Source organism: Sparus aurata, chromosome 5 (assembly GCF_900880675.1).
Source record: "Sparus aurata chromosome 5, fSpaAur1.1, whole genome shotgun sequence".
NCBI lineage: Eukaryota > Metazoa > Chordata > Actinopteri > Spariformes > Sparidae > Sparus > Sparus aurata.
This window is the reverse complement of record NC_044191.1, coordinates 4,683,686-4,827,864: the sequence shown is the minus strand read 5'-3', so window position 1 is coordinate 4,827,864 and position 144,179 is coordinate 4,683,686. Positions and strand designations below refer to the sequence as shown.

The 144,179-nt window shown below is 42.1% G+C and overlaps 2 protein-coding genes and 4 long non-coding RNA genes across 9 annotated transcripts in view; 3 read left to right on the top strand and 3 right to left on the bottom strand.

Annotated features, from left to right (window-relative positions):
• Window positions 1-9,116, top strand: part of sdf2l1 (stromal cell-derived factor 2-like 1) — an 11,876-nt gene extending 2,760 nt beyond the window's left edge. The window contains exons 2-3 of the mRNA XM_030417963.1: window positions 2,942-3,138; window positions 5,254-9,116. Coding sequence (XP_030273823.1) covers window positions 2,942-3,138; window positions 5,254-5,532 — 476 coding nt within the window. The 3' untranslated portion in view covers window positions 5,533-9,116. The remainder of the gene's footprint in view (window positions 1-2,941; window positions 3,139-5,253) is intronic.
• A 4,269-nt stretch (window positions 9,117-13,385) lies between these two features.
• Window positions 13,386-16,374, bottom strand: LOC115581216 (uncharacterized). The gene is made up of 2 exons (XR_003984006.1): window positions 16,134-16,374; window positions 13,386-14,207 (listed from the first exon to the last, which is right to left on the bottom strand). It is a non-coding gene; the product is annotated as an uncharacterized LOC115581216 (long non-coding RNA).
• A 30,280-nt stretch (window positions 16,375-46,654) lies between these two features.
• Window positions 46,655-47,777, top strand: LOC115582405 (uncharacterized). 2 transcript variants are annotated; one of them, XR_003984168.1, is made up of 4 exons: window positions 46,655-46,757; window positions 46,833-46,879; window positions 46,967-47,175; window positions 47,246-47,777. It is a non-coding gene; the product is annotated as an uncharacterized LOC115582405 (long non-coding RNA). The 2 variants fall into 2 exon arrangements; XR_003984167.1 differs by having other exon boundaries at window positions 46,833-47,175.
• Window positions 47,538-48,267, bottom strand: LOC115582404 (uncharacterized). Of its 2 annotated transcripts, none has more exons than XR_003984165.1 (3): window positions 47,966-48,267; window positions 47,774-47,879; window positions 47,538-47,677 (listed from the first exon to the last, which is right to left on the bottom strand). It is a non-coding gene; the product is annotated as an uncharacterized LOC115582404 (long non-coding RNA). The 2 variants fall into 2 exon arrangements; XR_003984166.1 differs by having other exon boundaries at window positions 47,774-47,847.
• Window positions 48,268-53,276: 5,009 nt separating this feature from the next.
• Window positions 53,277-79,484, bottom strand: LOC115582406 (uncharacterized). The gene is made up of 2 exons (XR_003984169.1): window positions 79,119-79,484; window positions 53,277-53,545 (listed from the first exon to the last, which is right to left on the bottom strand). It is a non-coding gene; the product is annotated as an uncharacterized LOC115582406 (long non-coding RNA).
• A 21,783-nt stretch (window positions 79,485-101,267) lies between these two features.
• On the top strand, window positions 101,268-122,317 carry LOC115581305 (uncharacterized). 2 transcript variants are annotated; one of them, XM_030416265.1, is made up of 3 exons: window positions 101,268-101,399; window positions 105,122-105,316; window positions 119,274-122,317. In XM_030416265.1, exons 2-3 carry the CDS (start codon window positions 105,206-105,208, stop codon window positions 120,339-120,341), a joined length of 1,179 nt encoding a protein of 392 aa, XP_030272125.1. In that variant the 5' UTR covers window positions 101,268-101,399; window positions 105,122-105,205; the 3' UTR covers window positions 120,342-122,317. The 2 variants fall into 2 exon arrangements, with proteins under 2 accessions (XP_030272125.1, XP_030272126.1); XM_030416266.1 differs by lacking the exon at window positions 101,268-101,399 and having other exon boundaries at window positions 104,843-105,316.
• Window positions 122,318-144,179: the final 21,862 nt, after the last annotated feature.

The window sequence follows — 144,179 nt, the reverse complement described above, 5'->3', positions numbered from 1 at the left end:
TGATTTCGGAGGAAAGGCGCCGCTGTTGCCGTCCTTCGACTTCCGGCTCACGCCCCCGGGAAAGAAATCTTGCGCCTGCGCACAACGCAAAATCCGTTCCGATCTGATACAGGGCAAGTGAGCGGAGCGAGCGGGGAGCGAAGCGTGCGAAACATAGTCGGATCGCAGATTGGGTTTTAATCCAAAGGCCAGAGCGATGGTTCCGTTTCGTTCCAGTTCAGTTCAGTTCCGATACCGCTCTCCACGAGTCTAGGGCATGCACAAGTCCACACAGACTCACGTGTGCCTTCAAGGGTTAGCTCACATCGGAGGTCATTCGTTGAGAGATAGGGTTTGTAAAATATTTCGAAAAGCAAGCAGACAGGTCATATAGGTGCAACGTCAGGAACTGCTCTCTCTTTTTTAAATTTGAGCAAGCTTGGAGCGAATGAAATTTTAGGTGAGCGGAGAACAGTCTTTGAGCGGAGCTGTCTGGTAATATTTTGAGTGATGGAGTGAATGAGCAATTACCTGAGTAAGCGGGAAGCGGAAATTCTCGCCGCTCAGCTCCGCTCACATGCTCTGATCTGATGGAACGTATACATGCAGGAGTAATGCGACTATCAATTGAATTATCTAGGTGTTTTAATTTGACTATGAGAAATCCGATCCAGTCCGATTTTAGTCAGAGTAAGGTGTATACATGCATCTTAAAAATCCAATCATAGTCGGACTAACACAGTAATTCGGTTTTCTTGAGTGTCATGTAAACGCACTGAGTGCATCAAGCAAGCCAGGCTGGCCGGATAACTGATCCCTCTTCGGCCGTGGGTGGGGGGGTTAGAAAAGGGGTCAAATGTCTAGAGATCTAGATGGTTTTAGACAGGCTAGGTGCTGATTAACTTAAGATTAATAGAGTAATTACAAAACAGGTTTTAGATTACAGTTGGGCTACTTTTTTTTAAATCAGAAGAACCAATGTGTTAACCTGGTCTGACTCACATCTTTAACACAGAAGTACTTAGGCCTATTTATTAACTCACTCCCCTTCCTGTTAGTTAGACTAACCAAAATATACTCATAAAATTTCTTCAAGGTTGGCAGGTCTGCATGTGTCGAATTAAACCCATCTGCTCTATTGTACCAAATTGTCTTGTTGTTCCTACTAGCATGCGGTAACCTCGAACAACAGGGTTATGAGTTGCATAACGCCATACTTGTGCTTTAAACAACGCCTTCAAATAAAATGCATTGTTATTATTATTATTATTATTATTATTATTATTATTATTATTATTATGGTTTAAAATGAGATTTTCTTTAGAAGAAGAAGAAGAAGAAGAAGAATAAAGGACTTTAAAGAATAGAAGTCTTTCAGTGCCTGTTATTTTGAAATAACTGATGTTTTGAACTAGATCATGTAATTCCAAGGAAGGAATTAGGAATTCATGTAAAAAGTAGAAAAGCAAAAAGTTATTGGTTGGTGTTAATTTCGTTGTAGGATCATTGTTGGATAGTTTAGTTCAGAGGCCTTCAATGTTGTCCATACCAAGGTCCCCTCAGTTTATAGAGAGAAAGTGGAGGGACCCCATGTTAACATTTAAAATAGCATAGCTTACCAGGCCAACATTAACATGCTGGTAGTGTCTTAGTACTTTTAATTTTTTAACTTTTAATTCAGCAGGCTAATCTCTAAGACACTGGGTTTGTTTTTTGATCATAGTCTTTTATTGTGAAAAAGAATTTGAAATTCGTATTTAAAAGATTTGTGGACCCCTGCGTTAACAAAAATCCTTTTTGAGCCGTTATTCAGGGGAAAAAATATGATGTCAGATGTTTTCCTTCATTTATTTCAGTATTTTGTTCATCTATACAGTTTTGTGAGAGTTCAGAGGACCTTTTCAATGAGAATTTACAAGTTGGCAATCACTTTATTGTTCCTCAAATTTTAACTCCATCAAAGCCTTGTCAACTCCAATGATGCCTCGTCACCTCTGTCAGATATGTTTTTTATCGTATTTCCTTGAAAAGGACATCTGTTTTATTCCTTGAAGGATATTTGTGTAGAGACTAATACATTTCTAATGTGCATGTGTATTTTTAATGCTTAAAAATGTCACTGTTAAATCTGAAGGTTAAAGACAAATATAATTCATGATATGATTTCAATGCTACTCATTAAATGTTGACTTCTTTGGCTTTAAAAATGTAACTTCATTGATTTAAAGACCTTTGCGCAATACTAGGGGAACTGGGTAAACTAATAAGTGAAATATTTCAAATAAGATCATTTCAAATACTTCAGTATTTTTATGTTCCTGATGGTGACAAAAATCAAGTGGTGATCCAGCAAACATACAATTTACATAAAAAATCTACAACTGGGAGGTTGAACCCAAACATGTTTGGATAGACAAAAAATCATTTGACAAAAATGTATTCATATATTTTAAAAACTATCCAATTTTTTTGAATTTTTTTTTATGAAAAAAACAACAACCCTGTTTTGTCCCTTATCTCAAGAATCACTGCTGTGTAACAGCAGCATTTTGTCCATACAGGACATCATATGCCACTGAAGCAGCAATGGAGTGTTGGTAGCAGGGGTGTTAGCTGGATCAAGAGTGGCATGTGATATTGAATGACATGCTGCTGCTTTAGTGAAGCTGCAGCCCTCTCTTATATTACCTGGTGTTGAGTTCCAAAAATCTGATGTGTCAATAAACATTTTCTGTAAATACATTTTTATTTCATCCGATAGCCCCACATCATTGACATATAGAATATCTGAGGCAAGATTGGGGCTAGTCAAATGTTGACAGGTATACAAAGTCCATGTTTCATTCCCTGAAAGGAACACAACTGAAGCTTACTGAAGTTATTCTGTCTGACATGTTAAATAGAGCTCAGTGGGAGTTGCCATTCTAATTGCGTGTGTGTGTTTCTGTTTGTGTGTCTGTAGGCAGTGGACAGCAGTCTGTAACTGGAGTGGAGAACGCAGATGATGCCAACAGTTATTGGCAGATTCGAGGAAAGCCCAACCTTCCATGTCAACGCGGGGCTGCCATCAAGTGTGGTCAGGCCATCCGCATCACACACATGAAGACTGGACGAAACCTCCACACACACCACTTCAGTTCACCTCTGTCTAATAACCAGGTCAGACAGCAGCACACACACTAGCCCTTTTTAGATAGAAAAAGCGACACATTTCCGCGGTGTGATTCTTCCAGATAATTTCTTTTTTTTTGGGGGGGGGGGGGGGGGGTGGGTGTGCAAGGCACGGATCAGGTTTTGGTGAACATAATGACTGGCTGCCGCTGTCAACGTTTTTTGTGCCTCTGATTTATGTCTTCGTGTCACTCTGCAAGTAGTCCATTCATTTGTCATGATGGAACTTCATTGAAAGCAGAGCTCCACCAAAGAGCCTGCAATCATTGCGGAAGGTTATCTGATGTGTTAGTGTTTCTCCTATATGCATTCTGTTGCTGGATTTTCAGCGCCGGTGCTGTAAAAAAAAAAAAAAAAAGTGATTTTTGATATTTTTTTAATATCACGGGCGAATGGCGAATTTAAGTTGCACCCAGTGAAAGCACTACACCCCAAGTTATCTTAAAATTGATTATTATTGTCATTACTGCTATTTGTTTAATTTCTAAAAGTCACCGTTTAAGTTGAGTGACTGAAATCCTCGTCATCCTGTTCAAAGGCTGCAACAGGCGACTCATGGGGCCAGGGTGAAGTTAGTTTTAGGTTGGATATTCGGCGGATATTCACTCGGGTCCAGCCGCGACTTTCCTGAGGTTCACACAGTGTCAGCAGCAGGATGGTCAACTCACGTCAACTCACGTCCCAGAGCCTCGCTGAATGACTGGAGACTGATTTAGGGCCCATCATTAAATTACTTAGCATAAATATTTTAATACAAAATAATTGCATTGTTTTTTCGATATCTTCCATGTTATGTGACCCAGTGACTCCAATCCAGCAGCACATTGTATTAGTAAAATGGACGAATGAGACACAGCTATCATTGTATTTTAGTGCTTCCTCTATTTTAAATCAATATTAATATGCAGAAATGATTTTTTCCAATAACTTTCATGTCATGTGATGCACTGACTTCTGAAACAGCTTCTGTTTCCATAAAAAATCTATAATAATGAAGAAAATAATGGTAAAATAAATGTATCTAACGCTCAAGAAGTTAACATTATTTTCAAGCAGCAATGTCAGCTATTTTGTCTCATGTCTTAGTTTCTAATGAATTAAAAAAATAAAAAAAAATAAAAATCTCACCAGTAGTCACCATTTAAAGGGTTATTTTTCCAAATTTTGTTACGGGGGAGCAAGCCCCTGGACCCCCCTAATGTTGCTGGTTACCTACTCAGAGCACCACTGCTACAAAAAAAATCTAGGGGAAACACTGACTGTTCTTAGAGTTTTGAACGTGTAGGGCGAGCTATTTCTTTCTTAGCTGAAGCCGACAGCAGGACAAAATAAATGTAAAGAGAGACATAGTGGAGCCGTATATTTTCCTGCTTTTTTTGTCCTTTGCCGATCACACCTATGCATTTGCTCCAAGGTAAGGGCAATGTGCCGCCCTGTCTTTCTAAAACGGAGGCGTAATACTCCTCCTTTTCCAAAAGCTGCCACCAGGATAGCGTAAACATGTGACGTGACGTGAAGCCCGAAGTTGAGCTGTGAACAGTGACAACGAATTTGTCTTCAAAATAAGAGCTTTACATTGCACCCCATAGGAGTTTAGAACTGGGTTCTTAGGGCTTTTAATTTGAAAGTAGCCACCGTTCCTAGCTTGCCGCTACAACAACAAGCAGACAACGAAGACATCTACAGAGACCAAGGAGATGCTAACATCTCCTGGATCTCAGCGGCTGTCCAGTTGCTCATCTTAATGTCCACGGATGAAGTGATGGACTGACTGTTGTGATCAGCTGTTTTTCTGGTTTTAAAACTACCCAGCTGTGGGTCGCACAACAGTGCAGGTCATCGACACCTCTGCCCATCTTACACTGGGGCCGGCACATGACGCCTCGGATTTAGACAGCAGGCGAGGCGGCAAATCGGCGGACCAAAACAGACCACCAATTTGCCGCCCTCTGTCTAAAACTGCGGACCTAGCCACCAAAGGGACAGGCAAATTGGCAGCTTACTGCCCTGCCTAAAAACAGCTACTGTCTTTTATACTTGTGTCTTTATCACCACCTTGCAAATGTTTTCTCCTTTACCTCCACTTGTCTGTGTCATTTGCAGGAGGTCAGTGCCTTCGGAGAAAATGGTGAGGGCGACGACCTGGACGTGTGGGCAGTGCAGTGTGACGGCACCTACTGGGAGCGCGATGAGGCCGTGCGCTTCAAACACGTGGGCACGGATGCCTTTCTAAGTGTGACAGGAGAGCAGTATGGCCACCCCATCCGCGGCCAGCGCGAGGTGCACGGCATGAGCTCTCCCAACCAGCATAATTGGTGGCGTTCCATGGAGGGTGTGTTCATCCAGCCCAACATGGAGCCACTGCACCATGATGAGCTCTGATCATAACATGGAGACACAAAGCACATGGATTCTTGTTTTTATAGCTCACTTGGACCAAATGTGTGAATGATGTAGAATACTTGACTGATGACTCATCTCTGTACATGTGAAGCAGTGTTCTGAGATGAGGAAGATGATGTTAGCAGTTTATATAAGGTTAGGTACACTGTAAAGTCCTGGTCAAAAGTTCACATCCACTTATAAAAACATTGTACATCATGTCAGTCTTTGGTTCCAGTAATTTCTATAGCCCTCATGTTTCTGTGATGAATGAGTGGAACACAAACTACGTTGTCACTAAAACATTCATACAGTCTGGTTTAAAGATGAATTTATGATAGGTCTTCTGAATTTGCGTTCCTCTCATCATCACAGAAACATGAGAGCTGTAGAAACAAGTTGAACTTTAGAATACTATGATATGCATCTTCTTTAACAGTGTTTGGAAACTTTTCACCACAACTGTGTGTAGTGTGGTCAAATGGTCAGATAAAGGAGAAAATACTTTTTTGTAAAAAATCAAGGTTTACCAACTGGGTATAGCAACAACATGGGGCCACAAGGGGCTCATAAAGAGCAAATTTAGTGAAATGTAATTTAACTGATTTTGTCCACAAATATAAAAGCCAAAGAGCACTATCAGTTGAAATATTGATGGGCCCTGTGTTGAATAAAACCTTTTTTTCAGTTGATAAACCCCCATAAAATATTAGCCATTCTGCTGTCAGTCTGTCCACTAGTAGGATGTGTTGCTTTTCTCAGTTTTCTATCACAGTCAACAAATTGTCATTGGGGTATTGAGTGATGGTCAAACGAAAGAAGACATTGGATGAAGTCAGCCTGGAGTCTTTGACTTACAGTTCAGACACTTCACTTTGTCCTGACAATTGATAGACTAATCAAATGAATCAAGACAAGTGAGCACATTCATCACCTCGATTCCAGCCCTAGAAAGAAATGATCAATATTTGAACTGGTAATGACAGTGATTGTTAGAAGACAGGTGTCAGTGTCTACGGTCAACTATATTTTATATCAATATGGGCTGAGAGGCTGCTGTGCAAGAAAGAAGCCTTAGTTCCCAAAAATAGTTGAATCAATCCAACCCAAAGATTATGAGGGAAGCCTTTTCCCTGTCACCAATGGCATAATAGAGCAACATTAACCCTGGACGCCTCTCATGAAGATACTGATTGGCTTCACATATTCTTCCTTTAGAAGTGAGTGAGGGAGTACTGAGTGATTAGGTAATATATCTTTTTGTGGCTTTAAAAGATTAATAAGTGTATTTGATGATGGTGAAACAAAGTGAACTTTGTTTTAGTGCCATACCACGGCACTATGACTCAAGTCATCCTCAGCACTGCAACATAACAAATTGTTTTAATTATACGACTTATCCCACCCAGATAAGTGGATCTGGTGACGACTTTAAGAATAATTCCGGTAACTATATACATCAAACTGATGGTCTTACATCGGACAAATGGAGACATTGGAATTTAATTGAAAATGTTTCATAACCAGTTAAAAGTCCCTTGTTGTACATTCAAACCATACTTGATTGTAATCGAAGCCAGATGTGGATTTCTTAATTTCTTCCTGAGCAATAAACAGCTGTGAAGCTAGTTTCATCCTTTTGGCAGTTGTTCCCACTGGGAGTGTGTACCAGTCAGAGGCTCAGACTCATCATCCTAACAGCCTTCAGAGAAACGATCCATCAATTATGGTAACGTGATAGATTCTCCATGTTTTTCATGCTCTATATTGGTGTGACAATAATACTTTCATTTATGTTATGGTGAATATGTGAAAGGAGGAGATGTACATACTTTTTAAAATTAGTGCCTTTTAGTTGTTTGTTTTTTTATTTTTGTATGTTGGGTCCTTTTTTAAATTGTGTTTGGTGAACTGTAACATGATTGTTAAAAGTTTTATATATGTTCACTGCCACTTGCATACGGAATGCATAGCCGTATAAGTCTGGGTGGGTAAAGTGAACAGAAGCTCTTGCCCCTCCTAAATTAGGTGCGAGGCACAGTGGGGCAGTCAACTCACACTGCTCTAGTGGAGCTGCTGTATGGCTGGCAGTTCAGATTGTGGTTCTACTGAGCAACTTCCAGGTGTGAGTGTGTAACTGAATTTGATTAGGATGTTCCTGAAAAAGATACTATTGTTTTTTTAAACAAAAGAATAAAAAAAACTCATAATTAAAAAAAAAAATTTGCACTCGAGCATCGCACCAAATGAACTGTGCACATTGGCCACACATGTCTTCAGACCAGAAGCAGGTGTTATATTGCTCTTCTCAAAGTTACCGGACTCTATTGATGAAAAACAGTCATTTTACCTTGCAGATCATCATAAAACATAGGAATTGTTTGTTCGATTTGCCTGTTGACCTAAATTCATGTGACGTGATGGAATTATTACCTTACCAGCTATCCTGCAACCACGTACCCAAACCATCAACTAAAAATGCATTTCGTCGCTAAATCTTGATGTGACAGTTGAATATGAATACCTTCACTTGATTGTGAACAAGGCCAATGTTGGACTGTCTGTGAGCATCTGTGGCCATGGTTTTTGCGGTGTGTGTGTAGCTACACCGGTCCAATTAGATAATGGCCACAATTCATACAGATGTCTTTTCAAGGTTTATTCACTTCCTCTCTCTGTCTCAGCAGAGACTCCAGACACCGTGAAAACTACAACAAAAAAAGGAAATAAAAGTTTCACAAATCACATACAGATTTCCCTCACTGTCAAAGTCTCAAGCCAGTGTCCATTAAACAGTCCGAAACACATTAGCATAACTGAAATGTGCTGAGGTAAAATAAAACAACTTAAAATGCACCATTAATGTCCATACAAAGGTGTCAATATTACACATAAGCATTAAATATATAAAGAAAACTACCGTGTGCGCCTCTTGGACCACATGTAGAATAATGTTACTCTGGAGTTGCTTCTTTATTCACAGCCACGCTATTCTGACCCATAATGCCACTGAAGTGACCTCATCATATGAAATCACATTTCCCAAAATGCTACTCAACTAAACTGTCGTTACATGCTGCAATATATTCTTAAACAGATATGTTTAAGTACCTTTAAAACACATTAATTATAATTTTTTAAGGACTTTATGAACTTAAATAGTTCATCGTTAATAGACTTGTAACAGAAACACACACAATAAACACACCAATTAAACTGAGATAGTTACAGTGTGCCCTGCATCGCTGGCAGTATTCAGCTAACAGAGCCCGTCGGTGTGGATGGGCCAACCCCTCTGCCTGTTGCTGTATCCCTGATTTTTAAAGAAATTCTAAAGACCACAGGCCACATGCAATTTTGTCTGACTTCTTGTCAATGAGAAGTGGTTATAGTAGTGAGAGTGGTGTGAGGATGCTTTAAATGCTGCTTTACATAACAACAGTTTGTACATCTGTAACTGTATCTTTACATAACAAGTAGTTGTTTGCTGCTTTATTAACCCTCTGGGGTCTGGGGTATAATTGGCCGTTTTTGACTACTTTTGATTTGACCTTTATATTTCACCTTAAAAACTGTTTATCTTGCCTTGTTTGGTGTCATCTTTTTCAGCACAACCTCACGTGTGAATTTACAGTTATTATTTCATGACATAATATATTAAAACACTGGACCTAAATTCACCCAAAAAACATAAAATCAGAGTAGGAAAAAGTTCCATTTTTTAATGTGAAACCACAAACATGTTTAACAAACCCTTTTCATCACTTATGATGCAAATATAAACTGTAATCTTCTAAAATTATGTTATAAGTTATATACAACTATTTACACAAAAATGCAGGCAATTCCTCATTTCTTACAAAACAATCGGGTGTCACAATAGGATGCCACCAAATTATTTGTGCCTGTTCCAGTCCACCACAAGACAGAGAGGCACATCACAGGCCTGACACTTCCACAGACCTGCCAACCTAAAATACATTTTATGAGTACAACCCCCCATCCCCCCACCCCTGCCATGCTGCCGCCAGCAGTATGCTCCACAGTGACACACCAGAAGAGGTGGACAAGTGTTTTGGTTATAAAGAAAAGAGTTTACATTTGACTGTTTTAACTGTCCAACTGTTGCTCCACACACACACACACACACACACTTCATTCAATGGAAAACTAGATGCATGTAATTTATATTCAGCAACATTGTTTTGCTCATCACAACCTCCTAGATTTGAATAAATTATTGTGTAGAGGAAGGGAGTGGATGAATGGGTGTGTATCTAGTGAAACTACACAAATGGTATCTTATATCCTGTCCAATATTTTGTGCCCATATATTTTGGTTAGTCTAACTAATAGGAAGGGGAGTGAGTTAATAAATAGGCCTAAGTACTTCTGTGTTAACGATGTGAGTCAGACCAGGTTAACACATTGCTTCTTCTGATTGCTGAAGGGAAATGAAGTAGCCTAAGTAATAATTTACTCTCAAAGCACCACCTTTAAATAGGCCTAAAGAAGCTACTACAAAAGCACAAGATTTAAGCCTGGCAGAGACATAATTATAGGCTAATAAATAATATGGGTCAGATAATTTCATTTTTAAAAGGGTGTTATTGCATTAAATGCCTATTGTGTCAGTTGCCATTACATTGGCCTAGACAATAGGCCTATACTATGCATCAATAACTTGAGCAATTAGGATTAAAAAAAAGTAGCCCAACTGTAACCTAAATCCTGTTTTGTAATTACTCTATTTATTAATCTTAAGTTAATCAGCACCTAGCCTGTCTAAAACCTTCTAGATCTCTAGACATTTGACCACTTTTCGATTGTCATTAACATGTTACACCCTTAAATATTCCTGGTTCGGAGGCCTCGCCCACTGAGGTCAAATGTGGAGAGACGAAACACTGGTAAGAAGAGAAATTTTTTCCGAGATGGAGATCGGCATGCTGACATCTGAGGTGGAGCAAAACAAAGATGTGCTTTTTGGCAGTCTGAAGAGTAGAATTCAAGGAGCTCATAAAAACGCTGTGTGGAAGAAGATAACGGAGGCAGTCAACAGAGTTGCCGTAGAGGAATGGACTCCGGCTGAGGTTTGAATGCAATTCTCAATAACTTAACCTATGCCTAATGACTTAAATGAATCTTTTCATACGCAGCCTAAAAGCTTATGCCTGCTAATTGACAATTGTGCTAATAAATAATTATTTACATTTAGGTCAAGAAAAAATGGTCCGATTTAAAGCTGGCCACCAAAAGGCGTGTTGCTGCACTTAAGCGCAGCATCAGGCAGACTGGAGGAGGCCAACCAGACTCCGGCCTGATCCTGACGGGGACAGAGGAAAAAATTGCCTTGTTGATTGGGTCCGAGTCGATCTCTGGCATAAGTAGTGGAGGAGACACAGAAGCACTCGCGTCAGAGCCAGAGCAGAATGGTAACTAACAACCCCCTTTTGCTTGCATTGAAAAATCTTTCAAACTCTGACTGCACCATTTCTTACAAATAATTAGGCTTACACATTTTACATGGGTGTACATTTTTATTGTATTTTTAAATGTTTCAGAGCCAGGCACCAGCATGATGTCGGCCAGGTCTCCTCCCCAGAGCGGTCCCACTGCTGCCAAGAGTGAGAGTGGGCCCTCTGCCCCCCGCGCTGCGCTCAGACCAAACCTCATCACGGCAGAGGTCCTGGAGAGACAAGTGGAAATATGCAGGTTATTGGCCTCAGTTGTCGGCGCACTTAATGACACAATAAATGACACACTTAAAGAAATAAATGAAACTCTAAAAAAGCTGTGATAAAATGTTTAAATGACTAAATGTCGTCCATTGTCTGTGTTAAGTATGCCTTTAGCCAATTCCACCTAGAATACTTCACATTACTAATTAAATACTGCAGAGCATTTGCAAGAGTTTAAGGTATACTTTACATTTTAAAAGCGATGAATGAGGTCCTGTCTCCTCTGTATAGCCCCCAGTGGAGGCTGTGCTGGCCATGGTTCCATGGACATTGGCTCATCTGGCTGCACCGGCACATCAAAAGGCACTCCATTTACAAATGCAATGTTGTGCAAAACTGAACAGGCAAAAATAATATCGCCCACTTTCTCTGGGGTATACAGCATCATTCCCCCTACTGGTCCGAGACAGAGCCACCTGCCCTTCAGCAACCCGAAGCAGCGCTCCACTGTGAGCCGTGTGAGTGTGTGCGCACTGTTGAACCTGCGTTCCTGCTCTGTAACAGGGTTTGCCAGCGGGGTTATTAGGTATTCCATTAGAGGATAACCCTTGTCACCTAGAAGAACCATACCAAAATGTTAATCATGTGATACCTTGTTTAGTTTAATGCAATTTATTTAGGGTAGCCACTTAGATAAGGAGATGACTTTGGCTCTGCAGTCCGCCCTCCTGCAGCCGCGCGCCAACACAGCTGTTTTGAAATATAAAAGAATCGTGTGTCCCCCCTGGTCACCTGGCCACCACGTTTGAAGTGATAGCTTGGCATCACAAATCACCTGCACATTTATCAAATGGTAGTTTTTGCGATTGATGAATGCGTCATCATTCATGGATGGTGCCGTAAGGCGCACATGAGTGCAGTCAATTGCTCCAACTACATTTGGAAACCCAACAATCTCATAATATGCCTTTTAATCACAGATTGCTGGGCATCACTGTATGGGAACCGAATGCACTTTCGGGAGAGGGATTTTATTGCAGCCAACACTGCTGGCATCGTCCTGCTGATGGTTGGCTGGGAGACCCCAGCCCTGTCCCCGATCTCCTGCTGAAAGGTCCTGGTGGCCAAAAACCTCAGCGTGATGAGCACCTGCGCTGGTACAGGTAAGGCATTTGACCGCCTGGTTTCCCTCTTCAAACGAGCATCTAAATTGTTGCATAAATCAATAAGAACATGCCTTGGGAGCTGAAAGTGACTAATCAGCCAAGCATCACTCTCCATGAGGAGATCCCTGCGGTCTCTGAAAACACGCTCATGTCTGACACGCACGTATTGTTCCTCCAAAACAAGTAAATCTGCCATCGTCAAGATTTGATAACTGTCAAAGTATCTGTTTAAATAGGGGAATAAGTAAACATCTGGCCAACAACAGTGGAACGATGATTATCTCAACAGGCGCTTTCAATTTTTGTTCCAGTTGTGAAAAAAACTGAACAATGACACAATTTTGCCATGAGTTAATTTGCAAACACACATTTCTGCTTGTATTCATGATAATTTCAAACTTTGTGCAATGTGTTTGGTTTAAATCTGTTAAGTAATGAGACACGGACACAGAGATTGTCTTTCTAGGCAAAGGGGAAGAGCAGAAGTCAGCACACAAAGTCTGGGCTCCTGAGTTCCAATGAGCTGCTCTCCCCAAGCATCTTTTATTCACCTACAACAGGGCGTAAGCGTATATGATTGGCTCTTTGACAGTACATATGAGTCATACAGTTGTTATGCATGATGGAGAAGTACACGTACACACTTTCGGACCTATGGCCTTCAGCATCTATCCTTCACACAAACATTCTTATGATGTCCACCATCAGTTATTCACACAAGATGCCATTCGAGGCCTTGTGGTCCCGCCGGAGGGTGAGTGTGTTTCTTCGCAGTACTTTTCCAGGAGCTCGGTACATTTCCACAAACATATAAAGGAAGGCAAGCAGGTTATATCAATGCAATGTAAGAAACTGATAATATAAGCATAATTTTTCCAACATTTCCCTCCTGTTTATCAGTTTTATTGCTCGTACTTTTAGTTCGTCAGGTCATTATCTCTTGTCGCCATTTTCGATAATACCTTCATTGGAAAAAGACGAGGCGTAAAACATTTTTACACTCGGGAATCAGCATAAGGTTGAGGATTAACAAACTCATACCTTTGGGATAATAATTGCATTTGCACAAAACTTTGTTGAACCATTTTCTCAAACATTGATCGTATACAGGGTATCACACAAGAGATAAAACAGAGGAACAACAGCATGACTACGAACACGGGTACCAATGCCTTTAGGAGAACCTGCCACCAGGTGCCTTTAAAGAATCCAGTCATCCAGTCTGGGAGTGGGTCGGCACCGGGGGTTTGCTCCAGCACATAGCGTTGGAGATCGGTCAGGTTTTGCAGAGCTTGGTAGATATCTCCTCCGTCCGTCATGCCGTCAGGGATGTAGGTACAGCAGGTTTGTCCAATAACTGCAGTACCACAAGAAACACCCAGAGGTCTATGCACCATTGAGGGCAGCTCCGTCTAGAGTGCCGCGCTGGTGGTCGTCGTCGTTGCAGATTGGTGTGGATGAACCACTCGTCTAGAGGGATTCCTTCCTCCTCTTCTTCCTCCACTGGTTGAAGTGTTGCATCACCTTGCTCTGTCATCCTAATAGGACAGGGATCAGTTGTTTTCTTCACTGGGGTTTGAGATGGCCCTGCCGCTATATAGCAGAGCCCCCTTTGTAGCCCAGACTTCCCCACTATCCAGTTGAGACAGAGGTAGGCTGCAGTTTGCAGTGGCTGAGGTGGATCCAAGTTGTCCTTTCTGCAATCTTTACTGCTGTTGGTGTTGTTAGCAGGACCTGGTACGGACCCTCCCACCGTGGGCTGGACCAACATTTTTCTTTTGATGATTTTGACGAATATGTAGTCCCCTGGCCTCACTTTCTGGCTGTCCTGTGGAGGGGGAAGAGAATCAGAGGGCAGTCAATTTGTTTTGGAAACATCTTTTTGGTCCAACAGTTTTCTCATGTGCTCTGCCAATGTTGTCTCTTCTTCAGATACCTCAAGGTCTTTTGAGAAAGCAGGGAGTCTAAATGCCCTACCATGAACTATCTCAAATGGGGTTAATTATCGGTCGGAGTGATTCTCATGTACAATTTCACTAGATCTAAGCAGTCAGGCCATGGTCTCTTTGTTTCTTCCATGCATTTCTTTAACCGAGATTTGACAATCCCATTTGTTCTTTCTACCAGACCTGCACTTTGAGGGTGGTAGGCACAATGATTTTTTAGATTTATTTGTAAGTGTTTGGTTGCAACGTCCGCGGTGTCAAATTCAATTAAATGTTTGCGGACCCAGCCTGCAACATCTGGGTGTAAACCATGCATAATAGCATGTTTGAGTTGTTGTTGGTATGCATCAGTTTTATTTTCATTAAATGCTATACCACTATTAGCACGAAACACAGGTTCCATTCGGGCCCTAAAATCCTCAGGATCCTCGTCTGGTTTCTGTTTTATGGCAGCTATGCGAGAGTAGTTCGCGGTGCGCGCAAAAGCAGCCTTCACTCTAGTTGCTATTGCATCGAGAGCCTCTTTATAGTCTCCCGTTAGCACTCCATCGGCTGGATATGCAAACACTGTCCCTGCACCATTTCTCCCTGTGTAATTACCCTTTACCCTCCCCCATTTAATTTTCAATGAAGATTACATAGCTTCCCCTGCTTCCTGTCCATTCAAGCGGTAGGAGTCTATCAGCTCTCTCATACATTTTATCCATTCCTCTGGATCATCCTCCGGTGGAGGAATGCCGGCTACAGCATTCGCGGCCTCCGCGAGGGTCCAAGGACGAAAAACTTACAGGATTGGAGGCTGATCCTCACCCCCCGCCTGAGGATTGGCAACTTGGATCTGGGGAAACACTTCTTCAGCTATCATATTTGAAGATTTTTTCTCTGGTGGTCCTCTTTTTTTAAGTTTGACAGTCAGGCTGGGGCTTCCAGCCGGGCTGTTTGTGGGGGTGTATCTGTTGGGTGCGTGGAGGAGGCCTACTGGTCGCAACCCATGACTAGGGCCCCCCCTATCGTTCATTTTTTCAGTTTTAGGAGTTGGCACCTTTGGGTACAGAGACGGACGGTTGGACAAATGGGAGGGCTTAGCTGCAGGTGCCGGTTTCGGCTCTGGAACTGGCTCTGGAACTGGCTCTGGAACTGGCTCTGGAATGTTTTGTTCGACAGGCGCATTAGCTAATGGCACGTATGGGGGAGGGGAAGGTTCAGGCGTTTGCCTGCAGTTTGTCTCATTGTCTTCTTTGCGCATAAAAAGAATTTGGTTTTTCTTAGCTTCCTTTTTCACTTCTTTTTGCTTCTTAAGGTTATTCTGTCTGGCTTTAGACTGTGTTAACCATCCTTGCGCTATGCGGAGCTCATCAGCTCTTTTTTCATGCTTTTTCCCTCGCTTGGTGATGAGACTAGTCTCCAAGCGGGATATTAAATCCTCTATTTCTCTTACTTTTAGGCGGCCTGTAAATCCATACTTCTTTTTCCATTTATCTAGATACTTGACACTTTGAGGATTCCATTGCTTCATATACTTTTTATCACCTGTACTGTCTTCATCTACAGTTTTACGAGAATTCTTCCCACCCATTTTATGCAAATTTTCGTTTCAGTGATCGTTATTTTAATGCTTTTCCCTAGTCTGCGTTGTGTTTTTTATGCATTCTCTTCTACTTCAACAGGCCATAGACGTTCGTTAACACCGATAAGGTTTCAGTCTATGCTGCTGCTTCAAAGAGAAACTGATTTTAATTTTGTTTCTATTTTACTTTACCTAGGAATTTGCAATATCCTGTTTCTAAATGTAGGGTGTTTTTACTCACAAGAGAAGGTGATATGATTTTTCCTCAGTTCTCCGGTCCCGTCTCCTTAGTTTCAAAGTCCGGATCCCGTCAATCTAACGCTGTTCAGTTGGAGGGGACGTCTCCTTCAGGCCACCTGTTGTGGTCCTGCCCGTCGACGGGCTTCGGTGTGTCATCCTCCTTCTGGCAGAGCTGGGTATATTGGGATCCGGGTCACGGCATGTTGGGTTAAAATCTGTTAAGAAATGAGACACGGACACGGAGATTGTCTTTCTAGGCAAAGGGGAAGAGCAGAAGTCAGCACACAACGTCTGGGCTTCTGAGTTCCAATGAGCTGCTCTCCCCAAGCATCTTTTATTCACCTACAACAGGGTGTAAGCGTATATGATTGGCTCTTTGACAGTACATATGAGTCATACAGTTGTTATGCATGATGGAGAAGTACACGTACACACTTTCGGACCTATGGCCTTCAGCATCTATCCTTCACACAAACATTCTTATGATGTCCACCATCAGTTATTCACACAAGATGCCATTCGAGGCCTTGTGGTCCCGCCGGAGGGTGAGTGTGTTTCTTCGCAGTACTTTTCCAGGAGCTCGGTACATTTCCACAAACATATAAAGGAAGGCAAGCAGGTTATATCAATGTAATGCAAGAAACTGATAATATAAGCATAATTTTTCCAACACAATGTGCAATAATTAGTTGTCATTTTAAGCTATTTAGCCTGTCATCTCTCTATAAAAGCAAGGAATCTCTGTCTGTCTGTCTGTCTGTCTGTGTGTGTGTGTGTATGTGTTCCTCAAATATCTCTGCGGATCAGGATCAGACTGACCTGAGACTTACAACATGGCTGCTGCGTGTTTCAAGGGTGTGTGACTTTGCATTTGTTTGGACTGCAATGATACCGTTAATAAATTATTTCATAAATGCTTTACAAATTCGCGAGCATTGTCCACCGGAGACACCACAGTCACGTGCGCACCAGAGCCAATCACTGCAGAGCCCATCGCCACCCCCCACCTTAAGAAACAAGCAGATTTATACCTGCAGTGGCGCGAGCTGGACCGGGAAATTTTTAAAATGTATGCACATATTTAGCAAACAACAATTTGTATTTGCATTATAAGTAATAAAAAATGGTTTGTTAAACATATTTGTGGTTTAAAGTAAAAAAAATCTAACTTTTTCTACTCGTATTTTATGTTTTTTTTGTGATTTTAGGTCCATTGTGTTAATACAGTATGTCAAAATAAAAAAATAACTGTACAGTCACACATGTGAGGTTGTGCTGAAATTAATGACACCAAGTAAATAATTTTTAAGGTGAAATATAATGGCAAAATCAAAAATAGTCAAAAACGGCCAATTATACCCTGGAATATTGGATTTCACAACAAACCTAAATATCCCTTACGTCCCACCTTCAAACACAGCCTCATTTGGCCATCCATGAAAAAGCTACTAAACCTCCCACTTTTCTATAGGAATAAATTTTTCTTACGGGCACTGCACTAGTATTGTTTAATGTTTAAAAGGTGGTATCAGTAAAAACGTGGGCTTGTTTAAATATATTTTTTAAATTTTGTTTTATTCGTTTAAGAATTCGTTTTGATCTGTTCTTAATATGTGACTGCTTATGCTTAATGAGAGCTGAGGTTTGTTAATTATTTTCAGCCCGATTTTACTGTACTGCTACGCAAATCCACAGACTCAGATTTGCGTACACAAGCTCAGACCTGACGTGAGATCTGATCGTAGCTTCCGCTCAAGTCCAAATTGATAAATGCCGAAGCTTGCGTGGAAATGGTCGTACGCACGGTTTTCTGCCGTATGTTCATTTGATAAATGAGGGCCATTATGTTTTGGGGGCTGGGGAGTATTTGTGTCTACTTGTTACCTGTTGCCCCTTGTTGACTAACGTCAATGTCTGTCTTGCACATGGTGCAAAACGCGTGATGGGGTAGCCTGGACATGTGGAGGCAAGGCCATCTCCCCAATAGCTGTCAATCTTTGAGTTTTCCGAACCTTTTTTATAGAGGCCACCATGGCATTGCAAGCCTACAGTTTTATCTGCAGCAGTAATGGATTCGGGGAAATGTGACGGTTAGCCTGCTATCTGCAACACACACACACAACATCGATGAACGGTATCTCTGACGAGTGGTTAACACCACCGTCGTGTAAACTCAATGTCTTAATTTTACCTTTTCAATGCTGTTTGCATCGGCAGTGACAGCAAACGGCCGAAGAGGGATCAGTTATCCAGCCAACCTGGCTTGCTAGAGGCACTGACTTGAATTGAACGCATGGAGCATTTGGTAGGAGGGGCAGGTGGGCGAGGGTGTTAAAATGCAGCGCTCTGAGATTGGCACTGCTCATCTCCCGGTGCAAGATGAATGCATTTATTGTTGGAATGACCAGGAAATGCAGCATCACAGTCTTGTACCAGCGCACAGTTTTTCTGTGGGTGGAGTAGTATTGGTTGAGCTGGTCTGACAGGTCAACCGCACCCATGTTCTTGTTCTAGGCCATGATCAATGTGGGACAGGGAAGATTTCTTCATCCAGCTCCATCCTTCACTCTTCTTTGTGCTGTCTTACCTGAAAATGCAGGATGGATGGTGGAGCACACAGACACCTCTCACGTGTCCATCCACTTCACAAAAACGAGTGGGCCCTCTCTGATCCATCTCACAGATCTCTTTCACATTTCTTGGTGAGAGCATTTGCCCTCCCTCTTGGGCATCCCCTTTGGCTCTCCCTGTAGGTTCCTCCATGTAAATATGGTACCCAGTACCAAGACAGGATAACTGAACAAGGTTCATGGCCAAATCATAAGACAGCCAATGCTTATGTGGAGTATTTGTTTTTCCAGTGTATACCTGGAATCTGAGGGTGTAGCCACTGCTCGACTAAGCCAACACAAAAAGCTTCATCCCCCATTTAGTCGGCTTGTCTAATTGTGTCATGCCCGCTTTTGCCTAAGTCGCCAACACCACCAGCTCTCTCCTCGGGTGGTAATATGCCTGGCAGGCGCTGAGGATGTTTTCATAAAGAGGCCTAACTCGGAACGTGTCATTTGTCATGTCCTGGTGTCCCCTTCTTACTCTCATTCTGTGTATCCTCCTCAGGATAACTTTCACTAACAAAGACCACGCTGATGGTTATATGGAATGAGAAAATGTTTATTACACGTTATGAACATTTGCATAATACTGGGAGGGAAAGGGTCGAGGGATGGAGGGGATGGAAGGATGAAGGGATGATGGGGTAGGGGTCGAGGGATAGGGGAAGGGGTCGAGGGTCGAGGGATGAGGGGGTATAGGAAGGACGGGTGAGGGTTGATAGAAAGGGAGAGAAGCTGGTAGGATGGGTGGATGGAGGGAGGAGTTCGGCGAGATGATCAGGAGGAATGGAGTGGGTGTTGAGTTGCTGAGTGGGGGAACCATCTCTTGTCTCTTCGTGAGCCCCCAAAGAAACTTCAGCGAGACAGGTGCGCATGAACGTTTCTGATGTTGTTTATGTCGTTGCAAATGTACGCGAGATAAGCAGGAGAAGACCATCGGCCGAGGATTTTGATGATGTTATCGGGGATCCCCTGCTTGGAAGCGGAGGAGGCAGCTCCGATGCGGAAGGAATGCCCCAGGTACTGTTCTGGGGATATTCCTGGTTGAGACAGGATTTGGTGGAAGTGACGGTGGAACCAGTGACGTGTGGCTACTTTTCCTGTTTCTGTGACGAACAGAGGGTCCTGGGGGGAAGCTCTGCTGGCTAGCCTATAGTGGATGTATTCTTGTATTGGTTCGAAGGGACTTATGTCATGTCTAGGCGGAAGAGACAGATGGGTTGAGGTGGACCGGACTGTTTGGTCTTGCTGCATTTAAGGTGGTAAATTAGGGTGTCAGTGGAAGGAATGGAAATGTCTGAAATGGATGCGTGGCAAGATGGATTGTATTTGGAGGTAGATGCTGTGAATTCGGAGCAGCGCAGAAAGCCGAAGAAAGCTAGAAGAACATGGATTCTAGGACCTTGTCGACATACAGGGATGAATAGTCTGAGCGGAGGGTTCTGATGCATCGGATGAGGAGATCTGAGGTTAGGGGCAAACGTTTTGGAGAAGTCTGAACTTCTGTCTTGCGGAGACCTTTAATTAACATGGTGATGTGAGAATGGGAAGTGGCTAGGCATGGTGCCACGGAGGATAGTTTGGTGAGGAAGTTGATACCGTTTATGTAGGCTTGGATGGTGATAGATTCAATCTTCAGGATGGAATGGGCGAATGAGATGAAGCTAGACAAGATAAATACTTCAAGCGAAGGGAACGGAAGATTGTAGGAGGCATGGAAGGTTTTAAAGAAATTCCATCCGGTAGTGTATGATAAGAGTGTACGGGGGGGTTCAGACGCTGTTCAGAATGGTGTCTTGAAAAATGGAAAACAAGGTTTTGCAACTCGGGAGTCAATTGAAGATGGTGGCTGAAAACGGTGGGACTGGAGTTGGGAGAGCTTTGGAGGCTGGTTCTAGTTGTCTGAATTTCTGTAATGAAAAACGAGAGCGTGCGTCAGCGATTGTGTTTTCTTGGCCGGGGATGTGAGCTGCTCGGACGATAAATTGGTATTGTGGCGAGACTAAGGTGAGCTTCCTGAACAGAACACTTTCACTAACACTTTCACACATGAGGAGGCCTCCAAGGCCAGCAATATCACCTCCCAAATCCTTTGTGCGTATGCGACAGTGAAGGCACCATAAACAAAGGCAGATAGCGGGGAACAGGCAGTTGAGGCCAGGAACATTTTGTTTTCTACAACTGGGTGATGTCTTCAGGAATCATGGTTCGTGTGCTGAGAAACTGTGACGAGATTGTGCACCACCAATGGGAGGGCTAAAGTCTAAACCACGGTTTCTCCCCACCTTTTTTACTTGACTGTCCAATAATAGTATTCATCCTAACTATATGATTGACCAATGACAATTCAACACATACATTGTGAAAGCAATATATAATGTATTACATGCTGAAATTCTGCATCTTTTTCTGGGCGACTGGTTGCAGTTAACAGCGTTAATGCTTAGGGCTCTGCTGCCTGCGATTTTTCAAACGGAGAAAGTCCTTGATCAAGCTTTTGGCTTAATGATACGATTCTTCTTATTAAATAGTTAACAGTATGTCGTAGTCTGTCTTCTCTATTGGTCTGTCTACTTTCACCTCTCAAACAAATGAACACGCCTGACAATGTCTACGACGGCGCTGTCATCGGAGTGGATGGTGATGATTTTCTTTGACCATTTTTGGCCACCAAGAATAGCTGCAATAATGACTGGGTACATTTCGTAGATGGTGGAGGAAGGGAAGAGTGATGAGGATTCGGGCGGCCATTCGGCTGAAAAACACTTGCCACCGAAGTAGCCGCCAAAGCCGATGGAAGGAGCAGCGTCTGTGAATAGCTGGATGTCTTCTGGTGAAGTGATGTGTGTGTCATAAAAGAAAGAGATGCTGTTCAAAGATGAGAGGAACTGGTGCCATAGTTTGAGCTCCATTTTGCATGCGTTGTCCAGTGTGACGTTGTTGTTGGGCGATGGGACGGAGGAGGCTATGGAAAGCAGGTTTGACAAAATGGATCAACCTTGGGAGATGATGCGAATTGCATAGTTGAGGTGGCCGAGCAGCGAGAGAATTTGATGTTTGGTGCATTTGTGCGCCAGGAGGAAATTTGAAATGATTAAGGAAATTTGGCGTACTTTTTTGGTGGGCAGGGATGCTTGGAATGAAACAGAGTTGAGAGAAATGCCGAGGAATTCCAGGGATATGCTGGGGCCCTCGGTTTTCTCCGGGGAGAGAGGGACTCCGAGCTTGTTGAAAGCAGAGATCAGGGTATTGAGGCCTTGTGACGGGGGAGAAGAGGATGGCGGGACTGTAAGGAAGTCGTTTAGGAGGTGAACGATGTAGGGTAGTTTGTAATTGTTCAACAAGATCCAGCAGAGTTAAAGATAAAGAATCGAATATTTTTGGGCTGCTTTTGCACCCAAAGGTGAGGCGCATGGCAAAGTAGTATGCACCCTTCCACTGAATGCCGAAGAGATGCCAGAAGTCTAGGTGGATGGGAAGGACTTTGAATGCGCTGGTGATGTCTGAACCAAGCTCCTTGGCTGGCTGTACTGATGAGGGAGATGGCGTGATCTATTGTTGCGTAGTGCATGGAAAAGTCGGGCTAGGGATTAAGCTGTTGATGCTTGGGACTGGGGAGCTGTGGGGGGATGAGAGGTCTATGGTAAGTCTCTTTATTCCTGAATATCTCCTGGTGGCGATGCCCCCGCGCCACTAGGGGGCCCCCTCAAGTTGCAAGGTCAGCTGCGATATCTGAGTAATGACCTGAAGGAAAAGATGTGAAAAGGACCTGACACCTGGCCCACTGATTGGTCAGATCTGGTGTCTACCACGCCGCGTTGCTATGATGACCAGTACTACTAAACTATGAGGGGACGGGGAATTGCGCCATCCGTAAGTTCAGGTCATTCACGGCATGGCGACCAAAGTAGCGTATTCATCTGGCGCAGAAAAAGGAAGAAACAAGGTGTAGAAAAACGCTCGCTGGATAAAGGTAAGGGTAAGGTTTTTTTTTTTCGTTATGTGGGTTGGAGGGGCTAGCTAAAATGCAGATTTTCTTAGCTAGCTTAAGTGTTTGCTTTAGGAGAGGGCTAAAATAAAATGTATCTCACATGTGAATGTCATAACACTGATTGACTGAAGTGACACCCGTTTTGGTGAATCACAGCAGGTCCAGTTCATTGGCATTATATTTGTGAGGGAGGGTGTGTGTGTTAAGCAGATATCTGTCATGTCTGCTGTATCCTCATCCAGTGGAGCTGCTGGTCCGTCATAGACCTCCTCTACCCCTCAATATTTGTCACATAACATTACTTTAGGATTGTTTTTATGATTAATTTATCAATTTTAGTGTTTCCTCAGTTTGTAGGTCTCTAATGTGAAAACAACCCTAATGCATATGAGGCCTACTGTGGATTATTATGGACTATTGTGGCAGTAGATTATTGCTCTGAGGGGATTATTGTTAACTCTACTGAGCTAGTTGTATCTTTCTTTTCCACATTTATTGTGACAATATAATTTGAACACATTTGCCTACATTCCTACAGTTTAATTATGTTTTTGATGTATTACTTTGTTTTATTCAAAAGAATCATAATAACACAAATTAAAGTCAATTTAAAGTGAACTATACTATATAGGACCGTTAGTTCTGCCCACAGAATATATGTTAAGACCAAATCATCAGTTAAGCAAGTAGTTCACTTTGTAATACTCTGTGAAATATGAACTAAGATATTCCTTCAATATCACATAAAGCTTATCAGTCATTTATCTTTGTTTGATAGCTCTTTGAAACTGCTTAAAAGTGACAACTTTGAAATTGGGTGCATGCTTTAAAGGGACACTGTGCTGTATATTGCACGGTTTAAAATAAAAACAGATTATGAATTTCTCCATTAGTGTAACATAACTCAATTATATAGTATGCTTAGGATTGAGGACAGAGATTGGCAAGCAGCTCTCATATGCTGGCAAGGAAGCAGAAATTTTGAGGAGGGGCTTAGGGTAGCCCCTAATGACAGAGAAAACATCAAGGAAGTTCACGTCGCCCGGATTGGCGTCACCGGTGCCCCACCCTGGAGCCAGGCCTGGGGTTGGGGCTCGCAGGCGAGCGCCTGGTGGCCGGGTTTTTGCCCACGGGACCCGGCCGGGCACAGCCCGAATGAGCAACGTGGGCCCGCCCTCCCGTGGGCTCACCACTCGCGGGAGGGTTCAGAGGGGGCCGGTGCAGTGGGATATGGGTGGCAGTCGTGGGCGGGGGCCTCGGCGGCCCAATCCCCGGATGGTGACACTAGCCATAGGGACATGGAATGTCACCTTGCTGGGGGGGAAAGAGCCTGAGCTGGTGCGGGAGGTTGAGCGGTACCGGCTAGAAATAGTCGGGCTCACCTCCACGCACAGTCTGGGCTCTGGAACCCAACTCCTTGAGAGAGGCTGGACTCTCTTCTACTCTGGAGTTGCCCGCGGTGAGAGGCGGCGAGCTGGTGTGGGCTTGCTTATAGCCCCTCAGCTCAGCCGCCATGTGTTGGAGTTTTCCCCAGTGAATGAGAAGGTCGCTTCCCTGCGCCTTCGGGTCAGGGATAGGACTCTCACCGTTGTCTCGGCTTATGGGCCGAACAGCGGTGCAGAGTACCCGGCCTTCTTGGAGTCCCTGGGAGGGGTACTGGAGAGTGCTCCAACCGGGGACTCCGTCGTTCTACTGGGGGACTTCAACACCCACGTGGGCAGCGACAGTGTTACCTTGAGGGGTGTGATTGGGAGGAACGGCCTCCCCGATCTGAACCCGAGTGGTGTTTTGTTACTTGACTTCTGTGCTAGTCACAGTTTGTCCATAACAAACACCATGTTCAAGCATAAGGGTGTCCATATGTGCACGTGGCACCAGGACACCCTAGGCCGGAGGTCAATGATCGACTTTGTGGTCGTGTCATCTGACCTCCGGCCGTATGTCTTGGACACTCGGGTGAAGAGAGGGGCTGAGCTGTCAACTGATCACCACCTGGTGGTGAGTTGGATCCGCTAGCAGGGGAGGAAGCCGGACAGACCTGGCAGACCCAAACATATTGTGAGGGTCTGCTGGGAACATCTGGCGGAACCCTCTGCCAGGGAGATCTTTAACTCCCACCTCCGGGAGAGCTTTGACCAGATACCGAGGGAGGCTGGGGACATTGAGTCCGAATGGACCATGTTCTCCACTTCCACTGTTGACGCGGCTGTCCGGAGCTGTGGCCGTAAGGTCTACGGTGCCTGTCGCTGCGGCAATCCCCGAACCCGGTGGTGGACCCCGGAAGTAAGGGTTGCTGTCAAGCTGAAGAAGGAGTCCTACCGAGCCTGGCTGGCCCGGGGGACTCCTGAGGCAGCTGACGGGTGCCGGCAGGCCAAGCGTGCAGCAGCACGGGCAGTCGCGGAAGCAAAAACTCGGGTCTGGGAAGAGTTCGGGGAGGCCATGGAGGAGGACTACCGGTCGGCATCGAAGAAATTCTGGCAAAACATCCGGCGCCTCAGGAGGGGGAAGCAGATCTCCACCAACACTGTTTACGGTGGAGGTGGGGAGCTGTTGACCTCAACTGGTGACATCGTCGGGCGGTGGAAGGAATACTTCGAGGGTCTCCTCAATCCCACTGACAGGCCTTCCATAGAGGAAGCAGAGGCTGGGGACTCATCCATCACCCAAGCCGAAGTCACTGAGATAGTCCGGAAGCTCCTCAGTGGCAAAGCACCAGGGGTGGATGAGATTCGCCCTGAGTACCTCAAGTCTCTGGATGTTGTGGGGCTGTCTTGGCTGACACGTCTCTGCAGCATCGCGTGGCAGTCGGGGACAGTGCCTATGGACTGGCAGACCGGGGTGGTGGTCCCCCTATTTAGAAAGGGGGACCGGAGGGTGTGTTCCAACTATCGGGGGATCATACTCCTCAGCCTCCCTGGGAAAGTCTATTCCAGGGTACTGGAGAGGAGAATTCGGCCGATAGTCGAACCTCGGATCCAGGAGGAACAATGCGGTTTTCGTCCTGGCCGTGGAACACTGGACCAGCTCTATACCCTCCGCAGGGTGCTCAAGGGTTGATGGGAGTTTGCCCAACCAGTCCACATGTGTTTTGTGGACTTGGTGAAAGCATTCGACCGTGTCCCTCGTGGCATTCTGTGGAGGGTGCTCCGGGAGTACGGGGTCGGAGGCCCTCTGTTAAGGGCTGTACGGTCCTTGTACGAACGGAGCAGGAGCTTGGTTAGCATTGCCGGCAGTAAGTCAGACCTGTTCCCAGTGCATGTTGGACTCCGGCAGGGCTGCCCTTTGTCACCGGTTCTGTTCATTATTTTTATGGACAGAATTTCTAGGCGCAGCAACGGGCCGGAGGGGATCTGGTTTGGGAGCCACTGGATCTCATCTCTGCTTTTCGCGGATGATGTGGTCTTGTTGGCTCCTTCGAGCCGGGACCTCCAGCATGTCCTGGGGCGGTTTGCAGCTGAGTGTGAAGCCGCTGGGATGAGAATCAGCACCTCCAAATCCGAGGCCATGGTTTTCGACCGGAAAAAGGTGGCTTGCTCCCTCCAGGTTGGGGGAGAGTTCCTGCCTCAAGTGGAGGAGTTTAAGTATCTTGGGGTCTTGTTCACGAGTGAGGGAAGGATGGAGTGTGAGATTGACAGGCGGATCGGTGCAGCGGCCGCAGTAATGCGGTCATTATATCGGTCTGTCGTGGTGAAGAGAGAGCTGAGCCGAAAGGCGAAGCTCTCGATTTACCAGTCAATCTACGTTCCTACCCTCACCTATGGCCATGAACTTTGGATCATGACCGAAAGAATAAGATCCCGGATTCAAGCGGCCGAAATGAGTTTCCTCCGCAGGGTGGCAGGGCTAGGGTGAATAGCTCTGTCACCCGGGAGGAGCTCGGAGAAGAGCCGCTGCTCCTCCACATCGAGAGGAGCCAGCTGAGGTGGCTTGGGCATCTGTTTCGGATGCCCCCGGGATGCCTCCCTCGGGAGGTGTTCCTGGCATGTCCCGCCGGAAGGAGACCCCGAGTAAGACCCAGGACACGCTGGTGTGACTATGTCACTCAGCTGGCCTGGGAACGCCTTGGGATCCTCCCGGAAGAGCTGGAGGCAGTGTCCGGGGAGAGGGAAGTCTGGGTGTCCCTGCTCAGGCAGCTGCCCCCACGACCCGGCCCCGGATAAGCGGACGAAAATGGATGGATGGATGGGCTTAGGGTAGATCTGCTTAAAACACAAGACTCAGATGATACTGATAAATACATTCCTACAGTTTAGTTATGTTTTTGATGTATTACTTTGTTTTATTCAAAAGAATCATAATAACACAAATTAAAGTCAATTTAAAGTGAACTATACTATATAGGACCGTTAGTTCTGCCCACAGAATATATGTAAAGACCAAATCATCAGTTAAGCAAGTTGTTCACTTTGTAATACTCTGTGAAATATAAACTAAGATATTCCTTCAATATCACATAAAGCTCATCAGTCATTTATCTTTGTTTGATAACTCTTTGAAACTGCTTAAAAGTGACAACTTTGAAATTGGGTGCATGCTTTAAAGGGACACTGTGCTGTATATTGCACGGTTTAAAATAAAAAACAGATTATGAATTTCTCCATTAGTGTAACATAACTCAATTATATAGTATGCTTAGGATCTGTTTTGCTTGGTAACCTGAGGAGTTTCGTCTTTGCAGGAGCAATTCTGAAGTATTTTGGAGCCGCAGAACAGGAAGCAGCACTGCCGCCTTCAGCACCAGAGATTGGCAAGCAGCTCTCATATGCTGGCAAGGAAGCAGAAATTTTGAGGAGAGGCTTAGGGTAGATCTGCTTAAAACACAAGACTCAGATGATACTGATAATCATCGCAAAGTGGTGTGATTGTGTTATATAGTTCTGTATGGTTCCTTTAAAGTATTGTTTTTATTGTTGGTTTGTTTTCATTGTTGTATTTTTATTGTATGCTGGTTTATTGTGTTGGTCCTGAAGGGCTTGTGTTACATTTGAAAGGTTCCTTACTACCTACTACTAACAGTATTATTCTCGTTAGTTCTTTTGTTTTTATTGTTTGCATATTGATATGGATGCTGGCTCATTGTGATTTTCTTTTCTAAGTAATAGCCTATTTTATTTTCTCTACAACTTTAACTTCAGTTTTGGGTGTATGTATGTTATATGTTTAATGTCAACTTAAAATAAAATAAAATTGAGGACATTCCATCAGTTTCATTTATTGACCTATCAAGGATCCCGATTGTTTACCTTGTATTATCATTTTCTATCAGTTCAACTTACTAGTGTGGGTCAACTTAAGATGTTTGATTTTAATTTGAGAGAGGTTTTCATGACTCTAGCCTGTTTTCCTCTTAAAATGTAATAGATTGTTGCATCTTTATGGATCACCCAAAAGGGTTAGGAATCTATCCATCGTAGTTTGACAAAATAGGGGCCCCCAAACAGCATTTTGCATAGGGCCCCCAAAAAGACAGAAACGGCCCTGCCTTAACCCCATGAAGAATCTGTGGGTTGTTGTCAAGAGGAAGGTGAGACAAAGCAGACCCAACAATACGGGTGAGCTGAAGGCCGCAAACAAAGCAACCTGCACCTCCATGACACCTCAGCAGTGCCACAGGGGCACCACCTCCATGCCATGGGCCCTGATGCAGTAATTTGTGCGAAAGGAGCAACAAAGTATTGAGTGCATTAAAAAAAGGCATGAATTTTTCAGTTTATGTAATGAATCTAGAATAGTTCCAGTTCATTTTTTGAATCAATTTACAAAAAAAAGAAAGAACTTTTCCACGACATTAATTTTTTTAGATGCACCTGTGTGTTTATGAAGTTTGGTTCAATAATGAATTTATCATAGTTCTTCTGAAAATGTGATCAACAATATACATACAGTAACTTGAATAATCAGTTTAGCTGAATATAAAAAGTTGTCTTTATATCATCTTAACTTCTTCTGAGTGGATCCTATTGATAAAAGCTGGTGATTATGTTTGATACAACCGTTAGACTCAGACACAAACACTACAATGAAAAAGTCTAAGGAGCTCAGCATTGATCTGAAAGAGCATTATTGATTTAAACAAGTCAGTAGAGTTACATGGAGCCATTTCAAAGCAGTTACAGGTCCTAAGATCAACTGTACAAACAACTGTTTGTAGGTATAAAGTGTGCATAGTTAGAAAACACAAACTTTTACCTGCTGCTAAGAGAAAACTGGTCAGGATGTCAAGAGTCAACCAAAAACACCAAAAAGCAAGTCTGCAATTAATCAGAAGCTGCTGGAAGACAGCTGTCAGTGTCCACAGTCAACTGTGTTTTACATCAACATGGGCTGAGAGGCTGCTGTGCAAGAAGAAGCCCTTGATCTAGACGCAGCACCTTAAAGCTTGACTTAAGTCCTGATGTGTCCTGATCACATGGACAAAGAAAAAATGTTCTGGAGGAAAACTGTGTGGTTACATAAAACAAAACTGAATTGTTTGATCACAATGAGCAGCAATGTATTTGGAGTAGAGAAGGTGAGGCCTTTAACCCCAAGAACACCAGACCTACTGTGCAGCATGGTGCTGGTAGTATGATACTGTGGGGTTGTTTGGTGCCAGTGGATCTGTTGCTCTAGAGGAAGAAAATGGAATAATGAAGATGGAGGGTTATCTCCAAATACTTCAGGAAAACCTACAGTGAACAAAAATATAAACGCAACACTTCTGTTTTTACTCCCATTTTTCATGAGCTGAACTCAAAAATCTAAAACTTTTTCTATATACACAAAAGGTCCAGTTCTCTCAAATATTGTTCACAAATCTGTCTAAATCTGTGTTAGTGAGCACTTCTCCTTTGCTGAGATAATCCATCCTACCTCACAGGTGTGGCATATCACGATGCGGATTAGACGGCATGAATATTGCACAGGTGTGCCTTAGGCTGGCCACAATAAAAGGCCACTCTGAAATGTGCAGTTTTGCTTTATTTTGGGGCTCAGAAAACCAGTCAGTATCTGGTGTGACCACCATTTGCCTCACATCTCCTTCGCATAGAGTTGATCAGGTTGTTGATTGTGGCTTGTGGAATCTTGGTCCACTCATCTTCATTGGCTGTGCGAAGTTGCTGGATATTGGCAGGAAATGGAACAAACTGTTGTATACATATCGTATAGATAGATAGATAGATAGATAGATAGATAGATAGATAGATAGATAGATAGAATTACTTTAATGATCCCAGACTGGGAAATTATTTTGTTGTTGTTCGATAGTCACTGAGGTCTGATGGTGTTGACTTCTTTGGAACAGGAACCAGGCAGGAAGTCTTCCAAAGCACCGGTATTCTCTCCTGACCCAGGCTCAGGTTGTAGAGGTGTTGTAGGACAGGAGACAGCTGGCTGGCACATGTCTTCAGGATCCTGGGGCTGATACCGTCAGGGCCTGCAGCCTTCTGCTGGTGGAGTCTCTCCAGCTGTCTCCTAACCTGGCCTGCAGTCACAGTCATGCGGGGGAGGCTGCTGGTGTCTTCAGTGGAGGACTAGGAGGTGGAGGAGGAGGTGAAGGTGGAGGAGGAGGAGGAGGAGAGGTGCTGCACAGGAGAGCTCACAGCGGGGGTGTGAGGGGGGAGGGGAGGAAGCATTTGGGGCAGTGAGGGTGTGTGGGGGTCTGGAGGTGTCAGGGAGACGACAGAATGCTGTGAGCTGAACCTATTGAAGAATCAGTTCAGCTCGTTTGCCCTCTCCAGGCTGCCCGATGACTGTCTGCCGCTCACCTTACACCCAGTGATCTGCTTCATACCAGTCCACACATCCCTCACATTGTTCTGCTGGAGTTTGGCCTCCAGCTTCCTCCTGTAGGCATCTTTACAGGCCCTCAGCATATCCCTGAGTTCATGCTGCACTCTCCTCAGTTCTTCCCTGTCTCCAGACCTGAACGCCCTCTTCTTCTTGTTAAGAAGGGCTTTCAGGTCATTGGTGATCCACGGCTTATTATTAGGGAAGCAGCGTACAGTCCGGGTTGGCATGGTGGTGTGTTCACAGAACCTGATGTATTCTGTGATGCAGTCGGTCATGCTGTCGAGATCCTCTCCATGTGGCTCAACAAGTGCATCCCAGTCTGTCGACTCAAAGCAGTCCTGTAGTGCGTCAGCAGCCTCCTGAGTCCACCTCCTCACGCTCCTAGTGTGGACAGGCTGCCGCTGAACAAGAGGCATATACTTAGGGGTCAGCAGAACCAGGTTGTGGTCAGATCTTCCAAGAGGGGGGAGGGCTGTGGGACTGTATGCATCCTTAGCATTTGCATACAACAGATCTAGTGTGTTACAGTCTCTGGTGGGGCAGTCAACATACTGGTGAAATGTTGGAAGGGTTTTGTCCAGTGAGACGTGATTAAAATCCCCAGTGATGACAATAAATGCATTAGGATGCTGCGTCTGTATCTGGGCAACAGCGGAGTGGATGACGTCACAGGCCAGCGCTGCATCAGCTGAAGGAGGAACGTACACACCGATAATGACGGAGGACGTGAATTCCCGGGGCAAATAATAAGGCCTCATCCCCACAGTCAACAGTTCAATGTCCGGGGTACAGAGACGTTTCTTCACGTGAACATGTCCGGGATTACACCACCTCTCACTCACGTACATTGCAATCCCTCCTCCTTTCTTCTTTCCGCTGCTTGTCACGTCCCTGTCCGCCCGAACAGTGCTGAAGCCGGGAATCGCCACGCTGTGGTCCGGGATGTTTGAGTGAAGCCATGTCTCCGTGAAACACAACACACTGCACTCACGATATTCACTCTGAGCCTTTATCAGCGCGGCGAGCTCGTCCGTCTTGTTCCCCAGAGACCTCACGTTTCCCATGACGATCGCCGGTACAGCCGGTCTGTGTCTCCTCCTCTTCACCCTCCGTTTGACTCCAGCTCTGCAGCCACAACGTCTCCTCCGCAGCTCCTTCAGGACCTCAGGCCTGGTTCCGGGCAGCAGTGCAGGTTCACACAGCGCAATCAGCTGGTCGCGTGTGTAAACAATGCGCTCAGTGATGCGCTCCTGACCCTCCGTTGCTAGGGCTAGCAAAACCATCACAAAAAAAGTGCGTAAAAGTTTAAAAAAGAAAAAAAGAAAGGTGTTCGTCTTCTCTTAGTCTCTGGAGAAGAGTTGCCAAAAGTTCAGTGAAAATCAGTACAGAAATACAACAAAAACTACGAAAAAACTTAAAAACCCACGGGAGCTGCTGTTACAGGCTGCCACCTAGTACGGCGCCATAGCAACCGTGTATATATGTAATACGTGTCGTATCCAGAACATCCCAAACATGCTCAATGGGTGACATGTCCAGTGAGTATGCTGGCCATGCAAGAACTGGCCACAATAAAAGACCACTCTAAAATGTTCAGTTTTATCGCACAGCACAATGCCACAGACGTCACAAGTTTTAAGGGAGTGTGCAATTTGCATGCTGACTGCAGGAATGTCCACCAGAGCTGTTGCCCGTAAATTGAATGTTCATTTCTCTACCAAAAGTTGTCTCCTTATTCAAATCATCAGGGGAAAGGCGAGAAATATATTATTTATATCTCCCGTCCCCTCTCGTGTGGCAGGCCAGCGTGTGAGGGCAGGCAGGAGTGGACGCCGCGACCACTCGTTCTGTGGATTTGAGACCGGATAGCCGCTGTTTACTTTGGTTTGATCTGTTAATTCTCTGACTTCTTAATCTTTCGCTGTTCCACTGGTACTTTACCGATAATAACCTTAAGATGCTGAGTCTAGATCACGTTAAAGCTGATACGTTTATTCCGAATATCAATGTCATCAATGTGTGTCGACTTAAGTGGGCAAATGCTCACATTCGATGGTGTCTGGCACGTTGGAGAGGTGTTCTCTTCATGGATGAATCCTGGTTTTCACTGTTCAGTGCAGATGGCAGACAGCGTGTGTGGCGTCGTGTGGGTGAGCGGTTTGCTGATGTCAACATTGTGGATCCAGTGGCCCATGGTGGCGGTGGGGTTATGGTATGGGCAGGCCTATGTTAAGGACAACGACCACAGGTGCATTTTATTGATGGCATTTTGAACGCAAAGAGATACCGTGACGAGATCCTGAGGCCCATTGTTGTGTCATTCATCCACGATCATCACCTCATGTTGCAGCATGATAATGCATGGCCCCATTTTGCAAGGATCTGTACACAATTCCTGGAAGCTGAAAACATCCCAGTTCTTGCATGGACAGTGTGTTCCAGTTCCTGCCAATATCCAGCAACTTCCAGTTCCTCCCAATATCAAGCTGAAAACATCCCAGTTCTTGCATGGCCAGCATACTCATTGGACATGTCACCCTTTGAGCATGTTTGGCATGCTCTGGATACGACACGTATATGATACGTATACGACAGCGTGTTCCAGTTCCTGCCAATATCCAGCAACTTCGCACAGCCATTGAAGAGGAGTGGACCAACATTCCACATGCCACAATCGACAACCTGATCAACTCTATGTGAAGGAAATGTGTTGCACTGCGTGAGGCAAATGGTGGTCACACCAGATACTGACTGGTTTTCTGACCCCCCAATAAAGCAAAACTGCACATTTCAGAGTGGCCTTTTATTGTGGCCAGCCTAAGGCACACCTGTGCAATAATAATGCTGTCTAATCAGCATCTTGATATGCCACACCTGTTAGGTGAGATGGATTATCTCGGCAAAGGAGAAGTGCTACTAACACAGATTTAGACAGATTTGTGAACAATATTTGAGAGAAATGGATCTTCTGTGTATATAGATGGGTGTCTGTGCAACATCATCACGGAAATGCGCGCACCCAGGGGGCAGAAAGCGGGACATTTGTCATTGTTTACAAGCGGAGTCAAGCAGCAAAAAATGACAAGGAGTTGTTGTGCTGTGAACTGCACAAACTGGCAAAAGGATGGATTGACATTTTTCAATATCCCGAGGGGATCTCATCCCAAAAATGAAGAGGATTATGGCTCCAGGCCATTAAAAGGGTAGATTGGGGTCCCTAAGGTCCTAAAGGCGGCGATAGTCTGTGCAGCACCCACTTCGTGTCTGGTATGTTTGTGTTTGCTAACATGAGCTGGATAATGTAAGTCAGGAATGTGTATGATTTTACCATAGTTAATGATATTAGTTTGATTCAGTAGGTCATAGCCTAACTAACTGGCCAACAAATGTGTCTTCTACTTAGAGTTTGTAAAATTCAGCGTTGGCTCTCTGTTGTAACGTTAAGTTTAGCTTTCGTTGTTTAGTAGCCTACTAGTGTTAGCTGCATGGCTGGTTTAGGTTTCCTAAATCAAGCATTTGTGCTTTTTTGTTTTTAATAACTCATAATAATGACTATATTTCCAGCTAGAAAACGCGCATCTCTCTCCTCCCTCCATTTTTGTGTTGCTGCTTGGTGTACACCTGAGTTATCTTCAGGGTAAAAATGTGACCTGAGACGTATGTGACATCACTCCCCGAGACGCAAGAAGAAAGCAAAAATATATATTTTGACTAAGGAAAATGACAAAAATAATTGTAACGCACAGTGACTTGAATAAATAACTTTAATTTGATTACTGGTTTAGAAATATTAACGCGTTACATTACTTGTTACTGAAAACAAGTGGTCAGATTAGAGTAACGTAATACATCGCAGCCTTTAGTGCTTGAATTATACTGTAACAGTGCTGTCATGTGTTACTCCTATCCATATTTGGGAATGCTGTGCAGGTTAATTAAACTGTGATTACTTGTTGAGAACATTTTCCCATTTCTTGCAATTGTTTTGTTTTCATGTTTTATTGTCGTTTTACTGTTCAAGACTCTACCTGGCTGCACTGCATTACAATGAGAAGGCTGATAGAGGACAAGCAAATGTAAGAAATTACATAGTCTTCCTATTAGTGATCAAATGTGCTGTAAGGACAGGAGTAGGAGGGAGAATGTCATGTTGCTTGAGGTACCAGAAGAGCCACAGGTGGGGGCACATCCCCCACATGGGAAGATACAGAAGTGTAGATAAGATGACATTTGCCATCACATCAAAGTGTCACTGTCCTGGGAAGAACAGGATACACCCAAACATCAAAGAGTCATTATTATGTAAAGAAAATGTTTTATGACTGTTGTAAATGAAGGTAGCCTTCTCTCTGATTCTGTACTTAAGGGATAACAATTTAGAGTTCGGGAGAGAACGCTTTTGCCTTCTGCTCCACGCTGCGTGTTATTAAAGAAATCTGATTAATTCACTGAAGTCTGAAGTTCTTCGGAGACTTAGTACTTCTCTACCTCACAAAGGAGAATTTCCACAACACCACCACATCATCAGGAGATCCTCTTTTCAAACTGAGCTTTCCAAAGTCCAGGAAGGGAGAGTGCAGAGCCAAACCAATGAAGACAGAGACGACATTCCGCAAGTTTTACAACCTTTTATTTGAACCTCCCAAATTAAAATAAACATGGACACACAGGCATCACACAGAAGATTGAAAACAAACACATTTAAAATCTGAATTCTTTTAAGGTTTTAAGGTTTTCAAAATAAATAATAAGAAGAATGTATAAATAAGAAGTAATTAGGAGAAATAAGAGAAACTTTACAACACTGCAGCACAAGGCTTTTTGGTTCTACTGCAATTTTCCTGTAAACATTTTTGTTTATTGCACTGCAGACTGCGGTGATGCACTGTTGGTACTGACCTTCGAGAAGGTTTTCCAGGGCCCTGCCCCATATGTGAACGAGGTGCTGAAACTAATAATCCCTGAAGACCTCTTGGACCACACAGACAAGCAGCACAACTCTCCCTCTCTGCCCCAGAGAGCCCCAGCACCAGCTTACAAAGCTTCTGTAGGCTATATTGGCTGAATACAATTCAATATAAAGTCAGCACTGAATTTTTACACCCATGGCAACTAGATACTTTCTTTGTTATTATTTTCATATTGATATTGAAGTTAATATATAGTCAAACTGTTTCACTTCAGATATTTATTTTCTGTTTCTTGTTATTATTTCATTCATGTCAACACATGTTTACAAATGTTTCTTACAATGAAACATCTTTCCTAACTGTTCTGTGTTTTCATTGTTTGATATGAAAACTATGCTTAGAGTCAAAAAGATGCACATTACTTGCCCTGATTGTATCAGGCTTTTAAGGGCTAATGAGGGCAATGATCACTCACTACTTGCTCTTTCTGTCTCTCTCTCTCACTTACTCATCACTTTCTCTGTATAGCCTGACTGTAAAATTAATAACAGTTATGAATAACTACATTTTATCAGACAGGATCATTGAGAGTACAAAAAGGTTGAGAACCACACCACAGAGCTATTTTATTTGTGATAATGGCCAATTTAGGACCAAGGTTAAGGGACCATTTAGGAAAAACTGCTTTAAAAGCTGACATGCTACAGTAAATATTAACATGCACTGACAATGTTTTAAATGCACTATATTGAAGGCAACGTAATGGAATCAAAATGAAATGTATATATGTAACCAAAAGTGTTTTCAACAATGACAAGTGTAAATAATTATGTGCATCCAGTCACCTCGCTGGGGGGAAAGAGCCTGAGCTAGTGCGGGAGGTTGAGAGGTACCGGCTAGAGATAGTGGGGCTCACCTCCACACACAGTCTGGGCTCTGGAACCCAACTCTTTGAGAGAGGTTGGACTCTCTTCTATTCTGGAGTTGCCCACGGTGAGAGGCGGCGAGCTGGTGTGGGCTTGCTTATAGCTCAGCCGCCATGTACTGGAGCCTACCTCATTGAACGAGAGGGTCGCCTCCCTGCGCCTTCGGGTCGGGGATAGGTCTCTCACTGTTGTCTCGGCTTATGGGCCGAACAGCAGTGCAGAGTACGCGGCCTTCTTGGAGTCCCTGGAAGGGGTACAGGAGAGTGCTCCAACCGGGGACTCCGTCGTTCTACTGGGGGACTTCAACGCCCACGTGGCATCTGACCCCCGGCCGTATGTCTTGGACACTCCGGTGAAGAGAGGGGCTGAGCTGTCAACTGATCACCACCTGGTGGTGAGTTGGATCCGCTGGCAGGGGAGGAAGTTGGACAGACCTAGCAGACCCAAACGCATGGTGAGGGTCTGCTGGGAATGTCTGACGGAACCCTCTGTCAGGGAGATCTTTAACTCCCACCTCCGGGAGAGCTTTGACCAGATCCTGAGGGAGGCTGGGGACATTGAGTCCGAATGGACCATGTTCTCCACTTCCATTGTTGTCGCAGCTGTCCGGAGCTGTGGCCGTAAGGTCTCCGGTGCCTGTCGTGGCGTCAATCCCCGAACCCGGTGGTGGATTCCGGAAGTAAGGGATGCTGTCAAGCTGAAGAAGGAGTCCTATCGAGCCTGGTTGGCACAGGGGACTCCTGAGGCAGCTGATGGGTACCAGCAGGCCAAGCGTGCGGCAGCACGGGCAGTCGCGGAAGCAAAAACTCGGGTCCGGAGGATGACTATCGGTCGGCATCGAAGAAATTCTGGCAAACCATCTGGCGCCTCAGGAGGGGGAAGCAGTCCTTCACCAACTCTGTTTATAGTGGAGGTGGGGAGCTGTTGACTTCGACTGGGGACATTGTCGAGGATTGTTTGAGGATCTCCTCAATCCCACTGACACACCCTCCATAGAGGAAGCAGAGGCTGGGGACTCAGAGGTTGACTCATTCATCACAAAGCCAAAGTTACTGAGGTAGTCCAGAAGCTCCTCAGTGGCAAGGCACCAGGGGTGGATGAGATCCGCCCTGAGTACCTCAAGTGTCTGGATGTTGTGGGGCTGTCTTGGCTGACACGTCTCTGCAGCATCGCGTGGCAGTCGGGGACAGTGCCTCTGGACTGGCAGACCGAGCTGGTGGTCCCCCTATTCAAAAAGGGGGACAGGAGGGAATCTTCCAACTATAGGGGGATCACACTCTGCAGCCTCCCTGGGAAAGTCTATTCCAGGGTACTGGAGAGGAGAATTCAGCCGATAGTCAAACCTTGGATTCAGGAGGAGCAATGCGTTTTTCATCCTGGATGCAGAACACTGGACCAGCTCTATACTCTCCGCAGGGTGCCCGAGGATTCATGGGAGTTTGCCCAACCAGTCCACATGTGTTTTGTGGACTTGGAGAAAGCATTTGACCGTGTCCCTCGTGACTGGGATGAGAATCAGCACCTCCAAGTCCGAGGCCATGGTCTTCGACCAGAAAAAGGTGGCCTGCTCCCTCCGGGTTGGGGGAGAGTTCCTGCCTCAAGTGGAGGAGTTTAAGTATCTTGGGGTCTTGTTCACGAGTGAGAGAAGGATGGAGCGTGAGATTGACAGGCGGATCAGTGCAGCAGCCGCAGTAATGTGGTTGTTGTATCGGTCTGTTGTGGTGAAGAGAGATTTACCAGTTAATCTACATTCCTACCCTGACCTATGGCCATGAACTTTGGGTCATGACCGAAAGAATAAGATCCCGGTGACAAGTGGCCGAAATGAGTTTCCTCCGCAGGGTGGCGGGGCGGTCCCTTAGAGATAGGGTGAGGAGCTCTGTCACCCGGGAGAAGCTTGGAGTAGAGCCGCTGCTACTCCACATCGAGAGGAGCCAGCTGAGGTGGCTCAGGCATCTGTTTTGGATGCCCCCGGGATGCCTCCCTCAGGAGGTGTTCCTGGCATGTCCTGCCGGGAGGAGACCCAGAGGAAGACCCAGGACACGCTAGAGTGACTATGTCACTCGGCTGGCCTAGGAACGCCTTGGGATCCTCCCGGAGGAGCTGGAAGAAGTGTCCGGGGAAAGGGAAGTCTGGGAGTGCCTGCTCAGGCAGCTGCCCCCGTGACCCGGCCCCGGATAACACAGAAGAAGATGGATGGATGGATATTTGCATCCACATTTCCATTTTTTTTGAGTATTTGGTGATGTTCACACATGCATATAGTGGAGCAGATAACAGAAAAATCGTGCAAATTATGATACAAACATGAAATTTGGTTTGGTTGTTCTCTAGGGCCCATTGATGAAATCTGTCCTATTGGACATTTAAAAATCCAAGATGGCAGCCATTTTTCAAGATGGTTGCCAAATTAGCCTCCCGAAAGTCCCTTTTTTCATAGAAATGTGTTTAGTTGACTAATTTGAATGACATTAGTGTGCATTTTTCTTTAAGATGCATTGTATTGTATTAGTATATAGACATATAGATGACATTAATGGAAAACAAGAAAAAAGATTCGGTTGCAACCTTTTTTACAGGAACATTTGTCAGTTGCTGACAGCTGGCTGCAATGGGGGGTAATGTTGACCAACAAATCTGCTATGTCTCTCCTCTCTGGGTCCACCCCCAGTCAGCAGGACCGCTGGTGTCTGGTTTAGAGATGGTAGCCTGGCCCCAGATGATCCCAGCCTAAAAGGCGGTCTGCACCATGTTTAATCATGCATACAAATTGCAAAAGTGATGGTGGTTCAGCCTGTTCTAAGTCTGCATTGTTAAACATGCTGCTGAAATGTGACTTATGATTAAGCATGTCTTGTCTAATCATCCCAGCAGCTTTTGCCAGATGGATTGCTTCACCATACTTGGATGCTTGTGCAAGTATTGAGCCCACATCTTTCTCAAAAGCCAGCATGACATCTCGTCCCTGGTGATGAGCTTGCAACTCCGGGATGTGACAAAGCAGCTAGTCCTTCAGTCGAGTAGCATGAACCTGAGGTGATTCAACACCCAGCTACTCCAGTCTCTGCTTGTAAAGTGTGGTCAGATCAGCAAGCCTGAAAATGGGTGGATCTGTACCATCACTGGCAGCTTTTTTTTTTCACTGATGTGAGTGACAAGTTCAGAGAAGGCAATTGGATATGCTTCCTTTCAGTTTTCCTGTGCTCTCTCTTGCTCTTGGACCCTTAGGTAGTCTCGTTCTTTGCTATACAGAGCCACCAAGCAGGCAGAATGATACTTAAGGGATAGTTCGGTATTTTTGAAGTGGGTCATATAAAGTACATATCTATAGTCGATCTGTTTCCTACCGTAATCACCGATCAGCGCAGCCTCAGTTTGGAGAAGTAGAGAGCTGCTCCAGCCCAGAGGCTCAGCTTTGAACTGCAGTGAACGGGGTCCAGCAAAAAAGCGAAATTAACCACCTAAAACAAGGCTCACCTAAAAAAAAATTACATCAGGTCAAGTGTACGTTGTATAGGTAAAATTCACACCGCTTTACATCGCCGTCAGGCCGCGCTTTCTTTTGGCACTACTTTCTCAACTGCAGAACCCCCGTATCCTCACATAGAAAACACTATTTTTTTTTTCTCTTGGGCCTTTCTTGGGATATTGCTTCTACCGCCTTCATTCCTGGAAGCTGCTGGGGTTGATCTTTTTTCAGCTCTTTGTAAATTTGTGTTGTTAAACAGGAGCCTACACGTCTCATGATAGTGTGCCTTGTTTTGTCTCAAGGTTTCCTCTATCCCTCCACCTTCATCAAGTCTTGCAGGGTCTATATTGATTGGTAGTTGATGAAGTGATTGAAACCGAAGAATATTCCTTGTGTGGCAGCACGAGGTGCGTGCTCTGGGCAGCACTCTGTTAAGACGACATTTTATGCCAAACAACGCCACCCTGGGGGTTTCACCCAGGGACCTTTTTATCTTTTAAAGGACAACTTGTAAATGAAACAAGGCACTCAGGTCCGTTTCACAATGAGGCAGAGACAGCATATCTGGGTACAAAACATTTATTGATTTCAGTTAAGACAGTCTTAAAAACGTATTAAGAAGTCACTCACTGGGACAAAAAGGGGGACCAATCAGGGCTGAGACTTGGTGGAGATGGCCCAAAACAAAAGGGATCCCAGGAACACCACATATGAAGTAAATAACAGTGAGGCAAAATCAACCTTAAAGTGTAAAACACAAGAGGGACACCGCCACCAGGACAACAATCCACCACCCTAGGCTCAGCACCTGAACGGGGGAAATCAGGACAGCAGGTGAGAACACAAACAAAATTAAATGCAACTAATCATAAGCCCAAGAAATCAGGACTTAACTTATCACATCTAAGAATTAACACAAGATCGAAGCAAATAGAATTAAGATTTACATCAAATGAAATGCACCTGCAACCTGCAAAGACCAAAATAACCATGAAGCTAACAAATCAGAATTACAGGTTGCAGTGAAACCAATTGTTACAAAAGAAAATAAAGAAAAGGTCATAAACTACTAATCACAAAGAAAATGGGATAAACTCTCCCACTGTACTCTCTCATGCACACGCGCACACACACACACACACACACACACACACACACACCCAACAAGTGACAGGGTTGACAGAACACAGTTCAGTATGACGTGGCCGAACAACGATTAGGCCACGGCAACGCTTAAACAAAGCCTGGACGAAGGCTGACACTTTTAGAGAGCTGTAGTGAGCAGCCAGGAGCCAGGCAGACAGCATTGAAGCACCGCAACCACGGATGCAAATAAAAGTCTGTGTCAGCGCAGTGTGAGGCCAAGCAATGAGTCAAAGCAATAGCTACTTAAAGCAAAGCAGCTAGCATTGAGCAGCAAGCAACGCAGCTGTTAGCAATTAGCAGCAGGGCAGCTAGCGGCGAGGCAAAGCAGCGAAGCAAAGCAAAGCAGCAGCGATTTCTTGCAGGTTAGCGGTTGCTATGCCGCTACACAGGTGTCTTTACCCTACAATAAGAGAACAGATATTAGCAACTTACGAGTGGCTGGAGGAGGAAGCTACAGTCACTGTGCTACATACCGGTCAGGCAATCACGGTCGGCACGGTGTGGAGCAGCGATCAGCTACACAGCAACCAGCAGCGGACAGTAAGCAGCACAACCAGCAGCGAGCAACGTGCAGCCAGCAGCAACACCCAAGCGAGCCGCTGAAATAAAATAACCACCATGAAAACAACTGGAGGGACAGTGTGAGACCAGACTATAGTCGCCGCCGGCAGCCTACCTGCAACCAAGCGAAGGCGGAAGTGAAGGGCGCCAGGAAGTGACGTGACCCAGGCTCCGTCAGGCAAGAGGACAACCAGGTGCCCTATGCCTGCCTTTAAAAGGTGCTCCCTCACAGTGATTGGCTGGAAAGAGCCACACAGCTGAAACCCATCAAACACTCCTTCATACTGCTACACTTGCCATGGTGACATACCCATCATCTCCTTTTTTGACAGGATTGGTCTGGGGAGACTTTAGATCTTCCTTTTTATCTAGTTGACATATGCAACACTTGGTCCAGTCAGTGGTCCTTGATTTATTTGTAGAGCTAACAGCCATGGCTGATCTGACATTTAGTTTCAAGGCTGATGCTTTTACGACCCTGGAACTGAAAAAATATAGCCCACTAAAATATAAGCTGATCAATTTTTGCGGCCAATGCTGGTGCAAATGTTAGAAAGAAGACAATGTATTTTTACATCAATATATCTGCCAGTATTCTTTATATAAGCTACTGTCGAGTCAACTATCAACTACTGTCAACTATCAAGAATTACTTCATGAAATGCTTAAAAGAACAACAACTTTGAATAATTGTTTGCTAAACTTGTTTCTATGTAACCTAATTTAAGATTTTATTTAAACATTGGATGGACATCATGAGTTGAATTTATTTATTTATTGGGCAAAAAATACAAAATATTTTTTTTGTGTTCCACCCTATTTAAAGTCACAAAATCCAACTCACCATACTTGAAAACATAGGAATGAACACCAAGATCCAACAAATCGAAAAACTACACACACTAATATAAAAGAGGCGATTTTGGAGGCTAATTTGGCAGCCATCTTGAAAAAATGGCCGCCATCTTGGATTTTCAAATGTCCAATCGGACAGATTTGATCAGAAGCCTTTGAGAACAAATACACCAAATTTCATGCTTGTATCATAATTTGCACAATTCCACTCAAATTCTGCTTTTATCCACTCCACTAATAGTGAAAGTGTTGGCAGCAGTCTGTGCAGTTTATCATTTTGCCAAAGCTTGACTTTTTGCAGTACAGACATTTGATCTCTTCAGCCAGGTCAGGGTCTTTGCTGCGGCAGACAAGTTCTGGGAGGAGGTGGTCCATGAAGAATGATTCAGCCTTGGGAAGAGTTTCTTGTAGAAATGGCTCATCTCTCTGTAGCTGGCAAATGATGCTGCTTGTCTTCGTCCACACTATGAATTCACATATGTCCATTTGACAAACATACATTTGTAACTGAATCTGTGAGTAATATGGGTGGGTGGGTCGCAAATCATAGTTTCCATCAAGGCAAAAGGATGCATCAGACTCAGACCCCTCTAGTCCCTCCCTGTACTTATGGACACTGTATCTCTAGCAGGCCTGTACCACAGCGGTCACAGGAGAATACCCCATCAGGAGAAGCAACCAGGTATGGCTCATCTGCTCTCACTGTTAGACCCACTGCTTTTACATTAAAGGCCATGTGTGTTTTCTTCATTTCTGTTTCATATTTTCTATGTGCAGTATCTTCCATTTGCCTTCCCCACATGACAGTTGGAACAGTTAGATCTGTGGCTGCATATTGCATGATCTGTTTCACAACACTTTCAACTGAGGTGTCTTTGCACTTAACAAACCTGTGAAAGGTACTGCCTGTTACACGTCCCACTCTGTGGAGTTCCCATGTTGTGCACTTAGCCTGCTCCTTAGTCACATCCTGTAGATGTTCCAGTCTGTTAATTGTGCATTGCCCTCTCATTTTTCCATAGTTGGTTTTGCACTTCTCCTGAAGGTCGGCTGACGACAGGTCCCTAGCTGATGGGTCATACATAGCTGTCAGGGGCTCAGGTAGTTCTGATTCAGATTCTGATGCTGTGTCTGTGTCTGAGTCTGGAGGGGTCCGTTTCACAAAGCAGGTTTAGTGAAAACTCTGAGTCTGTTAACCCTGAAATGAGGGAAACTCTGAGTTTTCCGTTTCACAAAGGGAGGTAACTCAAACCAGAGAAAGAGGGGTAACTCCAGCCTGTTTCACAGAGAGAGGTAACTTAAGCTCTCGTCAGTTACCATGGTAACATACTCTCTGAACCTAACCTGGTCGGGACCAGGTTTTTCTAAACAAACCTCGAGTTTCTCTCTGTCTCCGCCCTCTTTCAGCCACACACGGTATTTGATTTCCTCATTCACTCAGTCAGCAGGCAAGTTTTGGCGTAGTATAGTTCTCATTGATCATTGCAAAACTCAGTCAGTAGGCCTACATTAAAAGTTATATTAGGTGGCGACTATTTTCACTACCATGGCATGTCCTTTTGATAATGATCCCGTGGATGAAGGTGCAGCATTACTGCACAGATAATTAAATATTCGTCGGGAGATGATTATCAGACCGCGCATAGATGTTCTTGCATTTCCAGACAATTATCTTTTTGAGCGGTACCGTTTCACGTCACATTCCATCATTTACATACACAACCTAATCCGTCCTTACATTTCCAACATTACCAACCGAAGTCATGCTCTCACATCCCAGCAGATATTGTGTGTTGCGCTGCGTTTTTTTATACAACGTTGGAGATGCAGAGCACTTGAGCAAGGCAACTGTATGCAGAGCGGTCAGAAAAGTGTGCCTCGCCCTGAAACAGCTACTACCCATCTTTATCATTTTCAGCTCCTCTGCCTCCGTTAGAGGTGACAGTGCTGGGCCACCACCCGTTTTACGGGCATCTGCTTTCTTTCTGTTGGCTGTGTAGAAGTCTGTGTTAGTTTAAATAGGCTTAATTATTTAACAGAACATGATATAGATGAGAAGACATTTATGTGTGTGAAAACAGCATTATGTTGGGGATAAAACAACTGTACAGTCAAACAGCCACTTAATATTTACTTTACAATGTAAAACATGATCAAAATGAGGTACCCCCATGAGATTATGCCGAGGTCTAATGTTTTTATGTTTCATCTTAAGCTGCAGCCAAGTGTGCTTCTCAGCCGGGGTTGCATCTAAATTAAATAAATTAATAGGCTACCACTCAAGCAGTTTCCCCCTGTAATATTATTGTGATTGCAAAGGACTACATCTAAACTTACGCATTGACCCGAGCACCAATGTTCTCCCACGCCGTCTCCCTCTCTTTTGCTGCTGCAGCGGTGTTACACTTTCTTCTAAAAACGTGCTGAAACTCACCGTATGAGCGCATTAATATTTCCAATTTCAGTGGGGTGAAAAACGTAGCCCTCCTCTATCCCGTTGCCATGGTGACTCGTCGAATCGGGGCTCCATTGATGCCGTCTTTTTATACTTGTGGTGCACGTGCTTAACTCCAGGTTAAACTACTCCGAGTTTATCAAACTAACTCAAATCAGCTGTTCTGGAACCGAAAACTCAGAGTTTCCTATCTCAGAGTAGATCAACTCAGAGTTCAGGGTTAGACTCAGAGTTTGTTGAACCTGCTTTGTGAAACGGACCCCTGCCCTCAAAGCGCAAAACCCTGAACCCGTGTCATAAAACTTTACGTTTTGCACATGACCACAAAGTACATAATTATAGGCGTCTTAAGATTTATATGCACGCAAATTGTCCTTTGTGTACACACTGGGCTTCTCTATGAGATAGCTGTATATATCGGACCATATGATAGCTGGCCATTTGGACATTTTTGAAATCCATTCATCACTTGGAATATTATATGGGTCTGGTAATTTCTCACCATTACTAAGAACCAGTTTCTTCAGGTAATCTGTGCAGTCTGAGCTGCTTAGGCTGTTGATATAATTGGTCTGAGCCATCTCTGTCCCAGGTAACGAGCTACCAGACTTGTAGTGTAGGCTATATATTTACGGTGACATTGGCAGTTATTATTATTTTTTCTTCTAAATGTTGGCAGGCCGTAAAGTAGCCTTGTCGTAAACATTTTTACTTGATTTTTGATTTTGTTAGCGGTCACTAAGGTTACCACCACGCTCCTGATAGTGAAGACATCCAAAACAACTGTCACAACCTGTAAGTTGTGTGAAATTCATGGACATTTCAGCAGGTGTTTTTCTGATGTGTGATGCAATCAAAGACAAAGCGCTTTTTCTATGAAATTATATTTTATTTCATATTTCATTTTATTGCAATTGAGTCAGCGAGAATTTACAAACAATATGGCATCTACATTGATATCAGTTTATTCCGAAGCAGTCTTTTGTCCCCTGAGGGGTATTGCACAAAAGTAGAATAAAGATATCCAGGATAACTGAGCAAGCGCGGCTTGACCTAGTCTGCTCGGCGCATCCTGGCTTAATTGGTTGCACGTTTGCCAAGCCAGGATGAAAAGGCGCGGCTATGTCAAGCCAGGTGTAGATAGTCTGGATAAGTGCGTGTTCACGGCAGACTTAAATAGACCTCGCGATCGCTCACAGAATCACCAATGGAAACATGGATAAGAGTCGCGCGTCATATCTCACGGCCGCTGAACAACAGCTCCTGACAGAGTTCTATGAAGAGGTGAAAGACATTATAAGAAAAAAAGGCATTACCAGTGCCGTAATTAAAGAATGAGAGAAAGCCTGGCAGACAACAGCGGACCGGCTTAATGCGTAAGTAGTTCAAAACTGTACAATTAATAAACAGTGCTCCACTGGAACTGTCATAATTAGGCTACAATTAAAGGACTAAAGGAGTTACTTTTAAAGTCCACTAATCAACTGTTGTACATTTTGCATGTTACTCAGGAAATGTAGAGTATGATTAAGTGCAAACAATTATCCACGTGTGTTGTTTAATCTATTTTTCTCATGTTATGTTTTTTTTTCTATTTTATCTTTCTCTCCTTCATAAAGAACAAACTTGTCTGGCTATAAAATGACCTGGCAGCAAGTTAAAATTAAATACAAGAACATTTTGCAGGCTGGTGACTTTAAAGTAGATAACAGTGAACAAATGAGGTGAATAGATTAGGTGTCTGCTGACATGTTGACTGTCTGTATGATTGTAGCATTTAAATGGCACAGGGGGGCCCACCAAACCAGGATACGACCAGAGGAGCTGGTACTCCATTTAAATAAAGGGAGGCCAGTGATGGAGGGGATCCAGGGAGGGACAGTAACAGACTCTGTCCCAGCCGCAGAAACTGTCCGCTTCATCCAAGGTACATACTGCAGTACTACTGCACTTTGAACACAGTCAAATATATTATACTGTCTGACTTTGGATTTCCTTACAGTGTCTGGGAACACAGTTACACTTTTGGAGCCACCAGAAGATGATCCGGTTAGTACATTGTATTCAAATCACAGGGTGGGTATGTCCTGTGAAATCTTAATTCAAGTTCTCTCAATACATGTATGTATATGGCAGGGGGAAGGCACATCTGCAGCTGCAGAATGCACTTCTGCAGATGAGGAGACTGTCACTGGACTCCAGAAGGCTTGAGATACGTCAATTTTATGGAAATATCCTGCTTATTTAGTCCATAAAGTATGAAGTCAGTGATGTGGTGCTAATAGAAAATATATGTGTAACAGGACCCAGATGCTGCACAGTCCCCTAAACAGCCTGGTAACATTGTGAGTATTGGCTAAAGTAAATCTACATTATGCACAAATCCTGATGTGCTAATTGACATTTCTTTTACAGACTTCACAAACTGTCAGACTACTGTATGCAAAGCACCTGGAGAAACAGAGAGCTGGCAGACATTAAAATCAAATTGAAGAAGAGAAAGCACCAAGAAATGGAGCTTGAAATTAAACGTGGGACACTCAGGAAACTGGACCTGGAAATCCAGAAACTAGAAAGATAAGTGAGTATTTCAGTGCACACAGTAACCATAAGTGCAATACAGTGTTTGAATCTTTGTTTCTTTTGCTCTTTCTATTCCAGGATCCAAGCAACCAAGAGAAATGACTGCCAAATAAACCCTCAGGTGGTGCAGACACTGAAACCAAGATTTCACAAGGCCGAAGGTCATCTCGATTCAAGCCCTTGTCTTTCTGTGTGCATGGGGAGTCGAGAGGAATGACTCGCAGGCATAGCCTCTGTCTTCCAGCAGCACACCAGAGAATTCGCCTGATAATGCAAGATATCATTTAGAAAACTACACGGCAGAGTTAAACACTCATGATGTCCAAGGTGCTTACAGTACAAATAAAATGTGTGGCTTACCTTGTGAAAGTCTCTTGTAAATTGGACTAGCCCGAAAGACTCTGGAGTCATGCACTGAGCCAGGCCACTTTCCTCTAAAAAAAAGGCAGCCAGCATCACAGATCATCTGAAATGTGAAGTTGTAGCCTATTAAGGTCACTTATTGCACAGAATTAATTTATGTAGGTCACAGTAACCACAAATCACTCTTACCTGAACACTGATGCTGTGGAAGGATGTCCTGTTAATGTAATCTCCCTCATGTTCTCCTGAGGGGCGTTTGATCCTGATGTGTGTACAATCCAGCTGTAACAAAAAATAGTGAGTATCCAACTGTGACCGATCAAATTAGAAAGTAATGGTTGCACGTTGAAATTGAGGTTACCTGCAATCTTATAAAACTCCTTGATGTGGAGGTGTCTTTTGTGGCCAGGTGTAGGAACACAAGCCGTTGTCTCTGCATCTTAAAGTGGTCTCATTTTGGCCCTGATTACCTTTAACCCAAATCAACTCCTTTTTCCAGCATTTGGGACTGAAAGCCCCCATATCCTGGCCTGGCAAATTCCTCTCCTCTCCACAGAGTGGGAAGATGTTGTTTTTCTTGCAATAAACAGATCACCAGAGCTCTTCTTTGTAATTTACAGCGACAAAGCACATCTGGTCTTTTCCTCTTCCTCCAAAGAAGATGAACCCCTGTTCCTCAGGTCAAACAAGGTCAAGCCCGATAGAGTTTTCTTTGGTCACAACAAAAGGAAGAAGGACTGGTTTCTAACATAGATGTGGTGATTTAAGATGTTTTACGAATCTACGTTTCTCCGCCTCTGGAACATTCTCCAGTGGGGGAAGGCTTAATGGGAAACCTAATCTGTGTGTTCTTCTCCTCACATGTCCAACTGTTATTTACGACCGTTGTTGTTCCTGGGTCTGACATACCATTCCCCCTTTCAGTCTTCTGTTCTCACCCAAAAGTCCTAAATAACAAATAAACTACATCTCAATTTCTTAAATTTAACGGATCCCGAAATAGAGTAAGAACGTCATTCAACAGATCTTTCTTATGTTATTGTGAAGCCCAAATGAAGTTTATTACTCAATAAGTTTGAGGTCAACAGAAACCCCCTCCCCTTTGTCGATGGAGGAGAGATTTGAAGATCATCATTCCTTGTGTAATACTTGTATTATTTACCAGTTAAATGTCTGATATGTTTTGTTAAAGATAGAACTACAAGGAATATGTATAAGTCCTTGGTTCTACTGTGTATTGTATACTTTATTGTCATATGTTGTATACTTAAGTGCTTCATGTCTTAATCAGGTTATAATTCTTTTGAATGACAAATGATCATTATCATGTTGGATCTTTTCACGAAGGCAAAAATTCGACTTTTAAGATGATGAAGTTTTGGGAAGGTTAAAACACGTTTTCGAAATGTTAAATACAATAGTATAGTTAGATTAACTTTTGGAAGCCTCAACTCAGATCACAGGAGGTGTGACACTGTCAGCCGGCCCCTGCTGCAGGTCATAAAAACAGACACTCTCCCCTTCTCATGCACTTCTCCTCTTCTCTTCCGGGCTCTCTACTCTTCTCTTTTTCTCAGGACACGCTTCTCTCTCTGTCCTCTTCTCCCCCTGCTTCTTCTCCTTCTTCTTTCTTCTCTTCTTTGTTTTTCATTTTTATTTTATTTTTATTTTTAAAGTTATCTTTACTTTTATTTTTGCAACAAGCTCTAAGAAAGCGAATTGAATAACGACTTTAAGTACTCTACTTTTATCCAAGTTTTTATTAGAACAAATTCTTTTCTTTTTGATTTTATACTGTTAAAGTATCACCGCCTGATTCAGAAGAAGTTGAATTAGTTTCAGAATCAGAACTTGAGTACCACTATTTGAAACCACCAACAAAAGTCTTTTTCAAGACTGTGATCATCTGATGATGAACGTTGCAAGCCTTGCAAAGAGTCCAACGAAAGAGACTTTGTGTGCTCCCAGCCGAGACCGACTCTGCCCCCAGCGCTCCCAAGGCGGGAAAACCCGCTGGGCCTTCGGACCAAGAGTTCCTCAACAGAGTACCGGCCTTCCCTCTGGCTACTGGACCGACGCGCCGTGCCGTAGTCCAACCCAGAACTCTCAAGAACACCAAACTTCAGTGTCTCCTGACTCCAAGACAAAACCGGCTGAACGTCTTCATGCAGCTGGATCCACACACGTGAGAATGAGTGGTGTCTAAAGTTCTGACTTCTGTCTAAAGCTCTGATTTCTGTCTCAGGTTCTGACTTCTGTCTAAAGTTCTGACTTCTATCTTATGAACTTAAGAAAGTTGAGGTAGGGTCTCGTTAGTATTAAGAATTACTCCCGTAATATTTAATATATATAACCCGACCCTTTAATTTTACCATCTACCAACGGTCATACGACTTTATTTCTTTCCTAATTACAGTCTTGACATTTTCTGTTATCTGTTGTTCGTCTAAAATTGTCATGTCTTTTATTTTACCCAAATTATTTAGTCAATAAACATATAATTGTTTGTCTTTGTCTGGAACTTAATTTTAATATGGAGAACCGATGGATACGTGCAAAGAATTCACTACTTCAGAATATTGAGACTGAATATTGATTGATTTTGAATAAATTGATTTTGAATGGACTCTAACTGTCCAAGCCAACTTGTACAGTTAGGTGTTTGGAATAATGTCCTCCGGATTATTCCAATAACTAAACACGGAGGTGGTGCCCCTTTAACGAGTGTAATATTAATTGCTAGTGATTAATAGTCATATATATATCAAAGTAGTGTGTGAGCAGTGTCTCCTACATTATATATTTATGGTGCTGCCCATGTCAGGACCACATACCATAGTATCCTACACAGGGAAGGTGATGAATATGTTGAATGACTTCAGCTCCATACAAACACTTATTGTGCGGCAAATGGTTCCTTTATTGAGGTTCTCTACATCCCCAACAGAATAAAGGAAGCTCCCACTTGCAAAAAATCGTGTGTGTGTGTCACAGATTTCATTGAAAACACCTTTGCCACTTCATCAGCCATGTTTTGTTATCTCAATTACTGCAATAAAACATATTTATGAAATCTCTGATGGCAATTTGGCAAGCAGTCTTCATTACATAGCAATTTAACACTTGGCCCAAGTAATAATACTACCACTTGAATAAATATAAAAAGACTGTTGCAATTACAAACAGCCAACAGATTTAAATGAAAGGAAAAATGACAATATATATGTAATATTTTAATGCAGGATAATTCAAGTGATGCAACATACTTAGAAAGACCATGGACATGCTGTAAAACACATTAATTCCTCACAGGATTGACGGTGGAAATACAGGTGAATCACAAGGATTAATCTTAGCCTGGCTGTTAGCCTGGTCTGGAGCAGGCTAGCTCCACAGAATAAATCTCCATGGTAACTTATACCATAACATATCCTACTGCCCCCTATCCTGCTTTTGTGCAACCGGATCACGGATAAATTGAGCCAGGATAACCAAGATATCCTGGCTTAATCCCTTATCCTAGTTTTGTGCAATACCCCTCTGGTTGCACGTTCACCTAGTTTTGTTTGTACACAAGAAAGCTGCCTATGGAAAAAGTTGTAGATCTTTGAGTTCAACTCATGAAAAGTGAGAGCAAAAAAAAAAGTGTTGCGTTTATATTTTTGTTCAGTGTAAAATCATCGGCCAGAAGATTGGCTCTTGGGTGCACACACAACAAAAGTGGCAAAGGCTGAAAACCTGGCAAGAACTGAGGTTTGGAATAGTCTTCTAAAGTCCTGACCTGTGCCCCACTGAGATCATGTGGACTGTGCTGACAAAACAAGTCTGTGCCAGGAGGCCAACACACTTAGATGAGCTTCAATGATTCTGTTTAACTGGTTATGGCACCATAAGCACCTATATGAGGTGAAAATAGCCTAGCCTATAATTGCAGAAGGACATAAACGGTAAGAAGATTGGTGCAGACGTCAGAGAGAGTTTGTCAGTTCTAATAGGGAACTGATGGACTTTTAGGTCTCTAATTTTCTTGTGTCTTCACAGACAGTCGAGTTAAGAAAAGTTTTTTTTATGGCAATACATTACGGGCTTTCTCTGAGGTTGGCAAATTTACTCCATTGTTTCTTGGGAAGTGGTTATGGTGACATGGTGTTCTGAAAACACATTTCTAATTGATTTGATTTGATTTAGATAAGTTCGTTGGATGAAAAAAGAAAATGATCTTTTTATAGTATCTAAAAGTTTATGGAATAGAAAATGAAAAGAAATACTCACACAATGCCAAGGAATGGGCTCTGGAATTTTAACAACAACTACCCCTGTTGGCATGGTACAGAAAAGCAACTTCCTTGTTAAAGAGATTGCAGAAATATCAAAGAAATGGCATAAGCACTGGCTAGAAATTGATCAACCCTGGCCGGTGAATGAAACCCTTAATGAATGAATGAATCCTCTATTTTTTCAGGGAAGGTCACTTGAGAACAATATATATATATATATATATATATATATATATATATATATATATACATATATACATATACATATATACATATATATACATACATATATATATACATACACGCACACAATAGGATCATAAATCACGATTACATTCATAGAACAATAGGCAATTTGGAAATTTCTAAAGAGATAAGATGGTTTAGCTCAAGAGCAGGCTATAAGCCATTCCGCTTCTGAGGAGCACTGGCTTGAGAAGCAGTCTTTCCCAATACGATTCTTATAGTGGGAATGTCTAAAATGTAGGACTCGTGAACGAGTGAGAAAATTACAATTTCTAAATGAGATAATTGGTTAGATTGTCAGATATAACATGCAGCAGGGCCTTTAAAAACGATCATGGAGTGCTTTCCCCTCCTTATGGATAAAGATGGCCTCCATGGAAGAACCAGTACTCACTGAAGGAAGAGGCAATCCAAGGGATTGAACCACAAATTAAAGGGCAAGCAAATGTCTTGAAGATATCTCAGAGTCCTCTGAACAACACACCGTTGTTGCCTGTCCAGAAACCAAATGACTCTTATCGCTAAGTGCACGGTTTAAATGCAGTAAATTAAGTGGTGGCTGACTTTCCAGCGTGTGTACCTGATTCGCATGCCTTGGTGGCTCAGGTTCCTCCAAAAGCTATGTCCTTTATAGTGTTAAATTTGTGTGGAGCTTTCTGCAACGTTCCCCTTACTGTTGAATCCCAGGCGTTGTTCGGGTTCACATATAGGAAAAACATCACACATCATACATTATTTAATTTAGTAGAGTGAAAATTAAGAGGAAATATGACTTAAAAAGTGCTTACAGGTCCAAATCATACTAAGAGATTGAAGAGAGCTAAAATACTATTAGTAAAAGAACATCAAACGAAATAGATAAGTAAAAATGTTCAGGTTGAATGAATATACATGATTGGTAAACTATAAATAATTGGATAAATGGAATAAATACTGTTAGGGCTGAGGTTTGGACCAAAAATGCAGGAGACCGTAGGTGAGAGCCAGTTCAAAGTTTTTAATTCTTTAAGCAAAAAACACAAAATCCTACTCAAAAAACTAAGGGATAGAGGCAGGAGGCAGGCTGGCCACGGCGTCAAGGGAGCGGGTGAAAAAACAGGCAAGGCACACACAGGACGGGAATGAAATCCTCTGGCAAGATGGTGCAGTCATGACATGGTTTAAGTGGAGGTAGGGTGATTGCTGTGATGCTAGACAGGTGTGTCTCATCTGAGTCTGGGAGACCAGCCACGCCTCCTGCCACAGCCTGAAACAGAGAAAACAAAGGGGAGGGGGAAAGCAGAGAAGCAACAAAAACCTAGACCATCACAAAATACAACAATGAGTGAATAAATAAAAGCAGCATGCTGAGCTGCGCTCAGGGGAGAATCTGAAGTCAGTGTGCAATGAACAGGAACTGTCATTTAGAATAGCTGTAGTTATTTTGTATAAAAGATCTCCAAGTTGAGCTGTGGCTCACTAAGCAGCCTACAAGATCAATTTACTATTTGGGTGGATGAGCTTTTATTTTTCAAAAAGTGGAACGGGGGTTATCCTGCGATAATCCTTGAAAATTATGGTCAAGGAAATCCTTTGAATCATGGTACATACGCCTCGACCAGGTCGTGGATTAGAGACCATCACAGGTGACAGGAGGATGTCAATTTAGCAAGGGGCACAGTAGATTTTGTTGAGCATTTGGCAAACCCAGAGGATGAGGAACCACAAGATGATGTCAAGAAGCCAATGGGCAAGCCCATGTTGCAAGGGGGGAGGTGAAGAGAAGAAAAAATCCAAAGGACCAGGGTTTTTGGGCACTATACCTGCTTGAACAAATGGATCATGTCATAGGTAGATGTATAATCTGTCTGAAGAACAATGTTAGGAGAGGGCAGGCCCGGTTCTAGACTGCCTTGATTGGGGGGGCAGTAAGAAATGTTGATGGGTCACCAACTGCTACTGTTTTGAGTGCCATAGAGATAACGTTTTTTTTGTATGCCTACCAGTCTATGATGCCAACCCAGACATAAGCATCGCAGATTCGCCGTGGTTCCATCGGCAAAGCTCTAACGGGAATTCTTTTTCTGGATTGACGAAGAAAACAAATTCTGTGGCCAACAAATTATTGATGTCAGTCTACTAGCATATTTTCTATTTCAATTTGAAGCTACAATGTAATTGGCATTTTACATTTTAAGCCCACCTCCACCTCCCAGATGTAGGAAAACTTTATCAATGCCCAATTATAATTAGTTATTTGATATTAAATGGAATCTAAACCTAAATATTGCGCAACTGGCAGATAGAACTTTTGACGCACGGAAAGAACACACACTTTTGAGCCCCAGTGATGCTATAAACAAGTGCACCAAAACATGGACATATGAATGCATAACCCCAATGCATAAAAAAAACTAAATCATCAGAGCCAGCCGTTCCATAATTAAAATGTCTTGCCATCATTCGTTATCCATGTTTACTTCTTCTAGATGAAGCTGCACTTGATTTTAAAAACAAATCTGTTGGTTTGCAGCATTTTTAAATTTTGCAAACAAATAATCAAATGAAAAAATGGAGGTAGATTTGTATTATTTCAAACCATGCACGTTTTTGAACATCTGAATAAGAAATTCGCTACAAAAGAATGCAGACTGATGTAAAAGTTCGTGACTGTAGAGGGTAACCATGACTGTGATATAGAGACTTCTATGTGGTATATAAATAGTGATCAGATTGTTGGTGTGACAGATGTGGAAGACTTGAAGAGACTAAATTGTCATTTAGCTTTTGAATAACACTAGATAGGGAACAGAGTGATTAGTCAACCGACCCATAAGGGCTTGTGGTTCCTCTGGCATCTGCCAATGTTTAAGATTGTCAGTCTGTCAAATACATTTTGCCCCACCACCAAATTTCCCAAATTCATTGTGGTAGATATGATGGGAGGTTTGGGAAATTTGGTGGTGGGGCAAAATGTAAGTTTCTTTATAATCTGTGACAAAGCAATTTTGTAAACAGCGCTATAAAAATAAATAAATAAATCTTGTCTGATTGGTTGATGCTATATTATTGTGCACCACTTTCTCGCGCTTTGGAAAGTCGTGTGTGCCTGCCTGGGTTCCCTGTTTCTCCCTGCCAGATGCCAGCAGCCTCAGAGTAGCCGCTGTCGGAGGCTCCGGCCCCAGGAAGTAACGTTAAACATTGGCCGGCGGCGCTAACCTGAAGTTACAGGTTATGGAGTCCCCTCTCACTAACGTGTGTTGTTTAATCCTGTCGGCGGGGGTGGGTGAGGCTCGTGGGCCAACAGGACTAACAGCGGGGCTGGCAAGGGTTGAAAGTTGAAACCCGCTTCACAACCGGGCCCGGGAGAGGGGGTGATGGTCCCTCCTGGTTATATTCTGACTCCAAGAGATTATAGTGTTAGATAGTCAGGGACTTTAGTGACATGGTAAAACCAATCGAAGGTAAAAAAGATACATGGTAGTAGTTGTAGACACATTTTTGCAAAGGCCTGAGGCTTGCACTACCAAGCAAAAGGATGCTCAGGCTGATGCCAAGTTCTTATGTTGGGAGGTCATAAAGCCGATGGGGACTTCCAGATCACATATAAGGGGAAAGAGTTTGTGGATAAAATAAAACAATTTGATTCTACAGAAATTGGGAATTCAACAACAGTTATCATCTCCTCAAAACCAAGACAGCTGTTAAAAAATTCTATTAGATGGGGTTTTCAGTTATTGATTTAACAATTGCATATTCTAGCTTTCCTGGTCATCCTGACTCACAGTTCTGGGTTGCTTTCGCACACTCAATGGTGAATTTTATTTTTGGATGCAGATGCCATAGGGTTATCTTCTCCAATTTATCTCTGTGTGTTGTGGAACTAAGAGAGGAGCATTAGTGGTCATTGTTCAGGATGTGAACAATCGTTGTGTATAGGTGTTCCTATACAGGGGTACGGTTAAACGGAGACATTGTCCCTACTTTGTTTTCTGGCAGAAAACAGTCCTAAAAGTTTTGAAGGACAAGTTACAAATTATTCACAAAATTTAAGGCGCTATTATACTCCGGAGGGTCGTGAATTGGGTTCCGATTACATCCAGACAATCTTGGATGTTCAAAAATTGTGAAAGAAAACAAACGATTGCCTTATTGGATTTAACAGGCTATTGTTGACCATGGAATAATAATTTGTGGAGATCTCCCAACCCATGTATGGGGAAACATTTGACCAAGACTGACGCTGACTGACTTGTGAGGCAGAGATAACCGATACTGACTTAACCATACCGACTTAAATTAAGCTTGATGCATTTTTGTTAAGGCCTCCCAAACCATAGAAAAAACCTACTTACCTAATCAAAGCATGAGTATGGAACTAGCAAAGGGGTTACTAACTATGTCGCATGTCACTCTGTAATGATGTACAGCTAGCTTGCTTCCTACAGGTCCGGATGGAGAACCACATCCATGTCTGAAAGTGGCCGATACTGTGCTAAAACAACAAAGCATTATGGACACACCCCTCATTAACCCTAACTTGATCTTCTTTTCGGATGATTTTGCTGTACAAATCTGATGTCTCATAACCAATATGTAAAAATATGTCTGCTCAGGCAGCTGAAAATGTGGCAATAACTTGGGGTTTTTCTTTCTAGGAACAGGAAAGGATGTTGCAGTCAATACTAAAACTCAAGTATCGTTAACCTCTGTGTAGTGGTTTGCAAATGTAAAGTTTATACAGGTTTGCTGACCCAACGCAGCTCCAAAGGTAGCTGCTCTTACATCTATCTCTCCAGGGACAAGAGGTCGAAAGCACTGGAGCACTAGGAGAAGATGTTGGGAATGTCCACGCAGGCAATGGATAAGAAAGAAGATTTGGTGACATTAACTCACAACATGGTTCAGAGGCAGCAGAGTATACGGTCCCAGGGAGTTTAAACAAAATACAACCAAATGAAAAATTGTGTTTGATGTAGGTTACTCAATTTGCTGATGGAATGGAATAAAACAATGAGTGGTTATTGACAACAACAGAAGGAAAGCAGCAGCGTTGTCTGGAGCAGAGGTGTCCAAACTTTGAATGGGATCAGTATGGAGAAAGAGGGGAATGGAAGAAGAAACACAAAATACAGATGAAAAATTGTATATCGAATAGAAAATAGAAAATTTGAAATGTGGTTATTAAGGGCTAATTTTAGGCTACATTAAGAGATTAGTATTATATGACAGATGCATATGAGTGGACATATACGATATGCCATACAAAGCAAAATAGAAGTAAAGGGAGATTATTGGAGAGCCGTTTCTGATCCCGGCATTGGGGTTTGGACATACCTGATCTAGAACACACAGCAATAGTGATGAATGTTGTACTCATAAAATATAGTGTCGGACTTTTGTTTTGCAAAGATAGTGGTTGGTTTCTCTTCTCAGGATGACAGCGGAGAGATTAACCTGTCCAGAGAGCGGACAGGACTGAGAGAGAGAGTGCATTGATTTAGAGTGTCGCGGACAACATGCCACACTAGATGGCAACGCTGCTGAAGAGCAAGAATTCAGTTGATTTGTTATGTTGATTTGAATTAGATAGAGATCTATGTTCTCATATATATGCATATCCATATGTCATGATGTGGGAATTTTTGTATTTGATGTAATCCTGTGATTACAAATGAACCAAGGAATGAGCAATAATCTTATTAAATATAATTGTTTAATTAGGTTTTATCCTTTATACTATTGCATCGCAATATGTATACTTTTATTAATAGTTGAAAATAGGACCAGGAAAAGGTTTGGAGTTCAATGGCCGATTGGCATATGGTCATTTAATTAGAGCATAAATTGTAATTGGTACTGGTAAATTGAAAAGGAGTTTCCCCGCCTAAATTGGCTTGAAGGCGTGGATTCTCCATCGTTGATTAGTAAGGTTTCCCATTTCTTTCTGATACTCCTTAGGAGGGATATATTTTTGGAATGGGATGCAACAGTCGATTTGTGGGATTCCCTTACAACTACACCTGAGAAGCCATAAGCGAAGAGTTCGAGAGTAAGAGGTACTTTTCAGAGTTTGCTGAAAAGAAGTGTACCTGAGGGGGAGTCCTGCAGGTGAGGCTAAGAGTAGCCAAATTCGACCTAATTAGGATAAATAATGAGCTTATCCAGTCATAAAGTAACTTAAAATAAGGTGCTATAGGGCCTTAATAAGAAATTAATTAATTAGCTTTCCCTAAATTGCAGTTCAAAATAGGATTCTGAACTTAGTAATAGCATTGGATGAGGAGCCCTTTGTTGAAAACAGACAAGCTGCGACAGGAGTTGGACAGAAGTGTATTATTGCGAATGTGTTTGCAGGTTTTTCGAGACCTAAATGGCCTCGAAGGGGGGAATTATGATGTATCTGGACTGCAACACATTCTGGCCCTTGATTCAACTCAGTTTAAATTTAACCTGTTCCTCCTTGTGTAAGTTAAGGAATGTAGACAATACGGGGCTCACAGCTCCAAGGGACCTTGGAGGCAGCATTCAGCTGTGTGTGGGTCAAAGGTTAGCAGGAGACAAGGCCACTACTAAAACTGAGCCTGACTCCTATGTCAGATGGAGGAAGATATCTAAACGTGTACATCTCCAGAAAAGGATAGAGAGATCATTTAGGTAATTTTGGAGTACAAGACCCAAGGAGGGACAGTAACAGATTTAGCCATTTATGGGAGATGAGCAGGGAGATAGACCACCTCCTTTTCATGTTGATTGGATATATGCACCCTCAACCCACCACAGTGACCAATTAGGAGTAGACAGGTACAGCCCAAGGGACTTTAAAAAGGCTCCTACGAGTAGAGACGGGGGGTGGCACTTAATAGAACTCAAGAGGCTGTAGATCAAGGGCTGATAGGAGTTCTAATCAGACAGCAGGAGAAGCATTTTGGCATTGCTTTTTCCAGAGATTTGATAATATCACAACGCGGTTGCTTCTGATCTGGATTCAAGGCGCTAGATTCTGTTATAATAAAGATTGCTCTATCATTCCACCCAGCCTTGCCTCCGCAGAATTCTTTCATCATCAAACTACACGCCGACACCTCTGAGGAGGAAAGCCCAGAAACTACACAGATTAAAGGGATATTCCGGTGTAATTTAATCCATGGTCTAACACACCATGAAACTGTGTGAGACTCCCTCTCGTGAGATCAAGTTAGCAGACCGCTAATTTACGGAGTTTTATCAACCTCAGAAACGACCGCACGACAACAATACACTGCAATAAATGGATCCAAATATAAACCATCACCAAAAAGCCACAAATAATGCTCAGAACAGCACCAAACTTCAGCAACAGTACAAACAGGGTCTCAGCACACAGTCCGGGGCATCTAACCTCCACTAGCTTAGCTGGATTTCTACTGAAAAGCTGACAAAATTTACCACTCTTCTGCAGCAGCTTCCTGTTGACGGGAAGTCCCGACGACTCGATTACCGAGTGCAGTAGAGTTCCGCGGCTCATGGTTGAAAATGTATGATTATGACTCCATAGAAAAGCAATCAAAGTTCATATGTGTCTTACCTGCCAGTTTATAACAGTTATTACCAAGAGCAGACAGGGAAAAGAACAGAATTGAGCATTTCTAACCGCACTCTGTAATCGTCGCGTCGGGACTTCCCCGACCCGGAAGCTGATGGAGGAAAGTTGAAATCTGTTTTTAGCTTGCCAATAGAAATCAAGCTAAGCTAGCGGAGGTTAGATGCCCCAGACAATGTGTTAAGACCCTATTTGTACTAGTGCTGAAGTTTGGTGCTGTTCTGAGCATTATTTGTGGCTTTTTGGTGGCGGTTTATATTTGGATCCATTTACTGCAGTGTACTGGTGTCGTGCGGTCGTTTCTGAGGTTGATAAAACTCCATAAATTAGCGGTCTGCTAACTTGATCTCTCGAGAGGGAGTCTAACACAGTTTCACAGTGATTTAGACCATGGATTAAACATACACCGGAATATCCCTTTAATAAGGACTCCTGAGCAACTAGCAGACCAGTGTGCAAGCAAGATGGAGTGACAGCGGGGATGGCCAATCACAAAAGAAACGGCAGAGCCAATCGAGGAGCTTGTGGGCGGGTCTAAACTCATGGAAACGGGCTTCAGCTTGAGCAGCTGTTTTCCGCTTGGCCCTAGTGCTTGACCTGTCTCTGTTTACTACAGCGTTACATTGTTTTTGGACGGTAAAAACTGCAGGGGACCAAAACGGTCTTTTGAAAAAGTGCAGGGGACATGTCCCCTGTGTCCCCCCCAAAATTACGTCCGTGTTTGAGGGTCTGATAATGCTCCAAAAATGGCCAATTCTGCGCAAGGCGTCAACTTTATATTTAGTGCTTCTGCAAGATGTTTAAAGATAGCTGTCCAGTAATATTGCAGATGGGGAAAGGACCAAAACATGTTTGTCATATTTGCTGTAGTTAGTAACATCTGTTGTGTCTGCGATATTGGGATACATTTTGGAGAGTTTGGAATTGGTAAAGTAAATACGGTGGACGACCTTAAATTGTATCAAATAAAGCTTTGAGCAAGATGTACTGTTATTTACTCGGGTTAATGCAGAGTCCCAGTCACTGTCATCTAAAACTCTGCCAAGTTCTACTTCCCAATCTTGATTTTATCAAGAGATATATCTTTAAGGTGGGAAATCAGGGTGTACATGTTTTAGATAAGGCCTTTCTGATTTGTGGGAATGAAAATTGAGTAAAATACCGAGTTAGGTGGAATATTGGTAAAAGAGGTACTATTTGATTTAACAAAGTTATGGACCTGAAAGTATCGGAAAAAGTAAGAATTCAAAAGGTAAAATTTTACACACATTTCACTGAAACTAGCAAAGACATTGTTTATATAGAGGTCCCTTAGCCTGACAAGGCCTGAACTCTGCCACAGAGAAAAGGCATTATCTGTACTGGGAGGGAGGAAGAGATGATTAATATGAATGGGGCTGTGATTAGACAGTTCTTGAAGTCCAAAAGTACATCTAAATCGAAACCAAATTTTAAGGGTGGAGATGACAATTGGCTTACATGTAAACTGGGGTGGTCGGATGGGCAATTTTGATGTAAGCAGAGCTAGGAGTGAGGTAGAGCAGGATTAAGCTTCCAGATAACACCAGTTTAATTCAGGTTTGTGGAGCCAGAGAATCAATTTGTGTATGCTGCCTGCCCAGTAGTAGAGTCTTTAGTTAGGGAGTGACAGACCACCTATGGACCTATGCCTTTGTAAAAACTCTCTCCTTATCCTGGGGGTCCTGCCTTTCCATATAGGAGATGATATTAGAAAACAGAAATTAGGTAAAAAGTTCGGTAAACATTGAAAAAAGATACAGAAAGCGTGGAAGCACATTCATTTTACCCTGTCTGCTATAGTTATATGCAAATTATTCCACCTTTCCAGTCTGATTTAAGCTTGTCGATTAGAGGTGGAAAGTTGCTCTTGTAGAGATCCGACATCTTACGGCAGATGTGCACACCCAAATACTTAAAGCTGTTTTTAGACATTTTAAATGGGAGATATACATCGTGGATCTGCAGGGCTAAGTTATTTACAGGAAAGCATTCACGCTTCGAAAAGTTCAATTTGTAACCCGAAAAGGTTCCAAAGGTGTTTAGCAGTTCAATTATCTTAGGGATGGTAGATATTGGATCAGAAATAAACAATAATAAATCATCCGGATACAAAGAAAGGGTATGCTGTGGATTCCTTTACTAAAACTAGCCAATTTAAGTGCAGTAGATAAAGGTTCAATCGCCACGGCAAACAACAGCAGGCTCAAGGGGCACCCTTGGCAGGTTCCTCTACTGAGTGTGAAGTATTGAGATTTCATCCCATTAGTGTTTACGGCTGCTTTAGGGGAAGAGTATAGAAGTGCAATCCATGATATATACTCAGATCCAAAGCCGAACCTCTTCAAGACCTCCAACATATAACTCCACTCCACCCTATTGAAAACCTTCTCTGCATCCAAGGAGACCACCACTTCTGGTGTCTCCCTGGATGCTGGAGAAAAAGAAAAAAAAGGAAAAAGAAAGAAGAAAAAGAAGGAGGCGGCGAATGTTGGAAAAAGAGTGTCGATTTTTCATAAACCCAGTTTGGCAAAATGATGCTTAATCAATTCAAATCGTAAGGACGGTAAGAACTAAACTCAGAATCTTCTTTTCCTGGTTTTAGTAATAAGGTTATTGATGCTTGGTGAGAGTTTAAGGCAGGGCTCCCCGGTCCAGAGAGTCACTGAACATGTCTAAAAGGAGAGGGATTAATTTATCAGCAAATGTTTTTAAAAACCCTATAGGATAGCCGTCTGGCCTTACCAGTTTACATTACTTTAATTGAATCTGCTATTTCACGTATTTCTAAGGGTCGATCCATTTCGCTCTTCTGAGTAGGAGATATAATCGGAAATTTCATGATATCCAGGAAACTCATCATGTTTGTTTCGTCAGTTGGGGATTGTAAAGTAGAAAGATTTTTTACTTTGTTTTAAATGTAGTCTTTTACTGTTGAAAGAAAGTTGCCAAGATCAGCAGCCAGATTCATGTTATAAGCCTTGTTGGTAATGAGAACCAGGGCGTATTTCTCTATTCCCCACTCGTCTGCCATTGCTTTAAGAAACTCACACGTATTTGAGCCTGTGTGGCTATCATGCCTAGCTCTCGTCTGAAGTACGTAGAAAATTAGCTTCCATTAACTGCTGACATAATGAGCTGTAACGCGTATGAGACTGTAGCTCTGGATGTCCAGGCATCGCATGTTATTGCTACCCTGTGAGCAGAGTTGAGGGACTCTTGCACGGAAAGCTTTGTCTCCTTGTAAAGATTTGGAATCGATTTAAGCTCCGGGATTGAATAACATATCTTGGCTCCAGACTGTGGACTATGTAGCAAAAGCCAGTAAGAGGAGGACTCCTTTTTGTATAACAATTTAAAAAATTAAATAAATATATATATATATTTTTTTAATCGATCTTTGGAAATTTAATAATCGACTTGTAATTGTCAATATTGTAATCGCGATTCATCAATAATCAATTTTTTTCACCAACCTAGTGTTGATGAGGTTGGAGTAGTATGAAGATTTGGCAGCAATAAGGGCATTTTTGTAGTGTTGAAGGTGGTCCAAATACATTTGGCTGTGTACAGTGAGTCTGTTTTTCTTTTGTACAGGTGCTCCGGTCAATGACCTGTGGCTTTGAGCTGGCGTAGGTCAAGGGTAAACCAGGGAGCAGTGAGAATAAATGAGACTGAGCGAGTTTTCAGAGGAGCCAGGGTCTTGAGGGCAGAGGAGAGACAATTATTATAGTGAGTCACCAGGTCAGCAGGGGAAGATGCTAGGGGAGGGCTGGGGTAGGAGCTGATCAGGGTGGAGAGATCTGTGGGGTTGATATGATTGATGTTTCTAAAGGAGATGGCACCAAACTTTGCACATTGGTGTGTCTGAATGACATGAAACCCAGGTGACTACTTCCCCATGAGCCACTAAGGCTCTGTGAAAAAATTATAAACTCCTTCCAACTCCTCATAGGCCATTTGACCCATTTGCAACAAACTTTGCAAGTAGCATCTCTGGACAAAACGTATCAAAAGCTTTCACCTATGTCACACCTGGTGGCACAGTCCATTTTGATGCTTCGCCATAAAACCATCAAATTATTATAACTTCCACATACAAATTGCCATCTACTCCAAATTGCTCAAACATGTAGAGCAGGTATGTCAAAACTATTCCACAAAGGGACGGTGTGGCTGCCGGTTTTCTTTTCAACCAAGCAGCAGAAACCCAGACCTGAATCATTTAATTAACTGATCTCAGTCTTCAGAAAGTTGATTGGTCAAACTGTTTGCTCATAACTGGTTGGAACAAAAATTGGCAGCCACACTGGCCCTTTGTGGAATAGTTTGGACATGCCTGGGGTCTTGCCCTGAATACATCCAAGCGGCACACCCCGACGGCAGCATGCCCCGACACACATGGACTGTGAGGGCCCGTTCATCGCTGCTTGCAGCTTTAATTTTTATTATTATTATTATTATTGGTATTTTTTATTACATTACCTACAGCACTTTGATTTTGACTTTACTTACCAGTTAATTTGCATTTTAGCCTACATGCTAGAGCCAATGTTGTGCATATCTATCTAATCAGTAATCAACACACTGATAATTGTGATGATCACAAACATACTTAATATTGGATCTAATAATCTGATAATGATCAGACAGGCCTACATGCTAGAGCCAGTGTTGTGCATTTCTATCTAATCAGTAATCAATACTGATAATTGTGATGATCACAAACATACTTAATATTGGATCTAATAATCTGATAATGATCAGACAGGCCTACATGTAAATATCTGTAATGTAGTTTAACTTGTCAGGCTACTGATGAAACTCAAGAACATTTATTGCCACAAACTCAAGTACATTTACCATAATTCTGGGCGCTGCAAACCATGAGGTGAAGATGAGTGAACACAAGACAACCTGGTCAATCTGCTGCTGCTGTTCGCTTTCTGTCCAGCAGGTGGAGACACACCACCATTAGTCCGACGGTGTTGTAGGGGGGACGTGTATGAAACCCATCATTATCATCATTATCAGAACCATCTCAATCACCATCAGCATTATTGTGTCCAGCATCCTGCAGCTCCTGCTCAGTCCCCGCCGGCAGCTGCTCACAGGCTCGAGGCTGACCTCAGCGGAGTCCCGCTGAGTTCTGACTGTGGTGATGCGCCTGACGGGAAACCTGGGACACGGTGGTGTGTCGACAATGTGCAGGCCGGTGTCGTGTATGGCTGTGTGTGTCATTGGCTGCCTGCTGCTGTTTCATTGTGCGTAAAGCACGGACCAGTTACTGACACATCTGGTGTTATCAATCTCAGCGACGTCAACTGCAGAACTTTTTAATATTTTACCGATCAGAAACCTCATTTAAATATTAGCCTAAAACCCTGTCTTTACATTCATTTCAATGTTAAATTAATACACACGAATAATCATCCACCATATTCAACTAGTTACGCGATAGTCATGCATGTCATATTGTTTTTCCAGTAGCCTTTTTTTTTTTTACTTTTATGGAAAATAAAAATAACTGTAAATCTGTGGCAAAAATCAGAACGATTTAATTGGGAGAGATGCAAATAATTCTATAAAACACCTCTGAGCGATCAAATTCAAGAGATTACCTTAAAACACAATCAGAAGAGCGCTAAAGTCTGAAATCATTTGACTCTAAATGTGGCAGGTCTAACATGCTGACCTAACTCCTCAGTGTGCCTTTAACTCAATGACTCAAGCTTGACCAATAAAGATATTTAGAGTCCAGTTAAAGGTGCTGTTTGTGACAAAGGCTCAGGCTCAGAGACTCAGAGGAATCTTTCTCACAAATAGCTCCTTTAATACAACTCAGCTGTGTCTTTAACTCAGCACTTTAACACATTATTAGTTTATCTCCATATGTGTACAATTAAAACTTATTAAAGTAACGTTATTGAATTTACACACACAAACACACCTAAAAGTCTGTCTATTTAAATTCCTAATGAATTTGAAAGGATTTTATAATCATGAAAATTCATCATAGAATTGCATTCAACTCTGTGTTGAGAAGCAGGTAAACTCTGTGGGAACATAATGTCTATGCATTAAGTCTGTCCTTCTGAAAGGGAAATTTTCCCTCCCTTTTTGGTCCAGTGAAAGGTGCACTGCTGCTGACCTTTAACGGGGCTCCAATGGCGGGGGGTGGGCCAAGTTAGACATGCAGTCCAGGGGGATGGGGATGCAGAAGGAGGTTCCTAGGCTCTCCATGCATGAGTCCCAGCAGGCCGAGCAGAGGAAATGTAAATGTGACCACCCACCTCTGAGGAGGAAATGCTGTGTTGTTCTATTAACTTACCTCTGTTTCTCCTGTTTTTACAGTACCAGGTTCATTTCTACACAGAATGACTGAGGGGAGCTGTTAAATGATGCTACTGCTACTGTCTGAGTCCTGCAGGGTACCTGTATCAACCTGTATTTGATATTTAATGGAAACCAGGCAGGAAGAAATGAATTAAAAGAATGAATTAGAAATTAATTAACATGTAATCCAAGAATTCTCACACTACTTTCCATGATATCAGGTTAAAATAATGTTTTTTTGTATGTTTTTATGTATGAAGTCCAAGTAAATTTTGTCTGGTTTAATCGCCATTAGTTATGAATTCATTACACTTTTCATCATATTCAAGATTATGTTTAAGTCAGTCATATTGAACAGCAATATATAGATAGTCATTTGATGGGATAAAGAAATATTTTGTTCAGTTACACGTTGTCTAACTAGAGATCTGTCTATATTTATGATCACTGTGATATTTAGAAATTAAATATTGATGTTGTGTTAATAGTAGATGATAAAATGATACATTATAATTTATTTCCGTTCTCACATTGTCAAAGCAAGTGGAGATGATGCAAATGATTGCCACCCACCAGATAAAAAAGTATTCTTTTAGACTTCTTCAGAGTCATGTTACAGCCTCTCTCTCTGTCACCAAACATTTGTATTTTGAGTGTGATTCATTTGCCAAAAGAAACCAAAAAGAAATTATGCCAAAAATGTAAGTATTTTTTTAATAAAAAAAAAATATATTTTCTGTACTTGATGATATTTCTGTTGTAAAGTCTTAAGGTCATGATAACTGGTTGGTGAGTGTGATATCATGACAGCCCTCTAGACACTCTGAACACGAGCAGCTGGACAAGAACTCACAAGAACCTCACTGAAACAGGCCAAATAAGGATTTCAATGAGGAACCATCTAATCATAGAATAAGAATACATTTGGTACTTAGAAGTATTTAATTCTACACCACTACAAACATACTTATGGTATTCGTACTATTGCCAAATAAAGAATTGAGGTTTAATGCCCAGCCTTACTTGGGATGTTCTATCAAGAAGATGTCTATAACTTTAAGAAGATGGTGAACACAGAAATCTCAGTTGTAGGTGTGTTGTCCAGCACCACCAATGGCCTCACAGATTCACTGAGTACTTGGTGCAGTAAATGTGCGTCCTTGTGCTCTACAACAGTGTAGTCTTGCTCAAAATACACATGTACAGACTGATAATGCACTTGACATCACGATAGATCAGAGGAAGTCATTTATTATTCTGAATAATAAATGTTATATCTGATCTCATTTAGCTCATAGTTCTGACATTTTCCCCATTCTTTTAAAATAAAACCTGACACACCTCTCCCAAACAGCATCATTACTCAACACACTTGGTTGAAGATACTCTTGATTTTAATTCATTCAGCTTTGGAGATGGTGTGATTTCTGCCTCCATTCCAATACAATGGAGTTGAATTATTTTTTCTTTATAATAGTGTTGAAGATTTACATAAACAGAACATGTGTTCACGTCCACATTACTCTGGGTATTCCACACAACACACTGTTGTTACTGGTACTAGTTTGAGATAGAGTCTCAGAGACAAATAGCTACACCAAGAAACGTCTGGATGCTAGTTTGGGTGAAGTTTATCTTTAATATGTCCTGCACTTCTGTTTTTTAGTTCACATTTAATTTGTATCTTTTTATCTATAGGATTGTATTGCCATTTTGCATACATCTGTTGTTCTGCTCTTTCTTTTTACTTCTTCTTTCTTGTCACAGTAGCCTCATTTTCTACGCAGGCATCAAAATTGCATCAGTTTACAGAAGGCTTTGACTGCAGCAGTATGACCAGAGAAACACAACACAACCCAGCTCAAAGTTGACCACTGCACACAAAGCTACCCTCAACTCAGCCCTGTAGGAGGCTTTTTACTGTCACTATCACCATCAGAGACGAGCTCCCAATAAAACACAAGTACCACTTCTTCATTAAACATTTCCTTTATTGAAGTCATCATCCTGCTAAAAAGCTGAAGGTGGGTGAGCAATAGGGAAAAGTGTCAAATACCGTGGGGTTGTGGTGCCTTGCTCAGAAGCAGAGTGGGGCAGGATGGAGGGTGCAGGGTAGAGGCTGGGCCCAGCTGACCGATGCCCTTTCATTATTGCACTGCTTGCTGCAGCTCCAACAGTAGTGCAACAGGGAAAGAGTGTCAAGCAGAGAGCGTCCTGGAGCTGTTGTCCCCGGAGACACAGTCAATGTCTTCAACCTGTTCAGTCTTAACCAGCACTTCTCTGACTGTCCCTGCTCAGCTCAGTGTGTGCTCACTCTGAGGAGTCATGGTACAATTCATTGCAAATATAAATAAATAAGAAAACAATGTTTTCTCAATTGTGAAAAAGCAAATTCACTCAAAATTCAATTCATATTAGTGTTATACCTTTTTTATGCAGTCATCTTTCAGAAAGCAAACTACTTGACTAAAAGTCAAGAAGGTGCCATTACTTTCCTGAAAATTAAACAATGACAATCAAACTCCTTTATTTCAATAATTTTATAATTCCTTGAAAGTATCATGATTAACACCACTGCCTCCAAACCTGGACAGTGACACTTATCAGGGCGGTTCCTAGTCTCCCTCATCAGTCAGGCTGATCAGGCTGGTAAAGTGCTTAACACATACACAGGCTCATCATTTCATATTCAGGCTTGATGAGGTGAAACATTAAACAGTATTCTCAGAGATTCAAAGCATTTTAAATCAGTTAAAATTAAAGCTACAACTTAGGATTTCATTAGTAACATTAGGACTTGTTCTATTACAGGGGTGTCCAAACTCTTTCCTTCTGAGGGACAAAACTGATGTAACAAAACTAAAATGTATAAAAACAGTCCTTTGGAGAATAAGTTCCCTGCACATGATAACAGATTGTTTTAGTTAGACAAAGCCTTTTGGTCAATTGAACATATTTTATACACACACACATATATATATATATATATATATATATATATATATATATATATATATATATATTAGGGCTGTCAAACGATTAATTTTTTAAATAAGGATTAATCGCATTTTGTCCATAGTTGACTTGCGATTTATTGCAAATTAATTGCAATTTTTTTGGCACATTTTTTTCTGTTCTAAATGTACCTTAATGTATTTTTTTCATGTTGTTAATACTTTTAACAACATAAGAAAGGGCAAATATGCTTGCTTTATGAAAATGTGAGCTCTCTGCATCTGCCATTTGTTTGGCTTGCAAATAATATTTGAGACTCGATGTAGTAGTGGTAACTCATTTTATGTCAACAATACGAGCAGATAACTTTTGTCCTGTTGACCTAACCATCTGGCAGTGTTATGAAAGTAAATTTGCCGTTCATAAGTCCTCTCTCCATTTCCTTTCACTTTCGCTTTTCAGTCCACTGTGTTTTACCCGAACACCAACCCTGCTTCTTCTTCTTCTGATTCCCTTTCTTATCTTCTGCCACCCTCTGGATCAAGACAACAGGTGGCATCGACGGCCGTAAATCAAACAATGCGCGTTTCTTTTTTTTTTTAAATACCGAGCATTAATCGCGCTTTAAAAAAATTAACGGCATTAAGACGATGTTGCGTTAACTTTGACAGCCCTAATATATATATATATATATATATATATATATATATATATATATATATATATATATATATATATATATATATATATATATATATATATATATATATATATATATATATATATATAATATATATATATAAATAATATACACACACACACACACATACATATATATATATATATATATATATATATATATATATATATATATATATATATATATATATATATATATATATATATATATATATATATATATATATATATGAATAATAAATAATAATAAAAGAATAAAGCCTTGACATTTGCATCGCACCACAGCAGATGTTAAACTACTGAACGTCAGTAGTGTCTGTGTGACATCGCTGCATAACACACCAGAGGAGGAAGATCATCCCTCAGAGCCAAGACCCTATAAGCAATATTGCACTACTGTATCAACTCTAGTAAAAGCAGAGGCAACATTGATAGGGTCTAGTCTGCGAGGTGATGTAGACGAGACAGACGTCAAAGAAGAGACCACAGGTGACCACAGTAGACACAGTTGGGAGGATGTGAACATCAGCTGTCCAGCATTCTTTGCAAAGAGAGTTTGACATTTTTCATGTGGTAATGTTGTGAAATAACATCAATGGCTGCTAGATCAGTAAAACAGTACTCATCTACAAATGTGTACATTTGGTAGCCACACCAAAGCCATGTAGCCAGAGTTATATCAGGTTAGTATTAACTGAAGAAACCACTCATGTTGGACATGTTGGACAGTGCATGCATTTGCGCTTTATGTTTTATTAGTGGCTGCGGAAATCTTCTACAAAACTATAGGTGTGCTTCTGCGTTTGCAGACCATATTCTATACTGCCTGCTATCTATCTATCTATCTATCTATCTATCTATCTATCTATCTATCTATGGACTACAAGACTCCATATTTCCATTTATCAGGGTTGAGGAAATAGTTGGGTTATAATAAACAGAAAGACCTTCTGGGGAACCTCTTTTATCTGAGACTTTGGAGACAGTCGTGACAAATTCTACCCTCTTTTTCCCCCTTTTGCTCTTTTAAAAATGGTCAGAGGCCTTGGCACAAGTCTCATATCTGCTGTAAGCACACAAGCAGCTCACTATGAGGTGAAAGAAAAACACTTCTTTATGACTTATGCTTGTGCTGCCGGTTAGAGTCACAAACGTTGAAGATGTTTAATTTATTTTTCCTTATATTTATCTTATTCAACAATTTAGTGAAGAAAAGCCTTGTTTCACCTCGATTTACTCTTATTATTAGAATTAATTCCTCAACATTCTGTGTCAGGAGTGAGGCTTTTCATCGTTCAGTGTATTATTTTAGGCCATAAGATGATGTAAGGTCCATAGGATGGTTCACAGATGAAGTTTCATTCTGTTTACAATTGGAATTATCATGCCACTTGGAGCCTGATACCGTACAGATCAGAGCTGCAACCATCTACAGTATTCATTATTGATTAATCCACCATTTTTCTTTCAATTAATCAATTGTTAGAATAGAATCCCTGAAAATAGCACGATAAGTCTATCACGTTCACAGACATGACAGTTACATCTGCAAATGTCTTCTTTTGTCTGATCAACAGTCCAAAACACACATATATATTACAGATAAAGCATATTCCATTTATAACAACAGAGTTTGGCCATTTTTGCTTAAGAAATTTGAAAATTAACTTATCATGAAATACTATGATTAATTTCTTGTTCAGCTAATCAAGTGCTCAACTAAAGCTGTGCTTGGATGGCAGGCCAATCAGAAGTGTGCCAACCTATCTGCATGTGTTAACAATGTAGGGTGTCAGAAAATAACGTACACCATTGTACAGCTTTACAGCATGGAAGCAAGAAAAACAGAGATCTATAATCTCGTGGTTCCACACAATTGCACCATCCAGTGGCTTTGAAGAGCTCCATCGCACCACACTGCTCGAAAAACATATTGTTTATCTAATCATCCGTCTTGATCTTAAACCTTTACAGCCACCCTATACCCTATACCAACGATCCCCAATTAGCGGGCCGAGAGCAAAGTGTCCGGCCTGTGCGGACCCAGTGACACTATGTAATAAACTGCCATAAGGTAAAATAAAGTGTGTTCGGTTCCATTTTGACCTCATCCCACACCGTACACTTGACCCATATTGCCCTTTTGCGCATGTACACGGAAGTCAAGAGCGCGCTTCATCCATGACTCTGTTAGTCACCAGCTAGCCGACCGCCATAGCAAAGCGAAATATCACCAGTAAGTCACAATAATGAACCGAGAACAACATGGTCTCTATTAAGAAGAGCAAGGTTGACCAGAAGAACCGTCAGTTCAAATCTGATTGGACAGAAGAGTTTTGTTTTATATTACCAGACCATGCCAATGCAAAACCGACATGCTTAATATGCATGCAAACTGTTGCTGTCAGCAAAGCTGAGAATCTAAAGCGGCACTTCAACACTATGCATGCTGTCAGCTTCAATGCCAACTACCCAACAAAATCGGATCAGCGTAAATGCAAACTAGCAAACATGCTAACGTTGTACAAGCAGTCTGTTTCTACTATGAATAAGTCAACATCGGCACAAGAGAGTGCTACAGCTGCAACACTGCAAGTTTCATGGACCCTGACGAAAGCTAAGAAGCCCTTTGCTGATGCCGAGTTGATTAAAAAGTGTGAAGTTGAAATGGCAGCTGAAGTTTTAAGTCATGATGAGAAAAAGAAGAAAGCTGTTGTCGAGCTGTTAAAGCGGGTGCCACTGTCGGCTAACATGGCAACCCGAAGAGTGGAAGTTTTAGCGGAGGAGGTTTTTTCTGTCTACTCACTGATTTGAAGAAAGCAGAAGCCATATCGCTAGCCATAGATTTGTCCTGTGACCGAACTGATATGGAGCAGCTGGCTGTTCTTGTAAGATTTTTTTGATGGGAAGACATTTCGGGAAGAGCTGCTTTGTTTGCTTCCTCTACCGGGCCGCACAACTGGAGAAATCGTCTTTAACAAGTTGACACAGTTCTTCAAGAAGAATGGTTTGGATTGGGGCAAAATTGTGTCAGTGGTGACGGACGGGGCTCCATCGATGGTGGGACACTGCAAGGGCCTGGTGAGCAGGCTTTCCGGCGTTAACCCCGCAAGAAGGTGATGGCAGATGTAATTTTTTTGTGTGGCATCATGTCTCATCTAAATCACCTAAATCTGCAACTTCAGGGTGAAAACCACACTGTTGCTGATGTACAAGGCAGTTAAAGCTTTCCGGTCAAAGCTGAAGCTTCTGGAGAGAGACATTCATTGAAGAAAGTTGCACTTTCCACATCTGCAGGAGCATTGTGAAAAGCACGACATGCAGGAACATCCAGCGATGAAGGATTTTGTGTCGAGTCTGGCAGAAAACTTCAAGGAACGTTTTGAAAGCTCCCCTAAACTCTCATGTGACATCCTCCTCTTCCTGACACAGCAGTTCTCTGTTCCGGCTGATGGCCAGTGGACTGCAGATGCGAAAAAACTGGTGACTTCTATTGATGAGGCAGCTCTTCAGATAGACGTCTTGGAGATGGCAACATTGGATTTGCTCAAAGCACAGCACAAGGATGTTTTGGTGAGTGACTTTGGGATCAACATAGTTCCACAAGCTCAATTAAAAAACACCAGTTGTTGCAGTGCTCTTACTCACAATGTTCTCCTCCACATATATATATGTGAGTCATCATTTTCTTCAATGAACACTATCAAGAGTCAGGACAGAAACAGACTATCCAATACACATCTTGGACAGTGCCTCAGGATTGTGACAACAGAATACAAGCCCAACAGAAAGATTGCCTCATCCTGTCGCTCTCACTTCTCTCACTGATTGGTGAGTAAACATATATTGATTTTCACCTATTTCTATCAATCAAAAGGAGTGAATTAATGAAATGAGAGAACAAAATCACTTCAAGACTGTTAAAATGTCATACAACAATAGCATAAACAAAATAATTTTCAAAAATTAAAATAAAACCAAACTATATTGTTGGCCACAAGTAAAGAAAATATTTCTTGTTTACAGCCTGACATTATTTGGTACACACATATTTTAAACGTGCGTAACTCATATTATTTTGTGTTCTTATGTTATCTAATTTTCAAAAGAGACAAACTGATTATCTCTATCTGTCTGTCTCTGTTTGTCTTCCTGTCTCTCCAAGTGTGTGTGTGTGTGTTTGCTGGTTCTGATGTCCTCAACCGCTGCCTCAAGGTTTAACTTCCACATAACTCCAACGCTGTGCTGTAAATTGTATGTAAATAGTTTTTTACTAATCAAAATTTAGCAAATTTTTTGACATTTGTGAATAGATTCAGACATTTTTTGACCCAGCCCTAATTTATAGCAGGGTGAAGATATGATTTATTGTCATCACTGCATGTCAACAAAACACCTCCAAATGTACCTTCGATCCTTTTCACACTAATTGTTTTTGCTGTCCAGATTTCAATCTTATTCTGGATAGGCCCCCGACCCCCTCTGTACATGATGTGTCACACACAGCACCTGGAGGCTCTCTGAGTGATAGGATCACTGTAATCATGAGGTTCAGTTGTGTTTACACCTGGATCTACATACTGCTGAGCATGATCACTCTGGAGACATGTTAATGGCAGCTGTAATTGCAGTAATAGTCCCTCCTCCATTGACCGGCCCCATCAGCTACGCTTCAAATATATATATATACCCAGTCTGCTCTTGTATTTGCCTGCCAGCACAATGAGACAGACAAGCATCTACATGCTGCTCAACATAACGTGCACCACCAGCCTCATGGGGGCTTCCATTGTTTACATGTGGAGCAGTGTTGGAAATAACATGGACTGCTTTGCCAGCACAGACTCAACAGTATGGCTACACTGCAAATGTCACATTAAAAAAAAAAAAAGAAGGGAAAACTATAACCTCCGGTATATATAAACAAAAATACTAAAATACATTAATTTATGTCTGGATTGCAATTCCCTAATTTCATGTACAAGTTTATGCTTTATATGGTTTAAGGATCAAATGTTCATTATTTAACTTTTTATTAAGGAAAACAAATCTAATACTTCCAATAATAAAGATAAATCATTGTGAGATAGACCAACAGAAACTATATCAATTTAACTATTTTTTACAAGTTTTTTTTCCTCTCAAACAGCACTTTTTTTCATTCTACTTGATTGATGTATTTGAGGATCAATCAGAGGCAAAAGATATGAATGACCAGAGGAAGTGTTTTACCCTCCACACCATTCTCACTAAAACACTAAAGCCACACAAGAGCAAATTCCACAGTAGCCTGCAAAACAGGGGTTAAATATGATGCTACAGGCTCAAGCGCTCCAAGGTGTGCGCGTGTGCACACACACACATTCAGACATAGAGAGAGAGACATAGAGAGAGCGAGAGAGAGAGAGAGAGAGAGAGCAAAGGCAGTGACTAAGGACGATGAAAACCAACCCCACCCCCTCACCCCCTTCACCAAGAGCGGCCCTGCCCTCCAAATTCCTCACAAGAAGCCCCATCCCCCCATTACGACCTGCCCCAAATAGGAAACTTACCCCATTTTTCCCACCCACATCGTGACTTCTTCAAGCCTGCACATTCAAATTATGCTTTCAAAAGCCGACTGAATGGGGGGGGGGGGGTTAAAAGAGCCACACCAGACACACCACACATACACACACACACACACACACACACACACACACACACACACACACAGAAATGACTGCAGTATTCCTTTAATCACATACAGTTGCTCTTTTTATTATAGAGAATAAAATAATATATGATCACAGGTGAAATATCAATAAACTAGGTTTTACACAGTTGAAACCAAATTGTATTCTAAAATGGATATTTTTAAGAGATGCTTGTATTTTTGGGTTTTAATTTTTTTTACAAATTTAAACACATAAGAAATGTTTTTAAAAAAAGCTAAATCATATTTTAGGAAGGGGCTGATTTGTATTTTATGCTAAATGATTAGTAGCACTAAAATTGTGTGATAAAAATGGCTGCATATCTTTTGAAAATCAGAAGAAAACAAATCTCTAATTTTTTTGCAGAATGGTCCTTTTTTCCGTTTTCTGTTTCTAAAATACAAATGTTCCCTAGTTTCACCACACTGTCAGACATTTACAGAATGTCTAGGAGATTTATGTAAATAAAAAAAAGATCACTTCTGCAGGTAAAATATGGTCAGGTTCAACACAATTCTGGATTTTAATTTCTGATCATAGTAAAATCTTATAAAATAACAAACCTGGTCCCTGAAGGGGAATTTAAGATAAACCTGATTTACTAAAAGTGATTTCACACTTGTGGGCGTGCATGTAACAACACTGAAGACTGTCTAACACAATGTGTGAAAGTTGGGAAAGTTGACCTTAAAGCATGTTACTTATTCTGACACATGGTCTGCGATGCAAACCGAGACTGAGACATTGTGAACACAATGTTCTTTTTTTTTAAAAATGGAGGCATGGTCCAGGAGGCCTCTATCTGCCCGTGTAAAATACAGCCTAATAATGCAGCATGCTTGAATAGAAAAGCCACAGACTCTTCCTGTCATAAGTACCTCTGGCCTCAGCGACGGGTTCCCAATGACGGACTGGGGACCTCCAGCGGTCCAAGAGGGAGTTTCCAAAAAAAGGATACCTTTAAGCCAATGAAACTGATAATTAAATGTATTGTTTTTAGGCCACATTATTAATTAATCTAAATGGGCAGTTACTGATAATATATATAAGAAATCACCTTAAAACACAGATGGGCTCCCATAGGATTTTCTGTGAAATTTAGGTTACATTTAATTGTGGAAATTTAAAGTGAAAAAGTAAATTATAATACACACACATATATATATATATATATATAGATATATAGATATATATATATAGATATATATATATATATATATATATATATGTATATAATAAAAATTATATATAACATATATTATAGAGAGAACCAATAAGAACCTACAGATGCCGCTTCATGGTTTTTACTTTCTTGACTATTTTTCTCCATTTGGCAGCATCCGTCCTTTTGCTGCACTGCTGCTGTAGTATAGGGCGAAGGCCGAATGCTATGACAATACTATTGCACTGCTTTAGTGGATGGTACAGTAGTGCAACATCGTCAAAGCAGCTGACCTCTGCATGCTGGGACACACACAAACACACAGAATGTGAGCAGCTCTTTTTCAGGAGCCATACCACACACATATACACCACGCTGGAGACTTACTACGAGAGGATGAGCATCTAAATATATTAAAGCTGTGACACAGTTTTGCACACTGTGGCTATCTACGCGTGCAGACCATTTATGGCCAAGTGAGAGCCAATTCTATAATTTCTTGTCACGTTCAGATAAGATTTGTAAGTAGAGGAAGTGGGAGGCGTGGAGAAGGGAGGGGAGGCGTGGTGCGTGTGTGTGTGTGTGTGTGTGTGTGTGTGCGCATGTGTGCGTGGCGCTTGTGTGTTGTCAGCCAATGCCCTTTTAATATTGCACTGCTCATCTGATTTCACAGTAGTACAACAGAAAAAGGGCTTTGGACAACAAAGCTGCTCCTCAAATCCTTTCAATTTCTATTCAATAGCAAGCATGCAAGCTGTCAGCTCCAATGTTACTAAACTATGTAGACAGTACAGGGCCTGTATCTGTGAGTCTACCACCAAACAACTATTAACATGTTGGAAGCCATATGCAAACCAGCAGCCGTGAAAACACTGAATAGGCTTATTAGGTTCAGAGTACAATGTAGCCTAAATGGTGTTAAACACATAAATAGGAAATCCTATAATATATGCAAATTAGACAGGAACTGTTAAGCTATGCAGAAATGAATTTATGAAAATATAACCGGAATGTTTCTTGATCCTGATTTCATATGATTGGCTGGGTGGCACCTCTCTGTAGGTCTGTGGCCTTTCCTGTCCTTTGTTCCAGTCAGTATTAGGCTATAAGAAGCTGAGGGAAAACATATTTACTCAAATCAAAACCAAGCTGTTCCTATAGGCAGCAGCCTCACTGTAATCAGGCAGTCAGCAGGACTTGGCCTGGAGGAAACGAGGGTGGAGAAGACATTTCGTATATAGGGCAAAGAGCACAGTCTGCCATACAATCCCAGAAACCTTCATTTAATACCTACTATTCCTGTCCCTTTAGCCAAAGTGGCAATTTGAAACCCTCCTCGTGTATGAAAGCAAGGAGTGGGGGGCCCGTCATGGGCTTTGTTATTTCTAGTGTGGACAGAAGTTTAAATTCAGCCTAAGTGCTTATTTTCCTTACAAAAACACTGTTAAAAATACACATGTGCACGCAGATCGAAAAGCCAACTCCATCATATTTACACCCAACACATGCCACAAAACTACAATCTAGCTAACACAATTTTTCTAGTTATAATTTATATAGCCCTAAAGAAATGGTCAGAAAAAAAGTGTCAGAAATCCCCCTCCCCTCCCCCCGATATGTTCCCGTTAAAGCTCAGTGTAAAGTATTAAGGTGTTTTAAAAACACAGTCACACCAAGCACACATTCCTCCGGTGAAAACAGCTTCAACCACGACCGTTTCAAACATAAGGACACATGTGTTTGTGGAGATGATGACATATTACTCCATGTTCTGTGCACATCTGTGTAAAAGAGTAGATTTTACAAGATAAAAGCATCGACTGTACAGCATATACCCACACTACAGCTGCTGGGCCTGGTGCAGGCGGTGCTCCTACACCTACAGCTGACACACAATTAGCTTTAAATGTTATTTAAATATTGTTATACACAATAAAACCACACATTTCAAAATAATTTAGGGCAAAAGATGTTGATTATTTAGAATGATTTATAATATTATCTGTATGGCGTTCACAAATATTACCCGCAACTGTAAGTCTAAAACATTAGCATAAAGGCTTAATAACTAGGTTATTATATCATAGTGAAACTAATGAGTCATTTGTGGCTCTGACGGGATCATTGGTCTGACCCGGCCGAAACACAGGTGTCCCCCTGACCCCTCTCTAGATTACCTCATATTATAGCCTAATTTACTCACTTTGGATATCTCAGTTTTGGGCTATGCATAATACCTTGCATGGGCACACACCTGTCAATCACTCCCTTTCTCACGCGTGCCCACAAGTGTACGCGCGCTCGATCAACCTCCCCTTCTGTCTCTTTCTGTCTCTCTCTCTGTCTCTCTCTCTCTCTCACACACACACACACACACAATAGCTTGCTATACCTTTTTTAAGCAACGAGAGCTCCCGGAGCCTCTCCACGGCCAATCAGACCCACCGACTTCCATGTCTTGTCTGCGAGCTCCACGCCATCTCCGCCCCGCAGCAGCAGCGCTCCCCCTCGCGCAGAAATAGGTTCTGGTGAACGGTACCTGGCAGAGGCAGGGCCGGTTGGTACAGCTCAACACACAGAAAGGAGCACAACCGAGCCAAGTTGCCCACTTTGCCCATGTCCTGGCCGTGAGCACGTATCTCCCACACGTACATCCGTTTCGACCGCAGCGGCGGCTCGCGAGGCGTCGCGGCCCCTCGGTTAGAAAAACGGAATTTCGTCTGTTGGCAACCTCACGGCCTCCCAGCTCCGGACTCCATCTTTGACTAGTTGACATTCAGCTCTTGCCGAGACAAATTCCTTATTTGCATGCCAGCCTACCATTCGTCCGTTTCTGCGCTTGTCTCCGCTCTCATTGGTGGAAAATTTATCTCATCACCTTCGGGATTGGCCACATACCAAGGGACGTCATGGTATAGTTAATTTTAACAATGAACACAAATTTCTCTCTTCCATTCACAAAATGTTTCATTACCTGTCTTCGAGGTACTGCGAGCTGTTTCTGTGCTCCGAAGGAAAGAACGAAAAAAAAACGTGTTTTCACCTGCTGGAGTGTTTCTGCCAGGGACACAGAGACACCGACTGATGATGGACCAGCCTATCATGTCCATACTGAGGACCACCCAGACTTTTATACACTGGGCTGCATGTGGATAGAACCACGGCTCTCTGTAGCTGAGGTGTAGGCCGTGTGGACCTCAAATCCTGCACAGGACACTGTGTTTTATCACCAAACATTTTAAAAATGCAGGACACAAAATAAGTTCTGACCCGGCATCCAGTGTCAGGGTGACAACCTCCTGAATCTCATGAATCCCAGACAGAAGAATTGTTGCGGCCCACACCAGACACGTTCATCCGGCCCACATGCCGCGTGGAATGATGGCGGTCCACTACTGTGAGCCTGCTACAATTCTGTTTCCTGGGATGATGAGGAGGTTCCTCTTAGGTTGGTGATCCACAGGCTGGCCACAGGATAACCGGTGAGGAAATAAGGTTGAAGGCGATGGCACTCGGTCGAAGCATGGAGGAGGGTAGCGGCCTGTGAAATCTGGCATTCCTGACCAGTGGAGCTGAAATGATTGCATTGTCCGGTGGAAAAAGGCCCGCCTTTACACCAGCCACCCCTCTCTTCCTCTCTCCTCCGGTACGGTGTCGACAGCATGATGCTCTGTGTTTGGTGCCAGCAACAAAGAATCTGTCCACAGATGATTCCTCATGTAGAATTTATGACATTTCCAACTCCAAGTTCAGATTTTTTTTTTCTTAATTAAAGTCAAAGTTAAAGTTAAAGCATGCTCTAAATTAATGTTCCAGGAGAGCCCAGCTATGAAACATCTTGTGCCCCCCCCCCCCCCAGTGCAGTGCAGTAACCTACATTTTATTATCAGTAAGCTTTTCCCTCTCTCATACAGGCTGTAAAAAATATGCAAAGTATTGAACAAGGCTTTTCATGATTGATAATCAGAGTCGACAGCGCCGTGAGAACACACCCGGATGATATGGACGTGTAGAAGAGTCCTCCTCATCACAGCCCCCTTTCCTCTTTACTTTCTTTACTTTGCCACCGAGTTTTTAGAAGAGACCTGTCCGCCATGACGTGCATTAGATGCTATGTAAGGAATGCGCGGTCACGCTGGGCCCTGCTCATGGTGTAGTGCGGCGTGCACGCTTGCGCTTGTGCATAAAGTAGCGGTGCCGAGCGAAGTATGTGGGGCCGCAGGAAGCGGTATGCCCATATTTAGCCGTGTCGGCTGTCTGATCGGGCTGACATGCTGCACACACTTTAGTTACACTTCGACTTGTTGTTTTTAAAGTCCACTTTTCGGAGCTTTTCGGGGACACGGCACATGATGCAGAGGAATAAACAGAAAGAATGCACATTTAAAACAGGGCGTCTGAAAAATTTACTAAAGTGGAAACATGTTCTTTACATACGTGGTTCACAAACAAAATAAATAAATCGCCTCGTGAAACATTTACAACAATGTGTCTGTTGGTTATTAAAATCAAAGCTGCAGTATTCTGTAATCCTCATAAACAAACCTTTTGGACCTCAGATGTCACATAGAGGAATCCATATGAAAACAATGTATCTGTTAATGGTGTAAAATAATAATTATTAAACCAAAGTCAAAATTAGGTCTATATCTTTGAATTAGTAAAAATCCTCATTTGTATGCGAGCTCCCTGACATGAGCATTAAAATATGGCTAAGAGACATGCACACCTGCTAAATCTAATTTTAGATTCTTATACAGATGTATTATAATTTTTCTTGATGGGTGATACAGCCATCAAAACGTGCTGCTTTTGATTTAATGTGTCATTCATCTGAGCATCAGTGTTTCTGCGACATGTGATATGTTGTATATTTTTTGGAGACACAAGTTTTCACTAAAATATGACAGCATCTTATTATTGGATTGTACTTTCACCATTCACAGTAATATACATTTTTGGTGCAGCTTTCTGTCACAGTAAAAAATGGTCTCAGTCTGATATATAAGGTAATTTATATGAAGTCAAAGTAGATATAAATCCTTTTTTCTATGAGCACAGGGTGTGTCATCCAGGGTCCGGGGTCAGTGCAGGCTGCAGTAGGTTAATTTTTACTGAAAATTGTGCAAGAGATTGGACAGAGCAGAAGTCAACATGGGCACCAGTATTGTAACTGTTCTGCCTTTCCACATGTAACTGCACAAGGATTTGTGTTTATCCGTCAGAGCGCAGACAACATTTTTAGTCAGACAATTAATTCAAACAACCATTTCAAAAACTTACTGGCCATCCAGAAAATGTTCCTTTCACTCAGCACATTACATAGAGAAATTAAACCAGCCAAAGGTTTTTTTGCTTTACTTCTTCAGTGAGTGGGGCCCTTCATCTGCACGTTGTTGAAATGAGGTCCTGCAGCTCCTGACAATAGAGCACATGCTGGAAATAACCATGAGGATGTTCAAGGAGACCTGTGTCAGTTTGTTACACACTGATCCAGTGAGCCTTAAACTCCTGTAGCATACTTTGTTTTTTTTCTTTACAATTTAACAAATGCACATATTTGTTATTGACAAAATAAAAGGAAACTGAGCTGTTGGTCAATTTGTGGTTTGGTACGATGTTGTTGAGTGAGACAACAGCTGGGAGACCTCATAGGAAATTATACTTATTTGAAGTATATCACATTATATATAATATATAATACTATATTACTCAACCACAGTGTTTGTTTTTATATACATAATGAGGCCAAATACGATAAAAGCTGTAATCTAATGTTAAAAATATTCTAATGTGGTGCCCAATAAAATTCCCCATAAAACCAACACATGTGTTTCCTGCTTGCTGTTGATGGTTCATGTTTAGACAGAATGATTTAACTTTCTGTTCACCCTGAAAGAAGAATAAATAAGATATAAATATGATATAAAACATCACATATTTTAGAAGCATCTACAAATCACGGTAATCTTACAAAAAATTGGATCAAAAGAATATTTTCATTTTGTTTTGTTTTGTTTTGTTTCATTTTGTTTCCGTATTTCCCCAGATGTTTAAAGCTGGATGAGGTAAATTTGTGTCAGAATTTCATAAAGCGGTTCTTCTCAGATTTGACTCTGTGTAGCTTTAGTGTATGTTGGCTGTCTCCCCTCCATTCAGAGTTTACTTTACTGATGAGAATACTGAGCCTTTATAGCCTCAGAGGAAGAAAAATAAAACTTAAAAACCTTGACTGTCACCTCACATGTCACATAGTGTCTATGAGCCAGTCACAGTTAATATAAGTCAAACAGTCAGTCATGTAAGTTCTCACCCTGCCCCCTGGCGTGGGTCATGTGAACAGTCAGCAGCAGGACCCACTTCTGGTTCTCACAGAAACAACCAAGGCCATATATTCTTTCATCTACTGGAGAAGTGGGCTGCTGCAGCCAGAGGTTCCATTAAACAACTTCAACATGGAAAAAGTTTGTTTTCTGACATGTGGTGTGAAGATCATCTGTAGGACAACCAGAAGGAGCTCAAGGTCTCATTGACCCAAACAACAGTAATATGGTAACTCAGTGTTCCTCATGAATTTTTGCAGCAGCGGTGCTCTGAGTCGGTAACCTAGCAACACTAGGAGGGTCCGGGGGCATGCCCCCCCGGAAGAAAATCTTGTAAAATAACCCTTTAAATGGTGACAACTGGTGAGATTTTTGAAACAAAAATGACAGATTGAGGCTTACAAAATGAATCTCATTCTTACAAATGACATAACAATCAACACATTCAAGGCATCTGCTGAGACCAGATCATTGTACACAAATGTGCCTTGAACTGGGCAGAAACAAAGTTCATAATTTGTGTTAATTTTCAGCTTAATTTATTATTATTTTTTTCAAGATATGTTTATAGTTTTTCAGAATGAGAGGAAAAACAGAAACAAAAATGACCTTCCCTCCCCCACCCCAAAACTTGAACAGGATCAGCACATTATAAGAAAGGCATTATAGTGATAATAACAATAACAGCAGGAGCCACAGTCATGAGAATGAAATAAACATACAGATTAAAAATAAAAATGTACAAAGTGAAGAGTAAAATGAGAGATACACACAGCAAGGTGTTTCCCAGCGATCCAAACATTAGTCCTTTCCTTGAAGCAGTTGCAGTACCGGGTCCCACATCCTATCAAACGTGTCTCCCTTGTCTTCATGATAAAGTCTCAGTCTCTCCAGCTAAAGCATGTTTGCCATTTCTCTCAACCACAGATCATACATGGGGGCAATGTCTGACCTCCATGCACGGAGGATTAACTTCTTCGCAATCACAGTTCCAAATAGGATAGCCTTTTTCTCATATTTATTGGCGAAGGACAAAAGGGTAGTTGCCCCGAGAATGGCTACCAGAGGATCAGGCTCCCAACATTTCCCGTAAGCCATAGAGAAGCACAGAAAAATGCTTTTCCAGTACGTATACAATCTACTGAATAACTAGAAAGAGTGTGCCAAATTACCAGTCATAGACTTACATCTGTTGCAAATGGGTGAGACATCAGTAAAGAAACTGTGCAGTTTTTCTTTAGAATATCAGAGCCTATGTAATGTCTTAAACTGCATAAGGCAATTCTTGACATTCACAAAACAATCATGTATATTTTTTAAACATTCATCTCCTACTTCATCTGCCAGGTCTACATTCAGCTCATCCATCCATGCTTGTCTAAGGCTCGCTGTTTTCAGTGGATTATTGTTGTGCAAGATCCGGTAAAAGAACAAAACAGACCCTTTTGCAGCAGGGTCAAATTTGTTTATTGCCTCAAGGGCCTCATGCTCTACCACAGTTTTAAAGTTGGGTAAATGTGTCCTGACATAATTTCAAATTTGAAAGAATTGAAATAGGCCAGATTTAGGAATGTCACATTTAGCTACAAGTTGTGGGTATGAGGTAAAAATGCTGTTAATGTTTAAATCACCTATGTTACAAATGCCTTTTCGCTTCCAGAGGAAAAAAACACTATCAGTCAGTAAAAAGGAATGATTTTCACATATTGGAGTGTCCAAGTAGGTTTTTGGGGCCTCAATGTAATGTTTTACCTGCGTCCAGATTCTTATGGTGTTGCCAATTACAAAATTGTTGTTAAAGCATGCCTTTTAAACAGCAGTGGGACTGTTAAGAAGAGCGGATTAAAGACGTTTTTTTGCAAGGCATTCGTTCCGAACACAACCATGCAGGGCAGGAGTCTGCCTCAGAGGGAGGGCCCTTCTTCCACCATGCGAGAATAGATAAGTGTGCAGCCCAATAATACAACTTAAAATTTGGCAAAGCAAAACCTCCCATATCCTTTGGTTTTGATAAATGTTTTTTAGAGATTCTAACTGTTTTATAGCTCCAAATGAAAGGTGTAATAATCGAATCTAGCTGCTTGAAGTATGATTGCGCGATAAAACATGGGATGGATTGGAAAAGATGGAGAAAGTGGGGCAGTAAGATCATCTTGACTGTGTTCATCTTCCTGACCATGGATAATGGGAGAGTTTTCCAGAACTCAATATTTGTTTTGGCTTGCTCAATATTGCTTTGCCAATTTAATCTGAGATCATTTTGGTTCTTGGTGACAGTCACTCCTAAATATGTAAAAGCTTCGTAGGATTTCTTAAATGGAATGGATTGCAAATATGCCTTGTTAACTGCTGTGGAGATTGGCATAAGCTCACTTTTCTCCCAGTTAATAGAGAATCCTGGCAGACTGCCAAACCTATCATGAGTGTCAAGAAAGGAGGTATTGATAAGAGCTTAGATCGAGCCCAAAAAATCAAGCCCGACCCGACCCGAGCCCATGCACGTTGTGTCCGAGCCCGGCCCGGCCCAACACATTAACTCTAATTATGAGCCCAAACCTGATTTAAACCGACATTTTTTTAATATGTGGGCTGTTATAACTGAAGTTCTCAACTACAATTCCGAGTTGTTTGAACTGCAGAAATCTGTTTAGCATTATCTTAATGAATAATGCAACAAGTGCCGCACTTAATGCACTCGACAAAGCCGACACATATGTTGTCACTGCCCACGGCTTGTTTAAAATGGATCCATACCTCCGACCTTCCTCCAAACTTGCTTAAAGTTCATTCTCCTGTTTTTATTTTTTTCTTTACATCTTCAAGCTCCATGTTGCTCTTAGGCTACACAATCAGTGATGCCGGTGACGCGTTACTCTAATCTGACCACTTTTTTGCAGTAACGAGTAATCTAACGTATTAATATTTCCAAACCAGTGATCAGATTAAAGTTACTTATTCAATTCACTGTGCATTACTATCATTTTTGTCATTTTCCTTACTAAAAATATATATTTTTGCTTTCTTCTTGTGTCTCGGGGAGTGATGTCACGTGTGCAACAAGTCACGTTTTCAGCACGAGGACAACTCACTCACGTGTTAGACCATGCAGCAACTCAAACAACGTGGAGGGAGGAGAGAGATGCGCCTTTTGTAGCTGGAAATACAGTCATTATTTTGAGCTATTAAAAAAATATAAAACACAAATGCTTGATCAAGGGCCTGGCCCGACCCGGCCCGAGGATAGTGACAGGAAATGTCGGGCTCGGGTTCGGGCTAAGAATCTAAACTCTAGTATTGATACTTGCGGCTGGAAAATGTACAAGAGAATGTCGTCCGCATATAGTGAAAGATAGTGTTTATAGCCAAACATGTCGATGGGAGAGATTAAAGGGCTCTGTCTGAGACTAGCAGCAAGTGGTTCGATGATAACCGCAAACAAAAAGGGGGAAAGAGGGCAACCTTTACGGGTTCCACGGTGAACAGCAAATGGAGGGGAGATATTTTGATCAGTCATAACTGATGCAGTTGGTTGTGAATAAATTATTTCAATCCGTTTTATGAAGGAGGGTCCAAATCCAAATTTGTGGAGCACAGACATCATGTAGGGCCACTCTACTTGATCAAACGCACGCTGTGCATTTAGTGAGATAACAACTCCTGACCTCTCCTGAATGCTTGTCATATAAAATGTTGAACAGGCAGTGTAGATGGAAATACATGTGTCTACCAGGCATAAAGCCGGTTTGATCTGGTGTATGATAAAGCATATAGATTCTTTAAGTCTATTGGCCAGAATTTTTCAGAGGGTTTTGGTTTCAATGGATAATAAAGAAATTGGCCGATATGATGACACCATCTGGGGGTCACGGCCCGGTTTTGGGATTAGCGAAATATTAGCTTTGTATAAGGTAGGCTGTAAACCCGAAGTCAGAATCATGTGTTTGAAGAGCAAAGGTGACAATTTAGAGCTAAATGTTTTGAAAAATTCTATGCTAAAACCATCAGGGCCTGTCGCCTTGTTATTGGGAAAGGAAGAGATAACCTGCGTGATCTCATCCAGATTGATGTCTTTATCTAGCAGGTCAACCGAGTCCAGATTCTCAAAAAATTTATCAAAAAGCTTGGAAATCTAGGCCGCCCTGTGACCGGTATACATCAGCATAGAAGTCTGCAAAACATTCATTGATCTTCACCGGGTATGTAAGGTACCTCTCTCAGATTTGATACAGTGTAAGGCTCTGGAAGCCTGTATTTGTCTCAGTTGACGGGCTAGTAGCCTGTGCGGCTTGTCGCCAAGCTCAAAATATCTCTGTCTGACTTGTACTAACAATTTTGATATGTTTTTTGACATTATAGAATTATATTCATACCGCAGAGCAGTTACTTTATTAAGCACTTCTGTTTTAGGTTCAGTTTTATAAGAAGCCTCATGAAGCCTCTAGCTTAGACAGTTGATCATTCATTTCATTTAGTCTTTCCTTAGATTTTTTTTTTGCTGCAGCCTCATACGATATTATATGGCCTCTAAGGACAGCCTTCATGGCCTCCCACAGAGTGGAGTCATCCGCATCGCCTGTGTCATTGGTACTTAAATATAGTTCTATTTTGCCAGAAAGATAGGCACAAAATTCCTTATCTTTTAAAAGTGTATTATTCAAACGCCAGTTATGTTCACCTTTCTTATGGTTCAAGTCAAGGCTTAGGATACAGGGGCATGATCCAATATTAGTATATTATGGTAGGCGCAATCAACAACTGACTGCAGCAGCTTAGAATCCAACGAAAAGAAGTCAATCCTAGAGTAGGATTTATGTACTGTGGAAAAATAGGAAAATCCTTCGTGGTGGGGTGGAGAAGCCTCCAGATATCTACCACATTGTAAGACTGCATTAGATTGTTGAGTATGCCACTGTTTTTAAATATACTGGTCTGGGAGTGCTGTCAGTCAAGAACAGGATCTAAAATGAATTTAAAATTGCCGCCCATGATTACATTTGAATCCAACAAGTTTGATAAAGCACTGTAACGGTTCTGGAAAAAAAGCGGATCATCGAAATTGGGCCCATACACATTTACTAATTTTAATGGGATGGAGTTCACAGTGCCACTAACTATCACATACCTACCCCTCTGGTCTGAAATCGTTTGGGAGTGGATAAACGGTATATTTTTTCTTATCATAATTGCAACGCCTCTTGATTTTCTACTGAAGTTTGACTGATAGACCTGTGGAGCCAACAATGGGACACAGTATTTTTGCTGCTGTTTTTTTAATGTGTGTTTCCTGAAGAAAATATATGTCAGATTTATGTGCCCGTAGGTGTGCATACACCTTCCCTCTCTTTAGTGGGCTGTTCATCCCTCTTACATTCCAGCTAGTTATTTTGATTTTATCATTGCTGTGTCTGTGTAAATCAGCTGACATAGAAAGTATCTATTGTATATAAAAAGAAAAGGAACGCTTGCCATGACTGTGGCTTTGGATGCCCACTATGTTCAAAGTGACAGATGTGCTGAAAAAACATCCCATAACAAAAACAAAAACCTTCCAGGAGCAGGAGCAATACTTCCATACCCCTAACTTTAAGTTAAAACTACGTAGACTTGGAAAACCAGCACATGGCCCAGACTAGTGGTATAACTATCCACCTCTCTCCTAACAGGAGAGACGGGACACCCCGTTTCACAAATAAACATTGAGAAGAAATAAAACGTATTAAGCCTCACCCATACTAAACATGGGCATACCTTATGAACTGGCAGTATTTGTTAAGCAACGTTAACTTACACCATCATTTCATGTGGCAGCATTTATCACATAACATGTCCGGAATATCAGTCCGTCCCCCGGCTCGCAGCAGTGCTGGCGGCTAGGTCCCATCCCTCGACCTTGCAGCTCAGGAATTTCTCGGCTTCGGCCGGGGTGGTGAACGTGCCGGTGTCGTTGTTGACCGTGACCACAAACCGTGCTGGGTGTCAGAATCCACACCGAATGGACTTGGCCCTGCATTTCTCCCTGATGACTTGAAAAGCCTGACGTTTCTTCATTGTGGCCAAAGTGAGATCGGGAAAAATGTACACCAGGCGCCCATCATATTGTAGAGGAGCTTTCTCTCTTGAAAGCTGTAGCACAAGCTCTTTCACCTGATAATAGTGTATTCTAGCAATGATGGCTCTTGCTTTGCTGTCCGTCTAACGCGTCGTATTGCCCCTCCAGCTCCTCTAGTCGCCTCTTGTGTGATTCGGTGGCGGCCTCAGTAGATGACACCCACTCACTGACTTTGGTTAGGGCAGCTCTGAAGTCTGAGATAACTCCATTGAGCTTGGTGAACCTCATGTTGACCCTACTACCCAGCGTATTTATGGCTGTCAGAATGTCTTCTATGGTAGTGGGAGCCGGGGAACTAGCTATGTTAGCACCAGCTTCACACACATCTGTTAGCATGTCAAAATGATCGCCAAAGTCGTCCTGCTTGGGACTTTTGTGTTGCTTCTTTCCTTTACCAGCTTTCTTCTTCTCGATTAAGATGTCTTAGTTCACTTCTGCAACATGAAATAATGATTCAGTGCCTTATGCACAAGGCAAATGGTGAAGTCGAGGTGGAGCTCCCCTAAAACACGTCTACTCCATATCAAAACCAAACCGGAAGTCCAATTTTCAGCTTAATTTTCTTTGATATTTATCATAAGCCTTAGAAAAATAAAAATGAAGTGGCACAATGCGGAAATGTATTTGTTGAATCTCATTTATCCTAAATGCCGCTGCTTATGTCATGCTTTTTTGGAGTTACTGGGTCACATGACATGGAAGCTATTGACAAAAAATCATAATTTCTGCATATTAATATTCATATAACATAGAGGAAGCACTATATAATAAAAATTAGTGTGTCTCATTCATCTAGTTTACTAAAACAATCTGCTGCTGGTTTGGAGCCACTGGGTCACATGACATGGAAGATATTGAAAAAACTGCAATTATTTTGTATTGATATACTATATTTATGCGAAGTAATTTAATGACAGTCCCTAAATCAGTTTCCAGCGATTCAGCACAAGGCTCTGGGAGGTGAGCTACCCCTCATCCTGCTGCTGACACTGGGCGAACTTCAGTAAAGTCGCGGCTGGACCCGTGTGAATATCTGGCGAATATCCAACCTGTAACTAACTTTACCCCAGTGGTCTACGTAGAGTAGTGTTTTTGCCTAGGAGTGTGGACAGCGAGTCTGAGGAGGCTTTAGACAGCTCTGTCAAGTTTAGCTAGATGCTAGCATCTTTTAATGCAAGCTAGCAACTGGCATCTGATGACTGTAACGTTAATCCAGCAAGCGCAGTAATTCGCTCACGACATGGGGTGAACTAAGTAAAATGAAGTAAAATCAGAGACGGTTAATAAAGGATCTAAAGGATATTTATTTGGTACTTGGTTTTATTGTTGTTAGGCAGCCTAACTTTACACATGTTGTTATAAGCATCACGTCTGGCTGCAATGAGTCGCCTGTTGCAGCCCTCAAATAGGATGATGAGGATTTCAGTCACTCAACTTAAACGGTGACTTGTAGAAATGATATAAATAGCAGTAATGACAATAATAATCAATTTCAAGATAACTAGGGTGTAGTGGTTTCACTGTGTGCAACTTAAATTCGCCATTCGCCCTTGATAATAAACCTACAAAAATCAAATCCAGCAGTGGTGGCGCATCTATGGGGAGAAGTGTCTGTCATCCTGTCTGTCTGTCTGTCTGTTCCACAGTTGAATGGTGGTGATTATCTGACGTGATTCCAAGCAAAAAGCTTTAAAGGAGTCATCACCCGGAAATCGCAATTTCTCACGTTTATCATGCATATTGGTGTTGGACCTCTGTTGAAACTTGCCTGAAAAGCTGGAGTTTGAAAGTGGCTTATTTTTTTCGCTTTGGCTCTTTTTCCGAACAGGAATAGCGCACAGTAGTGCGCGTTCCTAAAGCACGAGATTTTGACTCTGCTCCTGTGGTGACGTTACCACAGGAGGCTACTTGCATATTAAGCATCGGCTCACAGCCGTCCTCAGCCAGACTTTCTGAGTGAGCACGCCGAATCTGCTTATTTCTCTGTCATTTCACGCCATACATCGTCACCGCCAGCATTAAGACTCAGGTCTTACATGTAAAACACGAGTGTGAAAAGTAAGACGGAAAAATAAAGAATTTACCATTCAGAGACATCCTGCTGTAAACGTGTCTCTTCCACCGTCTCTGCCTCTTCACTGTCCCGTTCGGTTTCCGACTCCGGCTCGTACATAAATGCCTGAATTCCGTAAGGTTCGTCATTTAGTGTGTGCGCCATGACAGGGGGTTGTTTATGTTTTGGAGTCTGTGTGTGCATGCAGGCTTGCCCCCCATTCCGGCTCTGTCCTTCCTGCGGCCAATCAACGCGCGCCTCATTACATATTAATACAATGCACATCCGGACCGGTCAAAACCTCGCGCATAATCTCGCGTGAGAAAGTCGCGGTATGAAAAAGTGTCAGAACAAGCTCTATGTTTGATTTTTAAAAAAAAATAAAAAATTCTAATAAGTTTTAAGAATTGATCCAAAGCGATCCAAGAGGGACTGGATATGTAAAAAACCAGGTGATGACTCCTTTAACTCTCCATGTGTTTGTCTCCTTCAGTGTATGGCGTTGTAGTTAATTTTGTCGCGGTGTTGGTCAGCCCTCCAGACTGAGAATTCAGTGAACTCACCCCCTGAAAACAACCTCTGATGGACATCCGTACGACCAAATCAAGAGTCATAATAAAGCAATGCCCCCTATTCCAGTGAAGACCTCCATTTCTTCCAGTCAGGAAACAGGCATCCTCTGGGTCAGCCGTGGGCTCTCCACAATCCCTCTTCAGGACAAACCCAATATCACACACTCCTCCACTGCTGTCTGTGCTCTGCTGGCTGAATTAAACAGGGCCTATAAGCATAGAGAACTGAAAAAGTTTTAAAAGATAAAGTGCAGCATGATGCTGGAGGCAGTAAACAGAGGTCAGCTGAAATATGCTGTATCCACAGGTAGGTTACACATTTTCTGGATAATCCCAACTTCCACGATGACCCGAATGAAACAAATCAAAACTGAAAACTTGAGAGTCTCTTGAGGAAGTTAGAGATGTAAGGAAATGTTTGAGCCAAGTCAGCTGCCTGATCAATAGTTATCATGTGCAACTCTTAACAGAGATGAAAACATAAGCAAGATCTCTCACTCCTTAGCAATTTAGCAGCTCCAGAAAAAGTGGTGTGTTTAATTTCAGAATATGAATATTAAGACTTTTGTGTGGAGATCTTCTGCTATCTTCCTATTTGTTCCCTGTTTTCCAATCATGTTTGCGATGATTAACATGACACACAAGAATAAAAAAAACTCTTAGCAATGTAAAACGAGTCATCCTTACAAACACTGTATCCTGTTGGATATTGTAGCTACAGCATTATGATGTAAATAGACTTTCTGCTTAGCAGGGCTGTGAGCTGTTGTTAAAAATGAGGACATAGCATGACGACCGACCAGAGTTTTTCAACAGAACAAACTGTATCCTCATCTCTGTCTGAAGCTGAGATAAGCAGCGTTAGGTTGGGTGACAATTCATAGCATGTTAACCTGTTTCCTGTAGAGAGAAAATGTGAAGCCAGTACTAGTCATGCTCAGGAAACCTGTAGACAAAGAGAGAGTGATGCTGGGTGCATGGATGCCTCACTGATCTAAGAAACATAACAACACACTTGTTACTCACCTCAGATCAGTTCCATATCCTTAAGAGGCAGTGGGAGATGTTTAAGTGAAATCTTTTTGAATATTAGTTTTCTTGGTCGGTACCGCATTTTAAGAGTAAATTCAACTTACAAGTTACCTCAACTAAACAGTTCAAAGCTAAGCCAAGCTAGCCCAAAAAAACTAGCGTTATGTCATAAATGCTAAATTGATTTTAAAAGGAGCTCAGGTGCCGTTGTTGGTTGCCACAACAATTCAAGAAAATGTAAGATTTTTTCAGAAACTTCTGGTGTAGAAAATCAACAACCTCAACAAACATGTCGGTGCCCTACGCCCTGCATGCCATGCCGAGGAAGGAAAAATGGTGACTGGCATGGCTCGCAGCTTTGAGACTAAAATATCCCCTGAAGAGAGTGTATGTTTGCTCCTTCCGTCAATAAAAAGCCCACGGAACTGCACCCTGATCCAAAGCTCTATCTGCACCTTCAGAAAATACAAGATAAATAACTATGTCGATGTAGCTAACGTCGGGCCTCTGCTTCATGTCATCTACCCACTCGGTGAGAACTGACAGGTGAGGCACTAATTACAGCACTATTTTTGTTCATTTTGTCGCTTTCTTTGTGTTAAAAGACGTTTTGTAGAGCGAGCATGACAGCTACGCTAGCGTTAACACAGAGTTCAACCAGTTCAACTGTAAGAGCATTACCGACTACTGCTATGAACCATGGGTAAACTCGTGAAGTCAGGAATAGGGAAAATCATAGGGTAAATAAGGTGAATAGAGAACATGTGAGAAACTCAGGAAGATCTTCAATAAACATCATATCCCGATTTATTTTAAACCTACCAACACACTGAGGCAGAAATCTGTCCATTCTAGGGACGAAACACGCAGACATAAAAAGAGCACTGTAGTTTATGCTGTTCAATGCAGCCAAGACTGCACAGATTTCCCATAAAGGAATGGCATGAACCAGGAGGGCAAACTCCTCAGGTCAAGACTCTGCTGTCCACTTACATCTGAAGGAGAAATATTATTCCTTTGAGGACAACAATGTAAACATATTGTCCAGAGAAGTCAGATGGTTTGAAATAGGTGTAAAAGAATTCATCTATGTCAAACTGGAACGACCGTCTTTCAACTGAGTAGTTGGCCTAAGACTTTACTTATCACCCACCTACAATGCTGTACTGAGTTCTCTTCCCAGACAGCTTAACAACCATTCACACCTGGGCTCACATAGCCCTAGCAACCCATATGAAGGCCTCATAAGTCACCCTTAACATAGAGTTCACACATGACCTTAACGACTCTGTAAGGACACTCACACAGATTTAAAAGCCCACAACTCCCTTTCATTTATACCGCTCTTCCACCAAAATATCGGTACTACATAGTTTTTTTTTAAATGTGTTCCCCCATTCCCACTTCCCACAGGCAAGGTTGCCCGTCTTCGATTTTTATCTGAAGTGTTACATTGTACATCACTGACATCATTTTTCATGTCATGAATGTGCCAGAAACTGCTATAACAGAAGAGAAAACAACAAGAAGCATCTGTAAAAGAGTGGCTAAATTATTTTGAGCGTCACAACCCCTGTGAAATCACATGTTTCACTATCATAACCTGCAGCTGTTTTGACTTTTGAATTCAGACTAACCAATGACTCAAAACAAGCCCATCCTTTACGGCTGTTAGCCAAAGTTGATGTCCTGTGGTTGTTTGTGTTTGTGCGCATAGATTTGTAAACATTTTTTTTTAAAGAGCAGTGACACCACTAATTATTTTTATGACATATTTTAAATGTATAATTATTTAAATACATTTTAAGTCCTTGAACACCAGCAATTTATAAATGTGACATAACATGCTGCACGTTTTGTATGCATACTATCTTCAGCAATTACTAAGGTAACCTTTTGCTCCTGCATGGAACACTCTCATATGAGGTCATTTTAAAGTGCACTGTTCGGAAGCATACTGATAAAATACTGCAAGACATGGAAATGATTATTCTTTAAAGAGCGCCTAAGTTTAAAATAGTCAAACTCTGTTTTATAAGTGTACCTTATCATACTTCAGATGAAATCAATTTAAAGTACACATTTATAAAGCATACTAAATATTTATTAGAGAGAACATAAGCATAGTATACCTAAAATAAATGAACATTAAATTACACTGTTTTTAAATGTACTTAAACACATTTATGATGAAGTAAAATTAAAGTACAATTTAAGAAAGCACACTACATTAGTATATTCTTATAAGTACATTTGTGTCCTATTTACAATACTAGTGCAGTGCCCGTAAGAAAAGTGTATTCCTATAAAAAAGTGGGAGGTTAAGGAGCTTTTTCATGGATGGCCAAATGAGGCTGTGTTTGAAGGTGGGACGTCAGGGAAATTTAGGTTTGTTGTGAAATCCGATATTCCAGGGTATAATTGGCCATTTTTGACTATTTTTGATTTTGCCATTATATTTCACCTTAAAAGCTGTTTACTTGGTGTCATTATTTTCAGCACAACCTCACATGTGTGACTGTACAGTTATTTTTTCATTTTGACATACTGTATTAACACAATGGACCTAAAATCACAAAAAAAACACATAAAATCTGAGTAGAAAAAGTTATATTTTTTTACTGTGAAAACCACAAATATGTTTAACCATTTTTTTTTTTTTACTTATAATGCAAATATAAATTGTTGTTTGCTAAATGTGTGCATACATTTAAAAAATTTACAAAGTTATATGTAACTATTTACATTTAAATGCAGGCAATGCTCAGGTCTGCCTGTACTCCTTCCTGCTCCACATTCAGCTTCTTCTCATTATTGTGACTCATTAAACAAAAAACCGACTCCACTACACACTAAACACACTACACCAAACACTACATAACACACTAACTACACACTCCAAACACGCTAAATGTCACAAATCTCTCAACTCTCACTATCGCTGTCTACACACCGACCGTCGTTGCATGTCAATCATCCGCCTAGGTCCCTCCCACAACTTCCTGTTCCTCAACAACCAAACTTGCTGCTTGGACACTTTCGTGACAAAAGCCCGTTTTTACTGTTTCTTCCCGCACCAGACACAAAGCAAACGTGACAGCAATGTTCGCGAAAAAGTGTGGCGGACATTATTTACCCTAGGTCCGGTATTGGACGTGCCGATGCGTCCGGTCTGCCGCCTCGGGATGTGGGCCGTGTAGCTAGCGGCTAGCTACACACGAACATCCACAGATCCCGATTCCACTTTGTGTCCGCGCATCTCCGGATCTCCTCAGACCCGAACAGACTCGGTCCGGACTCGTTTAATCTCATTAATCCACAACAGTCAGTTTAGATGCACAGAACAGAACAGAACAGGACCGAACCGCCGGCAAAATCCCGGTCCAGCTCGCGCCGCTGCAGGTATAAATCCGCTTGTTTCTTCAGGTATGTCGTGGGCTTGAGCTCTGCAGTGATTGGCTCTGGTGCGCACGTGACTGTGGTGGCTCTGGTGGACAATGCTCGGCGGAATTTGTAAAGCATTTATGAAATAATTTATTCACGGTATCATTGCAGTCCAAACAAATGCTTAGATGCACACCAATGAACCACGCAGCAGCCATGTTGAAAGTCTCAGGTCAGTGTGATCCTGATCCGCAGAGATATTTGACCAACATACACATACACACACAGACAGACAGAGATTCCTTGTACTTATAGATAGATACTTACAAAAAAGTGCACCTCTGAGAAGTACACTGAAATACCCCTTACAGTATTGTAGAATAAGTATATTTATTTTCATTACACGGAAGTTAAACTTAATTGCATCTATACCGAAATGTTCCGTAAGTAAGCTTCTAGTGTTAGACACATAAGAGGTCCCAGGACATCCTCCAGAGCAAGACCTTTGTCTTATTTATTATAACTGGCTTTAGTTGTAGTATCAAAGTGATGAGTAATGAATGCATATATTAATGAAATTTACTTTTTTAAAGATGTGTTACGTTTTGAAGTCAAGTTTGCATATTTTCACCCTGATTATGGTGTCCATTGCCCTTTGATACCTCTATAATTACTTTGTTGGGGTCGTTCTAGACCAACTCACCAAAGTCCTCTCAGTTCATGTCATGGATATTCTGAAAAAATTGCAAAAGATTTTTCTTTTTTTTAACAAGATGATATTACATAGTGTGCAACAAACTAAGCCATTATAAGGTATAACAATTTCATGAGCCCAATGAAAAAAGGCTCAATAGGTAACACACAAAGATTTGATTATTTGTTATAATATAAACTCTTCTATATAAAAAGTTTCATGGAAATTAGAAATTAGCCATCTGTGGAAAATATGCAGTCAAAATATGTTAAAATGTGACTTTTACCTCTGAAACTATATTTATCTAGCTCTGTGGCACCCATCTCATCTCACACATCATGTCTTAGGGTTTCTCAGATGTTCAGGACAAAACCAATCGAGTGAAAAATAAGCAATTGGTGAGGATTAACAAACACAAGCAAGGGATCACAGCAATGATGAAATTCAGCTTTGAAGGACCAAACTTAAAAAAATCACAACTTAACAAAAATTAGTATAGCTATATTTTTCAACCGTTTTCATATATATTTAAAATTGTTTCTATGTAAGTTTCAAAATTCTACACATTTGCTGTTGCTGTTGTTGAGGATATCCATGACATGAACTGGGCAAAGTTTGTGAATTCTGTGTGAGTTGACATGGAATGAGCCATTGGTATATTTAGCTAATGTTTGTTTTTAATGTGTCAGGGCCCAACGTGCCATTAATATTATCATATTATATTATCATATTGTAGCAATAAAGTAGTCTGGACTTGTACTGACAGTATGAGGAGTTAATGGTAGCAATTGCAGTAGAAATTATTCATTGAATGTGTCCACAGTCAGACACCATGACATTATGTCAACCATGACAACAAAGTCACAAATTCTGAATTTTAAACCCTGATAATATGATAAAGTATAAGGCTGGCCAATGGAAGACATACTTTGATAGAAATATCACCTTCTGTCAAAGAATATTAACACATGTATCAGCCTGTACATGAAGTATAGGCTTCTCCCCATTATTCCAGACGTCTTCCCCCCTCTTGAACCTCTGTGGAGCACTAAAAAGGAAACTGCTAGCTATCACCTCCCCCCCTGCCCCACTCAACCCATCTGACCTGTGACCTCCAGGGGTCAGCAGCCTCAGAGAAGCCAGATGTCTGGATGGGGGAGTGGGCGATTGGCGACTCCAGTGGGCGTCTGGCAACCCAAGTTAATCGGGGCAGCACGGCGGGGGGGGGGGGGGGGGGGGGGGGGGTACCTGACAACTGGTTAAATTTGCGATTAATAAAATAACCTTCAAACAACTGGCAAGTTGATTTGGAGACTTTGGGGGCAGAGAAGTGTCCCTCTTAACAGGGCAGAAAATATAATATGATATGAATATGATGATATCATTTTGAAATATTTATGGGGTTTTTTGGAATACTCACAGGCTATTTCATCAGTTAGATATAGGATTCGTCAAAGGTCACTATGGATTATAACTTGTTTTGGAGGATTTTTGTGGTTTAGCTAGCTTTAGCAGACGATGATTGCTAACAAGAAGAAAGGATCACAAGATGCTCATTCGTTAATGGTGCCCTTCATCCAGCTGCTGGTGTTTAAGAAGAGACAACAAAAAGGAAATTATTTTGAAAATGACATTTAGACAAAACGTGTAATTTCATAAGTTAACAGGCGACAAGGCTGGCAAGCCAGTGACCACAGTTTGAGTCTGAGTTCCAGTATTTGTAAGTGTGAAAGTTTCTCAGACCATAACCCAAGCATGCATTTATATTACATACCTTTATATTTCTGTATATAACATAATTAAATGATACATATCGTCACACAAATGTACCAGTGTTGTAAAAAGTAAACAAAATCCATGAGCAAGTAAAATTAAAGATATAGTGCCAGAATATACTTGAAATGAAAATCTCAGATACGAACAGTACTTGAGTAAAAGTTTTACAGATCAAAATAAAACTGTACTTAAGTATTAAAAATTTTTTTTTATGGCAACAAGTTATCAAAAGAACAAGTAAAAATGATACATATGTTCACATGTATGTATATATTTGACACTGTGTGTCAACCAGTTATCTGCCTGGATGTTTCTCATATGTGCAGGGGGCAGCGGTAACTTATGTATATAATAAAAGAGAGCAGTCTTATGAAAAGTGATCTCTGATGAAATCATTCTGTATTCAAGAAATACTAAAAACTTCATTAATTTATGAAGTGCTATTCATTAAATTAAAGACTTAATTTTTGTTTTGGGTTGTTGATATTGATTACCTGCTGCCAGATATCATTTATTGACCTTTTATGTACCAATAAATCTGTGTGAAAGTGAATATATTCAGGCTGTAACAGGGCCGTATAAGATGTAAACAACAGATATGTATGACTATGTTTAGTGTTGGGTGAGCTGGAGCTTCATACTGTCAAAGACCGTGCAGGTTTTCTTTCAGGCCCGTCTGGCCGTGTATTCCCAGCACATTGCAGAGTGTTACTGCAGAGGGGCGGGGCTAGGCTTTCCGGCACTCCACCGGGTCAGGCCCAATGGTCGAGCCCGTGCTGCGTTCACGTGATATTGGAAAGAAAGGAAGAAACATTACCTTCGCAGACTACAGCCATTTTTGCACAGAGATTCCACAAATATCGCCACAGTGAAGGCTTCACGCTGCCTTTGTTTGTTCACACTGTACCAAGCTGCACCGGAATCATGCCGCTTTCGTGTGTCATTACATACAGCATGCTGGTGATGCGGAACCAAAGGAGACGTGACGGCACACATCATATGATCTGTGTTTATATTCATATGGATGCTGTTAGAATGTGTTGTGTGAGATTCTGCCCCACCACGCGTCAGGGAAGGGGACAAAGATACATTTTTTGCTGTAATTACATCACAGTATTGCCATCAAAATTTGCAGACCATATCACAATAGTGAAATGTGATGAAGACATGGTGAGTTTAAGTTTTTTCCTCTAAATTGCATCACATAATCACCGCCAGTCAACTGTGGGAGCCACCTGGCACTCGCTGCCAGGGATAAAGACTCAGTCAGGATGAGAGTGACTTCTACTCATTTAAACTTGTACAGAACAGGCCAGTTTAGCACATAATAAAAGATACATTTATTGTAAACTACTCCCAGATAGGCCAGAATCTTTTTTGTTTGTTTGTTTTGTAGTTGATGTCAGCTCAGTTATGATGCTTTAAAAATGCTAAAACGGCAGAGTTGTACGGAGTCATATTTGAGTAAAAGTAAAGATACTAACTTAAATATTACTTTGTGAGTTATAGTCTTTAATTATCCAATATATAAGTGTCAAAAGTAAATGTACATTTTAAATATATATACATAGTCGTACACACATCGTATACAATGGGTTGATTATCTGTATTCAGCAGTCTCCTAATATTCAGAATCTGTGTTTTTAAAAATAAATTAGAAGAATAAATTAATTAAAAAATTCCACTACTTTGGCTCAGATTCAGGTAGTGATCTTTAAATAACAATAGCATCTAAAGTTATCAGATAACTGAAGTGGAGACTATACTATCATGTAAAAAGGTATAAAGTCACAGAAAATGGAAATACTCAAGTGATGTACAAAAACCTCAAAATTGTAATTGAGTATCATCACCGCTGTTAAATTAATCTATGTTTAAGTTAATTAATCATAGCCCTCAAAAGTCATCTCTGTTCCTCACTATTACTGTTTTATTTTATTTTCCATGAAAAAATCAAGGTATGCGAGTCCATGTATATGTAAACGGTTCAGGTTCTGGCCCCGCCCCCTTTATACAGCAGCTGGAACGGAGCTGCATTTCTTTGAAAGGGAAACTCAGACTTCAAAATACATGATGAGCCACATGATGAGCAACATGTGCACACCTGGCTGCTTCTGAGCGCACCTAGTTTCCCAGCAACGTTATGTTAATGAGATGGAACACGATTGGTTCTTTAGGTGTGTGACACACGAAACCCCAGCGGGTTCTCACACTGTCCTGGGTACAGTCTTAAAAGGATCAGCCGTGACGGTGACTGGATGATGTTTCTCATAATATTCTTGTATTATATTTTTAAAAACACACAATTTGGACATGTTAACAACGTAAACTATTCAGAAAAACAAACAAACAAAAAAACAACAACTTTACAGCTCACTGAAGTCACATTAAGTTTGTCCCGTGTTGGTGAAAAACACCCTCTAGTCATAGTTGCAGGTGTCAACCTCTCCGTGGTTCGTCTCGTGTAACCTGAACGCATCACTAACCTGCAGAGACCTCACGACAGAAACATATCTGTCCACCTCGCGCAGCCCGCGGCCCGGTTCAATTACTGACGTATACACTTCGTAACCATAACAACATACCAAAATGGCCTGTGTGTGTACCGCTGAGGGACTATATTCCCGGCGGAGTGATCGGCTGAAGCAACTACAAAGCTCTATATATGGTGCAGCGTGTCGTTGCTTTAAAACAACTCGTCGCCTCAGAGGAGCTCTCTAACCCGAATATGTATGTATGTATGTATGTATGTATGTAGGCCTATGTATGTATGTCCGTCCACTGGTGACACACACAGAAACCCTATCGACGCCGCCGGGTGGGGGTTAACTGGGTCTCAGTGGACCACACATGTTGGAAGGAGGCGAGCACTGACCGAAGCAGTTTAGATCAACCAGCGCTTCATTTTGCCCGAGACAGGCCAAACTAATGGACTTGACAGGATTAACGCCATGAATAAAACTATAAAAGGTCATAAAATAATTCCTATATAGTTTCCACAGCGGGGGATATCAGTGTCAACATGTCCGACTGAATTATTCCTAACGAATTTCCACAACACCAGGCGACTAGGACAAATAATTCGGCCAGGATAATTTTATAATTACAGGCCCTACAGTTGTATCCTCTGTAGGTGCATAAATCATAGACAGAGAGCCTGTTTCTTTTTTTGGATGCTGTTTGTATGCCTTAACCAGATTTGTTCTAAAGGGTTAACAGTGTGTAATAAAATTAGTTTGTAATTTTTCAGCTCAGCTCAGTGGAAGAATAATTGTTTTATTGCAGTAATCTCTTCTAGGCCTATATGCCTAAAACAATTTATTACAGGCCTACCATGAGTAAATAACACTGATATTGTGTATTTTCTGACACAGAATTGCTGCTATTACATTTAATATTTTTAAAACTTTGAGTGAATTTTTTAAAAGTAGATCATTAGGTATATCATTATCAGTGCAGCCTTTATCAGACAAAATAAAAGAGGCAGTGCAAATGAATCTCATGTGAAACTAACAATTTCATTAATGGCTGCGGTTCAGTTAATACATGAGGAAAAAGAAAAACAGTGGGGATGGCTCCATATTCTTCTATTTGTGCACATTAATTAGCAGGCTCATGTTTCCTGAGGATCTAATTTGTTTGAATGAATGTGCTACATTAACTTCTCCCTGCCAGTACAAATAAGAACTCTTAAAAACAAATCACTCTTTGACCAAACTCTTGTTATGTTGAGGCATATATCTGATTACACATTCCTCCTACAAATGTCAACGTTTACACTAAAGCTGAATTTAAATATTATTTAATAATGGATAAAAACCAAAAAAACAATCAGGTCCCTGATTTTGATAAAAACAGGTACATCAATCTGAATTCAAGATGAACTATAGTATTTCTAATACTTGCACTCTGTCTTAAATTATTAATTCTTTCTCTTAAAAACACACCACTAAAACTGCTAGGAACACAAGAAAATAGTTTTCATTGATCAGACTTAGGAATATTAGCAGTATGTATGAAAAATAAATTACTATTTTCATACATTACCATGAAAACATCCATAACTGAGGACACCTGAGACATGTCCCCTCCGCTTTTTTAAAATGACAAATTTTGTCCCCATGACTTTTTAAAAGCAACATCCCCTGCTGTATCTATTCTGTGACCCTACATGATCCCCTCATTACAATGCCTAAATTACAATGCCTAAAATTGCATATGTTGAAACCTGTTTCAATTGTTTAGTTATTGTTCACCTTAGCCTTTACCTCCCCACCACTTTTCCCTTGAGTACAGTATAGCCTTCTAATGTTGTCTTGAAACTGCATAATACTGTTGGACGGATTGATGTGTGTGAGATACCGCGTACATGCAAAATCTTTACCAGTGAAGCAGTGGTAACTACAGGGAAATATAGGAGGGAAAATGTTTTAATTTGCACCAAATGGTAAAATAAAATAAAATAGAAACAAAAAACAAAACAACGAATCAATGTTACATGAACAATGAGTGTTGGTATTTTTTACATCAGTACGTCAGCATCAAGCCAGTGGTGGCAGAGCAATCCTTTCTTTACTTATTCAATTACTTTTATTGAAAAGTTAATAGAAAAAGAAAATAACATGAGCAACATGGGCTTAAGAAGAGTTATTTTGTTGGCGGAATGGCCTCTGTCAGTGTTTTTTACTTTCTGATTTATTATTTTCATTAGTGATTTGTTTGTATGTTAACCAGTGGTGGCTCGTCAGGGCACCGCCCCACCTGTCCCACATGAAAAAGAATCATAAAAACCTTCATTGAAAAAGACTTTATATTTCTTATACAGTAATCTACATATTATACAGTTAGTGAGTCACATTTATAATATGCAATAAAAACATGGATTAAAAATATTCTACGTTGTGTAAAGTTACTGATAGGTGATGCATTTCCAGCCCCGGGCACAAAAATCTTTGGCCATAGGAAGTTGTACATACACATTTCACTTGCTGTATTACAAGAGATGGGAGCTTTCATCCCAAGGCCAAGATAGACAGCGTGAAAAGGAGTTGACGTAGGAGCAGATGATGTAGACGTTCATAGAGAGTTGGGGGAGTAAGATGGAGTTAGTTCTTGAGAATAGATTGCAATGGAGAAAGAAAATTCAGTGAAGTTGCGGAAAACAGCACTGTTTGAGAGGAGAACGCTGCAGGAGAAGCTTCTGTGAAAGAGCTTGGATCTGACCAGATGGACATCATGATAAAACAACAAGCACAAGATAGAGGAAGAAGTTCACCTCGTCTTTTCATGATGCCGGTTTGCTAAGAAGTCATTGCTAACTTTAGTGAGGTCAGCACTTATTTTGCCTCTCCTGACTCATTTTTCAAACAGCAGGAGCCGAACCAGCATGGATCCAGTCAAGTTTGACTGATTTAAAGCACTTTGCAGACAAAGTGAACAAGACATGAACAAGCTAAGAGTCACATGAACAATGCTATGTGTCTTGGCATGTTTAGAGTAAATATTGCTACTCCTCCTCCTAACGAGGAGGTTGACAAAAACAGGCACATCTCGTCCAAAATAACAGACAATAATGTTCTGTGGTGAGTTTGAGTCAGCCCTGTGTGGCCATGTTGAAATTGAAAGCTCAGAATTTCTGGGTGTTTTCAGTGCCAGAAACAGCTGTAACAGAAGAGAAAACAATTGTGAATGAAGCGTCTGTAAAATGGTGGATAAAATCTTTTAAGCATCACAACCCCCATGAAATGCTTCTTTTCACTGTCAGAATTTGAGCCATTTGGTCCAATAACATTTGGAAAGTCTAGAAGAGCTGAACAATGAAATTATTTAATCCTTGCTTGGTCTGCAATCCAGGTATTTTAATAGCTCAGAAGTCGAGCTTGTGTGGCTGCAAAACACCACTGAGCAGCTGTCATAGGAATGAACGAACTTCACCTCCAATACTGTGTCCAAGTAATAAAATGTCTTGAATAGACGCATGTGTTCACCTGGGTCTTACTTTTGGATTTAAAAAAACCTGTGTCTATTGCAGAGTCACCTGTCCCGGGTGTAAATACCAAGGCTACACATTCCCAGAGCAAACGGCAGCCTGATCTTAGCAGGCATTGGGATTTATGAACAGTGGAAAAGGGTATATGACAGTACAGAATGAATAGTTTTAGCTGGTCGAGGTGGAGCTCATGTAAGTATTTTAGGTATAGTTGGGTAATTTATAACAATGGATCATAATTTATAAAGTTATTGTGATTATTTGTATGTATAATATTGATAATAATGAGTAATTCCCAAATAAATGAAGGTGAGTATAAAGTTAAACATTGCCGTGTGAAGCCAATACTCTACTGAATTATGTTCAGGTAAAGTAAAATTATATTCATAATAAATTCAGCTCAACAATGTCTGACTTTAATCTTTGCGTGACTTCATCAGTGTAAGCAGGGCTTGTTTTACAGCTCAGATGTGCAGAGAATTCCAGTGTTCAGCACGCCTGCCCTGCATACCACACTCACCGTGGGCCAAAAGGTCAGAGGTTGTCAATGGCAATAGAGAGAGCTCTGTTCAAACAACTGTGGAACTCCAGGTTTGGAGGAGGAGGAATGCAGGGGAAGAGAGGGAACACAACAATAAGGAGAAGTGGGTTCAGAGGGGTGAGTATCTAGGTGCAAAATCACAACACACACACTCACATACAGTCAAAACTAAATTAAGAATTAAGGTGATTATAAAAACTTGTGTGAATCAAATATTCTTTATATAATCTTAACTTCTTCTGAGTGGTTCTGATTGATAACAGCTGGTGACTTTTCTGGGCTCATTTTAATAGAACTGTTTGATACAACCATTAGACTCCAACACAGACACTTCAGTGAGAAAGTCTAAGCAGCTCAACATTGATCTGAAAGAGCATTATTGATTTAAACAAGTCAGTAAAGTCAATTGGAGCCATTTCAAAGCAGTTACAGGTCCTAAGATCAACTGTACAGATTCGTTTGTAAGTATCAATTTCACGGCACAGTTAGAAAACACAAACTATGCTGCTGAGAAAAAAAACTGGTCAGGGTGGTCATCCAAAAAACACCAAAAGCATCAAGCATGTTTTGCATCAACGTGGGCTGTTGAGGCCTTTAACCCCAAGAACACCTGACCTGCTGTTCAGCAAGGTGCTGATAGTTTTATACTGTGGTTCTTTCTGCTGCCAGTGGATCAGCTGCTCTAAACGGAATAATGAAGAAGGAGGATTATCTCCAAATACTTCAGGAAAACATAAAATCATCAGCAGAAGATTGGCTTTTGGGTGCACAAACAACAAAAGTGGCATAGGCTGATCATGCCAAAATCAGGCTACAATTGAGGTTTTGGAATGGTCTAGCTAAAGTCCTGACTTGTACCCCACTGAGAACATCTGGACTGTGCTGAAGAAACCAGCCTGTACCAGGAAGCCAACAAATTTAGATGAACTTCAATGATTCTGTTCAACTGGTTAGCCAGAAGCTTGTGGTTGGCTCAGAAGCACCGAATTGAATTGAAAATGCCCAAGAGACATTTAACCAAATATTAGATTATTCTGTGTATATTTTTGACCAGCAGATTTGGTCATGTTTTCAGAAGACCCAAAATAAATTCATTTTTTTAACCAAACTTTAGTGACAAAGTAGTTTGTGTTCCACTCATTCATCACAGAAACATGAGAGCTATAGAAATCATTGTAAATGAAGACTGACATGATGTACATGTTTTTAATGAGTGGATAGAAACTTTTGACCTAAATGTATAAACACACTTCCCGTCACCACCCCACAGATTAATCAATACTTCAATGAGTGAGAGTGATATAATAATTGAGTTTAGAACTGAAAGTAGGTACAAAGAAACACTCTGTTTGAAAGCATACCTGAATAAAAAGCTGTATCTGAATACTGTGTGCCACATATCTAAAAATTGACTGGTGGATGTTATGCAACCCCTGGTTGAAGCATTGTCTTACAAAAATGGTGTATTATTTTTGTACAGATAGTACTTCTCCAGCCTTGTTTGTGATGACAAAAACCTTTAATCAAAGCCAAAACATGATCTTTCCCTAGCCCTAACCAAGTGGTTTTTGTGCCAAACCTAACCAGATCATAAGCACAATGTTATCACAATACCAAACTGAAACTGAGCCAAAAAGAAGTACAGCTGAACCATATCGATGTTTTTTAGAAACTTTAACTGCCAACATTAATTCTGATGAATGGGTTGCAGCATGAGATTTAATAGCAGCAATAAACTGCAATTCTCTGCCAGTATGTCATTTATAAAGCTTCTCAGGGTGAAGTTTGGTCCTGTCTGCATCAAAATGGTAAGATCAGATGCAAGATTCAGAATGAATATAATCAAGTGCTTGCGCACGTTGCTTTGATTCTTTTTTAATAATGTCTCTGTAGATCAAATCTACAACGACCATAAAAAGTGCAGATATTGTTTCAGTATGTTTGCAGGGCAGAGAAATAGAAGGATACTGGTTGGAAAAAGCAAAAACAAATAGCATGAGACTACCAAAGTGGCTGTAGGGGCGATACTTTATGTAGCCTTCTTGCAAGGTTCCAAATATTCAAGCATAATAAGGTTGGACACGATGACGGATAGGCCAATCATGACAAGGAGGCGTGAAGCTGTGATGACTGGCTCTGATGCATCACCGCTGGAGTCCCACTGTTGGCTGCTCCATTGCTCAAAGAAGGGCATTTCGGGTAGGCATTAGTTTTAGTCCCTGTTAAGATTTTTGACTCTATAACTAAAATTTCATTTCATTTCATTTGAATTCTGACATCATGATATCTGGCCATGGATCTTTCTGCTTGTGTTTGTTCCTTAAGCCAATCAGTCCTTGGATGCTGTTCTTTAAATATCACTGTCATTCTGTCTTTCAGAGCTTTGTAAGCATGCACCAAGGTCCCTCAGAATGATCCTACTCTACCACCATCACCTACTTCCTACCTTTCTTAATGAAGATGCTTTACGTCAATAGGGTCCCATCTCTGTTGTCAACCTCAACAAACGTCGTTATGCACATTGTTTTCGATCAATTTTAATTTAATTTCAAGTCCTGTAGGTCCAGTAATCGAGACAAAGTCCATTAAAACTGCAAGCAGTGATGAATGGCCCTTGCACCCCTGTGCCCGCAGGTGCTGCTGCACGCACCACCAGACTTACAGTTATAATATATATGACAGACCTTGACCATTTGATAAGCCTCTGAATTTCCATGTGTTTCTTAACAAAGCACGTCAGTGTACCTTCCTGTGTCTACCATGTGGCACTAGAGAAAACTCTGTAATTACACGTTTACAGATTTCAGGGATAGACCGCACCATAAAAATGTCACATAAATGAAATAAAAGGTGGCACAGTGACTACTTGCTAATTGGCATGTAGAAGTGTTGTAGGTGGGACCCTGCTCTAACACGTTAAAGCTAGAAAACATTGGGCTATTTACACAGAAGTTATGAAACATGTTAAAGTTACAAAACATGTACTTTCCTATCACCAAAAGAGGTTCTATGACTGCAGGTGAATACTAGCATATTAAAGTGTTCAAGCTGGGACAAACATGTGAAGTTATGGGCAGATTGTATTTCACAAGCCATAACTTAGTTTCCCTGGTAACGCCTGAGGGTTTGACTAATACCTGGAACAATCATTACTCTCCCGTAAGGTTCTTATGCAACGGAGACGTTGTTCACTCCTCCAGCAAATAGGACGGATCATAGATACGACTTGGCAACGGGAGATATTCTAGTCCGCTCAGCCATGAGCCAGAAAACTAATGTTATGCTAGCAAGATTCAAAGTCAATAATATTGCATACGTTTGACAGACAGTAAATATAATTTGACAGTATGCTAGCTAATACGATTAGCTAACTATCCAGTCATGTCATTGTCCCCAAATCAATAACAAGATTTTCACGAACAAATGACCGGCCGTGTGTAACGTTACTGTGGCCGCAGCCTGAAGTAGAGAGCTGAACAGCGAACGGGACGTGAGATTATTCGCGTATCAGTAAATTTAGAGGGGAAGTGTACTTTCTGCAGCTTGTGTGTTACAGTCGCCACCCTGTGGTGTTCAGAGGATAAGACACTGAAGGACTGACGGACTGCACTCAGTGCTGGAAATAAAATATTCAGATTTGATACGCCAGCTAGCACATTGATTTACAGCGGTGAACAGTCAATTTGACTGGAACTACTTAGTAGGTGTCCATATATCAGGGGTTAATGGACACCCTGCAGCCAATCAGAATCGAGTATTCCCCCAGACCATGGTATAAAGAAATGTAATTTCCTGCAGCCACTTGGGGACGCTGTGACAAGAAGCAAATATTAGCATGTACAGTAAATGTGTTCAGATTGGAATTCATATCAAAACCTGTGAGGTTTGGTGCACAACCACCTTCTGTTTTATGGCAAATAAATGATTTTTGTCGTGCTGTCACAGCTACACCACCTAACAAAAACCCAAGCTTTTATTACCTTTCCATCACAAATGTGCTAAGATTAACCAGTGAAATTGTAAAGCTGATTGAATTAAAGCTGTAGGAGCAGAAGAATTCATAATGACTGATTTCCTGTTGGAGTGAGGTAGTGGCACGAAGACAGTTTTTTTTGCAGATGTAGGTGTGATAGATGTTTGCACCCAATTTCATGTACGTACATCAAACTAGCTGTAGGGCCTGTAGTAAGTATAGAAAAATGTGATTTCCTGCTACCACTTGGCGCCGCTATGACTGTAGGAGAATATTGGCCGATTAATGTCTTCAGGCTGGGACTCAAATCAAATATTTTAAGTTTGGTGCAGATTTGACTATGCACAGTGGAGTTATAGCAAATTTCCTGTTTCGTGGCACCATATCAGCCTTCACCAAAAACAGTGTTCACAATTCAGCAACATCAAGCTTTTAAGGGTTTTCTCACCATGTTTGAGGCAGATTTGCCAGCCAGGAGGCCATAACTCCTTTATAAATGTAATCTCCTGCTGCCAGTAGAGGGTGCTGTGATTGTAACTCAATATTTGCATGTTCACATGTTCAAAGCAGAACTTTTACCACATGTCTAATGTTTGGTGCAAATCTGACCACTCACAGTGGCTTTACAGTAATTTCCTGTTTTATGGTGAATGATCAAAAATTGCCTCACACTACAGCTGGGCCCTTCAATGGAAGTTGAGACTTTTAATAACTTTGCATTCCAAAGGTGTTAAGTTTGGCCTGAGAAAATTTGAAGCCAATCATATTAAAGTTGTAGAAGTAAAAACACATGCAAATCGGCAAAGATGAGCACAAAAATTGTGAAATGGTCAACTTTCTATTGGGTTTAGGCAATGGCTCTTTTTGTGCAAGTAGGTCAAACCCGCATGGGGGCTGCTGTTTAAAGGTGTGGACAAGTCATTTTACCATGCCCCTGCACAAGACCCACATCAGGAATGCATTTTCACAACAACTGAAGAAAAGGAAGAAAGACGAAAAATAATAACACTTTCTGTTTCAATGGGGTACGTAGAAGAATAGAATTCAAAAGATGAAACTTGCACCACCATAATGGAGAAGTCCATAAGAGAAATTCTGCATGAGCTCTCTGCAAAATCAGAAGACTGAACTGAGAACGAATGTAAAGAACTTAATCATCAACCATCATGCACTGTCCTTAAGCTGCTGAAAATCTGTTCCAAAATCCTTTCATATTGATTGACGTGTCATAACTGCAGGCACAGTGGACTGTTCCGAGTACTCTTAATTAATGACTTAAATTTATGATACTTACATTTTGTTCAGCTAAAACATTGTGGTTGCGTGACTGAGACTAAATCAGGAGGTGTGGCAAAACTCAACAGGTTTGTTGTGTGTGTCGCTCCATGTTCCATGTGTGTGACGTGCTGGGAACTCCCGCTGGTCAGTTTCAAAAGGAGAAATTGCGATTTTCTTTGCTAGCAGCTTGCTAGTCCTGCTTGTGATTATTTGTATTTATCAATGGATTAAAAATAACAGTAAACAACCAGGATGAGGCAGATCATAACTGTGTGTTTAAACTGAGGCACAAGACCAAACTGAGAGATCACAAGTGATCATCTCGATACAAAGAGAAATGTGTGCTGTTTTCTGTCCTCTGTAGCCCCTCTACTGACCCGTCTGCCCTGCCTCTGATCTGCCATCATGCCTCTGCCACAGTAGGTCAAGCATGCCAGCCCATACGGTGATCATCGACTTCCACTGCTGTGTTTTAACAGGTGCGCTTTTTAATTCGTATTTGGGGAACTTACTGATTCAGTTTTCAGAAGAGAACATAAAAATCTCTTGTGTAAACCACACACCTTATTTCAGGTATTTAACTGAAAACCCAATCAAAACAACCCTCATTCTGTTGTTTGATTGGGAGGAGTTGTTATGTAAATGTTACTCCATTATTGATTAAAACCTGTTAGTAAAATACATCTTTTATAATGCAAATGTTATATATATTCACTAAACATTGATTCTGAATTCTTTCTCTGCATAAAAAAGATTTGCCCCAGTCTGCCCCCCAGGGTGCCCTGAAATTAGTTCTTGCATTAGGTTTCATCAAACAAGAAAGACAAAGATTGGAACCTTTAGACACTTGACTGAGGTTTAACAGATATTTTAACAGATAAAACTTACACCGGTCCTGATCCTGCTGCTGCGATGCTCAGCTTAAGTCTCTGGTTACCTCCTTTCACTCACACTCTATCACTTTCCCCCTAACACAACGGGCTGACCGCCAGTCCTCTGCTTCCATCTTCACCTCTAGGAAATTGACTACTATGGCGTTGGGTCAGAGCTAAAGTCAAGATGTAAAAACAGCTGTAAGTCTTCACACCAACAGAGTTAAACCTGCTTTAATTCATTCTGGGTCGAAGGTTGAAGAAAGTGAGACTGAACCAACACTGAAAAAATTTGCATGCAATAAAACCAAAATGGTTAGCTGAAGATACTAAAGAAGAACTGCACAACTGGTTATAATCTTCTGTGGGTTCATCCCCACAAACAACTTGTCTCATATTGACTGGGGTGATTTGATCCTTTTTTAGAGTAGATTTACAGTCATGTTTATTCATGACATCATGTCTAATCTTTAATTTGTCGAAATGTGAAGACACTTCTAATCTCCTGATATAGTCCTTGAGTAGCAGCCCCATTCACACTCAGGGCCGGTTCTAGGCAGGCATATATGAGGGGGCAGACAAAAATATGAACGGGGCATCACGTGTACACATCATGCTCCAGCACTTTTTCTTCTGTGCCTATAGTAACAGTGTTTCTTAATTGAACTGGGTTGTTAGCTATGTGTCCAACCCAAACCTGGAGAAGTGGATTGCACTTTGTCAGGCCTCTACCATCAGACCTATCCAACTTCCTCTTTGTGAGCTATAAAAATCTAATGAACTGCTATATCTGCATGTAAAGAACATCAGTAATAATGAATATTAGAAATAACTCATTAACTTTGGAAAAAAAAACAGATGTCTAGTTCAGAAAGCCACTGACATAACTGCAGGGGTGGATTGGCTTACTGTTTCTGTGTGACTGGAACTGAAACATCAACATATGACATCTTAATATAATTCTATGCAAAGACCTATTGCCAACCCAGTCCTGCACACTGCACCTGTACCTGGCACTGTTTTTTTGGTGGTTCCTGCTCCACTCTCCCCCTCCTCCTCTTTCTCCTCCTTCTTCTCCCCCTCCTCTTCCTACTCCTCCATCTCCTCCTTCTCCTGTCCCTCCTCATCTGTCTCTTCCTCCTCCTCACTCCTATGACTGGCATTATCCTGTCTCTCTGCATCAACTACGCGACTGACACTGGGCTTGTCAGCTGACATTAACAATAACAGCAACAATGATAAATGAGTTAGGATGTAAAAGACAAGATGTATAGTGTTATGTCTGCATGGGTTTCCACTTTAGAGTACCTGGCTAAGTCGAAGGATACACGGACACGTCTTTATGGCTTGAACTGTAGTGGTTTACTGAAGCATCATTTGAATGCGTGAGCTACATACAAGTCACTGTATCATTGGCGGCACAGCGCCAACTAGTGGTGTGGGTACAACATAGCAAAGACATCACATCTCCTCCCCACTTAATGTAGTTCCCACACTGAACATGGGCATGAGATTTTTCTTTTCTTTTTCTTTTTTATATATATCAAACTCATATTCTAACCTTGAGGTAGGGAGTAGACTGTCCCAAACCCCAGAGTCCGTCAAGGTTTATTCTGCCCTTGTTCTTGAGACGTGACTCCTTAAACTATTATAACAAGAACTTTTCAGTCTATTCAGAATGTCCCAAAGAAACATTTTCCACATGCGGCATGCCTTAAGGGCTGTACCTAACTGGTGGTTTAGCAACACGAGATGAGTATCTTTTACCAGTCTCTCGATGTGGTGTGCTGGTGACGTCTGGTGTTACCTGTGGTGATGCCACACTCACGGGATCAGGAGTAGCAGGTTCTGGAACCGTGGGATGAGTAGCAGGTTCTGGAACAGTGTCCTTGATTGCAGGCAGATCCACTGGACCAGGGGACGACTCTGTTACTTCCACTGGTGGAGCCTCCAACTCGGCGTGACGGGCCAGCATTTGGTCAGCATGGCATCTCCAGTGTTCTGGTGATCCGACGTCGACTGTATGACACAGGTCCGGTTTCTGCTGATACTACGCCAGGTGTCCACTTCTCACCTCCTCTTCCATAATCACGAACTAGCACTTTGTCACGCTCTTGGAATTTTCTGGCTTTTGCATGTATGTCTCGATGAGCACACTGCGCCTCCTGCACTTTCTCTACTCGTGATGCTGCGCTTGGCTTCAACAAGTCAAGTCGTGATCGCAGCTTGCGACGCATGAAAAGCATGGCTGGTGATTCCTTTGTTGTTGAGTGCGGAGTGTTGCGGGGACTTCCGTAAGTCCATAACGACTGAATAGCCCTCCCCACACTTGTATGGTCATGGAAGTTGTAGTGGAGCTCATGAGGTGCACTTCCGGCCATTTGGAATGAGCGTCCACGACCACCACGAACATACGGCCTTGGAAAGGGCCGGCAAAATCAACATGGATTCTCTGCCATGGAGCTCCAGGCCACGTCCAGGGATGGAGAGGTGATGGTCCTGGTGCTTTCTGGGTAAGTTGACAGGATTGGCATGTCTTTGACACTTGTTCAATTTGTGCATCGATTCCTGGCCACCACATATAACTACGAGCGACAGCCTTCATCTTCACCACACCCGGGTGTCCGGTGTGTAGCTCAGACAGCAGTCCTTGTCTCAGTTTCGGAGGGATGACGACATGGATACCCCACATGAGGCACCCCTGCTGGAGGGTCAGTTCATCCTTCCTACTGATGAATGGCATCAGGGCGCTGTCCACATCCTGGACCCTTGGAAAACGACCTGTGGATACCATCTCAAGTACCTGAGCGATGATAGGATCTGTCCTATGTTCCCTGCAGATCTCCTTGCAGCTCACAGGTAAGGCTTCCAGGTGGTTGATGTGAAAACTGTCCACCGCATTTGTCCTTTCTTTTGTAGGTGTAGGCAGTGGCTAGTGTCTGCATTACAATGACGTGCTGCCTCTCTGTACTGTATGTTGTAATCATGAGCAGCCAACAGTAGAGCCCAACGAAATGACACTACCTACCCCATAGGGTGAAGCATCACATGCAATCCTAATGGGGAGCTCTGGATCGTAATGAGTCAAAACACTTTGTGATAACAGCTGTTGCTTGGCTTCTCTAAAAGCTATTGCACATTCTGATGTCCATTGCCATTGCTTGCCTTTGCACAGGAGTGCATTCAGCGGGTTGAGAATGGAACGACAGGTTTATAATGAATCTGCTGTAATAATTAATCATTCCTAAAAATGAACGAAGCTGACTCACATCAGTAGGAGCCGGAGCGTCCACGATTGCCTGGACTTTCTCTGGTGTCTTGTGCAGGCCCTGGGCGTCAATGACATGGCCTAAGTATTCCAGTGAATCCTTGAAAAATTCACATTTTTCCTTTTTTAGTCATAGACTGAAATCTTCCAAACGCCCCAGGACTGCGTCCAAATTCTTTAAAAGGTGCATACGGTCCTAGCCCGTGATCAGGATGTCATCCAGGTAGCAGTGAACATTCGAAAGACCCTGGAGGACCTGGTACATGGCCCTCTGAAAAATCGCTGGTGATGACGTGATTCCAAAAGCAAGTCTGTTGTAGCAGAAAAGTCCCCTGGATGTTGTTATGGTCAGGTATTTGCGAGATTTCTCTTCAACAGGCATTTGCAAGTATGCATGAGACAAATCCAGCTTACTGAAGTGCTGCCCACCTGCAAGTGATGCGAATAAATCTTCATTTCGTTAGAGATGCACCGATCAGGATTTTTGGGGCCGATCACCGATCACCAAAAGCAATATCTGCCGATCCCGATATTGCCAATCATCGATCAGTGTCAAACCCATAAATTCTTCTATATTGTTGTCTTGTGTAACTTTCATATATTTAATTAATGATTCTTCTTACACAACATTGACATTGTATTATTAAGTATAAAAATTAGGAGATGAGAAAGTATCATGAATTGACCACCGTTTTATTGCAGGCTGAGGCAATGTGCAATATTTCACACTCTAGAGACTCTCTTAGAGACAACTTGGACTCAGCTTACATAGAGTAACTGTAGCTTACTAGTGGGAATGCATGCAGTCAGGATGGGAATTTTGTCATTTTAGGGGCAAGTCCATTTGGCCTGCACTTTTGTTTTCAGGGGCACCAAGGCCACATGACAGGGCACAAAGGCCACTGAGTAAAATTTGTTGATTTACCTTTCAGACTGATACCATAACATCCTAATTTATAATAAGACATGGATTGTGTATTAAAACATTTTTTTTATACCAAAATCAAGTTAAAGTTACATTAGAAAGTAGTTTTTGTTAAGTAGGGTTAGGGTGAGGTGATTTTTGTGACACCACACTGAATATTAGTGTTATTGAATATTTCTCCCAATAGAAATTCCCCAAAATTATGGCAAAGCACATTTTTTCCAAACAAAAAATTGTAGAATAACAGCAGGAGACCACTGATGTGTGGAGTGATTTTGGTGGCACTACACTCTGAATAATAGTGAAGTTATTGAATTTTTTTGTAGTTTCTCTTTTCAGTGTTGCACTTTGTAGACGGTCCCTGCGCCCTCGTCTCACAGACGGCTGACCATACAGACCAGAGTTAATGTCCAGACACTCGTTTAGATGAAAATACGGTTGTAGCTCGTTGTCTTCCTCACTACGGTAGGAAAGTTCCGTTGTTTGTGTTTTAACAAGGTTTCACTTATGAGTTATTGATCCGGGAAGTTCGAATCTGTGAATATATTTCCAACTTTACCAAACTAAATCCTACCACATACGTCAGTTACGTATCATGTCAAAACCGGCTGCTCTCGCTCGCTGTGCTGTAAGTTTCGTTCTTCTGTTTTGAGACGCTGCTGCTGTTTGAGAGGCTTTCACGTGAGATCATCGTGATGATGAGACTCCACCTGCGCGAACCGCGGACTCACTGAAGTTACTGTAAGTGACTACTGTGCACTCGGGTGGCTGTAATTCAGGGCAAGCTCGCTACGCTGACCGGGCCAGAGGCCACTGTGGCCGTACGATGAGTTTTTTTTCACGCTGCATCAAGGCCAAAGTGCTGGGCAACAGCGGCCATGGCCGCCGTGAAATTCCCACCCTGCATGCAGTCAATGCACTGTCTCTATATTGAAACGTCATCTGATTGGCCTGATTTGATCTATTTTGAGAACTCCGATCAAAACCGATAGGGGCATTATCGGCCGATTGCGATCGGTTGCCGATTAAAGTCACCGCAAATCCTTACATCGCCATTCTTTTTGACAACCGGTACGATGGGCGTTGCCCAGTCACTGAACTTTACGGGTGATATGATTCCCCTTTTCACACAATCTGTCAATCTCAGCCTCAACTTTCGGCCCATAAGGCACAACTCTTGCTTGACAAAACCTTGGCTGATGTTCTGCTTTCAAAGCTATGGCAGCTTCAATGCCTTTCAGTGTGCCCAGCTCTTTCTTGAACACTTCCTTGTGCTTCTGTAGCACCCCTTCTAGTGTTTCCTCACGAATCATCTTTATCTCCCGCCAGTCAATCTGTATTTTTCGCAGCCATTCCCTACCGAAGAGTGGAGGTAGGGCCCCTTTAACTACATATAGCGGTAGCTTAGCCCTATGCCTATTCATCTTGACTGCAACTGTGATGACGCCTTCTGGAGAAATCATCTCGCCTGTGTATGTCTTCAATATGACATTAGTATGACGCAATGGTAAGTGGCTAAATTGCATATCAAACAGTTTTTTTGAAATAAGAGACACTGCAGCGCCTGTGTCTAACTCCACTTCCATTATCTTCCCTTCGATTTTTGGTTTAACGCACATGTGAGACAAATTTCCATTCTGTGCCATCATATACACTGTTAACTCTGAATCTGTGCTACCATCACTGTTTGACATTTCTTTTGCATCCATGTGGTGCACTCTGTTCTTTTTAACTTTCGGTTTCACAGTCTTGTCCTTATTTAGTCTCTTTGTTTCTGCACACTTTGGATATGTGACCTGTTCTTCCACAACTGTGGCATTTTTGATCTTTGTAAAAACAGTCCACTTCCTTATGATTCATTTTTCCACAGCGCACACACTTGTTGTGCAGCTGACTTTTCATTGAAATAGCATGCACTTTCATTGCACTACTTAGCTGATGCGTTTCTCTCGCCGCAGTCTCCATAGACACAGCTATCTCCATTGCCCTCTGGAAAGTGAGCGCGGCCTCGGTCAGCAGTCTCTTCTGTATTGCCTCCTTGTTCAATCCACATACAAGCCTGTCTCTGAGCGCATCCTGCAAGTGTGCTCCAAACTCGCAGTGTTCAGACAACTTTTTGGCAACTGCTATGTACTGCATCACTGATTCTCCCTCTTGTTGATTCCGTTTATGAAAGCAAAATCTTTCGGCAATTACAAGCGGCTTCGGAGAAAAATGTCCTTGCAAAGCATCCACGATATCTTTATAATCCTTCTCTCCAGGCTTCTCTGGAGCTATCAGGCTACGTAAAAGTCCATAGGTTTTAGCACCTACTACACTAAGAACAACGACCACCTTGTCTTCTTCAATTTCATTTGCCAAAACAAAATGTTCAAACCTTTCCACGTAGGTAGCCCATTGTTCCACTGACTCGTCGAATGCATCAATATGACTGATGAATCCATGTCCAGCCATGTTAGCAATCCTCCACTCTTGCTAGTTGGCGTGCGTTTGCTAGCAACTTTTCCTTCACGGCAAAAACGACCACTTTCCTCTTCCCACTCACAGTCAATACAGCGGCGGAAATATTGCAGGTAAACTAAAGAGCATCCTCGTCGCCATTTAATGTTATGTCTGTATGGGTTTCCACTTTAGAGTACCTGGCTAAGTCGAAGGATACACGGACACGTCTTTATGGCTTGAACTGTAGTGGTTTACTGAAGCATCATTTGAATGTGTGAGCTACATACAAGTCACTGTATCATTGGCGGCACAGCGCAGACTAGTGGTGTGGGTACAACATAGCAAAGACATCACATATAGCCTATATATTTAAATAATATCTTTTTACCTTTGAACACAGACTCTCTCCTAAAATATGTTTGCTTTTGCAATAAGGAAATGTGACCCTGCTGGGTCCCGTGTCTTCACTGGCCTGGCTGACTGTAGCCGCGCTGACCTTCACCCCTCCACCACTAAAAGCTCTGTTAATTTGGAGCATTACGAGATCGGGGGGTCCACGAAGAAGCCATTGCATTAATGGAGGAGCAAAAGGTGTGTTGTGGCAGCTGAGATGCAGAAGACCAGTTGACATCCAGGTATCCCCTGGGTGAGGTTATGTATTCTCTGAGAAGTGGTAGCCCACATTTAGCAACCGTCCGCAATAGGCCTAATCATATTAACATAATTTAATTAATAAATATATTTTTGCTGCCATATCAGATGGATAACATGTTTGGTTAAAGTCGGACTTAAATAGGGAAGGGCACAAGTAATCAAGTAGCCTACTCTTTTTTATTTGGATTTTCTTTCGAACATAGCCTACTAGACCAGTGACATACAAACATAAATTTACATATTACTTGGTAAGACAAATCCCTGAATCTACAGTGAATCTGTGGTGACTCTGTCAATATGCTGTACCTGTTCTGTTTAAGATTTCAGACTGTTTTGGGCTGTGCTGTGGTGATGTGCTCAGGCTCTGTAATAGCCTGAATCTTCATTACATTTTGCAAGTATTAGTGTTTGATTTGATATGAGTGACTACTTTATCACGCCAAGTGTCTATCCCTAGACTAAGATGAAAATTGGGTTAGGGTTAATTCTAAATGTGAAAAAATAATTACAGTAATGGCTGTATTAAAACAATGCTGCATAATGTCCAACCACTTGTTCAGCTCACTGTTGATTGTAGTTTTGTATTCCAGGGCAAAATGTGATGTGGGGAAGGACTGCCAATTATATTATTACCCTTATGATGGTTTTCCTTTGCTTCACAGATCGACGTAGATGTCATCCTGCTTATGGACGATTCAACTTTGGCTAACTACATTCCCTCATATGGAGACAGAATTGCACTTTTCAGTTTTTGCAGAAATCAAAAGCCTGTCTCGAAGCGAAAACTGGGTCTACTTGAAAAACTTAGGGAGAAAATGAAGCTAAAAAAGTCAACCAAAGAAAATAAAGCAGAGCCTGAAACCTCCAAATCTGACTCCAGACGAAAGCTAACTACACAGACAATTGAGATATGTTGGATACACCAAGACAAAGGCGGAGCTAAACAGGTTAGAGCAAAACAAGGAGGCGGCACTAAAACTGTTGTTAATGACATCCTGGAAGAGGGGAAGAGTCATTTTTTCCCAAGTGGTGTTTCAAGTAAAGGCCATGTGTCAGACTTCACATTTGATGTATGGGATTTTAAGCAGAACTCTTTTTCTGATGATGTCTCAATTGGCAAAATGTATGACACTGTCAAACTACCCAAGCTGCATTTCTACATTGTCACTCAAGCAAAACCACAATCCGGTGAAGAATCCTCTACCATTGAGCCTGAACACAGAGATGATGATTGTAGCTTTGAGGACCAGGATGGAATTAATGAAGTTTACGACAGCCAAGCACTGTCTCAGGTATCCAGTTACTCAGATCTAGACCAAGGCCATGACCAGGTCAGTCTGCATCACCCAGTTGCCACAGATCTCTCAGTTGCTATCACAGATTGCCAAGTGATATCAGAGATCTATTTCTGTTTATCAGAGATAGTACAGGGGGATGTAGTTGTTATAGATGATGTAAACACACTAAACGATAACCCATATGATAACACTGACCCTGAAATTACATTTGGGCCATACACAGATGCTGAGTTTGATCCAGATGACACACTGATTTATCAGGCTCAAACACCTGACCGTTCACATCAAACAAAAATAATAACTATACACCATGCAAATTGCTTTAATGACATGACTGAAGCATTTTCTGACCCAGAGACTCTGACCAGACCACTGGCCGTGAGGAGATTACTCCCAGATAATTCAGAAGAAGCTGGTAGTCAGGAGTTCTAAGAGATGTCTACAGTGCTTTTTGGCAAGAATTTTATGATCGTTGCACACTTGGCACAACAATGAAAGTACCCTTCATCAGGCACGATTTCAAGGCTGACACCTGGAGAGCCATCGGCCGAATTTTCATGAGAGGATACCAAGATTTTTACTACGTTCCCATCAAGCTTGCACCCCCCTTTGTTGAGGAAATGTTATTTGGAACAGTGTACACTGACCTGATAGACATCTTTCTTCAAAATGTAAGCTGCCAAGAGCGAGAGATCCTCAGGGAAGCTTTACAAGATTTCTCCTCTGTTGAACCTGATGACCTTTTGGAGGTCCTCGACAACTATGAATGCAGAAGAAGAGCCTCAGCAGACACCCTACCAGAAATTCTGATGGAAATTTCCCACAAAGAACTGGTGCAAAGGCCAATGTTTGTTATTGATTGTTGGAGGGAAATCATAAAACCACAGCTATCTCTGAATTATGAGAAGCTGACAAAGATGTATGCTGACCAGACCTGACCTGAAAAAGAAGGTGTCAAGGCTGTTGAAGTTTCCAGCGGATATGACAGCAAAGCAAAAAGAGGTGGAACACCATCTCAGAAGGTATATCCGGGAACTGGATGAAGAAAAACACGGGAAGTTTCTGAGATTCTGCACAGGATCCAATTTGATTGTGTCAGACAGTGTCGCTGCTGAGTTTACAGTAATGTCTGATTTTGCAAGACGACCAATCAGACGGACATGTGGAATGATCCTCGAGCTGCCTGACTGCTATGAAAATTTCCCAGTCTTTCGTGCTGAATTTAATGAAGTCCTGCAGAGCAACATTTGGGTGATGGACACTGTGTAGCACAATATGTGGCCCCTCGACCACGATTATGACCATGCTCTTGCCAAACCAAGGTTTCTAAAATGATGACAAGTTTCAATTAACACAAAAGCTTCTATTATTTTTGTACTTTGCAAGGCTTTTACAGATGCAGTTTGTCTTCAGGTCACCTGCATTCATGCAATAACTAAGAGCCCTATAAATTGTGGAAATGTCAGATGATATGATTTCATACCAGTAGCTGATATTTCACTACTTCTATCTCTGTTTGTATAAGGTAAATTCAAACACCATTTTCACAAACTATGTAATTGTTATACATGACAGTTTGGAGTAAGTTAGAGTTTCTTACAAGTAGGTGATGACAAATGCAATCCGAGATTAATTATTTAGCCAACCAAAAACATGATTGTACAAAATGACATTAACTCACACTGAGAAAAGAAACCTCAATATCACAGATTTAGGGTCTGCTTGATAGTAGTCAAAGTTTATTCACATTATTTTGTCAGACTGAGTGATGTGAGGGTAAATATACTGGCTAATATTGACTGAAACCAACATGCACATGTACTTGAGGCAGATACAATGAGCTAATGAGAATACCACTCAATTAAAGAATTCACATAATGCCTATGGTAGACAACAATATTTGTAAATGTGCGTGTTCATTTTTATGTGACATTTTCCGCTGCAAATACATGTTCAGCATTATGTTATATATTACGACCGGTCACAGTTGTACAATGTTTCTTTTTCCATACATTCACTTAGCTTAATTGAATTACTGCAAATATGTTGGTTCTGTGCCTTAAAAAATGCATTTTATGGTTGCATTTATACACACAGGCCCTCTGCAATCATTCCAGAACCACTTAACTGCAGAAGGGAACTTTAACTGGTTGTGCAAATGTTTGGTTAAGTTTTGTGATGTGCAAGTTATTTTTGGGGTATTTTCATAAAACCATCACAGACATGGTGTACATGAAGCAGGTTGCAGATTTGATAACACTTCACATGTTCTGAGAATGTGTTTATATTTTTAACTATTCATACAGTTAAAGGGCAAGATTCACTTTAGTGTTAAGCATCTGCAAGCCAATGCCATAACATGCAATTAATTAAGATTTATGGGAAGAGGTTAACACTCTGGTGAATCTAGTGCCTTATTAATTTGGTGAGAAATTAAGTGCACATTGTATCATCCACAATAAAACCTTTAATGCGAACCAGCACATTTAGATCATCATTTTAGACACTTTCCTTGGATTGATACCATTACGTAACTTGCATGTTTATTACTGCAACAAAAGTTAGCCCATGACATCTTATATAAAATCAATTTTGGAATAAGTAGGCATAAGTCACCTCTGACACCAACCAAAAAATTTACGTGGTCAAAAATATTCCAATAAATGATTGAAATCCACTATCTTGTCTTTAACAGAGGCAGGTTGAGGGCTTTGATGTATTAACATTTGTAAGAAGAGGTGAAAACCTATAGCCTAATCATGAAATGATTATAACACATGATGAAGATACTAAAATGCCATTCAAACAAAATGCATGGGTCTGTCTCATATGCTGCGAGTAGGCTGTATACTGTACACTGGTTATAGATAATTACAAGGATTCTTACACATCCAACTGAGAGGAAACTCTGCTTTCATTGTGTGGCCTATTTGAGTCTCAGAAATAATGAAGCCTACACCAATGATCCTCCCTTGTGCAGAGAGAATTGTCCACCCTCAGATATTTTGTAGTATTTCAGTTCTCAATAAGATGTACAGTTCAGCAGCAGAAAATGCATATTTAGGAGCATCCCATCCTTTTTCCTGCATCAGAAGACAGCAGAGATCAAATACAGTGTCATCACATGGGTATTGGCTTTTGGGGGTGCACTCCTCCTTACAAAGGGCTGACTCATCTATGTCAACTGCCTTGAGACAAGGGTCAAAAGAAATATCATCTAAAAGTAGGCAATAAGGTCTCCGGTAAGGGTACGTCCATAGCATCACTTGCCTACTTTTAGATGATACGGTTTTTCTGTCGCCTGTCAAACAGATTGTTTGTCTGACATAGCAACAGTAACCAGGAAGGCGGGACCTAATAATTGTGTTATGGAATCTCCCATTCATTATCCTTTCTCTTCCATGTGCTTTCATATGTTGACTTTTAGCGTATGTGTTTAAATTTGTGCAGGTGAAGGAAGAAAGGGAGGAGGGAATATTTGTATACTATGGCTAAAAGGCCAACGGTAATGAGCTTGCAGGCCTACTGTACCTGAACAAGGTTGAGGAAGCAAAATTGGATCAGACTTTTATCCAAGAAATCCCCAGAGAAATGTCCATCATCTTGAATGGACAAGCATGTTCTCGACGTGCCAATTTTCCGTGCCTCTGTCAGCGCGCACTCGCTCCGGGCATCCTCCCAAGCGCGCAATGGATGCGATGAAATAGTCCGCTATTACTTTTGGGTCGTCGTTCGTTCTATACGCTTCCATCCACACCACATAGCGACTGAAACCATCAATACAACCATTTATGGCAATGCCATATGGCTTCAGCTTGTCATAGGAATCCATATGCCATAGCGCGTTAGGGCCTCTGGTGCGGTAGTGTCTGCGTCTCAGACGCCGCGTCTGTCTGAGCTCCACACCAACAGGATCAAACAACTTGATCAGTTGCCCTATTGTATCTTGTGATACAACATACCCTCTCTGGATCACACGCAGGTGCAACCATCGGTACCCCTGCATCTGCCCCATTCCAGCGATTTCATTTTGTATGAATGCGGCCACCTCCTCCAAGTTTGTATGGTTTATCCTCCTGAACAAACCAAGTTTCCCACACAGTCTCTTTAGACACGTCCTAATACTTATTACCACACCGTGTTTATGAGCCAAAAGAGAGAGAATTTCCTTATTATTATAGCCAATTCTGAAGTACCGCTTAATCAACGTGTCTGTAGAGGCAGCCATGGCCATCGACTACAGTACTTTGATATTTTCTAAATTAATTTATTTTTATGCCTGACTGTTTTGTTTTTTTTGTTTTGTTTTTTTTTTGCCTGGCATTTTTTTTTCTCGTGCTGGATTTTTTATTTTTTATTTTTTTTGCCTGCCTTTTTTTTTCTCATGCTGGATTTTTATTTTTTTTTTGCCTGCTTTTTTCCCTTGTGCCGGATTTTTTTTTGTGATCAGCTGTTTCTTGGTTTTAAAACTCCCCAGCTGTTGGTGGGTTGCACAACAGTGCAGGTCATCGACACCTCCGCCCACCTCACGCAGAGGGCGGCACATTGCCACCTCGTTTTTGGATGGCAGGCGAAGCAGAAATAAATGTACCCTCCGGGGCGGAAAATCAGCGGACCAAAACAGACCCCCAAGTTGCCGGCCTCTGTCTAAAAGCACTGACCGAGCCGCAAAAAGTACGGGCAAATTTGCAGCTTGGTGCCTTGTCTAAAAACGGCTACAGAAAGCCGGCGCTGCGGCTCCTAAAGAGGCGTGACGGTACACGTCATGTGGATGACGTCGGTGTTCCCCCGGTGTTCCCCCTGTTAATCTAAACCCGCGAACATTTTTTTAATCATATGGATGCTGTTATAATGCGTAGTGATTGATATCTTGACCCATCAAACATCCTGGAAAGTGACAAAGTTACGTTTGCCGCGCTAAATTACATAATTACATAATCACCATCAGTAAACAGGACGCTGTCTGACTCCCTCACTGGCAGGGACGGAGGCTGTTTTCTGGGGGAAAGTTCACTGAAGTCTCGGTCCGGAGGGCTGATGGTCGCAGTAATTTATTTTCATCACAAACACTCAGTGAGTTAAAGTCCCGTTTACTGATGGTGATTATGTAATTATGTAATTTAGCGTGAAAAACGTAACTTTGTCACTTTCCAGGATGTTTGCTGGGTCAGGATCTCAATCACTACACATTGTAACAGCATCCATATGATTATAAACTGTCCACGGCTTTAGATTGACATCAGAAGACCCCTTGGAAACACCGACATCATCAACATGACGTGTACCGTCATGCCTCTTTGGGAGCCGCAGCGCCGGCTTTCTGTGTGAATTACACGGAAAGCCGGCGCTGCGGCTCCTAAAGAGGCATGACAAAGATGCTTCGCCCTGTGTAAATCACCATCGGCAGAGAACTGGCGAACCACCGCTCCAGAGATAATGCGGAGAGGCTGTGTAAAAAGGGCTGTGTGAGGCAATCCAAAACACTCTGTATCTGCAGGTAAGACTTGAAGTGAGCGCACCTGAAATGTTGGACAGTGTGGTTGGTGATTTTACTGCTTGCTTACCTTTTATCAAAATATGTTTGATAAGGCTCAGGTCTCCCACATTTCTGCTTAAGTCTCTTTATGCATCTGAATTCTTTTTGTGATGTCACCATGTTCCCAGATGTCAGAAAATAACATGGTAAGTTCTTACTGGAAGAATTGATGGCCAAAGCTCCAAAAATAAAATTGAACATGTTCCAAAAGGACTTCAAGTTCCCCTTCAGTTCCAGCCTCCATCTTACACACACACTAACACCTTTTAATTGATATCTCAAATGCATGTTTTGCCCTGGGTGCTGCTGGAAAAAGTCTTGTTCAATGCTTGCCTGTCTGCACTGCAATGCCACTGGAAACCTCCCCGACCTCCATCTGCATGGGATTCATAATATACCATCCACCTGCAGATACTTATCTAAGCATGCTATCTAAGCACCATTCCAGATGGATTTGGCATCTGGAAGGAAAATGGGAGTGTGTTGTCATAGCAACGGCACATGCCGCAGCCATTCGGATGGTATAGGGAGAGAGGAGTGGTGCAGGCTCAGTGTTTCCTCCAGTATTTTCTGAGACTGTGGCGCTGGGGGGGGGGGGGGGGTGTACAGTTTGGGTCATCATAATGTAATATTTTTACTTATGTCATAGGCTACTTTGGGAATTTAGGGAATGCTCTCACACAGCCATCATGAACTCCCCTGCATGGGCTTGGAATGAAGATTCACGTTGTAAAGAAATATTTTTATTATTTGTTTTAAGAGAGGAGTTATCCAAGTCAGAGTCCTGCACGGGTGAAAAATAATGTACTGTGTTGGACACAGATGCGGATCGGGTCGGACGCCTTTAGAGGCGGGTCGGGTTTTACGATTGCCATTTTCAAGGCGTCACTTATCATCAGTCATTATTAGCGACACAAATGATAAGCATTTATTAGGGCCCGAGCAGGTCATCGACCTGTGAGGTCCCTATTGTTTTTGGAAGGACAGAAATTATTATTCTTCTGCGCTTTGACTGCAGTTTTGGACGCCTGAACATATTCAAAAACTCACCAAATTTGGAATATACATCACATCTGGCGAAAAATTTGATAATTTAATGTCGTTGGGCGAGGTCGTGACCTGCGGGCTCTGTAGCGCCCCCTAATGTTCATCCCCGCCTCCCACAAGTGCGTAGAAGAACGAAATTCAATACGCAGATTCCTCATGAGCAGACGCACAAAAAAGTCTGGTGGGACCATACTGTCACTCCAACAGGAAGTCTGCTATTTAGATGTGTGGCGGCGTTTTTGTCCAATTCATGCCTACTTTGAAAACTATCTTGTCCTAGAGCTTAAACACCACAGTCTTCACATTAACTCAGTAATTTTCTTCATGCCCTGGAGAACAAAAGTTATTAAAATCTTTCAGCTGCGACATACTTTAGTGGGCGGGGCGGTGGAAACCATTTTTTTCCCTCGCGGTCAAGCATCGAGGCTTTCTAACTTCAACATACAATTTCCTATCCACACCAAACTGCTCGTAACTGTAGAGGCTGTCTCCCCGAACAAATTTCAGCATCAATACTTAGTCTGGCATTTTGCTTTTGGCCGCCATGTTGAAATATTGCCAATCTTTGTACTTAAATTATCTCCTCCTACAGATGTAACACCACCGACTTCAAAGTCACTCAGTAGCATCCTCTGACCTTGAAGATGAAAAGTTATTAAAATCTTTATCCTACGTCATACCTGCTGGCCACAGTGGAGCGGGCAATTCGAATCCTTTGCCGTGAAGCATCGTGTCCTCATAATTTCTTCATACAATGTCTTATCTCGGTCAAATCTCTCAGGAATGCAGAGGGAGTCGCCCTGATGAGATCTGTGTAGTCATGGAGCATGGCCGTGACGCGTGGGCTCTGTAGCGCCCCCTATTGTGATGCCCCGCCTCCTACTTGTAACACAGAAGGACGAAAATTGGTACGCATATTCATCATGACCAGACGCAAGGAAAACCCATTTGGATGCTTACTCTCAGTCCAACAGGAAGTCAGTTATTTTGAAATTTGGCCGCATTTTTGACAAATTCATGCCTAATTTGAAAATTATCTTGTCCTAGAGCTTAAACACCACAATCTTCAAATTAACTCAGTAATTTTCTTAATGCCTTGAAGAACAAAAGTTATTAAAATCGTTGAGCTGTGCCAAGGTTTAGTGGGCGGTGCGGTGGAAACCATTTTGTCCTCACGCCGTCAAGCATCGAGGCTTCATAACTTCAACATACAATTTCCTGTCCACACCAAACTGCTTGTAACTGTAGAGGCTGTCTCCCCGAACGAATTTCAGCATCAATACTTAGTCTGCCATTTTGCTTTTGGCCGCCATGTTGAATTATGCCAATCTTTGTACGTAAATTATCTCCTCCTACAGATGTAACACCACCGACTTCAAAGTCATTCAGTAGCATCCTCTGACCTTGAAAATGAAAAGTTATTAAAATCTTTATCCTAAGTCATACCTGCTGGCAGTTGTGGAGCCTGCCATAACAATCCTTCGTCATGAAGCATCAAGTGCTGATATCTCCTTCATACTATTTCCTAGCTCCGCCAAATCTAGAGGGAATCTAGAGGGAGTGGCCCTGAATAGATCTGTGCATCAATACTGTGTCATATCCATAGCGCCACCCACTGGAAACATGAAGCAAGTTTTATTTCAGGCAATTTCGACGTCCTACATGCATGTACATAAATGAAATGTGGCACGCATGTGTGTCATGACAAGACGCACAAATGACTCATTTACACCCACACTCTCAAACAGGAAGTGGTTAATTTTGCTTAGAAGCACATGAATTGATGGTGTAGGTGATGCAAGTTGCCACTAGATGGCACTGTTGTCTTTCAAGGCACATGTATCATATTCATCAGATTTTATTGAAACTTTAAAAGGTGGCAGCATGCACTTCTTGGGATAAAAACTAGTAAACAAAGCAGAACTTAGATCAAAAGCTTGACACTGATAGACAGCCATAAATACATTTTTTGAAAGAAGGCAAATTAAGCATTATTCTACACATATTTATGTGCAGTGATGACAGACAGTCAGATGTACATGGCATTTGCAGGTAGTTTTGTCTGAATTGCACGTTACAACAGGGCATAGTTGAAGGGTCATGGGTTGAGCCACATAATGGATAAATTAGTGGTAGTAAGCCACAGCACACAATTTTCAAATAAGCCAATTTGCTAAGAATGCCATTTGCGTGTTGTGTCTGCCCTGTCAAGGTGGCACACAACAAGATGTGTGTAGTTGTGATTCTGCCCAACTCTTCCGCGATGAACGAAGTGGATTCCACTGCGATATGAAACAACTGAGTGGGTTCTTTGGTTAAACACCGCTACTGCAGGACGCCCGTCAAACCTGGTCACTTGACCGCTGTCCCTTTTCAAAAGGAAGAATCACCTCTGGCTGCACTCCACTACCTATCTTAATCTGTGGCATTCCACTTCCATCCTCCCCTATGATGCGCTGCCTTCCTGCCTTCACGGTGACAACAGAAGGCAGTGTCTTATCTGCGCCGGTAGTCGAGTGGTTGGCGTGCATGCCACATATGCAGTGGACCCAGGTTCGAATTTAGGGCGGAGGAAGTTTACTGCAAGCCACAACCCCCCCCTCTCTGTCCCACCTCCAATCTATTCCCTGCAAAAACACAGGTGTCCATGCCTGAATTCCAGACAAAGGCAAAGAGAAGGCTGTAACCCTTCACACAACGTAACGGTGCAGAATCGATTGTCAAAACGTACCTGATTACTAACTGTTTCAGAAATCATTCACCTGCAGTCCCTTTGGATTTCTGTGGATTGCAGGAAGTTGTTCTGACTTCACCTTGAAGCGCTTGATACTGGCAGGGGCAACCCACCGCGTTACAAACACACGTTGGGAGAAGAGGCTGATCTTCACCCCCCGCGTGCCACCTCCGTGAACAACGATCGAGCAACGGGGCTTAAGCCGCGGCGCGTTTGGACGCCGGCACGCCCCGACGCGCGCGCGGACTGCGAGGGCCCGTTCATCACTGCTTGCAGTTTTCATATTTCATATGAGCTCATTAATGCGTGCTTGCACCCTCCCAGAACTCCCATTCCCCACGCTGTCTTACTTTCACTTTTAAAAATTGCGTCCGTCCAATTTTCCTTCGGACGTCGGTATCAATTTATACCGGGTTGGCTCGGGTACGAATGTAATTTGTGCTACTGTCGGAAAACGGGTCGGATGCGGTTATAAGTATGGCGGGTTCGGGCGGGTTTGCAAAAAAAGACCCGTGCAGGACTCTTCTCTAAGTGACCATTTTAATCCTCTAGCTAATTATCAAGCTAAATATCCAACATGCTAGTTAACGTCAAATACTGCGGTGGAAGACGACGGTAAAATATTTCCTTTCTCTAACACTAGATTTATTTATGCCTGAATTTTTAAGGTGTGGCGGCTTTTATTTTGCCGTGGTGGTGCGCCACAGTCAATTACATGTAGAGGAAACCCTGAGGCTAATGTACATGAAGCACAAAGTTCCCTCACTGCGAGCAGCTCCTCCAGTTAGCAGCGACGGTGACTGAAAGAAACTGCTTTTGTTGGGTGTCAGGAGCCTTAATGTCGTGAAACATCCAACAGAAGCAGAGTCATTGAGGTGCAGAAATTGAGACAATATGTATAGTTTCTCTTGTTCCACAGCACAAAATTGATTGACAAACCCTGCAAAGACAGTAAGATGGGCTTGTTGTCTTTGCAGGGTTTGCTTGGAGAGTACTGAGAAGTGTGAGCTGTAGTTGTAGGTCACTGATTCTTGGGATCTTTGATAAAACAGGTTTTAAGAAAGTACTAAGAAATCTAAAGTTATATGTTAATAGAACATGGTCTCAGCAATCATGCAACATTTTGGAACAACTCCCTGAATCTGTACTTCCATCATTGAAAACCCACATTTCTATTGTGACCCAGTAATTGTCAGCACCATCAGACAGCATAAAAGCTAATTATTCCTTTATATTCAGTCTTAGATATAGATTCAAAGCTTATAAAGTAGTTGTCTATACCAAAACAACACTTGTATTCTGTTCAAAGTTAAATAATTACTTAATATAATAATATAAATAATATTTTTTTTAAATACAACTTCACATGAACTCCTTTAGAAACTCATCCATCATGCAACTTTTTTAATCAGCATCAAATATAAAACTAAGAATTTTGGACATGTAGCACCTTTAACCTCAATGTTAGAAAGAAAACCACATTCTCTAGGTTCAGAAAGTTGGACTCGATGTGGACGTTGAACAGTGATCATTTATTGCATCCACAACAGTATTATTTATTTGCATGGAATTAGAAAACCCCAAAAACAAAATAGAGCTCTTTCAAAAAAATAAATAATATAAAAAAATAAAACAAAGTTCAAAATAAATTGTCCTTTTTCTTCTATATCAGAAGAATAAAGTTCAGTTCTGTGTTTGGTGTGTGGGTGTCTGTCAGTTCTTCTACTACCCGGGTAGATTTTGTGGTGAACGATCTTATCTGTATCAGAGTGCAGTGAGTAGAAGTCTGTCTTTGGAGTGGATCCCGTTCTCCGTTCTGTCGATTGCCTAGCTCGCCACTGAACCGGAAGGTTCAGAATTCTCGCTGATCAATCCCTGATCCGGTAGAAATAAAAACCAGTCTACACACATGGTGTAGAAAACACATTCCATTACTACCATATTCATATTGACTTTCTACTACTTCTTCTCTGATTCTCTGAATATTTATAATCAAATTCAGTACATACATATGGAGGAACAAATCTGACATAAGTATTAATAAATAAATAAATGAATGCATAAATAAATACATAAATAAATGCTGAAATAAATAAATAAATACATAAATAAATGCTGAAATAAATAAATAAATGTATAAATAAATAAATGCATAAATAAATACATGCATAAATAAATGAATAAATAAATAAATGCTGAAATAAATGTATAAATAAATAAATAAAAGTATAAATAAAAGAATAAATGCTTTTTATTTATTTATACATTTCTGTTCAACTACATTTATTTATTTCTGTATTTCTGTTCACCTACATTTATTTATTTCTGTATTTCTGTTCACCTACATATATTTATTTCTGTATTTCTGTGTCCATATGTAAATGAGGAGGTAGGAGGTCCTAACCTCAGTCAAGAGCATGATTGGTTACAGGAGTGTGCTCGATGAGGGTCTACTACTTCTGCCTTACTAGCAGCGCTGATTCCTGTACACTGTACAGGAATGTTGCTGGCTACCAGCAAGCCCGCTCAGCTAACTGTTAGCTGCAGTTGTTGACATTTGTTCATGTAGCTCTGGTTTAGTTATGAATTTGACTGGCGTTCATTTTAACTTGCGAGGGTCCCAGGTGTGCTGGTGGTGTGGTTTGAGAATCCCGTCTGGAGAGAGAGGGGTCCTCAGCCATGTCCGCTAACCAGGAAAAACATTCTGCTCATCGCTCCAAGTCATGTATATGTGTATTCTAGACGAGCGCTACAGAGCACAAATCGTCCAAAAGTGCATGTTGTCGGTCTCATATCTTTGTCGTGAATGTCTGTACTCTCAAATAACTCATGGGTGGAACAGGCTGAGGCATTTGTTCACGCCGAGACGGCTCGAGAGCGAGTGGAGACCCCTTTTAGCTCTTATGTTAGCTGCTCGCTGTAGCGCAGCGTCCAGGCTACCTTGTGACACCGGTTACCATCGGGTATTTTTCATTCCGCACTGTTCAAATGGTCGCTTAAAGCCATTGTTCCTAGCCGCATACATTGTTATTAAGCTGAAGCTGAGTCAGTGTGAAAACTGTACACTGTCATACAGCCTGCTGGTCAAACAGTCTGAGTACGTTGACATCCAGCCCGAGCTCAGCGTGAGGTCAATCAGCTGTGGCAAATCGTGAGACGTCCAGATCAACCTGTGATACAAACACCAGTAGCGACAATGGTTCATAGGAAAGCCCAGACATGTATCTCACTCTCGGTGGTAACATGTGTCAACAGTTAACCTGGACGCTACGCTCTTAGCGCTACAGCGAGCAGCTAAAAGCTAACAGCTAACTGCCACATGGCAGGCTACTTGAGCTAGCATAGCGGCGCTAACCGCGATTAGCATTAGCGATCTTTTTAAAGTTGTTTTTCTCACATAACACGATGGTAGAACTATACCAAAGTGGATATAAACATTGGATAATAACTTTATTAAAGTGTTTCAGTAAGCAATATCTTCACATGAGCTAATATCAACGGGCTAATACCAAAGCCTAGTATTTTAGCATCTTAGCATGTAGCTCTTAGCTTACCGGAGTCCGAACAAAGGGCTTAACACGGTCGTAGCGGCTCCTCTCTTTCTTTCACAACATTCACAGACTCTCTCCTAGGTCCGCCAGCTCACTCAGCAGGTGTGTTGCTCTGGGATCGGTGTATCGGCAGTGAGTGTAGCTCTGAGTGTGGGCGTGAGCAGAGCGTGCTCAACGACAATAAAAATGAATGTGGGGCTGATTCGCCACCTAGTGGTGGGGCACGGAAACTGCATTCAAATGACATATATGGGCTTCGTAACCATATGGGTTACACCCTCCCCTCTTGAATCGACATGAGTCCCTTCATGAGCTAGTCTCTCGTTCATATGGGGGTTGTCGTAGTTACTAATAATGTCTAGTGCTTAAAGCTTAAAGCTGTGTAAAATACTCTGTGCAAAGGACATTAAAGGTTTCCCCAACTCAATGTAGTGAAAACGTTCAGGGGGCTGTCATGACCTTTCTGACCTGCGTGGTGATTCAGGTGGGTTTCTTCCCGTTTCACTTCCACTTTCTTTTTCAGATGTCTCAGATGCCTGAGTGTGGTTTGGCTCAGCATCTTGTAGAACTTCCACAGGATCCTTTTCCACATCAGTTTCACTTGTCATGTCAGGTTCTTTTTCATTTGCCATATCCGTTTTATTCGTCCTATCCAGTTTGTTTGTCACATCCATTTGTGTATTGTCCTCTTCAGCAGGGGACTGCTTAACCATGACCATGGGCTCCTCTCCTGCTACCAACTCAGGGGGTGTTCCGACAGGTTCAGCAGGTTGATTGCGGTCATCACGACCATCCTGACGCTGGGAGGTCAAGGAACCAGATGGCATAGCCGGCAACCCTATGTCTGTTGGGTTTTCATTGGGTTGTTTCCTCCTCGGAATTTCACACACCTGAGTGAAACTTTCTTCAGGGGGAAAAGAGGCAGGATAGATGAACAAGTCGTCCTCAAATTCTGAGGATTCCTCTGAGAGTTGAGGTTGACTCTGTCTAGTTCTTGGCTTACGAACCTTAGGTTTGACTGGTTCAATTTACTCCTCTTCAGAGAGGTCACCACAAGCAAGCAGTAAGTCCCTGTGTAGAGTTCGGATGGGACCGGCCCCTCTGATGGACTGTACTTTGTACACAGGTAGGTCTCCCATTTTTTCCAGAACCTTGTACATGGTGGACTCCCACTTGTCCGCAAGCTTGTGTTTACTCCGGAACCTCAGGTTTTTCACCAACACTTGATCTCCTTCCTCTAGTGTCGACTCTCATACTGCCTTGTCGAAGCGGCGCTTGTTCCTGTCAGCGACTTTTTGTGAGTTCTGAGTGGCAATCTGATAACTCTCCTTGAGGCGTGCTTTCAGGTGTTTGACATACTGTGAATGGGATTTGGGAGAGCCATCTTTCACAGGTAAGGAGAAGGCAATGTCAACAGGTAATCAAGGTTGACGTCCAAACATCAATTCGTACGGACTGAACCCTGTGACATCGTTCTTGGGGCAGTTATAGGCATGGGTAAGTGGTTTTACAAAATCTCGCCAATGACTTTTCTCTTTGTCCTTTAAGGTTCCCAACATGCCTAACAGGGTTCGATTAAACCTCTCTACGGGTTTTCCTCTAGGGCAGTGGGTTTTCCTCTAGGGCAGCACTCTCCCCCCGGGATTTACTCCTCTTCAGAGAGGTCACCTAAAGCAAGCAGTAAGTCCCTGTGTAGAGTTCGGATGGGACCGCGCCCCCACTCTCCCGGGGGGGCGTGAGTAGGCTACAGGATGGGAGGACAAAAAAAAAAATCTGGAAGAAAAAAAAAAAAAAAAAATCATCACAATTTCCCCCATGTCGAAATGCAAGTGGTTGGACTATTATTATTTCTGGCGATGTTTTGTCAAAAGCGACTAGCTACAAATGTAGTGACTTTTACTGGTGTTATTGGAGACTTTTGTGGTGTTTGGAGACTCTGACTTGAAAGCACGTATGGCTCTGCAGTTACTGTGCTCAACGAGCAGCGGGTGCTGCCGTGAGTCCCTCCCCCGTCCAAAAGCACTCACAGGCGGTCAGTCTCTCAGTAGTCTCGCGCAGCAGTCCAGCCTGCAGTCAGAGCAGAGAGGAGACACACAGCACTCCGCGTCCAGGCTGCAGATGAATCGCGGATGCGCATGGCCGCCGCCGTTCCCGCCCCGGCGCACAGAGCGGGGTGTTAATGTACCGTATATTGCCAAATAGCCGGGTTTCAATTAACCGCAGGGTCCCCTCAAAACGCCAGGTGCAGGTGTATATTTTGATAAATAACCTACGGTTCCAAATAAATGCCGAGTCTAATTCATTTATTTATTTTTTATTTTTTAATCAAGGAAGAAAACGTGACCACTGACATTGCACGTCACATATTGTGCTGCTTTCTGTCAGTCAGTATCACATTGATGATCGCCATGGCTCCGGTGCAGCAAAAAAATAAAAAGTACGACTAGAAATTCAAACTTTCTGCCGCAAAATATGCAGAGGAAAACTCGGGAGAAGCAGCCGCTAGATGTTTCTCTGTCGACCCCAAGAGAGTGAGAGACTGGCGGAAAAATCAAACGGAGCTTCAGTGTCTGTCCGAGGAGGACAGCAACAGGACCAGGCTGCCAGCTGGAGGGAGGAAGGCGGCCAGCGTGGAGCCTGAGATAAACATGCAGGAATGAGTTATCAGCAAACAGGCACGCCACGAGAGCGTGTTCCGCAAAATGATCAGGGCGATGGAGAAACAAATGTCCGCCACCGTGAGTGACAGCAGAGATGAGGAGTTTGCAGCGAGTGCTGGTTGGCTGAATCGTTTCCTCCGCCACAACAACTTCACTTGCAGAAAGATGCCAGAGAATTCACAGAGAAGCTGGCGAAGTATGTGACATTTTCATCCCGGATTTTTGAGAGGAGTTAATTAAACGCCTGGTCTGTTTAGTGACTGAAACAAATAAACGCCCGGCTATTATTTGGTATTTTACGGTATAATAAGTTTCCCGGCCCGGGGAGAGAGACATACATCACAGTGCTCGGCTGCAGACACAGCAGAGAGGTGACGAGACGCGACTCATCATGACTGACAGGCATCAAGGCCACTCAGCTACCTTACCGACCCGCCCCCAGATAATTCATTCACAAAAGCTTGGCCTGTGGCAATTCTGGACAGCCTGAAGGCGTCTGGGTGGGTTTGGGGGGGTGGGGGGTTGACGACATGTTGAGTAGGGGGGGCCCAACTGCATTAAACCAGCTTTGGGGGGGCCCAGCTTGCAAAAGGTTGAGAACCCCTGCTCTAGGGTGATAGGGCGAAGTGCGCACCTTAGTGATGCCTGCTGAGGCGCAGAGTTCTTTAATTAGTTGGGACTCGAAATCCCTGCCCTGATCACTCAGCAGCCGCTCGGGAAAGCCGTAGTGCACGAAGAACTGCTCCCAAAGACTTTTGGCGACCGTTGTTGCCTTCTGGTCCTTGGTCGGTATGGCGACCGCATATTTGGTAAAATGGTCTGTGATGACCAATATGTCTTTGGTATTGTGACTGTCGGGCTCTAGCGACAAGTAGTCAATGCACACCAATTCCATAGGGCGAGTTGTATGGATGTTCACAAGAGGCGCTGATTTTTCTGGTTGCGTCTTCCTTCTGACACAACGTCCGCATGACTTAATCTTTTTCTCCACGTCCGCAGCCAATTTCAGCCAATAAAACCTTGTTCTAAGACCAGGGTCCTTTCCAGACCCATATGTCCCATATCCTCATGTAAGGACTTGAGAATGGTAGCTCGAAGAGACTTAGGGGCAACAAACTGGTAAGTCACATCATCTCCTGATTGACGTGTTCTGTACAAAAGACCATTTCTCATCTCCAACCTTTTCCTTTCCTTGAGCATCAGCTTGAGCTCCGGAGAGTCAGGAACGAGGCTGACCTCATTGCCGTCCTCCAAGACTTGGATAACCTGTCCAATGATTGGGTCGGACCTTTGATGTTGCTGAAGTTCCTCTGGACTGTAGGTAGGTATGGTAGAAGAACTTAACACATCATCATCTTCATAGCTGTCTGGAACCGCATCAGGATGGATGGCAAGGGATTCTACCAAGGTAATGGATGGTAGGTTGTTGTCTGCCTCTCTTAGAAGGCGGTGTTGACAAAAGACGGTGCAGCATCTACAGGTAAGTCTTGTTGGTCAGAAGACGAGGAAAGATGGTGTGAAGTGAATCTTTTGATCCGCTCTTTCTCCTCAAGAGATGCAGGATCGTCAGCCAAACTGTCATGCGGCCGTCTTGAGAGGCCGTCGGCGTCCTGGTTGTTCTTCCCAGCACGGTACTTTATGTTGAAGTCGAAGGTCGAAAGAGCCGCTAGCCAGCGATAACTGGCAGCGTCTAGTTTGGCGGACTTCAAAACACAAGTCAACGGATTATTGTCCGATATGACAGTGAAAGCGTTCCCATAGAGGTAGTCATGGAATTTCTCTACGATCGACCACTTGAGAGCAAGGAATTCAAGCTTATGGGCGGGATATCGCTTTTCACTTGATGAAAGACCTCTGCTCGCATAATCGATGACTCGCATTTCGCCCTCCTGTTCTTGGTACAGGGCGGCCCCTAGACCGGAAGTGCTAGCGTCGGTGTGGAGCATGTATGCTAGTTTTGGGTCTGCGAAACCAAGGACAGGTGCAGACGTGAGTTTTTCAATGGTCATGTCAAATGCCTTTTGGCATTCAGGCGTCCACCGTTCATTAAAGGGCTCTTTGGGGTTGAAGTACTTTCCCAGGCCAGATGTCTTTTGGCCTTTCCGATAAGGTGGGTAGCCGCCTGTGAGATCATTCAAGGGTTTGACTATTTCAGAGTAACCTCGGACAAAACGGCGGTAATACCCTGCAAAGCCTAAGAAGGACTTGAGCTCGGCAAGGGTTTGGGGTCTGGGCCAGGTGCGGAGAGCACTGACCTTGTCTGGGTCAGTCTCTACCCCTCTGCTTGAAACAATGTGGCCTAGATACCGCACCGAGCTTTGAAAGAAATGGCATTTTTTTGGTGAGAGTTTCAGGCCATTCTCTCTCAGCTGCTGGAGAACATGTTTAAGACGGGTTTCGTGCTCCTCTAATGTGCTGGAAAACACAATAATGTCATCTAAAAACACCAATACTTCCTTCAGGTTGATGCTACCCATGACCCTCTCCATCAATCGCTGGAAAGTACTGGGGGCATTTGTAATGCCTTGGGGCATGCGGTTGAATTCATAAAACCCCAACGGACACACGAAAGCGGTCTTAGGCTTATCACGTTCCTCCATCTCTATTTGGTAATATCCGGATTTTAGATCCATTACGGAAAACCATTTAGATCCGGCGAGAACCGAAAAGGCTTCCTTGAGATTGGGCAATGCGTATGCGTCTCTGATTGTCAGTGAATTTAGTTTACGATAATCAATGCAAAGATGGACCTCTCCATTTTTTTTACGAACTACTACAATTGGGGAAGCGTAAGGGGACTCGGACTCACAAATCACTCCTGCGCCTAGCAGTGTACGCAAATGCTTTCTCACAGCTTCGTAGTCGTTTGGGTGGATTGGTCGGGGTCTTTGTTAGAATGGTGTGTCGTCTTTCAGATTTATGTGATGTTTTACTTTGGTTGCATGCCCAAAATCAGTCTCACTGCAGGCAAAAACATCACGATACTCATATAAACTGCATGTTACTCTGTCCTTCCACTCTTTTGAAAGGGGAGAGTCACCAAAGTCAATGGTGAAGCTTGACTGGTCTGGTTCTTTAGCTGGTTTGGGAATGCCAGCACAGCATTTTACAGGGTCAGCGGGTTTGTTTGAGTCAGGTAAGTTGTCATGGACCTCTTTGGGTGTGTGAAGCTCAGCAATGACACAGTTTGAGGGAAGTGTGACATCGTGCTCATTCTCATTTCTCATCCATACAGATAGTTTGTGAGGACGGTGGCGGGGCAAGGTGACAAGGCAGCACTCCACAAACACACCACCAGGTAAGGCAGAGGACTGAGGCTGCTCGACCATAACACAGTCACTCGGGGTGTCAACCTTCACATATCCTTCTAAACAGGCTCTCTCTTGAGCAGGTAGAACCTGCTGCACTTTACCTTTAAGCTTGGCTAACCCTATTCTCCCTGTAGAGTTAACTTTGTTTCTAAGCTTGAGTACGCGAATGATTTGCCTATAGCCATAAACAGAGGACAAGTCACCTGGGTTTTTGTCAATACAATGTTCTTCATATAAAATGTCTAGTGCATTTGTACCAATGAGTACAGGTAAGTCACAATTACTACTGCGGTCTGGTACCACTAAGGCTAAGGTTGAAATTTCGGGCTCAACTTCAATAAATTCTCTGGGGAACTTGAGAGCGATGGGTACATAGCCTAAATAGGGGACATTTTGACCGTTAGCACCCTCAACATCCAGGGCTTGGAAGGGCTGGATGGGGTGCTCTGGCAGGTGAGTTTTAGAAAAAGAAGCAGTTACTGTGGTCACCTGGGACCCTGAATCCAGGAGACACCTAGTATTAACTCCTGACACACTAACATCTGCTATGCATTTCTGCCCTACAAGACCTCGAGGGAGCTTAGCTTGAGGGTCTACTTTGTGTGATCGAATGGATGCTTTTGTCATAGGGTTTGGGTTGGGACTGTGAGTCTCAGTTCCAGTTCCTGGTAGTCCCTCAACAGGAACTGCAATCAGTTTAACCTCTGTTCCCAGGCTTCTTGTTTTTGCTTAAGCTCTCTGCGCTTCTTCTCAGCTAACTCAGGATTTGCCTCATTGTTGCAGGAAGGCACGATGTGGCCATCCTCGCCACACCTGAAGCAGTACCATGGGCGGGGCTTCTTGTTGATAAGTTTTGGTTCTGGAGGAAGCTGAGGGTTTTCTCCAACAGGAGCTTGGGGTTTAGCCTTTTGTTTCTTACTTGGCTTAGCAGACGCTTGGCTTGAGCTTAAGGATGCTTTAAGAGAAGCTATTTGGGCTTGTAGCTTCGCCATTTGTTTTTCAAGCTTTCGTGGGTCAGAGGGGGCAGCTGTTGCGGTGTCGTCATCAGTAGTATAATCTTCCACTGAGACTGTGTTTGACTGGACTTTTTTTCTGTTAGCTCCAAAATGCTGCTTCATTCTGCTGGATTTAGCAGCTTGTCTGTTGCTGCGCCACATGTCGTAATCGGACTCTGAACTGGGACAGGGGAGTCTACCTGAGAAGGGTCTGAGTCGGGTGCTACCATGATAGTGGAGGGGAAGATCACTGTTCTTGATGACACGCTCAACCACTACTTTTTGTATCTCTGGAGTGGAGAGATGCTCGGAAGGTAAGTACTGGATCGAGTTCCTAGGTGGGGAAGACATCGCTGCACCCATTTCGAGTTGGGGTGAGTCATGTTCATGGGAGTGGGTCTGATTGTCAACTATGTTGGTAGGAGTTGTATCAACTATGTGTGTGGGGCTAACATGCTGAGATTCATGTCCGATCCCTGTTGCATCTAGTTCAGTTGTCTTAGGTTTGGTGGATTCCTGAATCCTAGCTAGTTCATCTAGCAAAACCATTTCAAAATCTGTTCCGCTTAGCTGAGCGACATCCTTCAGTTCACTTAGGTAAGTCTGAGTTAAGGTGGAACCTCTGTCTGCTGTGTACAGCTCAGACAAGAGCTGGATGCGGTGGACAATGTCCGGGTTACTGGTAGGTAGGGCTGGGCGATATGGCCTCAAATCAATATCACGATATATTGAGCAACTCACCTCGATAACGATAAATGAACGATAAGCCCCCCCCCCCCCCCTAAAAAAAAAGGGGAAAAAATCCTGTGTATTTACAGAAATGCCACTTTAAAGGACTGTAAAACTACATTGTAGTTAAGATTTATATTATTTATTTAGTAGTTAAGAACAACTGATAGGCACACGATTGAACAGCTGAAAAGCACAGATTACTTGAAATGACAACAACTGAACAAGTTTAAAAGTATAAAATATACAGTCCCTTATAAACAAATTCTAAGCTTCTCGCTTCTTTATTTCTTCGAATCGAATCACGTGGTTGTACTGCAGGTGGTGGAAGAGGTTGGATGTAAATAAATAAACATTTTGAGGACTTCAGAATCAGAATCAAAGACTTGAGACAAAATAGTAGAGAAGTTGACATTGCTGCTTAATAATATGTTAACCTCTTGAGCATTAGAGAACTTTTTTTACCACTATTTTCTTTATCATTATATATTTTTGATAGACACAGAATCTGTTTCAGAAGTCAGAGGGTCACATGACATGGAAGCTATTGAGAAAAAAAATCAAGATTACTGCATATTTATATTCATATAAAATAGAGGAAGCACTAAAGTACAATAAACATAGCTGTGTCTCATTCGTCCAGTTTACTAATACAATCTGCTGCTGGAGTCACTGGGCCCCATGACATGGAAGATATTGAAAGAACTGCAATTATTTTGTATTAATATATTTATGCCAAGTAATTTGATGACAGTCCCTAAATCAGTTTCCAGAGATTCACTGCCATGTTCTGGGAGGTGAGCTGACCGTCCTCCTGCTGCTCACACTGGGTGAACCTCAGTAAAGTCGCGGCTGGACCCGAGTAGAGCTTAGAATCAAGCCCGACCTGAGCCTGTGCACGTTGTGTCCGAGCCCGGCCCGACACACTGAATGTAATTATGAGCCCGAGACCGATTTAAACCAGATAACTGTTTAATACGTGGGCTGTTATAACTGACGTTCTCGACTACAATTGCGAGTTGTTTGAACTACAGAAATCTTAATGAATAATGCAACAAGTGCCGCACTTAATGCACTCGACAAAGCCGACAAATGTTATTATCAAGGCCCACGACTTGTTTAAAATTTCCTCCAAACTTGCTCAAAGTTAATTCTACTGTTTTTATTTTTTTCTTTACATCTTCATGCTCCATGTTGCACTTAAGCTACACAATCAGTGATGCCGGTAACGCGTTACTAGTTTTGTCATTTTCCTTAGTAAAAAAAATATATTTTTGCTTTCTTCTTGCATCTCGGGGAGTGACGTCACGTACGCGAGAAGTCACGTTTTCCAGCATGAGGACACTCACATGTCAGACCACGCAGAGACACAAATGCAAACAACAATGGAGGGAGGAGAGAGATGCGCGTTTTCTAGCTGGAAATACAGTCATTATTTTGAGTGAATAAAAAACAAAACACAAATGTTTGATCAGTGGACCGGCCCAGCCGAAGACGGTGGCCTGTTGCAGCCTTTGAACGCAGCATCATTACACAAACTGTCCGCGACTCACAGCGAGAGTGGGTTCACTTGATTACTAACCTGGCATAGCTGGTGTTGCATCAGCGGGCGGAGTTTGCCATCAAATTCATGTAAAATAAGCACATCGGTATATGCCGGGGTAGATTAATCAAGTGGACCTAACATGTCCCCTGTCCCTAGTGGATGTTATGCCTATGACACCGAATATACCGACATGGCCAAAATGACGTCGGTTATCGTTTTAAATTTCGGTATAGGTAAATTTTCGGTTTATCGCCCAGGCCTACTGGTAGGTCTATCAACAGGTAAGGCATCTTTAAGATACTCAATAGTTCCACCTGAACTGTATTCCACTATAGCTGTGTTTTGGAACTTAGCTTCACTGCTGGTAACTTTAATTACCCTCTCAATCTTACCATACTGTCTCAAGTAATCGATTACTTCATCATCTACATCACTACCAGTTACACCACTTACAAGCAGTGAATTAGGCACTTTAACATTTTCCTTTGTAACTGTATCCATGTTTGGTTTTGTACCACAATGTAAATTTATGTAAATTAAGTGGCATCAATGTTCACAGAAAAAATGCAACAAAATATCACACTGCTCAACTTCACTTCCAAGAATTTAAACCAACTCCTGGCTAGCTCTCGCCAAATTTTATGTAGCACCTTTAACCTCAATGTTAGGAAGAAAACCACATTCTCTAGGTTCAGAAAGTTGGACTCGATGTGGAAGTTGAACAGTGATCATTTATTGCATCCACAACAGTATTATTTATTTGCATGGAATTAGAAAACCCCAAAAACAAAATAGAGCTCTTTCAAAAAAATAAATAATATAAAAAAATAAAACAAAGTTCAAAATAAATTGTCCTTTTTCTTCTATATCAGAAGAATAAAGTTCAGTTCTGTGTTTGGTGTGTGGGTGTCTGTCAGTTCTTCTACTACCCGGGTAGATTTTGTGGTGAACGATCTTATCTGTATCAGAGTGCAGTGAGTAGAAGTCTGTCTTTGGAGTGGATCCCGTTCTCCGTTCTGTCGATCGCCTAGCTCGCCACTGAACCGGAAGGTTCAGAATTCTCGCTGATCAATCCCTGATCCGGTAGAAATAAAAACCAGTCTACACACATGGTGTAGAAAACACATTCCATTAATACCATATTCATATTGACTTTCTACTACTACTTCACTGATTCTCTGAATTTTTATAATCAAATTCAGTACATACACAGTTTAAATCATTATAAATGATAGTGTACACACTCATAGTAGAGTTATTTTAACGCAACTATTCCTTATGTACTCATATTTTTAACATAAATAGACTTAATTGTCTTTTTAAGCAGTATTTATATTTAATTTATATTAACTTTTTAAACCATAAATGAGTTTTATTAATTCACTCTTTTTAATCATCATGAGTAATTAAATAACCACAATGAAATAAATCACATTTTGTACACAAAACAGTACAGCAGAATAACATTCCTGCAACTTATCATCATATCCCATTTCTGTCTCTCATTCAACATGGTGGTGGCCCACTAGCTTGGCCGGTTACACCATTAGCATCTATACTGCCCACATGGCAGGCTACTTGAGCTAGCGTAGCGGCGCTAACAGCGATTAGCATTAGCAATCTTTTTAAAGTTGTTTTTCTCACATAGCACGATGGTAGAACAATACCAAAGTGGATATAAACATTGGATAATAACTCCGACTGGTTTTATTAAAGTGTTTCAGTAAGCAATATCTTCACATGAGCTAATATCAACGGGCTAATACCAAAGCCTAGTATTTTAGCATCTTAGCATGTAGCTCTTAGCTTACCGGAGTCCGTACAAAGGGCTTAACACGGTCGTAGCGGCTCCTCTCTCTTTCACAACATTCACAGACTCTCTCCTAGGTCCGCCAGCTCACTCAGCAGGTGTGTTCATAGACATAAAGAGTAGACGCCGCATGGGCTGCTGGGGCGCAAGAAATGCAGCCGCCATCTTGGACCGGTCATTCTACTCACAGTTGAGCAGCAGAAGCAACGAGATGCTAGAGCACTGTGCAGCATATTCCAGTTTTAATCGGCGGACGATCGAAAACAGGGCTTGAGGGATTACTTTACAGTAGGATTGAACATTACTATTGGTTGTATTTAGTGAATCGAATATTACTGTACTGTATTTATG

Bases quoted from the DNA above. Each gene is read 5' to 3' on its own strand.
- LOC115581305 (XM_030416265.1), top strand. From the start codon at position 105,206: ATGGCAATAGAGAGAGCTCTGTTCAAACAACTGTGGAACTCCAGGTTT. The intron at 105,317-119,273 runs GTGAGTATCTAG...TTTGCTTCACAG, and splicing joins GGAGAAGTGGGTTCAGAGGG to ATCGACGTAGATGTCATCCT.